Genomic DNA, 144,179 nt, shown 5'->3' with positions numbered 1-144,179 from the left:
CCATGCCATCTTATCAATCACATGCCCCAGAACCTGCAGTTATTACTGAGGCAGAGGCCTCAATGGAAGATAAAGATGTGCAAGCGTTAAAGAAAGAAGTAAAAAAAACTAAGGAAACAGGTCTCTATCATGTCAGTCAAACCAACCACAGAAGCCCGACCCAGTCAAGGTTTTCCAGCCAGTAACCAACAGAAGAAAGGCTCAATTCAAAGACCCTCAAGTGACTTCTTCTGCTATCGTTGTGGTGAAGAGGGGCATGTAGCCACGAAATGCAGTGCTCCAGAAAATCACCAAAAAGTGATATAAAAATTTATCAGGGCTCAACGACAACTGAGGGGAAGTCAGATAGTAAAAAGTGTGACTACACCTGCCGGGGACACCCATAACGCCAGCGTGAGGAGAAGTACGGTGAATGTCCAGACTGATCAGCTGCCAGAAGGACTAGTAGGGCCAACCTCCATCGCATGTGTAAAAGTAGAGGGGAAACCATGTACTGCTCTCCTGGATAGCGGCTCACAGGTGACAATCATTTTTGACAGCAGGTACGCCAAGCATCTGACCCATGTACCCATACATCCAGTCAGTGGTCTCAATATTTGTGGACTAAGTGAGGCAGAAAGCAGCTTTCCTTACAGAGGCTATATCCAAGTGAAATTGGAGCTACCAGAGAAGAAACCTGGCAAGGTCAGGTCAGTTCCCGTTCTTGCTTTAGTATGCCCAGATCCTCGTTGTTCAGACAACATTCCTGTACTGGTTGGTACCAATGTGAAAAAAGTGAGGCCGTTCCCTTCCAACAAAGAAGTTGTGGAGACAGGCAACATCTGGTCAGCGCGAGCATGTGTTACAGATCAGAGAGCCATACCTTTACCTGCCACCAAGCCTTTCAAAGTCAATCCTGATGACCGTCAAGTAGCTGAAGTGAAGTGGTCTGGCCCTGGTCCTCTTGTCATTCCTGCTGGCGGAAAGTATATCGCTACCTGTAGGGTCAAAGAGAAACACCAAGTGGAAGATAGTATCCTTATCTCCGAACGTGCTCCTTCACCTGTTCTCCCTCCAAGTGTGTTTGTGCAGCCGACTGTCCTGTTCGCGAAAGACATGGACAAGAACAAGTTCCTTGTGCTGATGCGGAATGAATCATTAAAGCCCACCTCCATTCCCATGGGTTCAGTGATTGCACATTTGTATGTGGCTGATATGGTGGACATCATTTGTCCCGGTGGACATCTGTTTTGGAGTGTCTGAGGAAAGTGGAAGGAGTGCAACGTACCAACAGTATGTTACTAAGTTGAAAGCAGATCTTCACAAAGATTACCAACTCGCTACTGAAGCAGCTGATAAGAATCACCAGAGGAACAAAAGAGCCCATGACAAACTGGTGAAAGACCAAGTCTTGGAAGAAGGAGATCGAGTTCTGCTAAGGAACTTTGGTGTCACTGGAAAGCACAAGCTGAAGGATAAATGGAGGTCAATGCCATACATTGTTGTTGGGAGGATGCCCAATCTCCCAGTCTACCAAGTGAAACCAGAAAGAGGAACAGGAGTTGTTAAAACAGTGCACCGCAATCATATGTTACCTATTGGCTATCTAGTGAGACTGTCTACCGATAGTGATGAGCCACAGTTGCCCCGCAGGCCTACGACTAGGACACATCAAGGGCCAGCCCCACGTTGCATCCACGTTCTTGAAAATGAAAATGCATTACTGGAAATGCATTTGAATTTGAAAGGTGGTCACGATTTTGCAGCCACGTTCTTAAAATGAAAATGCATTTCTGGAAATGCATTTTAATTTTACATTTCAAATTGAATTTTGGTATCTATTTGCTGGGGCATGTTTTGAAAATTAAATCTCAAATGTCTATTTATTTTTCATTTTAATTAAGTGAAAGATTGAGCACTCTTGAAGAAAACTAAAATGCAAATAGGATGATTGATTACTAATTTCATTCATGAGTCAAATAATGCAGCCACATTCTTAAAATGCAAATGCATTTCTGGCAAAAGCATTTGCATTTGAATTTTGGTAACGATTTGCTTCCATATAGTTCTTCAATCATTCAGCAAAATGACATTTTGCATACACATACGTTGAGGGGTTAGACTGCTTCAACTATAAATACGTAGCCCAACATCGATCACGTTGTTGTCCCGAGTCAAACGTATAAACACACGGATATTATAATCATTCAATGGTCTGATAGATCCAGTTATCCTGGCCAAGCATTTATTGTTCATCATTAATTGTCAGGGCATGGTCCAAGAAGGCCTATTGCAAATATGAGAGGCAAGTGTAACTTGTTTGGAAATTCTCACATTTCTTCTGAAATTCGTTGTTTTATTTATTACTGTAATATTGGGAGTGTGGATTTCGGGTTACGTATGAGCAGTAGCAAACAAAATATGCAGTTGATAAATAAAGTTGGCGCCCTATCTACAACTAGAAGGAGTCAGGTGGCTGAGCGGTGAGGGAATCGGGCCTATAATAGCTGTAATGTTTTGTATGCAGGCTGTTTGTCTGTACAAAGTGCAATATCCCATCCCCCCTCCGAATCACCAAGTAGTGAATCGGCAGATTTTGGTCTCGAGTCAAATACCCTTAAATAAGAATGTTTTAAGTAGTTTAGTCAACTTTCAATATACATTCTTATGTAATTTACGGCAAATATACACTCTAAAAAATAATTCAAGGGACTTGTAAATGTAAGAGTTAAATAAAGGTATTCTTGTTTAAAAAAAATACTGACTTTCATTATTATGAGTATTTGGGTTAACTGTATTAAAATTCATGAGTGAATCTCAAACAGCAATCTTTGTTTAAAATGTACATGTTGTAAGTAAGTTTATTTAATAAAAAGAAATGATGATTTGACTGACAGATTACAATGTTTGGATATTTGAAATAATTACTGTATGTTTCAACAAAATTTTTAAGAATACACTATGAATAGCAATTATTTTTAAGAACTACAATTATTTGACAACTCAACTCAATATATTTGGAAACTAATTAACAACTTAAAAGAATGAGTAAACGGGTATGAAGTGACGTCATTTCCTAACGGTTCTGGGTCAGACAGACGACACGGAGACGTTGCTTGGCGGGCACAGCTACTTGAAGGTCTGACTGGACTCCACCGCGACAAGACCAGAAGTTGAAGTAAGTAACATTTAACACAATAATCGTTTTACATACATCTCAGTTACAGAAGCAACAACTGAGCATGAAATATCAGTCGACCAACATTACTGTGACATCAAAGTCATTCTTTGGCAAAGCTAATTTGACTTGTTAGCACACTTTAGCTAGCTAGCTAGCAAGCTGAGTCTGCACGTGCTATGCGTTTTCTTCTGAAGGCTACAACTAAGCTTACATTAGGCAGTTATATTACATACAGTTTAACATTAGACTCTAACTTGTATAACTACAACACTTTTGCACCTTGTCGGCCTACGTTAAGTTGGAGACAGGTCTGAAAATAAAATATTTTTTACTGCTGAAGTCAATTCAGTTAACGTTATAATATGTGAAGTTAGGCCTTAACAAATTGTCGGAAAATATTCAGGTATATGCAAGGCTAATGTTTCTTTTTCTTTTAATTTTTTCAAAATCAGAGACCGGGTAATACCACAAAGATTGGTCTCTTTGAAGTTCAAGCTTCTTACCTAATTACCATGCCATGTTGATCTTTAAATCTCACTCAGGAGGAAATCATGCATTGCTCTGGCATAAAGGAGCAGTATTCATTACTTGCAATTCATGACTGAAGGTTGTTCTTAAAGTTAATTTTAAGTTCAAGAGTTGTTATAATCCTTGCTAAATATATATTTTAAATACATTTCAGATGGAAAACGGCTGATCAAGAAAATGTGAGGTAAGTTACCATTTGTTTTTGTAAAAATAAAAATGGGGGGGGGGGGATTGTCTTTAGTCTATCAACTTTTATGGCAATAAAAGGTTTGTATCTCTTTTGTTTCAACATATGCTTAACTTAAGAGACGTGACAGGAATGTGTGAGAAAGAGGGGAGGACACCAACAAAGGACAGCAGGCCATATTCAACTCAGGTCACAGTGGAAAGGACTGAGCCTCAGGACACTCTCCACTAGCCACCGAGGCTCCCTGATTTGTATTAATCTTTAAGGTAACAGCTCATGGGGTGGCAGTGTAAGCTCTGTACATTTGTCGCATCATCAAAGGGGGGACTTATTAAACACTACCGACTGAAACACAGACATTTAGGTCATGGACATTTTCTTCCTTGTATTCATTTGAACTGTCCATGTTCTTTTAAAACTTGGGGCAGCTTACGTACACACTTGTGTAGAGCTCACAAATCAGTGGAAACTGAAAATCAGCAAGAGGTCAAAGCTTTTAAATGTAAAATTTGTGACTCATGTTTTCTGAATACCAAGGATTATTTTCAACACATTAACTCTCATCTGAAAAGACTAGAAACAATAGTGTGTGTGTTTGATGGTTGTGAGTTCAAAACTAACATATATGGGAGTTATGCTACACATAAAAGCCGAAAGCACCCATCCTACTTGTGTAAGGACTTAAAAGCTGATGTTATTGTAAAACTTCCGATTTCTACCAGTGGTCAACCGCATGACAGACAGTTTGCATTACTGGAATCCGTTGATGATGTGGAGTTGGTTGCTACTGTAGATTTGGATTGTGAAACTGAAAGCGCATTTGTGAAAGTTATCGGTTCTCTCTTGCTTAAGTTAGAAAGCATTTATAATGTCTCTGGTAAATGTATAGATGACTTGGTGGAACAGCTTCAGTTTATCTGCACATCATCGTCTCAGTATATTCCAAATGTAGTGAGAGACGTTTTGACACAAAATAACTGCACCGTTGATGAAAAGGTTGTCAAGGATTTAGTTGAAAAATTGTGTCTCTGCAATCCTCTAAGCACATCTCTTGGTTCTGATGGTCCTTTTTTTTCAAAATATAAGAGGCAGAAGTTTTTTAAAGACAACTTTCAAGTTATTGAGCCGGTTGAATATAGATTGGATGCATCTGACAACTGCACTTTTCAGTATGTACCTATTCTACAAACCTTACAGCTATTGATAAATAACAAAGACATAGCAAGTAGGATACTGACAAGACATTCAGGCACTCCATCAAAGTTTTCATCCTTTCATGATGGCAAATATTTCAAGTCAAATGAGTTTCTTGCTGATGGAGAGCTAAGGATTTCACTTATACTTTACGTGGATGATTTTGAAGTCTGTAATCCGCTTGGAACCTCGCGTAAAAAACATAGTGACAGCGGTGTATTGGGTACTTGCAGATGTGCCATCAGAATTGAGATCACAATTAACATCAATTAATTTGGCACTCCTTTGTAAAGCTAATGATGTAAAAAAAAATTGGCTACAAAACCGTTTTTGAGCCGCTGTTAAAAGATCTCATCACTCTAGAGGAAGAAGGCATTTTCTTTCCTACCATTGGTACAAATATCAGAGGAACTGTTTTTTGTGTTGCAGCGGACAATCTTGGTGCTCATTCTTTAAGTGGCCTTGTAGAGAGCTTTAATGGGCATTACATATGTAGATTTTGTATCGGGGACCATTCAGACTATCAGCAAAAGGAGGTGCATTCAGGGTTTTTTCCACCAAGGACAAATGAGAACTATGCTTTACATCTTCAGTCTGTAAAGGAAAACCCTGCTCTGGTACATTGTTATGGTGTCAAGAAAGCTTGTACCTTAACAGAAAATTTGAAGCATTTCCATTTTGTAACAGGGTACCCTCCAGACGTGCTCCATGATCTATTTGAAGGAATAATTCCTTTGGAGTTGGCATTATGTCTTAAAGAGTTTATAAAAAAGCAATATTTCACCCTATTTCAACTGAATGAGTCAATAACTCAGTTTCCATATAATTGGACAGACAAAACTGACCGACCCCAACCTATACCACAAAATGTATCTTCTCGAAAAACTATTGGTGGGAATGCACATGAGAATTGGACACTTCTGAGATTATTACCGTTCATAATTGGTGTGAAGATACCATTCAATGAACCAGCATGGCAAGTTCTCATGACTTTAAAAGATATTACTGAAATTGTAGTATCCCCTATTCATACAGAGGAAAGCATTAGCTACCTAGATACTCTAATATCGGAACATCGTCATAGAGTGTTGGAAGTTTTTCCTGATCAAAAGTTAATTCCAAAGCACCATTTCTTGGAGCATTATCCTGCTATGATAAAATGCTTTGGTCCTTTGGTTTGTGTCTGGACTATGCGCTTTGAGGCGAAACATAGTTTTCTTAAGCGAGTTGTCAGATACACAAACAGCTTCAGAAATGTACTGCTATCTCTCGCCTCAAAGCACCAAATGATGATGGCCTATTATTTACATGCTGATACTTTAAAACCTGCATTGTGTGTGAGTAAAGTGACAAGTATTCCATTGGCATTGCTCCATGAGGAAATACAGGATAGTTTAAAAAAAGTGTATCCAACACACACCACAGTGGAGTTGACCAACGTAGTGTCATATCATGGAACTAAATATGCAGTGGGGATGATTTTGCCCTATGGGTGTACAGGTGGTCTACCAGATTTTGTAGAGATCTCACAGATTGTGATTGTAGGCAGTGATCTCAATTTCATTGTTAAGTTACTTAATAGCTGGTATTGGGAACATTTTAGGGGATTTGCTTTGGAACACTCTGGAAAAGTGACCCTGCTGCAGATACAGCAACTTAGTGATACATATCCCTTGGCAGCATATTGTGTGGGAGGCAAACGCATGGTCACTTTAAAAAGACACATTAATGTCCAATATTAGGTGAAAAAGAGAAACGCCTAAGTGTCTTACTCCTACTCTGATTTATTTTTCTGATTTTTCTTTCTTTTTTTTCTTTTTTGATTGTTGTGATTTATTTCATACAGATGGACCCTGTTGTTGTGAAGGTGATAATAGATCACCGTAGTGAGAAGCTCACACTGCCCTCAGGGATGCCAGACACAGTGGATCAATTTCATGAGACTGTAAAGGACACATTCAAAACTTGATGAGGAATTCACCCTGCATTACCTTGATGAAGACTTTGGTGATTACTTTACACTTCATTCTACGAAAGATGTTAAGCATAAGGGGACAATAAAAGTAGTAATTATTCCATCAGTAGTACTTTCACTTTCAACTCCTGAGACTGAGAATGTGCCCAGTTGTTTCAACACCTCCTGTTTGAGTTCATCATCACAGCTATCTTGTAGTTCTGCAGATTACCAGTCGGATGGCACGTCAATGTCATCGCAGGACACTGTCATACTAAGCCCTCAAAGGGCATCATGGCCAAATGAAATTGTCATTCCACTTTTCTCAGTTGCGACAGAGGCAGTACTGAGGAATGGCAATGAAGACTTTGCGAAAGATGGCACAGTTCTCAACAACACCTGTGTCAGGTCTGAAATAATGGAAAGACTGGCTGATTACATGTACAGTCACACAGCCTATCCCACAGGCCTTCAGGTTGGACAGGTTGCAGAAGCCTTAGTCAAAAAACATCCATGTCTGACTGAACTTGGGAGCCGCAATGGTTGGATCGGATGGATGTATAGCCTAAAATACAAGATGGGAAATTACAGGTCGAAGCTTAGAAATCTTGGATTTCCTGAAGTTACATGCAACTCTCTCAAAAACAAACGGCCTGGTGAGAGGAAACCAGCACAAAATGTCAAAAAAGCACGGAAAGGAGAAGTGATTTATCTCCCACACTATCCTTCAGGAGAAAGCACTGAACACCAAGAGCAAAAGCGGCTACTTATTCTGTCTGAATGGAAGAAAAAAGATAGCACGACCATCAAGGAGTTAATGGCCAGCACATTTGTGCATAGAAGACATGATGTCGTCAGTCTTCATTTGAGCATCAAAGAGGTCAAGGAGAGGTGGCCTGCTTTGTTTGACGTGTCACATGTGAGTAATTTGCATTTCTCACAGAGTATAACACAAACGCATATTGGCAGAAAATGCTCAAGTTGGTAATGCTTTTGTGTTTTCAATCCTCTAAGTAAAGCTCTTGGTCCTGATGGTCTCTTTTTTTTTCTAAATATAAGAGGGGCATTTAATGTAACTTCTGTGTTATTAAGCCAGTTAAATAATCACAATCTCCCTGTTGTTTTTTTTGTCTTTTCGTTCACCACCGTAAATCTTGAGGCAAAATTCATGTCAATGTTGGACCTTTATTCTCCTAAACTGCTTTCCATCTTCCAAGCCAAGAAAGGTGCTGCTGGAGAGAGACATCGTGCAGAAATGAATACTCTGCTCCAGGTATTTCAGTTTACTCCTGTTTAGCTGCTGCTTTCCCCCACCTGTCTTGTAATCAAAGTGCTCATATGCTTTTTCCCCGTGCCATATTAGCAGCTAGCATACCTGCAAACTAGTCTCTTTTCGGCAGGCCATAATGTGCACTGAGCGAATAGTGTATCTTCTTGTCATTTAAGAATATATTTTCTCCTAAACAGAGCGGAATTTCCATTCAGAAAACCAGAGAAGTTGTCCTCCGATGTCTCATCGATCACCTTGGTGAAGATGTGAGTGCCTTAATCAAGACTTTTGAGGTGAGTCCAATTTATGGATTTCAGGAGTCCCTACAATAAATGTGTAATGTTGAAATTGGTGCTTCCGCTAATGCATCAGTGTATTTTTCTTTTACAATGTCTGCAGAATGTTGATACAGCTGTTGATGTGGAAGAAGAGCTGGCAGCACAGGTGATGGCTGTGTACCTGGTCCGGAATGAAAGTGGACAGGTCGATGATGTTGGGATCGTCATTGAAGGTTCCACTGTACTCAGCCATCTTGGAGATTTCAGCAGAGCCTGTTGCTACCTGCTAGGACTGACCTATGCTTTGGATCTGAAATACCCCAAAACTCTTAAATACATTTTTGAGGTATTTCAAAAGATGCTTGTGGAAGTGGATTCTGGAAAGCTTTCAGCAAAGGTGCAAAGACTGAGAAACAGTATGGTCATGTAGTTGCTGAGAGGCAGCTGTTCAGATGAGTAAATGTGACTCATACCCAATTGAGCCATGTGTGGAATGTGATACATGACTGTTAATATTGAAGTTATGTACAGAAACCTGGACAATCTAAAGCTCCATTTAATCAGATGATCTCCAGGTGCGGTCAGGCTCACAGTGTTGGAAAGATTTCAGTGTGTTTTGAGTCAACATTTTACACCTTGCATTGATAAGCTTTTTCTCTCTTTTTTCCCATTTATAAGCCATTAAGCATGATTTCAGTTTACAGGCAATTTCCCTACAAATGACTTAAATGCATTTGAAGTTCAAAGTATCTTGAATTGTTAGAAATACAGAAGTCTTTACAAAAGCATGTCCAACACAGATGACAGAAGAGTTAGACTAAAGTAAATAATTTAGATTTTGCCTTATTTAATGGATTTTCATTTTAAGCAGTAATCATAATTCTAATGTAAAGTTACTCAAAAGGGTAATTCCAGGATTTTTGAACCTGGGCTTTATTTTTCCATGTCTTTGGGTGCACATTTACAACACAAGTTCCATATTGCTTGGCTATTTAGTTTGTCCCTTTTAAGATTGCTCTGGGTTGTCCTTTTATCATTTTATTCAAAGGAGATGTGTATACAATCTGAGTCTCACCCTGTCTGCAGACGGTGACCTGTTGTGTAACGGTAGAATGCTAAAAGATATGGTATTTTTTGTGTAAAAGATAGAAATGGCTGGAGTGATGTTTTTGCATCTAACAGGTTCAGATTGTTTCAAGTTTCTAGCAACATTGTGAATAGGATACCTTAAGTGGTAAGACGGACATTTGTCAATAGGTTAAATGACATTTGATGATTCAAGATTTTAAAAAATCGCAATTGGTTGAATGGTTCAGTTGGCTCCAGCTCTTAAGAAAAGTGGCCAAATTCTCAGGTATTGCAACAAAGGTCTTGTTCTAATGCACTTTTCGCTTATTTGCACTATACTGTGTCAGTGATGTTGCTGCTGGTGTTTCACATGTGCATGAGAAGCTTAAAAAAAGAATGTCTTTCTGGGAAATGTAGTCAAATAAAATGTTCATGTTTTGTGAGATCTTGGTCATACTTAATTTTTTTTAGATTAACATTTATTGACATCAAGTAGAAAACACCAATACAATATAATAAATTGAGTAAAATAAATAAGTCAGTACAACACATATTTTTAATAAATCATAGGCAAGTATTCAGTTATATCATACTAATGGTTTCAGTTGAATCTACTCACTTTCTTCTGTGCCTTGTGCTAATGTTTTCTATATGGTTTACAAAGTCTTTCAATTACATGTACTTAGTTAAATTTGGTAATTATACCAAATCAATTCATTCTGAAATGATTACTAATATTACTCAACTATACTCATTATTTATGGTTTGTTTTGCCTGATTTCCAAGCTTTGTAATCTACTCTATATTTTTGAGTGTAAGTGTTACACAAATTAAATTAAGTAATGTGCTGTATTTGTTTTTAGAGTGTAACAATATGAGTCCAACGTAATGTTTATATCACATAAAACTCCCAAAACTATTTTGCACTGAAATTAATGCAAAAAATCTTGCTTGCGCGCCATGCGCGCTCGCATTAATGTGAAGTTCCGATTTCAGCTCACATCAAAACCATGACTAGGTCCTAGGTTCGGGCTAAGCCCCGAATGTTCTATCTATGGCTCCACCCCTGGTGGGGGTGGGCTGGTCTTGGCCAATACACTCCCGGCCTGAAAATGGGTCCCACTCTGGCCCTGGGGTCCGTTCTTCGTACGTCGCTAACTCAGTTTGCTGGATTTGATTATTGACGATTTGTCATGATCTTGGATTGTTCGGTTCTTCAACGCTCATTTTGGATTTGCTGTCATAGTAACAAGTCCTTTAGCTTAAACCTGCTCGGGAGCAGGCTTATTTTATGTAAACAAGATTTGATTGCGGCTTTATAAGCAGAGGTGATACAGGAAGTCTGTCACAGCCATGTCTTGTCCGTTTTTACTGTTGCGGAAGGTGCAAGAATAATTAGCAGAATTTAACATGAAACCGAATTAATCGCGCATTGAGTGATAGACATAGCACAGTGCGATAGGTTACTATTTGAGAGATATAGGTTTTCTCGTGAGGGTGTCATTTAGCGTAAGGAGTCCCATTATTGTCCACCAAGCTCTCAACGCTTTTCAGAAATTTTACGAAAAGTCGATATAATACAAATAAAAAAACGTAATGTCACAGCTTTGTACGTTAACCTTTAGATGCATGAGTTCTAAATATTTCCGCTCCCACCAGAGTGAGTTATTTTTCCTAAACGGAAGCTAGCCAGCTGTAGTTAGCTTCCGTTACCTAGCAACCTAGCATAATACTCGTAACAATGCTACTACCTGCTAGGGTTACTTGTAAGCTTCCTCCTTGTAAATTTTGTAGCCATACTATAGCGTTTGTCATATAGTTTTTGTCTGTCGGAAAATAGTCAGTTGGAATGTTCAAAATCACACGTGTGCGATGCTACGCTGTGGGGCCCGCTTTCGAACTATCACATATGTGCGACGCTACTCCTTAACGGGTTAATATAGCCTATAGATAAACACCTATATTATAACATTACGGTTTTAAAATACAATAAGGATATGCCTAGAAATGTTATTTTCCTAATTTTAGCAGTTAGCCAGGGGGTCCCATTATCGTCCGTCCAACCACTTTCAATGGAGAAATGTCAAGTTTGACGCTGCGGAAGGCAAATGCTACGGTTTGAGAGCGTATTTACATAGGCTACTCAAATCTCAAAGTAAGAAGCTATAATTTGGTGTGCAGCAATATAAGGTGTGTACATATCCATGAGTTACTTTCTTTCGTTGCTGCTGCATATCTTCTTTAATAAATTAACGGAAGAAACAGACGATAATGGGGTCTGGAACATTGGCGAGTTTGAATGGACGATAATGGGGCCGCTTACTTTACATCATTAATTTGCTGGAACCACATTAAATTATATGAAATTAAAGATGATAAACAAAGTAATTATGAAAATATGAAAATACAAAAACCTATAGGCCTAGCCTACTGTAATAGGCGATAAAACATCTAACGTGGTCACTATACTATACATTTAATTTATCTGCTACTTTTTGCTACACTTGGAGGTGTTCCCTGGCGTTCTGATTAACTATTCAAATTCAGAGTAAGCTTCAAGCAAGCTCTTGCTCTGTTGCAGAAAAAAACGGGGCGCTCTTTTTGGCCATGGTGAGCAGCCAATAGCAGCGTTGCTGATCAAGGTTTCTACTATCTATACATACCCCCTTTTAGACCAACGCATGAATTAGTTATCCCAGACAACTCAATCCAGCTATACTAATCATAAATAACAAGAGTGTTCGAAGAACCTGATTAGCCAGATCATGATTAGCAAGATGATGTCATCTTGGATGTGTCATTTGATCTAGGATGTAATAAGCCACGTACGAAGAACGGACCCCTGGTCCTAAGGTTTTGGTCAAAGGGTTAGGGTTAGTAAAATATTGTGAGCCATTGCCATTTCCTAATACTAGGGTTTGTACGGTTGCTGGAAATCCTTGAAAATTCTTGCATTTTAAAAGTGTTTTTAAGGTTTGAAAAGTACTTGGATATTGGATAAAATGCTTGAACTTGGAAACTGCGCGTGTGGCTATAGTGTGATCTGCCAGTCTTTTTTGATGTGCGCGCCCTGATGGAACAGAGCAGGAGATGACAATATGCCGGGAGGTTGCTGCTTCATGTTGACTAGAGAATAAATACAAATTATGGTTAAAACAAGGACCAAATCCTCAAGTAGGCTCCTTCAAAGTCTGAAAAAAGGACATACAGCTGTTCATTATGAGAGAGTCTGCGCTTTCCAGTCATATGAAAGATGAGATGTAGGACATTTTTGATTAGGCCAGTAAAGTTTATTCGCATGCTAAGGATTGCGGGAGGCGGAGGGATGTAAAAAGGTTTGTTCTGAGTGTGCATAAATGATCTAATAATAAACAACATGCAGACGATGTAAATAAGAATAATTTCACACGTTGCCCTCACTACTGTGTGCAATTCGTGACCAGGCTCAACGTTTGGCGAGGCCCACCGTTTAACAGGTAGGGAAGAACATTTGACTTTTTCCCTCCAAGTGGTAATCACAACGTTGAGCCTGGCCCAGAATTGCACACAGTAGTGAGGGCCTTCACATTTAGATTCAATGAATCCACTGGGGAGTTTTTGCAAGAGTGCCATAGTGAGCTTGCGCCAGACGGAACGTTCATTGCTTGTTTTCTGTGTATGATTTATTCCCTATTTGAATAACAGTTGTTTTCATGCTACAAAAATTACCAATGTAAGAATGTCAAGAAAATGAAGCTAACCCTTTCATCACACACAGAAACGTTCTTATGTATTCTACTAATCAATATCAAGAGCAATAATCAACAAAGATTTCTGTAATTTGTCACCCTTCTGTAGAATGCTATCATGTTTTTGAAAAAGGTTTGAAAAAATACACATTGAAAATGCTTGAAAAATGCTTGAATTAGACTTTGGAAAAGGTGTAAGAACCCACGTTCTTACACCACGTATGAGTTTATACTAAAATAAAGCAGTTATAAAATATAAATACATACAGTTAGTTCACTTAAATGACCAAAATATGGTTGCCAGGGAGAAAGCTCTGAAAACTGCTTCAGTTTTCAGGTCATGGGGGTCTAATTCAAATATACAATGTCAACAGGCAGCATCAAACAGTTTGTAGCGGTTCTGACCATGATCTAAGTGTAGTACATCCTCAGACTAAATCATTCAGATGAAACTGTACAAACATAAAACAAAAACATCTTGGCATCAAATGACATAAACCTTCTTCACCACCACACTCTCTTTCACACAAAAAACGTATACACAATACAGAAAGAGCAGGTCATAGAAACTTCAAAGGGATTCCAGTTTAATTAGATACATTAAATAGTGTAAAGAAAATAATCACTGTCATCGTAAAGGATCCTGTGCCCAGATGTTTGTGATATGCAACCTGCACGTGATGCTCTATCGCGTAAAGTCCCTGCTTGTATGTCAAAGAATCACAAGTGGCTCCACCCCCCCACTTTGCTTTTACCATCAAAGTTACAGATGTTAAGTTCGTCTTGTGGTTTTCATATAGGCTCACATATACTAAACGCCACCTGTGTGCTTGTTGTTGCACTGTTTGAACACGTGCACGTTTCTCTGGTGGTCCTTTCATTCTGACCCTAGTTTGCGTGTTTAAGGTTTTAGTGAAATGACCCCAACAGTGGGGGAGTATGGCCTCTCTCAGAAAGAATGTAACATCAACAGCCGTCCCCAAAACCCAAACCTATTAGTGCACAGGGGACTGACAAAATAACCATCTGAAAAATAGATTGCATAATGCTTTACATAACAGGCCTAGCCATCAAATACTGTGACCAGAGGAGCGGAAGAATTGGGGAATTGTGTGAAAACTCTAGCATTATTCTTTCAGACATGGACAACAAGGCAATGAGGGGACTGGGTTCATAACAAGGATACTATATTTATTTATTCCTCGCTAGTGATAATGAGTGCCACATGTCTTTGCTGAATCAAAAATGTGAATTTGATACTGTCCTTTACACAAGTCTCTTTCAATTGTGAATAATCATTTTGGCAAGATGAGAAGTGCATTAACGTTTCCTGAGAAAACCAATCAACTTCCCCATAGATTTCCCATAGCTGCAATGAGAGTACAATTACGTTATAATTCTAACTAAAGTACAGAGCCAAAGTCCCAAAAGGTGATATTTTGTATATTTTGTCTTATAAAGTTAATTAGAAATATATATTGCTGGAACTACGCTGACGACACACAGCTGTACTTGTCGTTCCCCCAGACTGATCCGGGGATTTCAGCTAGGATCGAGGCCTGTCTCACAGACATCTCCACCTGGATGACCAAGCACCAACTCCAGCTGAACCTTGCCAAAACGGAACTTCTCATCATCCCGGCCAAACCCTCCATCTCCCACAATCTCTCAATCACCCTGGGATCTGCGACAGTGACCCTTTCATCCTCTGCCAGGAACCTCGAGGTTACCATGGATGACAAGCTCTCCTTCACTGCCCACATTGCTGCAGTCTCCCGGTCATGCAGATTCACCCTCTACAACATCCGGAAGATCAGGAGATACCTGTCTGAGCATTCAACCCAGCTTGTCCTCTCCAAGTTGGACTACTGCTGCTCGCCTGTCTCCCATCATGCGCAACCCGCCCTCTCCAGACGATTCAGAACGCAGCAGCCCGTCTGGTCTTCAATCTATCCAGACGCTCCCATGTTACCCCACTCCTCATCTACGTCCACTTGCTTCCCATCATGGCCCGTATCAGATTCAAGACCCTGGTACTGACCTTCCGAGCGGTGAACGGGACTGCACCCGACTACATCAAGTCTCTCCTCCAGCCTTACACCCCCACCCGCCACTTCCTGTCTTCTTCTGACAACCGTCTGGTGGTCCCACCTCTCAAGAGCGCCCGCTCCCAACCCAAGCTCTTCTCTTGTCTGGCCCCCCAATGGTGGAATCACCTCCCCACCTCCATCCGAGACACTGACTGTCCCCCCGCCTTCAAGAAAAGGCTTAAGACACACTTGTTCCGGGAGTACAAAGGTACTTAGGACTGGACCTGATGTTAGTTTCCTCCAGGAACACAATGATTCTTATTGAGGGACTTGTTGCTCTTGTTGGTTAGTTGTAACTGATTTAACTTCTTGTACTCGCTGTGAATTATATTATTATTGCTTGCTTTTTCTACACTCTTGCACTTTTTGAGGTTCATGTTGTTTAATTGTAACTTGTTTACCTACATGCTCTTATGGTTCTTCCCATTGGCACTTATTTGCTTTTCACAATGTATGCTTCATGTTTTGGCTACCCGCAATGTTTTGGGGCTATCTCGTTGTTATGATCAGTGACCTATGCACTTTTGTAAAGCTCTCTCTTGGAAGTCACTTTGGATAAAAGCGTCTGCTAAATGAATAAATGTAAATGTGGATCAAGAAAATTTACAATAAATGTATATGCTTCTCTGGAGACTTCAGATGCACACAGCCATAATGGAGAGAACTCACCTAATCAACCTTTCTTTTTCACCTTGCGATGTCATTCAATGAAATTCTTGCTGCTCTTGCACGTAAAAAAGATTAATCATCAAAGCATTGTCTTATCCTGTTTGTATGTCTTTATGCTGTATGTTATGCACACGACTTGTTTTGAATGAAAATGTTAAATCGTTATATCTTATTTTGGCTTTATTTAATATTTTAATTTATTGAAAATGCAGTTTTTTTTACAGAGAAGTTCAATTAATAAAAGTCATATTTACCGGCAAAGAACAGCCTGTAATGTAATATTACAGATATATCTTGTAAATTTGGTACAGAAAAAATACAATTATTTTACGGTTAATTAATGTTAATAAAAAATGTTTTTTTTTACTGTAATTTAATGGGTTTAATCTGGCATCCTAGCTGCCAGATTGTTCCTGTTTTTTTACAATTTTTTTTTTAGTGTTGCTTTAGCAAAATCTTTAAAATAATAACTTTATATTACATTTAACACTGTTTAACATTGATATATTATATAATAATGTTGTTTAGAATAGGGTTATCGAGACATTAATTTGGAAATCAGACAAATGATGGCCCTTTCAACAACCTTGTAAAGTAAACGGGCCACAATCATAAGTAGTTTGCAATCCATATCCTGTCTTTGCAGTTTGTATGTGTGTATGTGTCTTTGAATTAAGACAATTTTTTTGTAAACTTATCTCCAGCCTGGACGTCTACTCCTATTTGAGCACCGAATGAAGTATGAGCACACGTTTGCAAACACAAGACAGTTCTTTCTTGAAAACGTGCAGTATCCATAAGTGACCACTATTGATTGACAAATTATCGTCATGTGACTCTGACCTTAAGCTTTTTTCGGCTGTTTGCAAACTTATGTCGTACTTATCACATGTTTAAAGGTAATTAGTGATCTATTTTAAACATGTAATGTCCTCAGTTTATAGTTTATACACAGCAAATAGATGTGTTGAAATTTTAGGGACAGTGTTGAATCGAGAGCGTTGGTGTTGTTATAACACCACACAGTTATAAAATAGCACTGCTTTTGTTGCCTGTGACTCATTTACGTTGTCAAATCAGAGTGTATTCTTCACTGATGTTAAAATTAACGCCCATAGGGTTTATCAAAGCCACGCCCTCACGTAACGTTTCTCCTTGGCAGTTGGAAAACGTTCTAAAAAAAATTCAACCTGCGCCATTTTCTTTCACGCGAGGAAGACAGTACATTTAATCACAAGGTAAGCGAGACTCTCTTAATCACACACATTTTATTATAATTTATATTTGTTTAATAACTTCTGCTTATATAATGGCTCCTCTTTATGGTCATCAGTGATACACTGTGATTCAAAGTGAAAATATTAATTACTGGGGTGTGTATGGTGTGTTTTTTGTGAGAACGGACTAGGTACTAGGGTTACAGCCTGTCTGAATTCCAAAAGTGGATTTAAAAACACCCCCTCCTCTAGTGTTATCATGTCGACTGTGAAAGGTCTTCATTAAGTTGTAACCGTCTGTTTTTTTTATTGAACTAAATAATTAGCGAAATGAACAAGACCTAGCCTAGCAACTCGGATTCCACTTCCAGCTAGAGCAAGGTGCTTACAGCCGTCAGCTAATAGCGTTATAAAGTTTAGTCTAAAGTTATAGTGAACCGTTTACTCCCTGATAATGAACATACTGTCTAAACGTCAGTATATTGTATGCTGAACTGGAAAAGCAAAGTTAGTAGGCTGTGCTAGTTATGTAAGAGTGGATAGTTATATTGTGCAGTGTTTGGCGCGGGTATTGCTAACTAGCAAGCTGGCTAACATAGCCAGCGACATGTGGTTGCTGCATGCTGAGATAGTAAAAATGTGTATGCTAGATTGGCGCGACTTAATTTGACAATTACTCTGTGTCTGTCAGTAGTTTTATTTATGTTTAAGTGATGTTGTTAATATCCGTTTAGAAAAAATTATATATCTGTGTAGTCGAGATATGAAATTTGTGCGGTTTAAAAATATATATATTTATACAGACATGCTGGTTCAAGTGGAGTGCAAGGGAATCATAAAATGGGTACGAGTACCAATGAAGGATGACAGCTATGATTACTTTCAATTCATTCAAGAAGGTAAGTAAAGGGGCAGCTCACTGATTTTTCACGTCACACCTATTATTGCATGTTAATCTGAGTATTTTATGTAATCATCCGGTTTATATCGTCATATCGCAGAGCCCTATAAGTAGCGCATTACTAACTACCAGGCGCCTAATAGTCATTTAGTCATTTAGCAGACGCTATAGTCCAGTCACATACATGGATATTAATATTCACAGCGTGTCTTGTCTCTTTCTTTTCTGACAGGAACATTACTATGATCCTCACAGTGGCCAGGGTTACCTGGCCTACAGATTGAAAAAGGTTCAGCGCAAAATTTCAGGTGTCTCCAAGAGGAGCTCCAAGTCTGCTTATCAAGATGGCCCTAAGACCTTGCGCGAGACATCAACATCTGAGCAGCTGTCAGGTGATGAATGCAGAGACGGGGGAGTCAGGTGGCTGAGCGGTTAGAGAATCGGGCTAGTAATCAGAAGGTCGCAGAAGTTCGATTCCCGGCCGTGCCAAATGACGTTGTGTCCTTGGGCAAGGCACTTCACCCTACTTGCCTCGGGGAATGTCCCTGTACTTACTGTAAGTCGCTCTGGATAAGAGCATCTGTTAAATGACTAAATGTAAATGTACATGTAAGTGTACACAAATGTTTGTGTTCACCAGTATTCTATGAGCTATGACTGTGTATACTCATAGGATGTGGGCGTTTGTCATTCTAATTCACTAGGATGGGACAGTGACTTGGCAGGTATCCTCATGCTCGTTCATATCCTGCCTCCAACTGCAAAAGGATAAAGACATGGGAAAATCAGTGCCACTGAAGCTGTTGACCATGTGGTCAAGTTCATGAAGGTATATTCTAGACATACATGATGAATGTTGCTTTTCCTCTTACAAGTAGTAGTAGTAGTAGTTTATTTTGAACATGTAAAATATAAAATTAAAAAAAATATATATAGACATGCATACATATATAAAATTAAAATGACAGCTTAAAAAGGTCATGTCAGCATAATCTTCCAAAATTATTGTAAGTAATTCAAATTACAAATTCCAGTGTTCAAAAAGGAGTAGGAAGAAGTTCATAACAAACTTTTCAAGTCCTACCCCCTTTCTCTATCTTTATCCTTTAGTTAAATACAAAACAATTTGATGCTTCTCTTATACATACACCGTAAATCTACCTAGCTACTGTTCACATAAACCCATGCATTCACATAGATACAGATGCATACATACATGCATACACATTCAAATTTTTTACTTCTTTCTTTTCCATCTATCATCTTCATTTCCGTCTATCTATAGCAAATCAAACTAGAGAGGGTACAATTTCTGGGGAAATTGTAGGGTGTGCTTGCTTGCGTCGGTTGCACAGGGGTCCGTTTTTTTATGACATTTTTACAACTGATATTTCTGTATATTTTATATCAAAATGCATAGGGCCTACTTATTACTTATAAATATTACATAGATTTAAAAGCATCTTTTTTTGCTGCTCATTTACAACTCAAAATACGAGTGAAGTGTAGAATTAAATATGATGTCTTCTCATTTCCCCTGCAAGAGGCAGCCTCATAGCTGAATCAAAACGAATACATTTGGCAGACCGGTGTAAAAATTTACCTAATCTCTATGACTTAAACGTCCTTTTAAGTTTTCCCTTCTCGTGATATTTTCAGGCATTTAGCCTACTCATATTGCATTCATTCATTAATAAAGAACCCCCTTTAAAGATTATTCTACTACGTTACCGGCAGTAGAAGATGGAATCGCAATTCAAACAGTACCATCTGCTAACTATGGGGGCTAAATATGCCCCCAAAAACGTAAATAAGCTTGACATTTATTTAGTGGAAAATCGCTCATTCATAAATAGCTCACTGGTAGCGATCATTGTCAGTAACAACGCAAAATGCGATATAGCCCTGTGCGGAGAAGCTGCCCCGGTAAATTCTACTACTACAGTACAGTACTAGACTACTGCTGTGTTCGTCTTGGTAGCGATTGCGTTGGTTGAATTAGATTAAACGTTCCGTTGTACGGTTTAGGCTGAAATTAATTATTTTCATGAACAGATTGACAAAGTTTAGGCTGTGGCAATGAAGTTCAGGTTAGTAGTCAGATAGTTTCAGCTATTGAAAGACTTTTGATTTAAGTAAGGGAGTGCCGAACATGTTCTGTCGCCGTTTGACTTCCTAAACAGCTGTGTAAGTTAGATGTTTTTGTAGTGTGTCTCGCATAGGCTACAGCGTTGCAATGGGCAACACTGGTTTGAAACCACAGGTAATGATAATTTCACCAACAAATCGTTTACTTGTAATGTAATGTCATAATAAATCCTACAACGAAAATGTATTTGTGAGGAATGTTTATTTTAACGATTGAAAACAGATGCATCATAGACCACTGTAGTATGTGTTGCCCGGGCAACAGAGGCTAATTTCATGCTAATGCTTCGGTGAAATAGTAGACTACCGTCTACCTCTCTCCGAAAGTAGATGTGGGCCTACTTCCTTAATAATATCAGCTAATAATGTACATTACATTTCACAATTGTGTTTCACATCACAAAGTAAAATGAGTAAATAGTTATCACCCTGGCCTCTTTGCTTGTGGCGTTTCTGCAGCTGCCTTGCCGTAAAGCTATAGTTAGCCTAGCTATCCCCCAAGTTAACAGATGCGAAACGAATGTTCTGCTACAGGTAGTCACGCGTGTTTTTGTGACGATAGTAACGTCAGTGACTGTGGCAGGCAAATTAGCCACCGTTAGCTTCACTTTTCGCCACAAAAACTTAACTTGAGCCTAAACCATGCAACGGAACGTAAATAAAAATACAAGCAACTCAATCGCTACCAAGAATGCTGAAGCAGCATTCCAACAATAAGTTGAATAAAGATTCAAAGAACAATACTTGGAATGCTGAAGCAGCATTCCAACAATAAAAATAAGTTGAAATATAGCTGCAAGCAGCAATGTGGTGGCCAAGCAGGTCAGATAAACCAGAAGAAACTTCCGACAACTAGTGACTGCGGTGTACCTGGCTTCCTTTGCAGTGGCTTATAGTCTCGCTAAACAGAGAAATGACAAGCTTGTCAGCTTTGGCTGGATTTGAACCTCTGATGTTGACGTAGCCAGGACACCAATTTATCCTAGTGAGCTATTCTCAGTGCTTGAAATCAGATTTCAGTGACTGCGTAAAAATATAAGGAATTTTTCCTGTGGCAAGCGGTTGTCAGATTTGTCCCAAGTTTAAACAGCTGTAATTCAGTTCTATTTTGACATGTCAAGGTGATTGTGGTCTGAAGATAATCTGTCCCAAATTTGGTGAATATTTGATATATTTTGTAGGAGGAGTATGACAAAAACGTTTTATTAATTAATTCAAAATGGCGGCATCAATTCGGCTGGTATCACAAGTTAACATGTGTCAGACATGGGATCGCCCCCCTAGAGGTTAGAGGACACATATCTACAAAGCACAATAAATAGTAGGGATCTGCGGGCGTGCTTGGACTGCACTGACTGGGACATGTTCACGACTGCTACCAATAGACCAATTATTTGTTTGTAAACATTCGGGATGCGTGCGCAGCGTGGTTGCAGAAAACCGGGAAAGGCTAGCATTTACAATGGCGAAAGGACCGCACTGATAATAAAAATAGCCTCGTTAGATTTAAAAAGATTATTGTTTATATTGATTAGATGTGATTATCAAAATGTTTTCCACATATTACAATAGCTTGTCACCCAGTGATAAACACTGTTATTTGACTAAATTGACTTTAGTGAGCAGTGGGATACGTCTTCCAGATCCGTTTGCCATAGCACCGAGTCGATGGTCAAACGATGAAACGAAATGGCCAAGCATCCAGTGGCCAGAGATTTATAATTACCTGATCGACACTCCAAGTGTATATACCCGGGAGAAGTTAAAAGCGTACAAGTCTCTTGATGCATACAACTTTGTTTTGTGTGGTCATGTCCAAGACATAGTATGTCATGATTACCAAGTTCAAAACTTCGTAGTGCTGAAGACAGAGGTTCTGCCTAGCCAAAGACAGGGTAAGAAGACAGAATTGTACAAGACCTGGGTTATCGTCAACAAGACAAACAACTGCATTCTTACAGCGAACTGCACCTGTATGGCTGGGTATGTAACCAACATAAGTTTACTATCTTAAATGTTCATTATTTAACCAATTCATTCAGTGTCAGCAATTTAATCAAACAAAATGTAACTGCTTATTTGCTGAAATCATAGCTACAATTGTTGTTATATGTATAGCCTAAAGTACAAGTTAAATCAATGTGTTTCATACATTAGACCATTTTGTTCAGGTTAGGGTCATGCTGCAGCCATGCAGCTGCTCTTATGTTCAAAGTTGAGCTGTGGGTCAGGATGGGAAAGACGGAGAGGTGTTGTACTTCAGGGACAAATATGTGGATCCACACATCCAAGAGAGAGGTGAAACCAGCCAGACTGAGTGAGATCAGCTTCAGAAAGGCTAAAAGGACAGACATCCAACTGCAGCCAGTCAGAGTAAAGCATAGAAAGAATAATGTAAACGGTAGGCACAATCTGAATGTAGACGAGATCAGGTCATGTACATATAGCAATCAGGTATTCATTATATTGTATAATTAATGTCAATACATAAGTTATAATCAGTGCCATTTAACTATTAATGGCAGATGTAACCAGCTTTGATTCCAATTAGTATTGAAATAAGTTATCTAACATTTATTTATGTTTATTCAGAACTGACAGATGAAGACATTGCAGAACTGAAAGTACTGGCACCTAACGCAGCTGTGCTCACTACCATGGACTTCAGTGACACAGATTCCGCATCAGAATCTGACACAGAGACCAAAGACCTGCCAGAGCCACTGGTAGCTCTCTATGATGCCAATCTGAGATGCCTCTGCAAAAATGAACTACAAGAGAAGAGTGAAGAGACCTTTGAAAAACTGGGGAAGGAGTTAAGTAATGAGCAGTGTGTAAATCTTGATCTTATGACTAAAAATCAGGCCCACTCTCAGGCCTGGCACACACACAGAACTGGAAGGATAACAAGCACAACCCTACATCGTGTATGCACTGTAGTAACCGAAACCGCTAAAACAAACCTTGTAAAACAGGTAATGCACTACAACAAACAAGAGTTGTCCCATGTCCCAGCAGTACTTTGGGGAAGAGATATGGAGGACACAGCCAGAGGACAATACACAGAAATAATGAAAGCACAACATCACAACTTTGACGTGGAGCTCTGCGGTCTTGTTGTGCGGCCAGACAAACCACATCTTGGGGCATCGCCGGATGGAATAGCAAACTGTAGCTGCTGTGGGAAAGCAACTATAGAGATTAAGTGTCCATATAAATACCGTGATAGTCTGACAGGGAGTAGTGAGGACACACAGTTCTGCTTGGACAAAGCACTACAACTAAAGAAGAATCATGAATACCACCATCAAGTTCAGCTTCACATGTTTGTATGCAACGTCCAGTACTGCGACTTGTGGTTTGGACAAAGCAAGATGTTGTTATCAACCGCATCACCAGAGATGAAGAAATGCTGCAAGCAGTCCTGCCTAAAGCTGAAGTGTTCTTCAAACTGAATATTTTGCCTGAGCTGTTGACGCGCAGCATGGATCCACTGATTCAAGAACCTACAGTCTGCTCACTCTGTCAAAGGCCAGACTTTGGAATGATGATTGACTGTGCAAAGTGTAAGAACCATTTCCACTACACATGTGCCCGAGTAAGAAGAAAAGTTGTGGATTGGTATTGTGAACAGTGCAAAAAAAACAAGTCAGACTAAAATGTACTTCGATGCGATTTTTTTTATACAGTACTAGTATTTTACATTTAAAAACTTGAATGTGAAATTAAATGTGTTTATGACAATAAACAGTTACTTACAGAATGAATCAAGCTATCTTCTTGGGACTACACATTTGCAAAGGTTGGTTAATGCTCCACACACAATCACAACGTCATCTAAGAGGTCAACCTGTGTAAGTGGAATAACAGTAGTCAAAATTTTAAAATGTTTCCATCTACCTATTATTCTTTCGACGTGTATTCTGACATTAGACAAACGCCTAGATATGTCTACTTCGTGAGCAGAGAGCTGCTTTTTTCCTTTTGTAAAGTTAGGGATCCGAAGGGTGGCACCACGTGTGGCAAGCTCCTCTCTGATGGTAAAACCACGATCTGCTAATATCTCATCATTATGCTCTACAAGGTCATAAAATCCAGACTCGGCTGTAATTTGTTTATCTGAAACTCGCCCACCCCAACCTGCCGACAGAAAATAAATGGCTCCTGAAGGTGACATGCCAACCAAATATTTAACAGTGTTGTGGCTTTTATAAGTCGAGTACGTCTGGGCTCTGGAGGTTAAATTTGTGGGTCTGTTGATAAAAATCTCTGTACAGTCAATAATGCACCTGCAACGTTTATATTTAGGTTTAAAACATTTTGGCATATTCTTTAATACTGCATGCTTGCTTGGCCACTTTATGAGAGGCTTTAAAGTCGCAGACATAACAGGGAGCCAACTTCTTCTTCAATATTTTTGAGATTTCCCATTCTGTGACATTAAATCTGAAAGCAATATCCTTGTTGCAGAGCCCTAATCGTAGTTTCATTAGGATGATTAATAGATGATCCTGCAGGCTCATAGAGCTACGCACAACCTCTACAATGTCTTTAAGTTTGTGAATCAACCACTCAAATAAGACACTGGTCAGACCTGTGAAAAACAGAACCTGCACTGCTTTACTCTTGATAGAGCTAAAGGAAAATTGTGTATTTATGAGTGTTGCCTTTAGTTCCTCATTCTCAGATTTCAGTTTGTCGATCTCCAAACGCAGGTTGACACATTCTGTAGAAAGTTGGCTGTACTTGTGTTTCAGATCATCGTGGAGAGCCTTTGGGACGGTGGCTTCTGAAATAGATATTAGATAGTAATTGACTTATAAAAGAAGCACTGTCACTTGTTTTAGTTTAGCTTTTCTCAATATTATTTGATAGATGTTTTCAAACAGCATGTGCTAAACAGAATAATGTTTAACTTCATTCACAACACAGTTCTGCTGTATTGAACAATATATAAACAGGATCTGATTCATCCGAACAATGACTGCCCTACATTAGTTAAGATATTAGAAGTTCTTACCAGTGCAAGGACCAGCACCAGGCTCCATTCTGCAGTCATCTGACGACAGGCAAGTTCCTGAAGATTCTGATGCAACCTCATCACTAGCTTCTTTGGACTGCTGTACATCATCTGGTGGTCTGTGGGTGGTTTCTTCCCTCTTTCTTTTCCTCTTAAATCTGGTACTCAGAGATGAAGGCAAACTGTCAGTCCAAAACAGTTTAGTTGCTTGGTAGATCATAGAGGTTATCAGGTACCAAAACCAAGTCAAGTGTAAGTTACATAGCATACCTCAACAGGACTTCACAAGACAATGCAGACAAAAAAATCTGGTCTAACAAATTATCTAAAAACGATGTGACATTACTTGCCATACATTCTCTGCATTTTTATGCATGCAATGTGATCCCAGTTAGCAACTAAATAAGTGACAATGTTTACCTCAAGTTTTGTATTGCCGCTTATTTCACACTTGGTAGAGTAGGAAAAGACAGAAGGTACAAAGTCGGGACTATTGTAGTCCATGGATACCTCTCCTGTCCAAAAACAAGAGTATTCTAGTTATTGACAGTAGATACGATAGTGTAACAGCTAACTTTAGCCTGAGTTAGACTAGCTACTGTAGTCTTCAGGTTAATTACTAGCAAGACAACGTAACACAATTTAAGGTAAGTTAGCTAGAACTTGTACATTATTCTGTGTTCTATTGTTAGATATGCGTACAACTTTACCATTATTTTGTTGTTGTAAGCCAAACCGAGTGACATGTCTGATTTAGTGTAATGTTAACTTACCTGATATGAAGTGTGCACTGCAGAGTCTGGCATTTTTAATAAGGTCTTCGTTCCAATCGACTCTTTTGAGGGCTTGCAACCAAAGACGTCTGCGGTTGGCATAAAAAGAATTGTGAGCTGATGGTATTCTGTAAAACTTAAGATCACTGTTTAAATAATACCGATTTTGGCATCCAACAGCACAGCACGACATTGTCTTTTGCAACCCACATGCGCACTTGAGCCCGCTTGACAGTCGTGTGACGTAGGTTAATAATTGGTCTATAGTCTGGATGAGCTCACATAGGCTGTGACATCATACATCAGCTTCTGTGAGGACTGCTGTATACCAACACGCACCAGGGTAAGCTACGGGCTAAGCGGTGAGGGAGGCAAAACGACACCAATTCTCTGCAAACGACTCTGCTTCTGTCTGGAGAGGGCTCAGGCAGATTACCAACTACAAGCCCAGAGCCCCCCACTCCACTAACGACTCCCGCCTGGCCAATGACCTGAATGAGTTCTACTGCAGATTTGAAAGACAATTGGACAGTCCTGAACTACCCCTTCCCACCTAGGAGGCCTCCCACCTCCCCCCCTCTACAGTGACGACTCTCTCCATTCAGGAGGGTGAAGTTAACAGACTTTTCAAGAGGCAGAATCCCCGCAAAGCAGCTGGGCCGGACTCTGTCTCTCCAGCCACCCTCAAGCACTGTGCTGACCAGCTGTCTCCGGTGTTTACCTACATCTTTAACACCTCCCTTGAGATATGCCATGTGCCAGCCTGTCTCAAGTCCTCCACCATCATCCCTGTGCCCAAAAAGCCAAGGCCAACAGGACATAATGACTACAGACCCGTCGCCCTGACCTCTGTGGAAATGAAGTATTTCGAGCGCCTGGTGCTGGCACACCTTAAATCCATCACTGACCCTCTACTGGACCCCCTGCAGTTTGCCTACAGAGCCAACAGGTCTGTGGACGATGCAGTTAACATGGCCCTCCACTTCACCCTACAGCACCTGGACTCCCCAGCATCCTATGCCAGGATCCTGTTTGTGGACTTCAGCTCTGCCTTCAATACCATCATCCCCGCCCTGCTTCAGGACAAGCTCTCCCAGCTGAACGTGCCTGATTCCACCTGCAGGTGCTTCACAGACTTCCTGTCTGACAGGAAGCAGTGCGTTAAGCTGGGAACACAAGTCTCTGACTCCCGGTCCATCAGCACCAGCCTCAGGGCTGCGTCCTTTCTCCTCTGCTCTTCTCCCTGTACACCAACAGTTGCACCTCCAGTCATCCGTCCGTCAAACTCCTGAAGTTTGCGGACGACACCACCCTTATTGGGCTCATCTCTAGTGGAGACGAGTCTGATTATAGGTGGGAAGCGGCCAACCTGGTGACCTGGTGCAGCCAGAACAACTTAGAGCTCAATGCTCTTAAGACAGTGGAGATGGTTGTGGACTTCAGGAAGAACACAGCCCCACTCACCCCCATCACCCTGTGTGACTCCCCAGTCAACACTGTGGAGTCCTTCCGCTTCCTGGGCACTATCCTCTCCCAGGACCTCAAGTGGGAACTGAACATCAGCTCCCTCATCAAGAAAGCACAACAGAGGATGTACTTCCTTCGGCAGCTGAAGAAGTTCAACCTGCCAAAGACAATGATGGTGCACTTCTACTCAGCCATCATTGAGTCCATCCTCACCTCCTCCGTCACCGTCTGGTATGCTGCTGCCACTGCCAAGGACAAGTGCAGGCTGCAGCGTATCATCCGCACTGCTGAGAAGGTGATTGGCTGCAATCTGCCTACCCTCGAGGACCTGCACACCTCGAGGACCCTGAGGCGAGCGAGGAAGATTGTGGCCGACTCCTCCCACCCTGGCCACTCCCTGTTTCAGTCACTCCCCTCCGGCAGAAGGCTGCGGTCCATCAGGACTAATACCTCACGCCACAAAAACAGTTTCTTCCCTTCCGCTGTTGGCCTCTTCAACAAGGCCAAGGGACCACACTGACTCTAATGACTTCCTACTTAAAACACATTGCTTTTTGCACTGCATTACAAAATTGTATCTTGTACATTTGTATTTTTTGTAATATTTGTATTTTTGTATTTTTATATTGTAATTTACGGCAACTTATATTTTATTTTATTGTATATTTAATTATATTCTAATCCCACTTAGTACTGCTAGTTTATGTACCCTTAGTATAGATAGTCCACATATTTAAATTTTAGGTCCCTATATGTTTATTGTATGCACCTTCCTGCCAAAGCAAATTCCTTGTCTGTGCAAACTTTCATGGCGAATAAATCCCATTCTGATTCTGATTCTGAAATCTGACTCTTCTTGAGTATAGATCCCCTGAGAATGAAACATTATCATTACCATTATACTGTTAGACAGCTACTGTGGCATACCTGGCTTCACTAAACAGATAAACCAGTATCATGACATGCTTGATGACTGTGGCTGGGTTCGAACCTATGACCTTGCACTTCAGAGGAACCTGTCTTATCTCAGTGAGCTATTCTCACAACAGGGAAATGCTGTGTTCAGTTACTGTTTAAAAAAAAGTAAGCAGTTTCTCCTGTGGGAAGCGTCAGATTTGACCCAAGTATAAAAAGCTGTAATTCAGTCCTATTTTGACATGTCAAGGTGATTGTGGTCTGAAAATTATTTGATTACATGTCCATGAAAATAGGAGCAATGGCGAACGAGGAGTTTGTTTTTATGAAAATTCCAAATGTCCGACGCCCAAAATGGGCTTACACTTAAATACGACAAACAGATCAACAGTTATTGGTCAAAACACAGTTTTGCCTATTGTAGCGCCCCCTAGAACTCAAATGACCCTACCTTTTTCGGACCTCTTAATAACAGGGTCATGAATCCATACACCAAGTTTGGAGTCAATGCATCAAAGATTCACTAAGATATGACCTCACTTCCCTTTTTCCGGATCAGTTGCTGAATTTGATAATAAAACTAACAAACGGTTGTGAAAATCAAAGCTCCAGGGGATAACTTTTGTGACGCTTGGTCTGAATATCATCTGCGGCAATTTTGATGAAGATTCAACAAGAATTGTAGGAGGAGTAGCGAAAAAACATTTCTCCTTAACATTCAAAATGGCGGAGAATCTATATGACTGGGTATGACGTCATAGAGTGCGTTGAACTTGTCTTGATCCAGGGAATCCAATGATACCTCGTTTTGGAAAATGCGGCATATGGTTCAAAAGTAACATGTGTTAACACACCTTCATCTTTGACCCATTGGTGGCGCTAGAGGGTTTGAAATGGAGACATGAAATTGATGAGGGGGCTGGTCCCAAAGAGTGTGCCAAATTTCACAACTTCTGACCATGTGGTTCTAGGGGCTGCCATAGACTCCCATGGCAGATGTATAATAATAATAATAAATATAGCTGCGTATGACCCATTTTTGAAAATGGGTCATACGGTTCAAAAGTTGCGTGTGTAAACACAAGTCCAACTTTGACCCATTGGTGGCGCTAGAGTGCCCAAGTATGGGACATGAAACTTTGTGAATTGGACCAGGGGACTGTCCTTAATGAGTGTGCCAAATTTCACAACTTTCGACCAAGCGCTTCTAGGGCCTGCCATAGACACCCAGTCCTAAAAATAATAATAAATATAGCTGCAAGCAGCAATGGAGGGGCCAAGCAGTCCAGAGCAGGACATGGCCTCCATAGCACTTGTGCAACAATTAAGTCACAACAACCTGTTGCACTCATGCAACACACCAAGTTTGGTTGAAATATATGTTTGCGTTCAAGAGTACTGAGAGTTCAAAGGTATTTTTCTGGTATAACACCGCAGGCCTCCTCTGCTCCTCATGGGAACGATGGAACCCAAGTTTGGTGACAATCGCGCAAATGGTTGCTGAGATATGCTCTTGCGCCTCGTTTGGCGGCTTCGCCACCGCTTTTGATCGTCTCTACCGAACAAACGTTTTTGAAAATTGAAAATTCATCTCGTTGCTTTTGTGAAACTGGGTCTAAAGATCATCTTTGCCAAATTTGGTAAACATTGGACAAAAATTGGGGCGTGCAAAAGGTTTTTACACTTTTCCATGAAATCCAAAATGGCGGCCATGTCCGTTCGAATTTTATGAAAAGTTATTAATAGTCAGGCTTGATATCTCACAAGACATCAACAGACAAAGAAATTACTTTATTAAGGTAAACACTTCAACCGTTATTAGCCAAAACACGTTTATGCTTCCGGCCACGCCCCCTTTTAGTCACATGACACAATTTTTGGAGGACATCCTCAGAATAAGGTTCCGAGGCGGCGTACCAAATTTAGTTTCACTGCCTCAAACAACTGCTGAGATATGACTTCACTTCCTGTTTGGCGGCTTTTCTGCTGATTTTGATTGGCTGTCACGGACAAACGGTTGTAGGTATCAAAATTCTCTACCATAACTTTTGTGCGGCTTGGTCTGAAGAGCATATCTGGTAATTTTGAAGAAGATTTGACAAAGATTGTAGGAGGAGTAGGCTTTCAAAGGTTTTTGATAAAACCGGAAATAGCGGAAAATCTATAAACCGGAAATTGACGCCATGGTGTGCATTGAACTCGTCTTGGTCCAGGGAATCCAATGGTACCTCAATTTTTAAAATGGGTCATACGGTTCAAAAGTTGCGTGTGTAAACACAAGTCCAACTTTGACCCATTGGTGGCGCTAGAGTGCCCGAGTATGGGACATGAAACTTTGTGAATTGGACCAGGGGACTGTCCCCAATGAGTGTGCCAAATTTCACAACTTTCGACCAAGCGCTTCTAGGGCCTGCCATAGACACCCAGTCTTAAGAAGTATAATAATAATAATAAATATAGCTGCAGGCAGCAATGGCGGGTTCCTCCTCAGCATTGCAAACCATTACAAAATTGACATGACACAGACATGTATTTCATACATGTACACAACATTTCAATACAATTGGATCAATGGCTGATTTGAAGTCATTTTTTGAAATTCTTCACAAATTGTCACTGTAGAGAAATATCCATGCTGCCGACATTATGGGTTCTTGAGACTTCTTTGTTCCCCATTGGCAATAAGGCATGCGTACCAACTTTTAGACATGTTGGACTGACAGGGTTAAAATGCCACCCTTTTGAAAGTGACAACTTTGAAGCGTGTTCTGTCAGGCCACCTGTGCTCTGGTCAGGCCCATCATGCAGAGATCCATTCTTTAAAAGCTTTGATTACAACAATAACTTTATGAAAGTCAGAATACACTTTAGTAAAGGACGTGTGTAGTTTATGTACTACTACTGCTTGCTCTGCCCACACACTTTCCCCATCCATGCTGTTTCCCTCTTTGCCAGTGCGGGTGGTGCGGTGGCCGCATGAGGTTTAGGTGTAGTCCAAAAGTTGCCTCCCACAATCAAAACATATTAACCGCAACATTGTTTTCAAACTTTCTCAAAGATGGCTTGAAAACCACAGATATTGACTCTCTTCTTGAGTAGATCTCTTTCCAGAATCTCAGTCAATCCAGAATCAAGATTAGCCTCATAGGCAATTGGTCTGGTCTAGGGCACAGCCCACGTTCAGCTCCTTGCAAGTATAGCCTGTGATAGTAAAATGGCCGACTCTCTGTTCCCATTAAACTACACAGCATGCACACTCAAGGTGACCAACAAGATTATATTAACTAACAAACAATGGCCGGGTTTCCCAGATTCGTTAAGAAGCTCTTAACGCTAAGAGCTTCTTAAGAGCGTTCTAAGAACGCTCTAGAACGCTCTTAGAACGCTCCTAAGAAGCTCTTAGCGTTAAGAGCTTCTTAACGAATCTGGGAAACCCGGCCAATAACATTACAAACATCTAACTGAACGAACACAACAACTGAAATCCCTTGCGTAGCTGTTGTTTTTTTAACATGCCGCACTGCATGCTGGGTACCCAAGAGCGCTGACGCTGATTATCTAGCTGTGCTCCGACTGCGTGATATGACGAGATGCTAGTGGTGCGCTGAGGTCTCAGAGTCTCCTGCCCGAGTTCAAGTTCTGCCCGATTAGCAAGCTATTTTTACTAATGTTTTGTTAGCAATTGAATGGTAATGCAAGCTAGCTAAAAACAATGTTAGTTAGCTTGGCTAAACTGGTTTTCATAGCAACAGAAATCAACAAATCAGATCAGTCGAACTTTATTCAGAAATGGGGGGATGGCGGGAACATTAAAGGTGTAGGTACAGTAAAAGTGAAATGGAACGCGTCTTTCTGCCTTGAAGCTGCGTGCGCATCAACAAGACCCCATCTATATGTAAAGATAACATCCAAGCTAACAATTTCGCCAAATCTGACTGCAGCATTGTATACCATATGTACCGTGTTATGGTTGTTTGAGTTAAACAACTTGCTAAATGAATTAAATGTCAAATCCAACTATAAATGTATAAAAGAGAGTTCCAATCAAATCTGAATTTGTTTTAAACCTAGAGGTTTAAAAGGTTACCTTTGCCTAAACTGACATGCACCAACTCAGTTTCAACAGCCATTTACACATTTAGTCTCTATTTGTTACTCTATTCTTAAGGCATGTTTAACTTAATGTCTGCACCTCTCTGTCACCAACTGTCTCTGCAGTGGGGGCTTCACAGGGTGTCTACAGGTATAAACAAGTTAAATGTAAGACCTTTTAATACCACTTCCAAATGAAATTAAAGACCAAACTTACGATGGAAATACAAATCAAAAGTGGAAATATACAGTCATCTTTCCAAGTAAACACTGATGTCTGTTCAATATGAACAGTATGGTAAAATGACAATAATCGGTTGAGTTTAAGAACATTGACTAAATGTGTGTAATGCGGAAGGATAACACAAAAATGTAATTGCTGTCCTAAATTATACTTATTATTACACTAGGGTGGAAATGGTGGAGCAGAAACTAACAATTCCATGAATCCCATGGAAACAAAGGCAAATGTGTGAGATGTACTGATGTGGAGCACAAATGCTCCAAGAAGCAGTACTTCTCTTGAGTGGTTTTTATTCAGATGAATAATCATTGGATTCAGGTCAAAAGTCTATCACTTGAACTAGTTTCATCACTTAAGACACAAAGTCAGCAGCTTGGCATACTGGCACATGGAAAGGATTAAACATTTAGACTTTCATCAAAGTAATGCTGGCTTGTCCTTTTTCATCAATGTCCTCAAAAAAGCAGGCTGCAGAGCTACTGTGTCTGTGGGGTGACTGTCTCTGGAGGGCTGGCAGGCAGGGGCAAGCAGGGCCTGCAGGCAGGCAGGCAGGCCAGCTGGATCAAGCTGTTCTGGGGTCAGGGCTGAAGAGAAGCTGTCCAGCTAGAGAGGGGTAGTCCAGCAAGGGGTCTGTGTGGATCTCACCATCCTCGAGTCTGTTGCATCCTCTGTTGAACTCTGTTGAGCAGGCCTCTGCATGACCCTCCAGACCTGTCAAAGTGAAGAAAGGGTCCATGTCAGTTGTGAAAAATGAAGCTTTTCCCATCTACACTTGATACAGACTTCAGTTTTGACTGTGAAATGCAGTGTCATTACTTGAACTTGAATCCAAATGTGTTGACGTCATGGAGACCCATGCAGTCACTCAAAACACAGGTTCGATTCCAGGCTCTGGCAAGAGTATTTACCTCTAAACTGGTCAATATATACACATCTGACAAAAGACCAGCTCGACCTTTGATTGTAAACAGTGATTCTGACTGTAAGAGACCTTTAAATAGCCTGACTTACCGAAATTGGCAAAACTAGCCTGGCTAACGTAGGTCGCTTTCTCAGGGCATATGACGAATGAAACAGGCTCGCCTTGAAAAAGTCTCCCTGCCGCATAGGCTTATTACAAAGACTTTCACGCCAAAAATCACCATTATGAGCCGACAGGTCTGTGGGGAATTGCTTTTTCTCCTAAAGGCTGCTCTCCTCGACCTTTTTGATGAACAATTCGCCGAGATGCAAAATGACTCACTAATTAAAAACACAGAGGAAAAAAGCTAGAGCTACAGTAGCTACTTTTCGAGTTTGGTTTTCCGTCACTTCAGAATCACGATCTATAAGGTCTAAAAGTGCTAAACCTTCACCATAATTCAAGAGTAGTGTACTTTCACAAACCCAATCATTAATTCTAGCTTAAAATGTGTAAAACCAGGACTTACCGAAAGTGGCTGCCTCCAACACGGCTTTCACGGGAGACGACTTTCACGGGACACGGGAAACAACAATGGCCGCCGAAAAATAATTTGTATTCGTAACAGCGAGCTGCGATTGGAAGCGAAATGAAACAGGGGCTAAAAAACGAGGGTGGGGGCTTGGTCAGCACACATTTTCAAGAAAGCATGCGTGTGTCAAGGGGCTCTGGCCCCTTGTGTGTGAGAGAATGTGGAGCACGCGCGCACAGGAGCAAAGGGAGAGAGGATTTGGGGAAACAGCCCTAGAAATTAGCCAAGCATGCATGTTTCAAATATTCACTAAAAATCGAGTTTTCATGTTACAGTCAACTTTTTCTCAGATTTGTGTACTCAACATTCTCAAGAGTCTTCATATGAACTAGTGATTGAATCAGAGTATCAGTTTTTGGCCGGCGGATGTGTAAAGCATTATTTTAGCATTAGCAATAAATTCAATTTGCTTTATATCAATCATTTTTAGAGGTATGAAGTTGCCTTTGCACATGGTAACATGTTGTAGTGTCTTCCACGTGACATACCAAGTTTGGTGTTGATATCTCAAAGATTTGCTGAGATTTGACCAAACGTCCTGTTTGGTTGCTTTGTTGCAGATTTTGATTGGCTCTACCGGACAAACGGTTTTGAAAATCAGAAATCCCTACGATAACTTTTGTGAGGCTCAGTCTGGATATCATCTATGGCAATTTTGAAGAAAATTCGACCAAAAATGTAGGAGGAGTAGGGAAAAAACGCGTTTCCTTAATCTTTATTGTACAGACAAATCCAATATGGTGGCCGTTATAGCTTCTTGAGGCTTTTTTATTCCTCATGAGAAATAAGGCATATGTAATGAATTTCAGAATTTTGGGACTTATGGCCTGCAAATGGCATCAATTTGAAAATTGACATATTGGGGCGTGGCCTGTAGCGCCACCTATTGTCTCACATGGCCCATGTTTGGTATGGTAGTTACTAATGGTCTGCAGTTTCAACATGCCAAATTTCACAACTTTTTACGGTACTGGTCTAGGGGCTGCCATTGACTCCCATGGGTAAAAAATAATAATACCACCAATAACAATAGGGTTCTCCTACCGGAGGAACCCTAAATATAGCTGCAGGCAGCAATGGCGGGTTCCTCCTCAGCATTGCAAACCATTACAAAATTGACATGACACAGACATGTATTTCATACATGTACACAACATTTCAATACAATTGGATCAATGGCTGATTTGAAGTCATTTTTTGAAATTCTTCACAAATTGTCACTGTAGAGAAATATCCATGCTGCCGACATTATGGGTTCTTGAGACTTCTTTGTTCCCCATTGGCAATAAGGCATGCGTACCAACTTTTAGACATTTTGGACTGACAGGGTTAAAATGCCACCCTTTTGAAAGTGACAACTTTGAAGCGTGTTGTGTCAGGCCACCTGTGCTCTGGTCAGGCCCATCATGCAGAGATCCATTCTTTAAAAGCTTTGATTACAACAATAACTTCATGAAAGTGAGGATACACTTCACTAAAGGAAGTGTGTAGGTTATGTACTACTACTGCTTGCTCTGCCCACACACTTTCCCCATCCATGCTGTTTCCCTCTTTGCCAGTGCGGGTGGTGCGGTGGCCGCATGAGGTTTAGGTGTAGTCCAAAAGTTGCCTCCCACAATCAAAACATATTAACCGCAACATTGTTTTCAAACTTTCTCAAAGATGGCTTGAAAACCACAGATATTGACTCTCTTCTTGAGTAGATCTCTTTCCAGAATCTCAGTCAATCCAGAATCAAGATTAGCCTCATAGGCAATTGGTCTGGTCTAGGGCACAGCCCACGTTCAGCTCCTTGCAAGTATAGCCTGTGATAGTAAAATGGCCGACTCTCTGTTCCCATTAAACTACACAGCATGCACACTCAAGGTGACCAACAAGATTATATTAACTAACAAACAATGGCCGGGTTTCCCAGATTCGTTAAGAAGCTCTTAACGCTAAGAGCTTCTTAAGAGCGTTCTAAGAACGCTCTAGAACGCTCTTAGAACGCTCCTAAGAAGCTCTTAGCGTTAAGAGCTTCTTAACGAATCTGGGAAACCCGGCCAATAACATTACAAACATCTAACTGAACGAACACAACAACTGAAATCCCTTGCGTAGCTGTTGTTTTTTTAACATGCCGCACTGCATGCTGGGTACCCAAGAGCGCTGACGCTGATTATCTAGCTGTGCTCCGACTGCGTGATATGACGAGATGCTAGTGGTGCGCTGAGGTCTCAGAGTCTCCTGCCCGAGTTCAAGTTCTGCCCGATTAGCAAGCTATTTTTACTAATGTTTTGTTAGCAATTGAATGGTAATGCAAGCTAGCTAAAAACAATGTTAGTTAGCTTGGCTAAACTGGTTTTCATAGCAACAGAAATCAACAAATCAGATCAGTCGAACTTTATTCAGAAATGGGGGGATGGCGGTAACATTAAAGGTGTAGGTACAGTAAAAGTGAAATGGAACGCGTCTTTCTGCCTTGAAGCTGCGTGCGCATCAACAAGACCCCATCTATATGTAAAGATAACATCCAAGCTAACAATTTCGCCAAATCTGACTGCAGCATTGTATACCATATGTACCGTGTTATGGTTGTTTGAGTTAAACAACTTGCTAAATGAATTAAATGTCAAATCCAACTATAAATGTATAAAAGAGAGTTCCAATCAAATCTGAATTTGTTTTAAACCTAGAGGTTTAAAAGGTTACCTTTGCCTAAACTGACATGCACCAACTCAGTTTCAACAGCCATTTACACATTTAGTCTCTATTTGTTACTCTATTCTTAAGGCATGTTTAACTTAATGTCTGCACCTCTCTGTCACCAACTGTCTCTGCAGTGGGGGCTTCACAGGGTGTCTACAGGTATAAACAAGTTAAATGTAAGACCTTTTAATACCACTTCCAAATGAAATTAAAGACCAAACTTACGATGGAAATACAAATCAAAAGTGGAAATATACAGTCATCTTTCCAAGTAAACACTGATGTCTGTTCAATATGAACAGTATGGTAAAATGACAATAATCGGTTGAGTTTAAGAACATTGACTAAATGTGTGTAATGCGGAAGGATAACACAAAAATGTAATTGCTGTCCTAAATTATACTTATTATTACACTAGGGTGGAAATGGTGGAGCAGAAACTAACAATTCCATGAATCCCATGGAAACAAAGGCAAATGTGTGAGATGTACTGATGTGGAGCACAAATGCTCCAAGAAGCAGTACTTCTCTTGAGTGGTTTTTATTCAGATGAATAATCATTGGATTCAGGTCAAAAGTCTATCACTTGAACTAGTTTCATCACTTAAGACACAAAGTCAGCAGCTTGGCATACTGGCACATGGAAAGGATTAAACATTTAGACTTTCATCAAAGTAATGCTGGCTTGTCCTTTTTCATCAATGTCCTCAAAAAAGCAGGCTGCAGAGCTACTGTGTCTGTGGGGTGACTGTCTCTGGAGGGCTGGCAGGCAGGGGCAAGCAGGGCCTGCAGGCAGGCAGGCAGGCAGGCCAGCTGGATCAAGCTGTTCTGGGGTCAGGGCTGAAGAGAAGCTGTCCAGCTAGAGAGGGGTAGTCCAGCAAGGGGTCTGTGTGGATCTCACCATCCTCGAGTCTGTTGCATCCTCTGTTGAACTCTGTTGAGCAGGCCTCTGCATGACCCTCCAGACCTGTCAAAGTGAAGAAAGGGTCCATGTCAGTTGTGAAAAATGAAGCTTTTCCCATCTACACTTGATACAGACTTCAGTTTTGACTGTGAAATGCAGTGTCATTACTTGAACTTGAATCCAAATGTGTTGACGTCATGGAGACCCATGCAGTCACTCAAAACACAGGTTCGATTCCAGGCTCTGGCAAGAGTATTTACCTCTAAACTGGTCAATATATACACATCTGACAAAAGACCAGCTCGACCTTTGCTTGTAAACAGTGATTCTGACTGTAAGAGACCTTTAAATAGCCTGACTTACCGAAATTGGCAAAACTAGCCTGGCTAACGTAGGTCGCTTTCTCAGGGCATATGACGAATGAAACAGGCTCGCCTTGAAAAAGTCTCCCTGCCGCATAGGCTTATTACAAAGACTTTCACGCCAAAAATCACCATTATGAGCCGACAGGTCTGTGGGGAATTGCTTTTTCTCCTAAAGGCTGCTCTCCTCGACCTTTTTGATGAACAATTCGCCGAGATGCAAAATGACTCACTAATTAAAAACACAGAGGAAAAAAGCTAGAGCTACAGTAGCTACTTTTCGAGTTTGGTTCTCCGTCACTTCAGAATCACGATCTATAAGGTCTAAAAGTGCTAAACCTTCACCATAATTCAAGAGTAGTGTACTTTCACAAACCCAATCATTAATTCTAGCTTAAAATGTGTAAAACCAGGACTTACCGAAAGTGGCTGCCTCCAACACGGCTTTCACGGGAGACGACTTTCACGGGAAACAACAATGGCCGCCGAAAAATAATTTGTATTCGTAACAGCGAGCTGCGATTGGAAGCGAAATGAAACAGGGGCTAAAAAACGAGGGTGGGGGCTTGGTCAGCACACATTTTCAAGAAAGCATGCGTGTGTCAAGGGGCTCTGGCCCCTTGTGTGTGAGAGAATGTGGAGCACGCGCGCACAGGAGCAAAGGGAGAGAGGATTTGGGGAAACAGCCCTAGAAATTAGCCAAGCATGCATGTTTCAAATATTCACTAAAAATCGAGTTTTCATGTTACAGTCAACTTTTTCTCAGATTTGTGTACTCAACATTCTCAAGAGTCTTCATATGAACTAGTGATTGAATCAGAGTATCAGTTTTTGGCCGGCGGATGTGTAAAGCATTATTTTAGCATTAGCAATAAATTCAATTTGCTTTATATCAATCATTTTTAGAGGTATGAAGTTGCCTTTGCACATGGTAACATGTTGTAGTGTCTTCCACGTGACATACCAAGTTTGGTGTTGATATCTCAAAGATTTGCTGAGATTTGACCAAACGTCCTGTTTGGTTGCTTTGTTGCAGATTTTGATTGGCTCTACCGGACAAACGGTTTTGAAAATCAGAAATCCCTACGATAACTTTTGTGAGGCTCAGTCTGGATATCATCTATGGCAATTTTGAAGAAAATTCGACCAAAAATGTAGGAGGAGTAGGGAAAAAACGCGTTTCCTTAATCTTTATTGTACAGACAAATCCAATATGGTGGCCGTTATAGCTTCTTGAGGCTTTTTTATTCCTCATGAGAAATAAGGCATATGTAATGAATTTCAGAATTTTGGGACTTATGGCCTGCAAATGGCATCAATTTGAAAATTGACATATTGGGGCGTGGCCTGTAGCGCCACCTATTGTCTCACATGGCCCATGTTTGGTATGGTAGTTACTAATGGTCTGCAGTTTCAACATGCCAAATTTCACAACTTTTTACGGTACTGGTCTAGGGGCTGCCATTGACTCCCATGGGTAAAAAATAATAATACCACCAATAACAATAGGGTTCTCCTACCGGAGGAACCCTAAATATAGCTGCAGGCAGCAATGGCGGGTTCCTCCTCAGCATTGCAAACCATTACAAAATTGACATGACACAGACATGTATTTCATACATGTACACAACATTTCAAGACAATTGGATGAATGGCTGATTTGAAGTCATTTTTTGAAATTCTTCACAAATTGTCACTGTAGAGAAATATCCATGCTGCCGACATTATGGGTTCTTGAGACTTATTTGTTCCCCATTGGCAATAAGGCATGCGTACCAACTTTTAGACATGTTGGACTGACAGGGTTAAAATGCCACCCTTTTGAAAGTGACAACTTTGAAGCGTGTTGTGTCAGGCCACCTGTGCTCTGGTCAGGCCCATCATGCAGAGATCCATTCTTTAAAAGCTTTGATTACAACAATAACTTCATGAAAGTGAGGATACACTTCACTAAAGGAAGTGTGTAGGTTATGTACTACTACTGCTTGCTCTGCCCACACACTTTCCCCATCCATGCGGTTTCCCTCTATCCCAGCGCAGGTCATGCCAAGGCATAAATGCGGCAGCCGTATGAGTATTAGAAGTAGCCCAAAAAACATACCATACACAGTCACACTGTTTTCAAAACTGAAACTAGTTAGAAGACCATGGCTATTAGAACTCTACCTGGATTGAGCTCTCTCTAGAGTCTCAGTCAAACAACTGTCAAGAGTCATGTAGGGAACTGGACCAAGGTATAGCTAATGTCCAGCTGTTAGCAAGTGTACCTTGTGATGGTACAGCAGCTTAACAATACTTTGTCATGGTCAGACTCTCTGATCCCATTAAACTACACAACATGCACAATCAGGGTGACCAACAGTATTATCTTAAGTAAAAAACAATAACATTACACACATTTAAGTGAACGAACACAACAACTGAAATCCCTTGCACAGCTGTTGTAACCAAACTATTTTCCACAGCTATTTGCGTTTTTGGTGTGCACTGCATGCTGGGTACCCAAGGGCGCTGACGCTACAATATTTATTATCTAGCTGTCTTCCGGCTGTGTAATATGACGAGATGCTAGCGATGCAAACATGAAAGCTTGTCTCGGGGGGTCATGCATGTGATCTCACTACAAGCTTTTGATTACACGTGAGGACTGTTAGCAAAGTATTTCTATTCGTGTTTTGTTAGTGATTGAATGGTAATGTCAGCTAGCTAAAAACAATGTTAGTTAGCTTGGCTAAAATGGTTTTCATAGCAACAGATATCAACAAATCAGATCAATCTAACTTTATTCAGAAGGGGGGGGGGGGTGGGAACATATAAACTAGAGGTGAAATGGTAGGCATTGTTCTGCCTTGAAGCTGCGTGCGCATCCTCATTGTTTGTAACCACCAACCCATCTATATGTAAAGATAACATCCAAGCTAGCAATTTCGCCAAATTTGACTGCAGATTTTTTACACCATATGTACTTCGTTATGGTTTTTGAGTCAAACAACTTGCTAAATGATTAAATGTCTGTTAAATGTCAAATCCAACTTTAAATGTATAAAAGAGAGAATTAAACCTAGAGGTTGAAAAGGCTACGTTTGTCTAAACTGACATGCACAAACTCAGAGCACTGAGTTTCAACATCCATGTACACATTTTGTCTCTATTTTTTACTCTACTCTTTAACGCATGACTATGTTTAACTTAATGTCAGCACCTCTCTGTCATCAATTGTCTCTGGAGTGGGGGATGGGGGCTTCTTATCCAACAAATTACATCCCTGAACTTTTAAAACATATCAATGGCCTACTACAATTGTAAACATCCTTTGGCCTTCCCATGCTGGGAAGAAAACTACAGTTTTTCTTTGATTAAACGTTGACCTTGAATAAACGCTGCACCAAAAATGAACATTGTGTAATAAATGGCACCTTCGATTAAACGCCTCCCCCAAAAAATCAGAAAACGGTTATTTAATTGGTTAAATTAAAACACAGTATTTATTACACAAGTAATTTACAAGTGTAGCATACTATTATCCCATGAAACACTGGCAGGCGCAAGTGTCTTTCTTGCTACAGATTTATTTGAAGCTTTTTCTCCAAATCCACCGTTAAAACTAAACTCACGCTGTAATGAGAAAATAAAGACCACATTAGCTTAATATGAACATGCAATGACATGCGCAGCATGTAAATAACATTCACCAAAGTCAAATACAGACACAAAACAACATACTTTGTTGGCTGCATGCTGTAGCCTACACAAGGGAATAGAGGTTTCCTTAGATTGCTAACAACCTCTATAACAACCTTAAACTTATCACTTAGAGTGAATGTGCATAAAGCTCCAGGACCTGACAACATCCCTGGCTGTGTTCTCAAGGCCTGTGCTCCTGAACTGGCAGGTGTTCACTGACATCTTTAACCTCTCCCTGTCGCAGTCTGTCGTCCCCAATAGGTTCAAGGGGGCCACCATCATCCCAGTCTCTAAGAAACCATCAGTGAACTGTCTCAATGATTACCGCCCTGTTGCCCTGTTGTGATGAAATGCTTTGAGACGTTAGTCAAAGACCACATTACATCCTGCCTGTCACCTGCATTAGACCCACTCCAGTTTGCATATAGGCCGAACAGGTCTACAGATGATGTTGTAGCTTTGGCCTTGAACACTGCTCTCTTTCACTTGGATCAGAACAACATATACGTGCGGATGCTCTTCATCGACTTCAGCTCCGTTTTCAACACCATAGTACCATCCAGGCTCATCATAAAACTACAGGACCGAACATCAGTCCTTCCATGTGCAGCTGGACAGGACACAGGCAGTACGGTTAGGTAACATCACCCCACCAGTCTAACACTCAGCACTGGTGCCCCACAGAGTTGTGTGTTAAGCCCACTGTTGTACTCTCTGTTCACCTATGGTTGTGCAGCCACAAAAAGGTCCAACACTATCATTATGTTTGCTGATGACACCACCATTATCGGCTGCATCAAGAATGGTGATGAGTCTGCCTACAGAGCAGAGTTGACAACAATGACATCCTGGTGTCAGCATAACAGCCTGTTGCTTAATGTAGCAAAAACCAAGGAGTTGATAGTGGACTACTGGCGGCTGCAGGGAGAACATGCACCCATTCACATCGCGGGCACAGCTGTGGAGAGTCAAAAGTTTCAGATTTTTTGGTATCAACATCAGTGAGGATCTGAGCTGGACACCATATTGGTGTGGTTACAAGGACAGCGAAACAGAGGCTCTTTTTTCAGCGGCTCTTTTTTTTTAGGGGCTGCCATTGACTCCCATGGGTAAAACATAATAATAATACCACCAATAACAATAGGGTTCTCCTACCGGAGGAACCCTAATTACAATAGGTGCCTCGCAGCTTCGCTGCTTGGCCCCTAATAATAATAATAATACTACCAATTACAATAGGTGCCTCGCAGCTTCGCTGCTTGGCCCCTAAATATAGCTTCAAGCAGCAATGGGGTGGCCAAGCAGGTCAGATGACCCAGAAGAAACTTTCGACATCCTCAGAAGAGTGTTCCGAGTACATGCAGCAAGTTTGACGTGAATCCATCAAAGATTTGCTGAGATACGACACAACTTTCTGTTTGGCGGCTCTGCTGCCGATTTCGATTGGCTGTACCGGACAAACGGTTTCGAAAATCTAAAATCATTTTGATAGTTTGTGTGAGGATTGCATTGACTATAGCTTGTAGCTTGACTACAGGTAACTAGCGACTGCGGTGTACCTGGCTTCCTTTGCAGTGGCTTACAGTCTCGCTAAACAGAGAATCAGAGACATGACAAGCTCATCGGCTTTGGCTGGATTCAAACCTCTGACGTTGCCGTTGCCAGGACACCAACTTATCCTAGTGAGCGATTCTCAGTGCTGCAAATCACAGTTCAGTTACTGGGTAAAAATATAAGCAGTTTTTCCTGTGGCAAGCGGTTGTCCGATTTGGCCCAAGTTTAAACAGCTGTAATTCAGTCCTATTTTGACATGTCAATGTGATTGTGGTCTGAAGATAATCTGTCCCAAATTTGGTGAATATTTGATACATTTTGTAGGAGGAGTGAACAAAAACGTTTTATTAATTCATTCAAAATGGCGGCATCAATTCGGCTGGTATCACAAGTTAACATGTGTCAGACACGGGATCGCCCCTCTAGAGGTTAGAGGACACATATCTACAAAGCACAATAAATCTGACTCTTCTTGAGTATAGATCACCTGAGAATGAAACACGATCATTACCATTATACTGTTAAACAGCTACTGTGGCATACCTGGCTTCACTAAACAGATAAACCAGTATCATGACATGCTTGATGACTGTGGCTGGGTTCAAACCTATGACCTTGCACTTCAGAGGAACCCGTCTTATCCCAGTGAGCTACTCCCACTGCTGTGAGAAAAGGTAGAAACACTTAAGTGGCTTTGCGGCTTGGCCACCAATAAGAAAAGGTAGAAACACTTAAGTGGCTTCACCATTTCACCGTTGTACCCTCTCTAGTTATATAGTACACTTGTATTAGGTTGCTATTAGGTTGCCACATTTAAAAACAGACCAACTCCCCTGATTTACATTGTATTATTGCTTGATCGTAGAGTTAGTGCATTGCCAGTAGGCATCTTTCAAGATCCATGGCACCATCACGTATTGCTGGCAGCATTTGTCGTGAACCGCTCGTCCAAACAATTTCAGAAGCATCACTGCACGTCCGTGGGTCATGATAAATACCCCAGGCAAACTTTAACTTCATATAGTGCTCGTATCTCAAGATAATCATGCCACAGACAGACACATAAATGCACAGAAATAATTACTGCATTGATAATTAAATGTTTGGTTACCCCAGGGGCATAGGTTTGATTATACATAGGTGGGACATATACCTTTTTTTAAATGGCAAATTTGTCCCTCCCACTTTTTAATAAAAAAATTATATGTAACTGCATATCCTCAGTTATTACAAAAATATATCCCACCCACATTTGAAAACAAACCTAGCCTCAACGTTGCCCTATAAATTAGGTCAATATATTTAAGTATAAGTAGCCACGTCTTGCTAAGCATGTTTATTTTATTTGCTGTCAACTCCATTGCAACGTAGCCAATCGACTCATCACTGCGTTGACACGAGTGTCCTCGTAGTGAAACATGATGCCTTAAGAGTAGCCATCACATGGTGGAAATTTCCACTAGTCCCTTGGCTGATAAATTGGAAGGATCTCCGCTGAACTTCACTTGCACTTCTACTCGCCAACCTTCCATGGTACTACAGAAGAATTTATTTTGGTAAGTCCCCTCTCAATCTCTAATAATAGTAATTATTTAAATAAAGCCGTGCTTGTTTTCGTATGGGTGGATCGTGTCGTGTACATTACTTAGCAGGCAGTTATTGAGTAAGCTAAGCTAATAAATATGAAAACTTGCCATCTTTGTAGCAAGTCGTCAAAAACAGCTTACAATTATGGCCTACCGTTGTCTTTAACCGTAAACAACAACAAGAAAAAAGTAAAAGCAGCCGTATGAGACATTTCCTAGAGGGTGTAACCTGGTAGACACTGATGAGCGCCCACACGCACGCTTTGTTTATTATGTTGTTAAGTAAAATGTTCTTCCAATAAATACAAATTAAATAGTACATATCCGTTGTCGTAGGTGTTTATGGTATTAGAATTGGATTTACAATACAACTTTCACTGAAACGGCTATGGATTGTTGTCTGCCCATGTCGCCAATTTTCGTAAACGTACCGCATGTGCAAACACAAAGGAGAGAGAACTGCATGTCTTAACACCCATATTAGAAGTTTCGCTCTCGGCTTTTATCAACTCAAATAAATGCACATGCATACTTATGAAACGGTACAAAATTATGCAGCCTGCCATTACCTTGAAGTGTTTATTTTTAATTTTTTTAGATAATTATTTTTTATAGGGCAGTGCTTTTACAAGACTGAAAGGTATTTTAACTTGAACATTTCGGTTTCAGGCTATTGTCACCTACTGACAATCTTCTACTCAATATATTCAAAGAGTCTGCAGAGTTTATGTAACTAAATCTGCAATTAACTTTTGACTTAAGGTATATTCATTTTTTTGTTAAAAAGGCAGATTCTAAACATCCACCCAATGTGTTTCTGTGGTTTAATGACCTAATGCAGTTCATACAGTTAGAGAAAAATATTGTAAAGTCATAAAAGACTATAGTGCTCAGTTGCTGTCCACATGTTTATGTAACTAAACTTGATTGATCAATAACAAAATGAACTACAAAAAGGCAGATTCAGTCTAATGACTGGGGCTGTAGTATTCCATAGTTTTGTTTAATCCAAAGGTTTGTGAAATGTCTTCCAACTCATTCATATTTTTAGATCTATCATGCAGTTCCCTGCATATAGACTAAAATGATGTAAAGTCTAAGAAAATATACATTATGCACAGCTGACCATTTAACAGCTTAGAACTGCCAGATATAATTTATCTTTCTACCAAATGATCAGGCTGATGGGAAAAGACGTGGAAAATCTTTTTTATGCTGTTTCTGGATCCTACTGATTCACTAGCACTACAAAAGTTGGGACATTTTATGTAGTGGCCATTTCTTGTTTTATTCAAATGCCAAATTGTAGCTTGACAGTGGAGAACTGTTCTCTACTGCTGTGCCTCTGTCATGTCAACAATGTGCAGGTGTGCTGGAATGCAGAGCCCATCCCTTATTTGTCTTCACACTTGTCAGCAGGGATCAAACAGTACAATTGAATGCACCTGTATGTCTGATCTACTGAAGAAGTGAAAGATATGTTCATGTTTGAGCTGTGTTAGCTTTGTGAGCAGCAAAACAATTTAACTGGACTGTGTCTCTTTCCTGGAATCTTTGCAAATGTAAATCAAATGCCAGTCAGGCTGAAGAGAAGTGCCATGGTCTCAATTATGAGCCTGGAAAATGATCAGAGAGGAACAAACGTGAGCTTGGGTCTATGTATACATAAAATAGCTTTGTATTTTTTAGTTCTCATCATAAAACAACAAGCAGTGCCATCTAATGGCCATTTTATTCCGTAGTGCACTGATTCCCAACCACTGTGCCGCGGCACACTAGAGTGCCGGGAGAGATCGTCAGGTGTGCCGTGAGAAATTATCAAATTTCACTTAATTAGTATTAAAAAAATAAACATTTATTAATATCTGCAAAGAATATTCCATTGTCTCGTTCCTTCTTATAGAAAACTGTGGGGTGTGCTCCTGTATTTTTGTACGCACTTCGACTGGTTAGCTCCTGTGATTCCCACACAGAAGAAGTGTAGTAGTTAGCTAGCTCTACTATTTACAGGGGCAAGGTCTGAATCTAGGAGTGCATGCAGGTAGCAACGCTAGTGCTAAATAGGTATTTAGCTGGTCGGCTCGATGACGCCGGGTGAGTAGGGCTCGTGAGACTGCTCACCAAAACGAAGGGGAACCAAGTAGCCTCAACTTTCCTAGACTTTTAGTTAGGGTACTAATGCTGAGGGCTCGCTAATAACGCTGTCTTTCTAGAAAAAAAAAAGAACCCGTATCTATGCATCGTTGCTAACGTGTGATGACGTTGTGACGTTAGCACTGAGTTCCCTTTGTACACACAAGGCACTTTTTTTAAATTCAAGCCTAAACCGTCAAACGGAACATTCGCGTGAATACAAGACACTCAAAAGTTTTTTTAGGGGTGGGAAAATAAATAATAATAAATATATATGAGAGAGAACAATGGTTGTACTCACTGAAGGCTTGAGCACACCCAATTATATATACTGTATTAGGCTACAGTGTCATTTTGTTACATTTTTGGTCGGTGGTGTGCCGCAAGATTTTTCCAATGTAAAACATGTGCTGTGGCTCAAAAAAGGTTGACACTGCCCTAGTGTGCAGAAAATGCCCATTTTACATCACAAGATGGGCTGGCTGACTGTTAGTTGTAATATATTGTAAGATATGGATACAGCCCTTCAAATGTTTAACTAATGCAAGTGTTGAAGACGTTTTAAGTATATGTAAATAATAAAATTCAAAAATTAAAATAATAAAAATTACCTTGGTTTACTGTAGGAAATACAGAAGCTGTATGTATATTTAAACGGAACAATCCAGTTTTTCTTACAAAAACATTCTGGTAGCTGGGTTGCCAGAGTAATTTGGTATAAATTATAACAACAAAATCCTGTAAAAATGACGTGGTTTACTTTAGGAAATACAGAAGCTGTATGTATAGTTAAACAAAACAATCCTGTTGTTCTTACAGAAAAAATCTGGTGGCTGCGGTTGCCAAAATAATTCTGTGAAGATTACATAAACAATTTGAACATCTTCAGTCAAAATCTGAACATGTTTGTATAACACATTTTTAAACCAGTAAATCCAACATCCCTTTTCTGCTGATTTAGCACAACCACACTGTTATTTAAAAAAGAATTGCTGAGTAAAAGCAGAAACTGTTTCTACTCATTGCAGGCACATTAAACATTTATATTTGATCATTTTATTTAAACTGCGCCACCTTTGACTTTAAACAGGAATGTAACAAAAACATAACGCACTGTAAACAGATTAGGCATCTAAAAAGCAAGATATGCTTTAAAAGATACTGTACTGAAAGACTTGAAAAACTATTAATACCTTGCCTTTTAAATCTTTTATTTATTATCCTCAAAGCAGTGAACAAAAACATGTAACTTCTCAACATACAAATTTGTAATGTGTACTTTGTTTACAAACAATACAATATAGAGCATATGACAGATTGATGATCATTTCATTGAAACTGAAAGAGGACAAATTATTTTCCTACTGCCAAAATTATAAAAACATGTATTACAATAACCCCAAAAAACATTGTGCGACAAGAATCTATTTGTGACGTTGTGTATACAAATACACCAATTTTTTTTTACTTACCACACACAACAATGGTGGGAGTCAAAGGCACTTTGTCCATCTGTACTTCCGCTGCCAGACAGGTGTCCTCGACATAACAGAACACAGCGTTTTCGTTCTCATTAAAGCAGGACAGGACTTTCTTTTCCTGCTGGCTCTCTGGGGTCTCTCCAAGTGGCAGGAATTTTACATCCCAGTTAAATGCATCCATAAGTGTCCTGAATTGCTGCTCTTTGTTCTGTTTTAAATGGGCAAGAACTTTTTCGCATCTCACAAACCACAAGCCTGACCATCTCTCTTGGACTTGGTCGTTTTCCTCTCTCCAGTGACTGCATCAATTCCTCTGGGAACTTATCCCATGGTATCAAAAAGGTATCAACCCACTCTGGACAAGTGCTACGGGGACTGTTGGAAGAGGTTGATTGTGAACTTCTGGGTGAAAGAGACTGCAAGGTTGTGGCAGGTCCTGGAGAGGCATTGACAGATGAGCTGCTGGTTTCAGGAGTCTGGCCTGCAAAAACACACAAAAGGAATCATTATCATTAAAACAAGTTAATGTTTTTATATTTCCAACCTTTAAGATGTTAAAGGCTGGCAACTTTGGGCACTGACTTACATCTCAGCTTCCAAGCAGCAAGGACCTTTCGGGCTTGAATTGGCTTCAACACCGACAGCAAATCAGCTTCCTCAATGAACTTGAAATCATCGTATGTCTCCACGCCAAGGGATTGCAAGGTCTTTTCTAAAATGTCCTTGTCACCTCTGGAAGGTCAGGCAAGACCTTAGTGATGGCGGTGCATAGACATTTTCTCTCCAACTCAGTCATTTCTGGAATCAAATGGTAAGCCATTTAGTGAAGTAAAACTTAATAGTCTCTTCTTTTGAGTATATTGTGTGTGAATATTGAACTCTTATGTCTGTACATCTTTTTTATTTTTTATGAAAGTTACTTTCTAATCATGTTATCATTTTTACTAAGCATACATGATCATTTTTGGTATGATTTTTACATCACCGTGGTTAAGACTTCTTTATTTAGAAAACACACTGTGTTTCAGCGGAATGACTTGATGCATGTCGACAATGTATGAAAGTATGGATACAAATCTACCAACTCGGTAATGTGAAGACATTGCAACTTGGTGCTTTGTTTTGTCACAGAGTACAGATGGTATTCAGGATGATGGTTAGCTTTATGTATTTCACAAAATACACAGCAGCATCATTTTGAATTAAAATTACAACAGAGTACAACGGAGCACTTAGGAATTCTTGGCTGGACCTGATGTTAGTTTCCTCCAGGATCACAATGACTCGTATTGAGAGACTTGTTGCTCTTGTTGGTTAGTTGTAACGGTTTCAAATTATTGTACTCGCTGTGAAATATTTTACTGTTGATTATTTTTTCTACAGGTACACTCTTTCACTCTTGTGGGGAGTTTCATGTTGTTCAAGTGTAACTTGTTTAACTGCATGCTCTTATGGTTCTTCCCTTTGGCACTTATTTGGTTTTCCACAATGTATGCTTCATGTTTTGGCTGCTCGCAATGTTTGGGGCGATCTCGTTGTTATGATCAGTGACCTATGCTCTTTTGTAAAGCTCTCTCTTGGAAGTCGCTTTGGATAAAAGCGTCTGCTAAATGCATAAATGTAAATAATGAGAAGTTCTCCAAACTCAATCAACTCATCATTTTTTGACACTGGAAATTATGTACCTTTTATACACTGTTTGTGGATACACTTGTATTGATTTCTGAAACGCGAAACTCTCACTGCATGTTTGATTGTGTCACTGTAAAGGTTGGGGTAAAAAGTGAAACTGTCTTTGACTTGTAGAATATGACTGCATCCTGGCCCAGCTGAAAGATTTTCCTGAAACATCTGATGTCTTTCGGATAAAGTTAGGCAGATGTTTTTCAAATGTCTGGCACATCTTTTAAAATGGCTGTGTTTACTTTAGAAACGCATCGTCCATAATCTAATCAGAGGACCACATTTAAAAATGCGTGCAGGATAGTGCCGTAAGAAATGATGTTTTGGTTTTAGTTAGTGGTGGGCCGTTATTGGCGTTAACGCGCGTTAACGCGCTGCGACTCTTATCGGCGATAAAAAAAATATTGCTGTTAATCTAGTCTCAAAGTTGGGTTGGGAGCTGGGTCTATACTACGCAAGCTATGATGACTTTCACCTTGATATTTTAGCGCGGATGTATACCTAGCCGAATTGCACTGTAGGGGGTGAGAACGAGTCTTCGAACCTGTGTGTATGCCTTGTGTATGAAATTATCACATCAAACGTGACGTGCTAACATGGATGCAGCTATGAATCTGCCTGGTTTGCTTCAGGGAGAATGTATTTTTAAGAAGCTTCCCAATGGAAACCTTGACATGACTAAGGTTGTTTGCACCTTGTGCTATGCGGAATTAGTTCACTGTAGGAGTTCTTCCAGTCTCAAATACCACCTAAACGCAAAGCATCCCTTAGCTAATGCGGAAGATGCCGGTCCAAGCACTGATGTAGCGCAGGGGAAGAGTCGTTGTCAAACTACTGTTTGAGTGCAACCGAGGCAAGCCCGTCAGCACAGCTCTATCAGCCAAGCTAACTAATCTAATAAACAGTTAATAAACACAAGTACATCTTATTGAACATAATTTATTTTTCATCACCAATTATCATAGTAGAACAGCTTTCTCAAGCAGTTTGTGATGCATTTTGGAAACAGGAGATGAGCTCCTGGTCTAATGCGCCACCTGGCTTGAGAAACCCGTTCTCAAAGACTTACTTTTATTCCTTATTTGCGTAGCACACATATTCTGAATGCCTTCGGGGGAATTCAAATGAGCCATTTTAATCTTGATTAATCTAGATTAACGCCAAGATTACAGTGAGATTAATCTAGATTAAAAAAATAAATCTATGCCCACCACTACTTTAAATCCAATAATTCCTTACAAACCTCCAAGTGGTACTGAACAAAATGTCTCTTTAGACTTATCCCCCTGTCTGTTTGGTTTGGCAAGTCCTTAAAATGGCCTAAACCACTAGAAAGCAAACAAATTTGCTGATGTTTTAAGGAATACAAGATTTGTTTGACCAAGCATAATTTAGCAGAACATAAGGATTATGCAATTTGTCAGGAACTGTCACAATAAATGATATTCCACAAGAAAGTCTCTTGAATATTAAAGAGATGGGGCAAACTGCAGTACATGCTTGTGTCGACCATATATTATTTTGTCTGTTTTAAACCAATATGTATTTAAATCTTTTAAATGCAGTACTTACAAAATTCAAATGAATGGAAACCGTGCTCTTGAAATGACTGGACATGAAAAGAGACATTTACAACAAACACTGACAAACATATTCTTATCAACATATACACTATACTAAATATGACCTACGTATGTAGCGTCCCTGTTAATGTCCTCACTACCCCCGAGGACAAAACCTTGAGCTTGTACAGAATCTAGATCCAAATCCCATTTGTGAAGCGGTGTAACTTCATCAGTAAACATGAGCTATGAGCAGATCAATAGTTACTGATAAGATTCCCAACAACAACAACCCATCAAAAGAGTGTTCTCAAAGGTTGGGGTCAGAACTAGAATTGTGTGCCGGCAGCTAATACAGGATCCAATAACACCCATACCTAAACTATTAAGTTTAATCTACCATCTTGACCTGATTGCCAATATGGTCACTGTCCTTCAACTGTGCATTGTTGCTTTCAGTTACTTAAACCCTTACATTGTGTTATTAGATTATTTTGACTGCCACAACATGCTTTCTTAAAATGACCTGCCAAGGATTGGCCTGTATGGCTAAATCTGGCACATTTACATTATGGACCAAAGTGCTCATGTTAATAAAGGTGTCAATTTCAAAGAATAATATGTAACTTTTTCTGAAATTTACATTTAGTCATTTAGCAGACCCTCTTATCCAGAGCGACTTACAGTAAGTACAGGGACATTCCCCCCAAAGCAAGTAGGGTGAAGTGCCTTGCCCAAGGACACAACGTCAATTGACATGGCCGGGAATCGAACTGGCAACCTCACCACTCAGCCATCTGACTCCCCCCTGAAATAAAATAAGTCTAAAACTGATTTTCCCTACGGTATAATTGTGTTTTCATATCAAGACTGAAACTTTGCTAAGATAGGGCTACACCTACTGGCAGACTTGACCACCAGCTCTATAGCTTGATCTGTTGGTCCACAATAATTTCCCCGCTGTCGCAGCTAAACAAATTTGCGCTTGTTGTTTAAAATGTCTGTACTTTCTCTGTGTAAAGATGCACAGGAATGGCAGAGACCATAAGAAAATAGCATGCCAGCATGTTTCCATATGGGACCCACCAATAGATCAGGGATTAGGGAAGTGCTTCTCCATCACTGAGGCTGATGCGATATACATCTCGATGCATTGGCAATGATCCAGTGTATATATATAAAAAAGCAAACAAACTGAAGCTAATGTGATATGATTCATTCCTTTTGCAAAGAAGTGCAATTTAACATGATTTTATTAGATGCAAAATGATGTAACAATATGGTACAGAATGAGAATTGATTTGAATGATTTGGTTATTTTTAAGCAGACAGCATATTGTAAATCAACTAAAAAGTGAATTTTTATTCCCTTGCGTCCCCAATGCGTTCTGCAGAGAAGGGAGTCTGGCGTTTAAGTGTTTCCTCTAGGATTTTTTTTTTTTCAGTGTGGGCTGGTCTGTCCTAACCCCCTCCCCCCAGAAGCTTTTCAAAACGTTTGTCTGTCAACTGGTTTCTATTGGGGTGAAGCACAATATTGCCCAGACTAAAAAGTCTCTCAACCGGTGCGCTGGATGTGGTAGGACAGTTGTACCGCATAAAAACCCTCTTTAATCTCTGGAATCTATTAAGAATTTCCATGTCAGGTGGTGACTTCAGAATCAGAATTGAGTTTAATCGCCAAGTAAGTGGTCACAAACAAGGAATTTACTTTGGTGGGCAGGTGCATACAGTGAACATTTAAACATAATGAACAAAAAGAAAATGTACAACAAAATAAAATTAACTTCTGGCAGAGCTATAAAATATAATTTAAAATAAAAATACAATATAATATAAAATGAAAATTAAATGAAATAATATAAAAATACTGAATATTTTAAAGTGACAAGAGTGTATGAGGTAAAGTGACAGTGTCAGTGTCAGTTTGGGGCCTTGTTAAAAAGGCTAGCAGCGGAGGGAAAGAAACTGTTCTTGTGGCATGAGGTTTTGCTCTTGATGGACCGCAGCCCTCTGTCGGAGGGGAGTGGTTGAAACAGAGTGTGTCCAGGGTGGGAGGAATCGGCCACAATCTACCTCGCTCGCCTCAAGGTCCTCGAGGGTAGGCAGATTGCAGCCAATCACCTTCTCAGCAGTGCGGACGCTGCAGTCTGCTCTTGTCCTTGGCAGTGGCAGCAGCGTACCAGATGGTGATGGAGGAGGTGAGGATGGACTCAATGATGGCTGTGTATAAGTGCACCATCATTGTCCTTGGCAGGTTGAATTTCTTCAGCGGCCGCAGGAAGTGCATCCTCTGTTGTGCTTTCATGGTGAGGGAGCTGATGTTCAGTTCCCACTTGAGTTCCTGGGAGAGGATAGTACCCAGGAAGCGGAAGGACTCCACAGTGTTTACTGGGGAGTTGCACAGGGTGATGGGGGTGAGTGGGGCTGTATTCTTTCTAAAGTCCGCAACCATCTCCACTGTCTTAAGAGCATTGAGATCTAGGTTGTTCTGGCTGCACCAGGTCACCAGGTTGTCAGCTTCCCACCTGTAGTCCGACTCATCTCCACCAGAGATGAGCCCAATGAGGGTGGTGTCGTCGGATGACTGGAGGTGCAGCTGTTGGTGTACACTGAGAAGAGCAGAGGAGAAAGGACGCAGCCCTGAGGAGATCCGGTGCTGATGGACCGGGAGTCAGAGACTTGTGTTCCCAGCTTAACGCACTGCTTCCTGTCAGACAGGAAGTCTGTGATCCACCTGCAGGTGGAGTCGGACACGTTCAGCTGGGAGAGCTTGTCCTGAAGCGTAGCGGGGATGATGGTGTTGAAGGCAGAGCTGAAGTCCACAAACAGGATCCTGGCGTAGGATGCTGGGGAGTCCAGGTGCTGTAGGGTGAAGTGGAGGGCCATGTTAACTGCGTCATCTACAGACCTATTAGCTCTGTAGGCAAACTGCAGGGGGTCCAGAAGAGGGTCTGTGATGGCTTTGAGGTGTGCCAGCACCAGGCGCTCGAAAGACTTCATTACCACAGCGGTCAGGGCGACGGGTCTGTAGTCATTAAGTCCTGTTGGCTGTGGCTTTTTGGGCACAGGAATGATGGTGGAGGACTTGAGACAGGCTGGCACGTGGCATGTCTCCAGGGAGGTGTTGAAGATGTTGGTGAACACTGGAGACAGCTGGTCAGCGCACTGCTTGAGGGTGGCAGGAGAGACAGAGTCTTGCCCCGCTGCTTTGTGGGGGTTCTGTCTCTTGAACAATCTGTTGACTTCTCTCTCCTGAATGGAGAGTCATCACTGTGGTGAGAGAGGGGGGGGGGGGGGGGAGTCCACTTGGGTGGGGAGGGGTAGTTCAGGACAGTCCAATTGTCTTTAAAATCTGCAGTAGAACTCGTTCAGGTCGTTGGCCAGGCGGGAGTCGTTAGTGGTGTGGGGGGCTCTGGGCTTGTAGTTGGTAATCTGCCTGAGCTTTCTCCAGACAGAAAGAGTCGTTTGCAGAGAACTGTTGTTTTAGTCTCTCCGAGTACAATCGTTTAGCCTCTCTGACTGCTTTGCTAAACCTGTACTTCGACTCCTTGAATCTGTCTCTATCCCCACTCCTAAAAGCTTCCTCCTTCAGCCGCAACCTTCTAAGTTTTGCAGAGAACTAGGGCTTGTTGTTGTTGAAATTCACCCTGGTGCGTGTTGGAATACAGCAGTCCTCACAGAAGCTGATGTACGACGTCACGACGTCTTCTAAGTGGCGATAGTTGACCGGCTGACTTTTCTCCCTTATTTCCTGCCCCTTGACACTAGGGTGACCACCTGTCGCGCTTTGCGTTGTGTCGCACAGCATTTTCACCCCTTGTCCCGCACTTCCATATTGAAAATGCTGTGACTACTCGACTATCGGAGACTACACTCTCAAGGAGCTGGACGTGGACTGTACCCTAGCCAGTTGCCTATGAGGCTATTCTTGAGATCTACTCAAGAAGGAAGTGAATATCCGTGGTTTTCAAGCCATCTTTGAGAAAGTTTGAAAACATAGTTGGGGTTGAAATGTACTGATTGTGGGAGGTAATTTTTGGACTACATCTAAACCTCATGCAGCATTTCTGCTTTGGCATGACCTGTGCTGGGAGAGAGGGAAACAGCATGGAAGGGGAATAGTGATACTCATACAATCTCAACAGTTGGTGTGTAGCAGAGAGGAGAGAGAGACTGACTTGAGACCTTAAGCTCAAGAGTTCAAATCCCCATTCAGCCTATTGTTGTTGGCCAAACATGAAGTAGTTTTGCTCTCTTGTTGTCCAACTCTCCATTTTCAACAGTGTACATGTTTATAATATTTTGCCATTTTGCGGAGGAACCCGCATCGCTGCTTGCAGCTATATTTCACACTGTTCCTTAAGGTCTCCGAATAGGGTATGTAACATTGGTTGGGCTGAAAATGGCGTGGGTGCTGTTCTATGCACCCTAATGCAACCCTGTGAAATAGCCCTAGAATGAAACGAGAGGGTTTCTCCCTTTTATAGTATGCTCATGAATATTTAGATGAGCTGTGCGCTGATTGGTTGGTTTACAACGAGCGAAGCTGCGGAGCAAAGACGCAACATAGCCAAACATGCATCGTGAATTGTAGATTTACATGACAACACAAGTTATTTATTCGAATGAAACACAGTCAGGAAAATGAATTAACATTGGCCCCATTGCCAATAAACTAAATCATCACACATTCTACTTATGCTAGATACAGGATACGTTAGCATACGGCCGGATGTGTATGTACATTTTGGGGCGAGACAAAGGTACAGACCAGAGCCAAAAAATGTGGAGCCACCGATCTGACGTCAATTCGGTGGCTTTTTGGAAACCGCCCGTTTTACAGCGGCAGTTTCAAATTGTGATATTTGCATAGGAAAGAGGTGTCAATGGACTTTGAGGTTCACTGTATGTCCATTTTACCCACCGAACTGTCGTTATTCAACTATGACAAGGTAAACTCGGTTTTGCAGTCAATGAGCCCTTTAAGGTCGATTCGTTAATCCAATGATCAGAATCAGAATCAGAATGGGTTTTATTCGCCAGGAAAGTTTGCACAGACACAGAATTTGCTTTGGCAGGAAGGTGCAAACATTAAACATATAGGAATCTAAAATTTAAATATGAGGACTAACTATACTAAGGGTACATAACTAGCAAACTAAGGGTACATAACTAGCAATGGAATTAGATTAAAATAAACTACACAATAAAATAAAATAGAAGTTGCAGTAATTTACAATATAAAAATACAAATATTACAAAAAATGCAAATGGTACAGGATTGTATTGTCCAGTGCAAAAAGCAGTGTTGTTTTAAGGGCATTAAGTCATGAAGTCAGTGTGAACCCTTGGCCTTGTTGAAGAGGCCAACAGCGGAAGGGAAGAAACTGTTTTTGTGGCGTGTGGTATTGGTCCTGATGGACCGCAGCCTTCTGTCGGAGGGCAGTGAAACAGGGAGCAGGGCTCCAGACTAACTTTTTCCCTTGGTTGCACTGGTGCGCCTAACTTTTTTATTTAGGTGCACCAGCACAAAATTTAAGTGCACCCAAATTTTTCCTTGCGTCGCCACAATTTCAAGGTCACCTTTTTATCACGCTCCATATACATTCATATATATTATGTAAATGACCTTAAACAAGAATAAGGTGTAGGTAAATATTGGTTTTATTTGACGCACAATTAAACTGTATATACAAATATTTTAAGTGCTTCACTGAGCTGCCAAACTAAAACATTGCAAGCAAAATAAAACATTTTAAAATAGAAAGTGCTACTGTTTAAAAGTGCTTCCCTGAACTGAGACCTAACATTTCATGGCTCAAAGTCTTATAGCGGGTCCCCCCTTGCTGTCGCATGCCCTTCAGATGGCCAACACCTGTAATTTGGCTTTCTTGCCCTTTGGCCTTGGCTAAACCAGCTTGCCACACTCTCCCTAGCATCAACATCCTAGCTCCATGGGTTAGCTCCATGGCCCAGCTCCAGGGGTGGGCAATTAATTTTGACAAGGTGCCACATGAGAAACCTGAAATGTGTTGGAGGGCCGCATCAACGATAACTTGAACTTAATTCTGCTCACTATTCATTTTCCCCCATTGTAAAAAGCAGTAAAGTATATATTTTGATTAGCTGCTACTGGTTATCAGAAGAATAAGGATATTCTGTAAATATTTATATAAATATTTTACATGTTGGTCAACTAGGAAAAGACTATCGAAGTAACAGTAAAAACTAAAATAATCATTACATCAGTGTTTCATTTTATTTGTAACTAGTCAATCTTCACCAACACTGAAGTTGTTTTGCAGTATGTTAAAGATACGCAATTGATCAACTTTATACAAAAAGCAATATTTTTTTGCAGTTCTTTGTTATGTGAGAGGAATCCAGTGGGCTTGAACAAGTGCATCGAAATCTGGCTGAATGTCTGAGGTGGATATGCGAAGGACAGCTGACAGGTGATGATCCGAGTGTGCAATTTAACTAGCAAACCATCAAGCCCGCGCCCACTGAATCAGTCAAGTTCTTATTATGTCCGCGTTAGTTTTTTTGTTGAGTCCCTTAGTGCCGATTCAAATTGTAATCCTTCAACACAGCGACCAACCATGATCCAACCATGAGTGCGAGTTCCGTCAAAGAAGAAACAAACGCTTCGTTCTTGGAGAGGCAGCGGATGCGAGGAGGTTAGGTGCACCGGTGCGACCTAGTAAACATTTTTGTCGCACCCGTACAAATTTTGGTCGCATATGCGACCAAATTGGTCGCACTCTAGAGCCCTGGGGAGTGACGAACAGTCACCCCCATTAAAATTGTTAGCTGTCCATACATCTGCTGTAGTGGCTACATAGTCAATGCCATCAAAGGTTTTTCTGAGTTCTCTTTCCATTACATCGTAAGCTTTATCCAAGTCAGCCGTAAATTTATTTTGATCAGGTAGTAAATGCTTGCTTGCCAAATGATCGATATTTTGCTAATAAGTTTCCTAAATGCAGGCGACTCGACTGTTGACAATGGCCTCATGTCTTCCACAACATATCTAGCAATCAGTTTGTTTAACTCTGCTGGTGTCACAGCAAGGCCTAAATTATGCAACTTTGTCTGCTTGGCTGATGATGAACCAGCAGCCACTTGTGGAAATGGGTCGCCATCTCTCTTAAGGCTTAAAGTGGATTTTTCGCTAGCTTCCAGCTTTGTTTCTCTGTGGACACTTTCAAGGTGTTTTTTTAAGTTTGAAGTGCTGTTTTTGGCAGTAGATAGTATTTTGTTGGGGCACAGTTTGCAGTTCACTTTGATGTTTTTTCCTATTTCTTCAATGAAAGTGAAATAGTGTGAATATTTCCATCCCAAAAACGTTACATGTTCTGTTGCCATAATTGCTGTTGTGTTTGTCTGCAGCGTGAATCAAAGGCAAACACTGCACCCAGGAAGTGTCGTTTAGGCAACAATCTGTATTTATAAGGCTATTTTAGTCTTTTGTTGAATTCATGCAGTAACTTGGACAATTAACGCAAGTTACTTAAATAAGTAACTGTAATAATATTACTCAATGTCAAAAACGAACTTGTTATATTACTTTGTTACTCACTTAAGTAATAATATTATGTAACAAGTTATATTATATAACGTGTTACCCCCAACACTGGTGTCTGATCACAAAGTATAGTCAAGACTTAGTATAGACTTATAGTAGACTTGTAGTTGTCTAAGGTTACTGTTGTAGTTCATATGGGATTGACAGGACGGGAGCTGACGGGAGTCAGGTGGCTGAGTGGTTAGGGAATCGGGCTAGTAATCTAAAGGTTTCCAGTTCGATTCCCGGCCGTGCCAAATAACGTTGTGTACTTGGGCAAGGCACTTCACCCTACTTGCCACGGGAGGAATGTCCCTGTAATTACTGTAAGTCGCTCTGGATAAGAGCGTCTGCTAAATGACTAAAATGTAAATGTAATATGACGGGTGTAATGGCCAAGCATGCAGACTTTGGTCAGATAAGGGTGTAGTCTAATGTATTGCACAAATTGATGGTAATATTTAGCATTTCTGATAGCTAGCTAGCTTCAGCAATTTTTTCAGTAACATTCGCTGGCAAGCTAGTGTATTCTTTTGACTGCTTTACTAACGTTATTGATTATTTTTGCCAACTGTGTGCTGAACATTAGTCTAGCTGAATTTCAATAGATTTTGATAACCACAACCCTTTTGAACCAACAAACAGACATACACGTTGACGTGTAGAAACGTTTTATTATATCCCTCAAAGTCTCTCCAAATATATTGCTATGTTATGGATAGCAATAAATCTACAATGGTACAATCTACATGGTCACCGTTGCCCCCCCCCCCCCCGCCGCCGCCGCCCCCCCCCCCCCCCCCCAAGCTGGAAGACCTTGCTAGTAAGCAACCTTAATTAGATTAATATAGCTGCAAGCAGCAATGAGGGGTCCACGCAAGACAATTTACTCAAAAACACATTTAGACATCCTCAGAACAGGGTCCTGAAGACATGTATCAAGTTTGGTGTCAATGCAGCAAAGATTTGTTGAGATACGACCCAACTTCCTGTTTGGCGGCTAACCGCTGATTTTGATTGGCCTAATTGTTGACAAACAGTTTTGAAAGTAGAAAATCCACATAACTTTTGTGAGATTTGGTTTGAAGATCATCTGTGCCATTTTTTTTTTTTTATTGACATTTTTGGCCTGTGAAAAGTTGACACTTTTCAATATAATCCAATATGGCAGATATCTCAGTTTGGTTGACTTAAGTTAAGATGTGTCAGGCTTGAATCTCACAAGACAAAGGAATTACTTTCTTAACCCTTGTGCTGCCTTCGGGTCACATGACCCAAAGGTTCATAACGAACCATCGTTGTGTTTACCCAATACAAAAACAAATAAAAATAATTTTCTTTTAACCTTTGCAATGTGGGGGGTCTGAGAAAGACCAACGGTTAAAAGATAATGCTTCACTTTGTTTTTGTATGCGGTAAAGTTGTCGCAATATGACGGTGGGTCACAATGACTGATGGGTCTGAATGACCCGAAGATAACACAAGGGTTAAAGTCCGTGTAAAGCAAATTCAGAGATTTTTTTCTAAACACACTATGAATGTTCGAAATGTATTGCTTTAAACACATTACAAAGACTGGGCTGTGTAGTACTTAAGTGTGGAGTTAGGCTACTGTGACGGGTCTGTATAAGCTGTAGCCACGCTCCGTCTGACAAAGTAGTTCGCCACTCACGGGATTCGAACGCTCGGCCTCCGACTTGCCAAGCGCGACCACTACCAACTACGGCAAAGAAAAGCTAGCTCTTCTTTGACGCAGGTGGCCTCTTACATACCTGAGGAGTGAGTTTCACGGTTCTCACTCCGTTACACCACCGTTCATCATTTTTCTGTTCAGGATTTTTGGGGCGGGGCTGAAATAGGGCTGGGCGATATGGACCAAAAGTCATATCTCGATATTTTTGGGCTGAATGGCAATATACAATATATATCTCGATATTTTTTACGTGGGTGAAATGCTCAGTTGTAAGCCAGCTACATGTGAGATGTCACACACATCTTTATGACGACATTGATCAAAATGTACATAAAAATAACATAAATATATTAACCAAAAAGTCACATCTCTGACAATACTTCTTCAGTTCCTAACACATTAACTGACTGATTGAAAAAGTAAACATTACATTTACATTTAGCAGACGCTCTTATCCAGAGCGACTTACAGTAAGTACAGGGACATTCCCCCGAGGCAAGTAGGGTGAAGTGCCTTGCCCAAGGACACAACGTCAGTTGGCATGACCGGGAATCGAACTGGCAACCTTCGGATTACTAGCCCGATTCCCTCACCGCTCAGCCAACAGACTCCCAAACATACATGTTATCCTTTCCTGCTGAACAAGTTACACAACTTTGCAAATATCAAATGTTACCACAGCAACCCTCTCAGAAGGTGTGCTGGTAGCTGGGACACAAAGATACTTATTTGCCAGGTGGCTCAGTGCTGGAAAGAATTTGTCATATTCCTTCCACCACTTGAGAGGATCTCTTATCGCTCTCTACAGAGGCTGACAAGTATCTTGAAAGTTCGTTTTTCAATAGCCTGCCTCTGTGTTAAATTGGTGCTGGTGGGTGGTGTGCTTTTCTTAAAGAAGCTTCCGAGTGTCGCCTTCTTAACTGGTGGTGACACAAATGCCTGGTCTGCAGGCATTGCCAGCCAGCAGAGACGCTGAAGCTCCAAGACAGCTTTTTGCTTCAACAGGTCGATCTTGTCACTTGAGACAAGATCACTTGGTCTTCAATCTACCCAGACGCTCCCATGTTACCCCGCTCCTCATCTCCCTCCACTGGCTTCCCATCACGGCCTGTATCAGATTCAAGACTCTGGTACTGACCTTCCGAGCGGTGAACGGGACTGCACCCGACTACATCAAGTCTCTCCTCCAGCCTTACACCCCCCCCTCCCCCCCCGCCACCTACGGTCTTCTTCTGACAACCGTCTGGTGGTCCCACAGCTCAAGAGCGCCCGGTCCCAACACAAGCTCTTCACCTGTCTGGCCCCCCAATGGTGGAATCAACTCCCCACCTCCGTCAGGGACACTGACTGTCTCCCCACCTTCAAGAAAAGGCTCAAGACGCACTTGTTCCGGGAGTACAACGGCACTTAGGAATGCTTGGCTGGACCTGATGTTAGTTTCCTCCAGGATCACAATGACTCGTATTGAGAGACTTGTTGCTCTTGTTGGTTAGTTGTAATGGTTTCAAATTCTTGTACTCGCTGTGAAATATTTTTACTGTTGATTGTTTTTTCTACAGGTACACTCTTGCACTCTTGTGGGGAGTTTCATGTTGTTCAATTGTAACTTGTTTAACTGCATGCTCTTATGGTTCTTCCCTTTGGCACTTATTTGGTTTTCCACAATGTATGCTTCATGTTTTGGCTGCTCGCAATGTTTGGGGCTATCTTGTTGTTATGATCAGTGACCTATGCTCTTTTGTAAAGCTCTCTCTTGGAAGTCGCTTTGGATAAAAGCGTCTGCTAAATGCATAAATGTAAATGTAAATGAGACATACTTTGTTTTGAACCTTGGATCCACAAGTGAGGCCATGTCCAATAGGTCACTAGTGTAGTAATTACAGCAGGTGCTGTGCCAGGAGACTTGTATTGAAAAGATGAAGCACAGGTCTGCCATATGAGAGAGTAACATACTCTGTCTGGTGAGGACTATCTGTGAAGTCCTGAAGGGGTTTGAGAGCCTTCTGGACTGCCTCTATGACCTCTATATCCTGCCAGGAAGGTAGGGACTAGATGCCTGGATTTCTTGTCAGTGGCCAAAACTTTGGCAAGGGCACCCTGCTGCTCCAGTACCCTCTCAATCATTTTCTGCCTTGTTCCCCTTCTTGTAGCAGACTCAGTGATGAGCTGATGAGTGGGTAGACTTAGCTGTATCTGAGCTTCAGACAATTCTCTTCTTTTATACCAGCTATAGGAAAAGTTGCTCACTATTCTTGCACAGGGAGAGAGATGCGGTCATCATCCATGCCATGTCCTGTGATACAAAATGTAGAAATCTATTTAGTAGGATTTGATATTTTAAAATTAACCCACCGACCATGTAGAGCAGGGGTTCCCAAACATTTCAGCCCACGACCCCTAAAATAATGGGGCCAGTGACTCGCGACCCCCGCATTAGAGCCCAACCAATATTATCGGCCGATATTGGGCATTTTCCAAACTATCGGTATCGGCATTTATAATGGCCGATGCGGGGCTGTGCTGCGGTGGTGGATTTTCAAGTCATATTATTTTTAATTCTCGTGCTGTCACAGGGGGTGCTGCAGCACCCCTAGTTCCCGCGGCCATGGGTATTCCCTCTCCACTTAAATCCAAAACTCAGCCAGTGTCTTGACTGAGAAAGCTGCCTTTAACGTTCGGTCGCTTGACAGTTCAACTTATGCGTCATCCTGGTCGGATGTCTGGTTTGCCGTACTTACAGTGAATGGAAAATCAAAAGGCTGATGGCTTTTTTATTTGCATGCATTAATTTAACTACTTTTTTAACTTGTTAAAATGTTTGCTAAAATATGCTATATCTAATTGTTTTAAAATGTTCCTTGATTTCTGGAAATCATCTCGCGACCCCCCCCCTCGCTGGTCGCGACCCCCACTTTGGGAACCACTGATGTAGAGACAAAAAACAAATGCCGTTGTGTAAATAAGATAAATAACATTAGGCCACTTAGTTTGTTTAATAAAAGAGCAAGCTATAGACCTGTTTTATAGGAAAGGTAACCTTAAATGACTTATTTTGTGATCTGGCGCTGTATTAAAAAAAAGGGGGGGTACATGGGGTGCTGTTGGGGGGGCGGGGCGCCCCCCTAATATAATGGTAGGGGAAACACTGGAGTGGTTCGGCTGGTTGGTTATTAACACATTTTTCTGTGGTGACAAACTCTGAATATATATTATTATTGATTTACACAGACTTAAGGGCAAACACATCAAGTTATTTGCGAAAACACATTTTTCGTTTCCTGCGCTGTCTCCCAGTGGTCACACAACCATGGGCCATCCTCAGAAGAGGATTCTCAGTCGAAGTTTGGTGTCAAAGACACTGAGATATAACCCAACTTCCTGTTTGGTGGCTCCTCCTCAACGAGAGAGAGCTTGTTTTATAAAAGGAAAAAAAAATACGAAAAATGTATATCATGAAAATTGAATCAGACTGCTTTGAATTCTGTTTGATCTAGATAATACAACGGTGCCTTGTTTAAAAAAAAAAGTATATCACCTCCAAACCTATTGATTAAACGAATATCAAACTTCCAAATATTTGGAGAAAGACAAGTTTTCATGTGTGTGCTTACATTTTACAACTCGTCTGTATATTTTTTATAAGTATGCAAAGTATCGAAAGTGTATAATGAAACAAGGTTTTCTTATTTGTAGGGCTGTCCCCACTCAGTCGACTAGTCGATTTTCTGGTCGATATGCTCTTGGTCGACTAAGATTATTTTAGTCGAGCTGCCATATGGCAGTGTGAGATCCGATTCCCGCTTGTGTCACCATTGCTGAATTAAAGAAATGTTCTACAGAAATTGTAGATTATATTATTTAAGAAAAATAAAGCAACTCTAAAAAGGTATCATTTAAAATAAAAGGTGTTACTGTTTTCCCTTTCGTTAATCTGCACTTTGTTTTTTGTTTTTTTGCACACGGCACGAGCACAATTGACTGCCGAACTACAAACTCTGCCATAGCCTACTTTGTCGGTGTTATTTGGCAAAATGGCAAAGAAATCTGTGTTATGGCAGCATTTCATTAAAGTACATTTACAAAGTACCGGGTGACTCGAAAAACGCTGAATGCAAACTCTGCCAACAACGGTTTATTTTTCATAGTTCGACGTCGAATATGATGTAGCCTACCACCTGAAAACCATAATTTGGCCTACTTCGCTCATGCTAATGCGCTGGGTTGAAAAATGAATATGCCTATTATAAGAATCAGATCCAAATAGAATGGCATTATCTTCCCGTTCCCCACTCTGCTTCTACGTAAGTTTGCATGCTGCACTTTTTAAGGCAGTGATCAGCGCGCTCGGATGATTTGCATGTTAAACAAACAATATTTGTAATTTGTAGTACATTGGTTATTTATTATCTCTTACAATCAGGCATTTTGTATTATATCGGCATTCGGTAACAACAGGACTGGTGACACAAGGCTTATTATTAGTAATAGCTTATTTTATAGCGGCTGAATCTGGAATGTCCAGCAGCTAGTCAGATCGGGAAAATGTTTGTACCTTTCTGTTTGTCTAGTTGTCAATCTCCCTTCTTACGTATGTATTTCTTTCATAGTATCTCCTAAAACAGTGAGGTAAAACATCACACAAAATGGTTTGATGAAAAACATTGTGACTGATTTTTTTCATTTTTTTTCAAATTTCGATCAGTCGATTTTCAGAAGTGTTTAGTCGAGTCTTGGTCGACCAAAGAAAATCTTAGTCGGGGACAGCCCTACTTATTTACCTTGCAGAGGTAATTGTGAAATGTGGCTTTCTCACATGTTTAAGCAGTTGCATTAACTCCACTATGTAACTTATACTTCCCCTTAAATGTTCCCCTTCTACTGATGTTTTAAAGCTTACTCATATAGCATTTCATTAGTAAAAAAACACTTTTGAAACCAGCTGATTCAAACAAAGTTGTCCCTCTGGCAGGAATCGCGATTTAAACAGTACCATCGGCTAACTATGAAAATAAAAGACGCCCCCAAAAACGTAAATTAACTTTTATTATTTTGGGGAACATATTAATACTAATATAATATTGCTGGAAATACAGTTTGAGACATTTCTAATGGAACTGTTATCTAGCAAGTAATTAAGAATAGTTTGTTCATAGCTAGGTAGCGAGAAGGAAACTTGACAGGCTCGGTTTCTGTCATTATAACGGTCAGAAACCATCTATCCACTCCAATAGTTCAAATATTGGATGGCATTGATTGCTTCTAGGACTTATGATCATCATTTGATGCCTTTCTCACGGTTTATTGCTTTAATAATCTATCAGTCCCACCACGATCCTAGCTGAGCAACTGTGCAAAGACAGAGACAACAAGGCATTTTGCTAACTGGCTAGTAACTGGCTACCAGCAGGCATAATGTACCATTTAGAAGTTTTAGCTAAATAGCCATCTTCCACAAGCTAACTAGTTACTGAACTACTATAGGTAAACATGCACAGGTTTGTGACGTTGTGACATTTGTGACTGTGGCTAGCTACCGTTAGCTGCACATTTAGCCAGAAAAACTTAAATTATTTATAAACTGTGTAACGAATGCAATAGAAACGTATTCGGGAATTAGACAAAAATGTTGACACTGTTCATGCATGTCTATGTAGTGCAGAAACTGAGGGGTGAGTTTGGATGTAAATAAATTATTAATATTGATGAAGATGATGGATATCTATCTAACAATGGGGTGCTGAAGATCACCTAAATAATAGTATTGTAGTGGAAAGCACAATGGACATGAGAAACAAAACACACTTTACTTTTCTTAAAGCATTCTTAGCAGGCATTATGTGAAATGCAGGCAAATGCCTGCATTTCTAGCAGGCATTATGTGAATCCAGTCACTTTTTAACTTTGTTTCCAGAAATGCATACCCATAAGGCTAAATATTTTTAATGAATACTGAATTTATTTTAAGAGCATTGATGTTCTCTGCTCCAAACAGCTTGGAAAACCTTCCAAATAAATTTCAAATTTGAGAAACAACAAATTGTTGTTTTTAAATGATAGATGTAGGATTTTGTACTGACTCCCTGACCCGCAAATGCTTTAAAATGTTTGATTTTCTCATATTAGACATGTACAAGTTGTAATTGTGTAACGACTTGGTGCCCAGTACGCTCCCGAAAAAGAGAATTTAAATCTCAATTAACCCTTCCTGATTAATTAGAAACTACTAGTGAACATGTGTCTGGGTCAAAAATTACCTACAACATCTTAAACAGATTATATAAAGACTTTCCGCCATACATCAGTGTGCCCACTCTTGTACACAAGGTCATGACCCTAAATCATGAAAAATAAAATACATACAAAAGAAGTTAAGCAGTATTTCAACTCAAAAAGTGGAAAGGGGTCAATTTGACCTGTCACATAAAAGAGGTTAAACCAAGTTACATTTGTCATAGAAACTCCTTGCCATCAGTTAGGCCTTGTTTGCTGGGGAAGGTAAATGTGCAGTGCACACACGTAACACAAGCATTAGGTAACTCATTCAGTTTAGATGGAGTTTTGATTTGAACAAACTTTGAATGTAGCCTAGCAAATGTTTTCTTGCAGTTCTCAGACAATTTAATTGATCTATTCTTGCATTCAAATTGGAATCCAGTTTAAATATTTGAATACATGTGCCCATCCCTACCAGAGACCATAACCACATGAAATGGCTAGCAATGTTGCTATTTGCTCAAGCCATGTAGTCTTAGCTCCTTCCTGTTTGAGTTATCAATTAGATGTGATTCTACCATTTCTTCGCACATACTAGTCTGAGGAACTCTTTGTGGACACTTAAGTGTTTGAAAATCACACTTGCAACTCCAACCTCTACATCCTCATGCCAGTTCACATGGTAGAATCTGTGAGAACATTGGCATTATAGCACGCACCTACTTGTCAGGTGATATTTGGTAGGGCCTTGTTAAGTCACCATACACATGCTTAGATTTTGAGGTGCAGTAAGTTGATAATTTCTTGATAGATCAACATTTTGGCAAGACAGCAATAATGTATAAATGGCACACATGAAGTAAACAAGAAAAGCATTCACAAGAAATGCTATCACCCATCTTTACAGATGTCTACAAAGGCCATGTTGGCACATTGTTTTTACCATATTGTATGCATCATAAAATTATTTTTTGCTGAAAAACTCATTTATCAACTGCTCAAACCAAATAGAGAAATAAAAGACACGACAGAAGTACACAAAATGACCCAAATCTAACCTTATGTCTGCACGTGCCCAAATAACCTGTGCGTCAGTTGCAGAGCTGAATTTGTGGTTACAAGAGAGGAGGTGTAGAATGTGGCACCACAGTGTAAGGGAGAGGAAAGTAAGGGGGATGATTCTTGTACACTACTGGTAATACATTTGTCTCTGCTGTCAACTTCCAAACTGTGGAAACACTTTCAGGGTCATTCTGGTATCCATTTTAACTGAAGATTGGAAACAGTTTTGCAAAGGACTTTCCAACCGGTGCCCCGAGACATTTATCTGGACTGAAATAAAAGAGACATGAATATAGGTTAACCCTAATTTGTAGTGGAGGTTGGTTTTATGTAGATCGAAAAGTGGAGAATTGTTTAAACATTTAGAATAGTAATTGTATCTTGTTCTTGAGTTATGTGCTTAGAAGAAGTGTTTTTACAGGGTTGGTATTGCTCAGTGGTTGAGCTTTTGACTGCAGTTCATGGTGTGGCAGGTTTAAATCTCTCTTCTGTGCATCACTTTGAATAAAAGCACCTGCTAAATGAACATTAATTTGTTGTTGTTGTTATTATTATTATTACAGATGTTGATGACCATTTTTATTTTAACAGTAGAATCAAACAGAATACTTTCTATTAACACTGTGCACCATGATGTCTTCTGGTCAGTGGTTTACCATCTGCCTGAGTCACATGGGGTTCTGAAGTACAGACTTATTTTGGTCACTCAAATTCCAGTTCTTTATGATTGGTGAGTGAGCTGTTGAGACTGCTGGCAAAGGCTGCTAAATCATGTTTAGGTTGTGTGACTGTAGGCATTTGTGTGTGGTTCAACGGGTCCTTATCTCATTCCATCCAGAGGTATTGATCTTTTGATGGCATAGATTACTGCTTGTGGCTAGGAACTCGCTTGACTGCTTAGGGTTAAGAGGGTTGATGAGGAAGGTCACTAGGCCTCCCATTGTCTCATTGACAAACTACACCATCAATTAGGGAGTCTCCTACAGTGGCCGCTGTCTCAGTAGAGGACATGAAGATCTATAGCAGGGGTGGTCAATTAATTTTTACAAGGGGCCACATGAGAAACCTGAAATGTGTTGGAGGGCCGCATCAACGATAACATAGAATAAGAACTTAATTCTGCTCACTATTCATTTTCTCCCATTGTAAAAAGCAATAAAAGTATATATTTTGATTAGCTGCTACTGGTTATCAGAATAATAAGGATATTCTGTAAATATTTATATAAATATATGAAATTGTGGTGTAGGTCAAACACTATAAAAGTAACTAGAGAGGGTACAATTTCTGGGGAAATTGTAGGGTGTGCTTGCTTGCTTCGGTTGCAGAGGGGTCCGTTTTTTTATGACATTTTTACAACTGATATTTCTGTATATTTGATATCAAAAATGCATAGCCTACTTATTATTTATAAAGATTACATAGATTTAAAAGCATATTTTGTTCTGCTCATATACAACTCAAAATACTAAGAGTGAAGAGTAGAATGAAATAGTTGTCTTCTCATTTCCCCTGCAAGAGGGAATGGTGATCAGCAGCCTCATAGTTGAATCAAAACAAATACATTTGGCAGCCCGGTGTAAAAATGGACCTAATCTCTATGACTTAAACATCATTTTAAGTTTTTCCCTTCTCGTGATATTTTCAGGCATTTAGCCTACTCATATTGCATTCATTCATTAATGAAGAACCCCCTTTGAATCTTATTCTAACAACGACGTTACCCGGCAGTAGCTATCTCAGATGGAATCGCGATAGTACCAGTCAAATAGTACCATCTGCTAACTGAAAATATGCCCCCAAAAATGTCAATAAGCTTGACATTTATTTAGGGGAAAATCCCTCATTCTTAAAAATCTCAGTGGTAGCGATCATTGTCAGTAACAAGGCAAAATGCGATATAGCCCTGTGTGGAGAAGCTGCCCCGGTAAATTTTACTACTACAGTACAGTACTAGACTGTGTTCGTCTTGGTAGCGATTGCATTGGTTTAATTCGATTTAACGTTCTGTTTTACGGTTTAGGCTGAAATGAATCATTTTCATGAACAGATTGACAAAGTTTAGGCTGTGGCAATGTAGTTCAGGTTAGTAGTCACTAGTCAGATAGTTTCACCTATTAAAAGACTTTTGATTTAAGTGAGGGTAGTGCCGAACATGTGCCGCCGTTTGACTTCCTACTGTAAACAGCTGTGAAGATGTTTTTGTTAGCTACTAGACTAGGCTACAGCGTTGCAGTGAGCTACACTGGTTTGACACCACAGGTAATGATAATTTCACCCACAAATTGTTTACTTGTAATCTAATGTCATAATAAATCCTACAACGAAAATGTATTTGTGAGGAATGTTTATTTTAACGATTGAAAACAGATGCATCATAGACCGCTGTAGTACGTGTTGCCCGGGCAACAGAGGCTAATGTCATGATGCTAATTCTTCAGTGAAATAGTAGACTACTGTTTCCGAAAGTAAATGTACTTCCTTAATAATATCAGCTTATATCGTACATTACACATCACAATTGTGTGTCATATCACAAAGTAAAATGAGCAAATAGTTATCACCCAGGCCTCTTTGCTTGTGGTGTTTCTGCAGCTGCCTTGCAGTAAAGCAGTTAGCCTAGCTATCTCCCAGAGGTTAACGAGCTGCTAAACTAATGTTCTTCTAGAGATAGTCACGCGGGTTTTCGTGACGTTAGTGACGTTAGTAGCGTCAGTGACTGTGGCTAGCAAGTTAGCCACCGTTAGCTTCACTTTTTGCCACAAAAACTTAATTTCTACTTAAACCGTGCAACGGAACGTAAATACAAATACAAGCAACTCAATCACTACCAAGACGCAACTTTTGACACCTAGGTTGTCTATGTAGTCCACATATTGACTGAGGCTTAGGGGGGCAAAAATAAATATATATGTGAGAGAACAAAGGTTGTGCCCTTGCCGAAGGCAAAGCACACCCAATAAACAGTAAAAACAAAAACAATCATTACATCTGTGTTTCATGTTATTTGTAACTAGTTAATCTTCACAAACACTGAAAAGTTGTTTTGCAGTATGTTAAAGATGCATTTGATCAACTTTATACAAAAAGCAATACATGCTTTTTTCAGTTAATTTTGTTCAGTGAGAGAAATCCAGTTTGAGCAAGTGCATCGAAATCTGGCTGAATGTCTGAGGTGGATATGCAAAGGACAGCTGACTTGTGATCATCAGGGTCTGCAGCTTAACTAGAAAACCATCAGCGGTCCACGCCCACTGAATCAGTCAAGTTGTATTTGTCTGCGTGTTTAGTCCCTTAGTGCCCATTCAAATTGTAATCCTTCAACACAGCGACCTGTTCTCCACAAACTAAGAACACAGCTTTGCCTTTGACTTCAGTAAACAGATACTTAGAAGTACATATCTTGTTAAAAACTCTACATTCTATATCAACCCAGTGTTTCCTCTATGTTGATTTTGCTGTGGCGGCCCGCCACGGTATCAGAACAAGGGCTGTACAAAAAAATTTTTTAGGCCGTGTATCAGCAGTGATTGTTATAGTGCATGTCGGAGAATAGCACGGACACGCGCTTCACACCGCAGTTGGGATTGCGGTGTGCGTCCTTGAGAACTGCAAGTCGTATAACTTATGTTGTCAGTTCATTTAAGCCTGTTATTGTATAAGTCTATAGTTCTTGCAAATTTAAATTAAGTTAACTGGTGATTTTTGTTGTTTTGTATTCTTCCACTGCTAGCTAAATTGCACGTCTGTGGTTCGATAGCGATTGCTGCCCTCGCTGACATTTGTATTTTAAGTGCATTATTATATTAGTAGTTTTAATAAATAAATAGTGTGTTTATTGTTATTATTTGCTACAGAATGCTTAGCCTATCAAGATCAAATGAAGCAGACAGTGTACATGGTTTCGAGTACCTTAATCGATCGGCTAGGCTACAGACCATTTTATAATAAGTTGTTACGTCAATTATTAATTGGCAGAATTTATGCCATTTAGAACATACTTTATGAGTGGAAGGTGTCTTTTAAGTAGCCTAACCTTATTGATTTAGGGGAAATAGGACGAAAATATGTGCAATATTACATTAGAATCAGAATCAGAATGGGATTTATTCGCCATGAAAGTTTGCACAGACAAGGAATTTGCTTTGGCAGGAAGGTGCATACAATAAACATATACCTAAAATTTAAATATGTGGACTATCTATACTAAGGGTACATAAACTAGCAGTACTAAGTGGGATTAGAATAGAATTAAATATACAATAATAATAAGGTTATTAGCTATTAGACTATTACATTAACCTGCTCCGAAATATAGGGTTAGGGTTAGAACTTTGTTTTTGCTGGGGGGGGGGGGGGGGGGGCATTTTCTGATCTAGGTCTGATCTATAGGCTGAAGATTATTTTTATTTTCCAAGTATCCACTAGGAGCTCAACCAAGTCCATGCCTGCATACCCCAGATGACGCGTCCCTGAATCGTTTTATCAAACTTATGTTATTTGAACTTGTGGTTGAATACACATCAATTAATATTTCAGACTGAACTTATGTTTAGTACAAGCTAATCTACTGCATATCTTCAATATCAAACCTTTTCATATATTATATGTAAGTGTTCAGTCACGTGGGTGCAGCGAACAGGATGGGTGCATCTTGGGATCCCTCCTGCTACCTTAAGGCATATTCAGTTTTCCTCTTTATTACCCATGTTTGTAAGACACTTTTTTAGCGTTCATCGGAAGATGGTAGAATGTCAACCTTTCTCATATCAGTGATGAAAAATTGAGGTAAACATGGCTACATTGAGATATTTTAAAAACCCAAGCCGTTTGACCATGCGGAAAATCCTACCGCCATCTGAGCCGGAGGATAAGGCTTTGGAGGCCGCTGACCGCCATGGAGACCAAACAGCTAGTCTCGAATTGCTGTTGCTTGCTGAAATCACCAAAATTAGTTCAACTTTGACGAATGTAGCGACTAATGTTTTGGCTATAAAACAAACAACTGCTGAGTTAAACACGACAGTGACAGTCATGCAGGAGAGACTAGAAGAGGCGGAAGAGCTTAACCACTGCGTTGGCAGGCAGAACATGTTTTGAGGACCATTGTCACAAAATAAGGGTCAAGTAGGTAGGATGAACTTGGGTTGTTATTGTTGTTATTATTTGTGATGCGGGTAATCTGATTACAATACTTTTTCACAACTCATTCAAGTAAGCGTAAAGGAGTAGCAATTCTGATCAAGAAAATACGTCTTGTTCTGTTGAATACAGTATTGGATGAAAAGGGAGTATAGTGTGTATTGAGGCCATAGTGGAAGGTAAATGATTGGTGCTCTGTAACATCTATGCACCAAATGAGTGATCCATCCTATTTATATAATGTTCATAATTTTTTGGGAGGTACAGAGGGCCGTTTGATTTTAGTCGGTGAGTTTAATAAAGTTATGGACTCAATAACACACCTGATTCAAATCAATGGGTTATTATCAAGCTCTGTGGAAGCCTGATAACGACCATTAATTTGAATCAGGTGTGCTGGATCAGGGAAACGTCTAAAACTTACAGGACAGCGGCCCCTGAGGATCAGGATTTGACACCCCTGGTCTAAAGAATGGGAAGCAATTCACATGCTGGGTAGTGATTTGGGGTTTACGGATATATGGAGACTGTCTAATCCTGATATGAGAGACTACACTTTTTGTTTAGTTTTTTTCAATTCTCACAAAACATTTTCAAGAATAAAATATTTTCTTGGTTGCTAACCCTATAATATCAGGGGCCTGTTCCATAAAGGACGCTCAAAAAAGATGGGATTAAAGTCCCAAACCTGACTTGAATTAACCCAACAAGTCAGTCGGGGCTAAAGCGGATCCATAAAGACCAATTCTAGTTCACGCAATCCGACTAATTCAAGTCAGATTCAAGAAGTCAAGATACTTGCGGGTGCACCTTATTCTTTAGCAGCCCGAGAGGTAGAACATGGATCATATTGATCCACCACGGCAAAACGCAATGTACACGACCATGTGACTTCTTCCCGAAAAAACATTCTCTTTAAGCCGTGCACTGACAGCTCATCCATCACTTCATAAAAATTTAATGACATGCCATGATTGACATGATCGATAGGCTATGTAGGTCAAGGTCCTTTTTTATAGACCTTCACTGATAATAAAAATAAAAAAAAAACAGCATCTAAACTCATCTAAATTGACTTATTTGACATTGTTTAAAAAAAATACTATTAATCAATACATTATCCAGTAATCTAACTTTTTAACATGGTTTTTGTGTTGGGAAAATGGAGGATAGATGTATGGATTTAGGTTTGTTTTGCAATTGTAGGCTACTGTTAACTATTATGTCTTGGCCAGGTCTCCCTTGAAAAAGATATTCTTAATCTCAATGGGTCTCTCCTGGTTAAATAAAGGTTATTATTATGTAGCTATGATAATTATCCTGGGATAATGTAGATTGAGATATAGGTATCATCAGCCCAAACATTTGATATCAAACTATCATATAGCCATAAGGTTAAAGTAGGCTATGTATCAATCTGAAATCATTATTGTTAAATGCATACATTATTTTATTTATTTAAGTTGATATTCTATAAATGTACATTTTTAACTGATAGTGTTAAAAAATGGCATCACGCCAGAAAGTCCAAGGTAAATCATCGTTTTCCCGTTGGATCAGTGTTACAGGAATGTCTGGTTAAGCAAAAAAATGTGCTAAGTGTGACAGTTAGCCTGCCCAGGACCAGGTTGATTTCGCAGCACAAGTGGTCATAGTAACTAAGTTTGAACTACATTGAGAAAATATAACGTACATAAGTATTCACAGCCTTTGCTCAATACTTTGTTGAAGCACCTTTGGCAGCAATTACAGCCTCCAGTCTTTTTAAGTATGATGCTACAAGCTCGGCACCAGCATTTTTGGGGGAGTTTCTCACATTCTTCTTTGCAGGACCTCTCAAGTTCCATCAGGTTGGATGGGGAGCGTCGGTGCACTGACGTTTTCAGATCTCTCCAGAGATGTGCAAGTTTTGGCTCTGGCCGGGCCATTCAAGGATATTTACAAAGCTGTCCCGAAGCCACTTCTTTGTTATCTTGGCTGTGTGCTTAGGGTCATTGTCCTGTTGGAAGATGAACCTTTGCCCCAGTCTTAGGTCCAGAGGGCTCTGGAGCAGGTTTTCATCAAGGATGTCTCTGTACATTTCTGCATTCATCTTTTAGTCGATCCTGACTTGTTTCCCAGTTCCTGCTGCTTAAAAGCATCCCCACAGCATGATGCTGCCTCCACCATGCTTCACTGTAGGAATGGTATTGGCCAGGTGATGAACGGTGCCTGGTTTCCTTCAGACATGACGCTGGGCATTCAGGCCGAAGAGTACAATATTTGTTTCATAAGACCAGAGAATTTTGTTTCTCATGGTCTGAGAGTCCTTCTGGTGCCTTTTGGCAAACTACAGATGGGCTGTCATGTGCCTTGTACTGAGGAGTGGCTTCCGTCTGGCCACTCTACCATACAAGCCTGATTGGTGGAGTGCTCCAGAGATGGTGGTCCTTCTGGAAGGTTCTCCTCTCTTCACAGAGCAATGCTGGAGCTCTGTCAGAGTGACCATCGGGTTCTTGGTCAACTCCCTGACTAAGGCCCTTCTCCGCCGATCGCTCAGTTTGGCCGGGCGGCCAACACTAGGAAGAGTCCTGGTGGTTCCAAACTTCTTCCATTTACGGATGATGGAGGCCACTGTGCTCATTGGGACCTTCAATGCTGCAGGAATCTTTCTGTGCACTTCCCCAGATCTTTGCCTTGATACAATCCTGTCACGGAGGTCTACAGGCAATTCCTTGGACTTCATGGCTTAGTTTGTGCTCTGACATGCACTGTCAACTGTGGGACCTTATGTAGACAGTTGTGTGCCTTTTCAAGTCATGTCCTATCAACTGAATTTACCACAGGTGGACTCCAATCAAGTTGTATAAATGTCTCAAGGATGATCAGTGGAAACAGGATGCACCTGAGCTCAATTGAATGTCATGAATTATTAACCCAAATCAAGTTGGTTTTATGAACAATAGGTCCTCTACGGACAATATGAGATTACTGTTTCATCTTATGTGGTCATTGTGAATCAATGCAATAGAGGCTTCTTAGTTTGTTTAATGGATCACCGTGTGTCTCACTTTTCATGCGTCCCGCGAACTTCCGTGTAACCCCCAGTATATGCGCAAGCGCATTAGACTACCGTATATAACATCTCCCCCTCTTTTGAGTGTTGTGTCAATAACATCATAGGAACACATTGTGGGGCGGCTGTGGCTCAGGGGGTAGAGAGGGTTGTCTGTTAATCGCAAGGTTGGCGGTTTGATCTCCGACTCCTCCTAGGTCATGTGCCGAAGTATCCTTGAGCAAGACTCTGAACCCCAAGTTGCTCCCGATGGGCAGGCCGGCACCTTGCATGGTAGCTCGCTGCCGTCGGAATGTGTGAGTGAGAGTATGAATGGGTGAATGAGAGGCAAACATTGTGAAGCGCTTTGAGTGCCGCTAAGGTAGAAAAGCGCTATATAAATGCAGTCCATTTACCATTTAACACATTAACTGAAAATAGCTATTCAGACAGCACACAACAGAAACCAAGATTAACTCAAACAAACTCAAATGGAGACATTTCAACATTCACTGGTCTCTCCTCAATCAACCAACAAATAAACATTATCAACATCAATGGCTGTACAACTTTCTTTTTTCACAAATCAACATTATCACATCAATGTCAGTGCAACTTTTCTTTTCTCTTCTCCCCACCCAAAGGCCATATGATCTGCACTTATCTACAGGTCAAGCCTTTCGACTTGCTTGCACACCCGTCCAGATCTGGTCACAGTCTGACCAGGTAGAGGGGTTGTGGGTGTAGCCACACTCTGACTGACAGGAACAGTCTCTAACATGGTGGCTCAGTCAGAGTGTGTCCCTGTCCCTGTGATCTCCCCATGCTCTGCTGGGATGGGCTGGGGAACTGGCACTGGTTGGAGGTGACGGCGCCGCAGCTCTGCTCCATGATGCGACCTGATGACGAAGGATCTCGGGGTGGTGATCTCTCTTGAGATCGCCGCTGTCAAAGACCATGACTTTTCATGGTCCAACTTGGAGAATACAACATCTCCTAACCTGGCCCCACTCACCCCCATCACCCTGTGTGACTCCCCAGTCAACACTGTGGAGTCCTTCCGCTTCCTGGGCACTATCCTCTCCCAGGACCTCAAGTTGGAACTGAACATCGGCTCCCTCATCAAGAAAGCACAACAGAGGATGTACTTTCTTCGGCAGCGGAAGAAATTCAACCTGCCAAAGACAACGATGGTGCAGTTCTACTCAGCCATCATTTAGTCCATCCTCACCTCCTCTATCACCATCTGGTACGCTGCTGCCACTGCCAAGGACAAGAGCAGGTTGCAGCGTATCATCCGCACTGCTAAGGTGATTGGCTGCAATCTGCCTACCCTCGAGGACCTGCACACCTCGAGGACCCTGAGGCGAGCGAGGAATATTGTGGCCGACTCCTCCCACCCTGGACACTCCCTGTTTCAGTCACTCCCCACGGGCAGAAGGCTGCGGTCCATCAGGACCAATACCTCACGCCACAAAAACAGTTTCTTCCCTTCCGCTGTTGGCCTCTTCAACAAGGCCAAGGGTCCACACTGACCCTAATGACTTCCTGCTTAAAACACACTGCATTACAAAATTGTATCTTGTACATTTGTATTTTTTGAAATATTTGTATTTTTGTATTTTTATATTGTAAATTACGGCAACTTATATTTTATCTTATTGTATATTTTATTTAATTCTAATTCCACTTAGTACTGCTAGTTTAGGTACCCTTAGTATAGATAGTCCACATATTTAAATATTAGGTTCCTATATGTTTATTGTATACACCTTCCTGCCAAAGCAAATTCCTTGTCTGTGCAAACTTTCATGGAAAATAAATACCATTGGGTATTTAAGGGCCTGGCTCCATGACGATGGTTGAAGTTGTGAGCCTGTTTAGCCTTTTCCCTCCCGTCCCTCTCTTTCACAGCTGTTCTGCTGGCCCATCTGGGTAGGAGATTTTTTCTCCAGAGTGGGGAGTGTGGTTCTGACTTTCCTCCGGATCAACAGCTAAGCTGGACTGAAGCCTGTGGTGGAGCAGGGAGTGGACCTATAGCTCATCAGAGCCATCACAGGATCTTCTTGCTTGAGAATTTTCTTTGCCGTCTGTACGGCTCTCTGCGTGCCCATTGCCCTGTGGGTGGTGAGGGCTGGATGTGCAGTGCTTGAAGTCGAGCTGCCTCACGCACTCCTTGAACTCCCAGTGTTTCCTCTGTTGATTTTGCCGTGGCGGCCACGGTATCAGAAATAGGGCTGTACAAAAGGCCGTCTGTCAGCAGTGACTGAGCAGCAGCGGGCACGTGCGCCACTCAGCGTTAAAGGGAGAGAAAGAAAAAAGAGACTGCCGCTGTCCGGAGGATAACTAGCCAGTTGAGATCGCATGTGTGCATCCTTGAGAACTTTAAGTCGTATAACTTATGTTGTCAGTTCTCTGACACTGCATTAAGATACTCTAATTAACCTTTAGATGCGTGAGTTCTAAATATTTCCGACGGTCCCCACAGCGCAGTTGTTAAACGGAAGCTAGCTAGCTTTAGTTAGCTTCCGTTACCTAGTTACCTAGCATAATACTTGTAGCACTGTTACTACCTGCTAGTGTTACTTGTTACCCTCCTCATTAGTACATTTTGAAGCCTAACTATAGCGTTTGTCATATCGTTTTTGTCTGTCGGAAAATATGGGGGGGGGGGGGGGTTGTTGTTCGGACAGACCTGCCCCCACTGCAAAAAAAAATACAAAAGGAAACACTGACTCCGCACTTGAAAATTGGGGTCCATTGTCGCTCACCACCTCATCTGGAATGCCAAACCTGGCGAAAACTGTTTTCAGTCTTTGGATAACTTGTGCACTCGTTGTCGAGGGCAGCTGCATTATCTCTATAAACCTGGAATAGTAATCTGAGATCACCAGGTAGTTGTGGTGGTTGTGCTCACAAAGGTCCATTGCAATTCTGTTCCAGGGTCACTCCGGAAGCGGTGTGGAGATGAAAGTTTTTTTTCAGTTCACAGCACACCTGACATGATGTCACAAGCTTGTTTATCTCCGTAGAGAGTCCGGGCCACCACACAGATGAGCACGCTCTGTCCCTACATTTAACTAAGCCCTGGTGCCCTTCGTGAATTTTCTGAAGGATCTCACCTCTCATTGGCCTTGGCACGACAATCCTGCTTCCTCTGAGGACAAGGCCATTGTGTTTTGATAGCTCTGATTTCACTTGGACGTACCCTCTCGCGTCCATGGGCACATTGCTTAAGTGTTCAGGCCATCCCTTCTTCATGAGCTTCACAACAGCAGACAGCAGTTCGGCGTCGGCTCCTGTCACCATTCTGATTACATCCATCTTGCTTGTAGACGCAGGGATCCCCTCTACTACACTAGCCACGTAGCATGCCACCTCACTGTGTGTGTCTGTCTCGGCGCACGTGCTGTCCAGCGATCAAGATTTTCCCTGGAGCATACTCTGCCACTGGATTGAATCTCATGAGCCTCATGAAAAGATGCTGACATCGTAAAGGTACATTGTCCAGGCTGCGGCTGTTAATGAGAGGTGCTTGTAGTCAGTGATTTAGCTTGAACTGCTCCAGTCCATTGAGGTATCTGTCGAACTTCTCGCATGCCCACACACCAGCCAGACCTTTCTTTTCTATTTGGGCGTAGTGTTTTTCTTCATTAGTGAGGCGTCTGGAGCAATATGCCACAGGTTTCCACTGCTCCCCGTGGAGCTGAAGGAGTACACCCCCCAATCCATAACTACTTGCATCTGCTGACACAGCCGTGGGCTTGCTAAATTCGTAGAAAGCGAGTACTGGTGCAGTTGTCAACAGCTCCTTGATGTGTTCAAAAGCTGTTTGTTGTGCGTGGCTCCATGTCCATGTATTGTCCTTCAGGAGCTCGTACGGCGGCTGTCCTACCGTTGAGAGCGGGGATGTATCTTCCGAGATAATTCACCATTCCCAGTATCCTTCTCAACTCTCGCATGTCTGCTGGTGGTGACAGCTGCCGAATAGCTTCCACTTTGTCAGGGTCAGGCCGGATCCAGGACCTGTCAATGAGATACCCGAGGAATCGCAGCTGACTCTGCCTAATTGAGCACTTCTCATGATTGAGCTTCAGACCAGCTGTCTTTACGCGCTGCATTACCTTCTCCAGGCGACCATCATGCTCCTCTTCTGTGGCCCCATAGACCAGAATGTCATCCATGAAGACCTCGACACCCTCCAGCCCCTGTAGGGTCTCCATCATCTTCCTCTAGAAGATTTCCGGTGCTTTGTGATTCCGAAAGGTAGCCGCTTGAAGTTGAATCTGCCAAATGGCGTAATGAAGATGGTGAGCTTACAGCTGTCTGGGTGCAACGGTATCTTGAAGAACCCACTGGTGGCATTGAGCGAAGAGAAGACAGTGGCCCTACTCAGCTTTGTTGTAATCTCATCAGTAGTAGGCAGGATATACTGTTCTCTTTTCACAGCCTCGTTCAGCTTCTTGAGATCAATACAGATGCAGGCTTTACTTGTGCTCTTCTTCAAGACTGGCACCATGGGTGCACACCAGTCCGTGGGCTGTGTCACCCTCTCGATGATGCCATTTCCTTCCATCCTCTGGCGCTCCTCCTTTAGCTTTTGCAGCATAGGGAGAGGTACCCGTCGTGCTGTGTATACAGCATATGGCTGAGCGTTGTCTTTCAGCAGTATTCTCACCGGTTCAGTCTAATGTGCCATGCTCGACATATGCCTGCTGATGTCCTCTGTCGCACACCGTTTCATCTACTCTCCTCACTAGATTCATTTCCACAGACGACGGCCTGCTGAGTAGGTTGTTGACAGTACGTCTGCGGATGACATATGCTGTGAGTGGATGAGTCTTTCCGTTGTAGGTCACAGTGCTCTGGATCTGTCCTATGCACTGCAGCTCGCCACCTGGGCCGTCCAGTGGTATGTCTGCAGGTTCCAGTGGTCTTTTGGGGATGAGTGAGTGGTAGGTCTCCTCGCGGATGATGTTAACATTGGCCCGTGTCAATTTTGAAGTCCACTGGTGTAGAGCCTACCAGCAACTCGACGGCCCATTGCTCTGGTGACCCACCTACTTTACTCACAGCCCCAAGAACGTACAGCTGCATCTCAATAAATTAGAATATCATTACACACAGACTGATATATTTGAAGTGTTTATTTATTTACATTTTGATGATTATAACCGACAGCTAATGAAAACCCAAAATTCAGTATCTCAGAAAATTAGAATATTGTGAAAAAGTTCAATATTGAAGACTCATGGTGTCACACTCTAATCAGCTAATTAACTCAAAACACTTGCAAAGGTTTCCTGAGCCTTTAAATGGTCTCTCAGTTTGGTTCAGTAGGCTACACAATCATGGGGAAGACTACTGACTTGACAGTTGTCCAGAAGGCGATCATTGACACCCTGCACAAGGAGGGTAAGACACAAAAGATCATTGCTAAAGAAGCTGTCTGTTCACAGAGTGCTGTACAAGCACATGAATGGAAAGTTGAATGGAAGGAAAAAATGTGGTAGAAAAAGGTGCACAAGCAACGGGGATAACCGCAGCCTTGAGAGTATTGTGAAACGAAGGCCGTACAAGAATTTGGGGGAGATTCACAAGGAGTGGACTGCAGCTGGAGTCCGTGCTTTAAGAGCCACCATGCACAGACGTATCCAGGACATGGACATTTGGACAAGATTACATCCAGCAGTGTTATTTGCGCTTGTACTGAGTGATAATTGTTCCATAAACACCTTGTACAATCCAACTCAAATTTTACATCAAAATTCAGCGCTGTCTCACCATCAGATTGTCCACTACGGGAGTGCAGATGCCCCGACTGCATGGAATACAGGATAACATCACATATCCTACCTTTAGATAACTGCAGAACACAGCGTATAACTAAATATATTTCTTTAATAGTGTGCAAATATATGTCAAAGACTGGAAATACAGTCGTTAAGCTCCCGCACAATCGCTACACTCTACATCCTCGTTATCAGTCCAGACTTTAATAGACTACTACTGTTCATAACAAAACGCTTTTGTTTTCAAATTGTATCTCGACTCTGTATCACAGGCACAGTTGACGCCACTCGCACTGTTTTTATTGGTGATCCACCGGCCACCAAATGTCTGGCCTCCACCAATAGGCTAACAGCGTCTGAGAAGTTGCGCTTTTTTGTTTTGTTTTTCGCACCGGTCGCCATGATTCACCGTAAAGAACAATTGCATGCCAGGGTCATTAATGTACTGGATTAGCATTCATGAGGTGCTTTGCATTGACCATTTATGGTTAAAAATGGGCGTGTTCAGGGCGGGGTAAAATGCTGATTCACGTACGCACACTTGTGGGTAATCTGTGATTTATAAAGGGAACATTGCTTACAGGTGTGCGTATGCACGGTTTTATAAATCAGATTTTTGGGGGGCGTACGCCATTTTAGGCACACTTTTAGTAAGAATCCTACGCACAGTTTTATAAATGAGACCCCTGGACTGTTGCTCAGTGGTCCAAAGTTCTCTTCTCAGAGTACATTTTGCATTTCATTTGGAAATTAAGGTCCCAGAGTCTGGAGGAAGAGAGGAGAGGCACAGAATCCAAGTTGCTTGAGGTCGAGTGTAAAGTTTCCACAGTCAGTGATGGTTCGGGGTGCCATGTCACCTGTTGGTGTTGGTCCTCTGTGTTTTCTCAGGTCCAAGGTCAGCGCAGCCGTCTACCAGGAAATTTTAGAGCACTTCATGCTTCCCTCTGCTGACCAGCTTTATGGAGTTGCGGATTTAATTTTCCAGCAGGACTTGGCACCTGCACACACTGCCAAAGGTACCAGTACCTGGTTTAAGGACCATGGTATCCCTGTGCTTGATTGGCCAGCAAACTTGCCTGACCTATTGTGAAGAGGAAGATGCGAGACACTAGACCCAACAACGCAGAAGAGCTGAAGGCCGCTATCAGAGCAACCTGGGCTTCCATAACAACTCAGCAGTGCCACAGACTGATCGCCGCCATGCCACGCCGCATTGCTGCAGTAATTCATGCAAAAGTAAGACCAAGTAGACTCAAGACCAAGTATTGAGTGTTGTTCATGTTAAAACATTGTGTTAAAAATCCTTTTTTTTTGTTGGTCTTAAGTAATATTCTAATTTTCTGAGATACTGAATTTTGGGTTTTCATTAGCTGTCAGTTATAATCATCAAAATTAAAAGAAATAAACACTTGAAATATATCAGTCTGTGTGTAATGAATCTATATAATATAGGAGTTTCACTTTTTGAATCTAATTACTGAAATAAATCAACTTTTTGATGATATTCAAATTTATTGAGCTGCTCCTGTATGATTGCTGTTGCTCCGTTTGCTCTGTAACTTCACTCACTGCCTTCCTGCTCCTACAAACTGTACTCCAGTGTCCGACTTTTTGCATGTATTGCATGTTGATTTTCTGGCCGGGCAATTTTCGTCTACTGTGCCACGCTTTCCCACATTGTCAGGGGCGGATCTAGAAAAATATTCATGGAGTGGCAAGAGGGTGGCAGGAGATTTTGAGGGGTGGCATCCCGTGGCAAATGTGTGTGAGATCAAAATGAAAAAACTAAAGGCTGTGCAACATGTATGCATAGTCAGTGAACACTGAAATGAATTTGAGGATTATAGGTCACATGAACAAAAAGCTATTGAAGTTTGAAGATTTATTTTGAATAAAATATTTTTTAATAACCTGAGATGAAAATTAACAAAATAAAGGCTTTGCAGCATGAATGCATACATCTTCAACAGTTTAACATTATTTTGACGCTCCTAGTTCATTTTGTTGAAAAGCTATTGACTTTTGAAATGTGTAATTTGTTGACGGTCCCTAAACGTACGCGTTGTTTAGGCAGCCAAAAGCATTGGCTAAGCGGCCGGTCGTAGCAGTGCTAAACACCGGTTAAAATAACACAATACTGGGCGTCCGAATATCTGTTGAATATCGAACTTCAAACTAACTTTACCACAGCCATCTTTGTTGTTGCTTTGTTGCCCAAAGAATTCACAAGTTAATGATATTAACCTCAATTCAACAGGAAAAGTAACATTGCAACTCCTTATAGCCCTGCACTTTTGTAATTATTCTTAGTCATTAATAGATAATTGCTTAACACCTCATTCCTCCGGTGTGGTCTGCTGTCCGTGCCGACGATTTCTTCCTTGAGTTGAAGCCTTCTATGGTCAGTTTGCACCTTCCTTGTGTTCAAATGAAAGCAACTTCGGTGGCGGTGTGGGGAGGGTGGATGGAGTCGTTTTTGTGCTGCATTTACTTGCATTCGGATATTAGAAATTCGCTCTCGCAAATGTCCGATGAGCCACAACTTTTCTTTGTTTTCGAAGCTGTCAATTGGGGTGGCAGCTGGGGTGGCAGCTGGGGTGGCAAGGCTATTTTTAGGGTGGCATTTGCCACCCCATGCCACCCCGGTAAATCCGCCCCTGCACATTGTCCCTTTTGGCTTACTATAGTGGTTGGGGTATTTGCTGCGCTCGTAAGTGACTTCTTGTATCACCCCAATTGTCTCTCCTTGCATGCTGACTTGCGAAGCAACGTCCTCCGACTGCCTGACTGTCTCTATGGTCAGCCCTAGCGTCAGGTCCTTTGTCAGCTGCAACTTCCGTGAGACACCTTTGTCGAGTATTCCAATGACGATTCAGTCGCGGATATTCTCATCTCTGCTCGCACCGAATTCGCAATGCTCTGCCAGTTCGTACAAAGCCCTTAAAGTCTCAGCTTTCTCTCCCGGTCTTTGCACGCGCAGATGGAAACATGTACTTTTGTGTATTACATGCCTCCTCGGCACAAAGTACTCATCGAACTTTCCAAGCACCCTAACAAAATAATCTCTATGTCCATCTTCAGTAAATGCAAATGAACTGAAAATGTTCTCAGACTGCATGGCGCCATCTTCTTTGTCCAGCTTTAGTGGCGGTTCTGAATCTCACAAAACGCTGCTTCCACTCCAGCCATTTTCCTGGCTTATTGAAGGAAAAGTTTTTCGGTGGATTGAACTTTGCTATGACTCCGTTTTCACTTCTGAGACCATGTGAATCAATGCAATTGAGGCTGCTTAGTTTGCTTAGTTTGTTTAATGGATCACAGTGTGTCTCACTTTTTATGCGTTCCGCGAACTTCCGTATAACCCCCAGTATATGGGCAAGCGCATTAGACTAACGTATATGACAGTCATGCCGATGAAAAAACACCTCAGCTATAGCAATCTCTTTCGACGCTGAGAAAGCTAGGGTGGAGTGCACTCAGGCTATTCAATTAATTGGGACAAATCTGAGGTAATGCCTCTTTCAACAGTGTGTACGGCTACTATGGTAGAGAAGTTTAGAATTACATATTTAGGAATTAGGCTGTCAGAATTTGGAGGACATGATAACATTAAAACTGATTCCATTGTTATCAAAGATTAAAACAAATCTGGAGAAGATTATATTTACTTTGTGGGGTAGGATAAATGTTAAGATGGTTGTGGCTTCCCAGATAAATAATATAATGATGATTCTGATTAATATACCTATCTTATTTTTTTTACATTGACAGTGTAATGAAACAATTGTTATGTGAAGGGAAGAGGCCGAGAAGTAAATTGAGCAAATGTAGTGCCCCAAAAGACAAAGGGGGGTTGGGCTTTCCGGATTTCAGATTATATCAGATGTCCTTCACTGCCACTAGAATTATATTAAAATATTGGAAGTTGTGGAACACGCCAGAATTTAAAGAATGGGTGAATATTATGGTTCACAATGCTTCATTTGAATCCATGCTCAGCAGAATAAGTGGTGGGGAAAAGGGGAAAATATATCTCCATGGATGGAATTCTGAAAATACATTAAAAAAAGGAAAGATATTATGTTTAGTGCAGCTAAGGTGGTGACCACCATCTAACAAACCAAATATGGGACGATTACCAAGTTTGTGTGGGACAATGTGGATCATGTTACCAACACTAAAACATAACCTGAAACTGTTATATAATGTCTGTCTAACTTAATGAAAACATTTGTATTATGCTTTGTTCTTTAGTACCTGCCAGAAACATTACACCACAATGTAACATAACATCTCTTTATTTTACATGTCATTTAAATTCAACATGTCTGAGCCCAAAGGCAGCAGGCATCATGGAGACAACTATTTTTGAAACCGTTCTGACCAAGTCCAACTAAAATCCAACAAAATAAATAATGAACAAATAAAATATAAAAAACAAAATTCAAATTAGTTAATTGACAGTCTTATATTAAGAATTTATTGAACCAAAAACGTTTGTATTTTTAGAAAGGTCTTTACTAAAAGAAAATGTTCCTAGTTTTTATTGCCATTATGCCGCCTTGTAAAAGTTTTTATTTACCGATTTATCTATTTGTTTTCTGACAAGGAACACATGGAACGAATCACCGCTCCACATATTGATTGACAGCCGTCACAACCTATAGTGACCGTTACTCCTTTCTTTTCATCCATTGAATAGGATTTAAAAAACGGCTGTTGTATTTGTACTTCTGACGAAGCTCTGTTAAATATAGGTGAAAAACTATGCAGCAAAAAGAATAAATAAAATGCTTTCTTAAAAGAACGCATGTACGTTTTCTTAATATGATAATTAAAAACCAACAGACTGATGAAAATGCGGGACATTTTCTCAATCCGCGACGTGTGGGACAAGGGGTGAAAATGCTGTGCGGTACAACGCAAAGCAGGACGGGTGGTCACCCTAAGTGCGGCCTAGTTTTCTATTATTATTTTGGGCTGCTTTATACACGTATGTATGATGATTGCCTAAACCTGAAACTAATAGGATGTTTTGTTGTTGATGTAAATTGTATTGTACCATGCTTTTCAAGCAAAACTATATACATTAAAAAAGTGTTCATTCTTTTTTTTTCTATTGGCAACACAATTGACTTGATTGAAATAATGCACATAACACACATCTAAAAAGAACCGACAATCCTAGTCTGTCATATAGTTTATTTGTGGCCATTTATTTTATACGTTCCAATATTTTTTCTTGATGTACCCCCTACACTTCAGGCCTTTCTCGTGAAAATAGTGAGTTCTCATTGGCCTTTACAATATCTTCTACACCCATAATGCATTGAGAACTGATCAACAAAAACTGAGGCTTTCTTGAGACTGGGGGTCATTTGGATACAAACATGTTTTACAAACTAATGGCACTCCTGGAAATTCTTATGAACAAAAAAAGTTAGTTTCCTTTTTACAATAGATAAGATCATAGATAATAGATACTTTTTAAAGTTGATCAGTGTGTTTAGGATCTTTCAAGCAATAATCCATTACTTCCTGTTTCACGGGTATAAATATGAGGTGACACGCAATATTCCCTTATTCATACATTAACATGTGCAATCACTTTATTGCACTACATTTTTATATTTTCTGCATTTTATATTTAAAATGGTAGATTCCTTGTTTGTGCAAACTTACTTGGCGAATAAATCTGATTCTGAAAGATGATATACAAATCAAATGAGGGAAAAGTGTGTTGAGCTTCACAATATTTATAGAAGTAAAAAATGCTCACCTGAAAATACCCAAATCTACCATTAGAATCAGAATCAGAATTCGGTTTATTCGCGATGTATGTTATACAAACACGGAATTTACTGTGGCAGGGAGGTGCAAAACACTAAACATATACAGATCTTAAATTAAGTAAAAGTACAAAAGTTTAACTATTTCTAAGAACTAAACAATCTAAGAATACAACAATTTAAATATAAAATAAAATATATATAAAAATAAGAATAATGAACAGCGTGAATGGTCAACATAGTGCAATCGGATACTGAGATAAAGTGGCTTATGCATACTGAATTGCCATTAGTTAGACTTATAATAGTTAAATAAGTGAATGAATGTCAATGGGAGTCCTTGGCCTTGTTGAAGAGGCCAGTAGCAGATGGAAAGAAACTGTTTTTATGGCGTGAGGTTTTGGTCCTGATGGACCGCAGCCTTCTGCCAGAGGGGAGTAGCTGGAACAGGGAGTGACCAGGGTGGGAGGGGTCGGCCACAATCTTCCTTGCACGCCTCAGGGTCCTCGAGGTGTGCAGGTCCTCGAGGGTAGGCAGATTGCAGCCGATCACCTTCTCAGCAGTGCGGATGATACGCTGCAGTCTGCTCTTGTCCTTGGCAGTGGCAGCAGCGTACCAGACGGTGATGGAAGAGGTGAGGATGGACTAAATGATGGCTGTGTAGAAGTGCACCATCATTGTCTTTGGCAGGTTGAATTTCTTCAGCTGCCGTAGGAAGTACATCCTCTGTTGTGCTTTTTTGGTGAGGGAGCTAATGTTCAGTTCCCACTTGAGGTCCTGGGAGAGGATGGTGCCCAGGAAGCGGAAGGACTCCACAGTGTTGACTGGGGAGTCGCACAGGGTGATGGGGGTGAGTGGGGCTGTATTCTTCCTGAAGTCCACAACCATCTCCACTGTCTTAAGAGCATTGAGCTCCAAGTTGTTCTGGCTACACCAGGTTGTCAGCTTCCCACCTATAGTCAGACTCATCCCCGTCAGAGATGAGCCCAATGAGGGTGGTGTCGTCCGCAAACTTCAGAAGTTTGACAGACGGATGACTGGAGGTGCAGCTGTTGGTGTACAGGGAGAAGAGCAGAGGGGAAAGGACGCAGCCCTGAGGAGATCCGGTGCTGATGGACCGGGAGTCAGAGACTTGTGTTCCCAGCTTAACGCACTGCTACCTGTCAGACAGGAAGTTTGTGATCCACCTGCAGGTGGAGTCGGGCACGTTCAGCTGGGAGAGCTTGTCCTGAAGCAGGGCAGGGATGATGGTGTTGAAGGCAGAGCTGAAGTCCACAAACAGGATCCTGGCATAGGATGCTGGGGAGTCCAGGTGCTGTAGGGTGAAGTGGAGGGCCATGTTAATGGCGTCATCCACAGATCTGTTGACTCTGTAGGCAAACTGCAGTGGGTCCAGGAAAGGGTCTGTGATGGCTTTGAGGTGTGCCAGCACAAGGCGCTCAAAATACTTCATTACCACAGAGGTCAGGGCGATGGGTCTGTAGTCATTGAGTCCTGTTGGCCTTGGCTTTTTGGGCACAGGGATGATGGTGGAGGACTTGAGACAGGCTGGCACATGGCATGTCTCCAGGGAGGTGTTAAAGATGTAGGTGAACACCGGAGACAGCTGGTCAGCGCAGTGCTTGAGGGTGGCAGGAGAGACAGAGTCCGGCCCAGCTGCTTTGCGGGGGTTCTGCCTCTTGAAAAGTCTGTTAACTTCACCCTCCTGAATGGAGAGAGTTGTCACTGTAGAGGGGGTGAGGGAGGAGGCCCCGTGGGTGGGAAGGGGTAGTTCAGGACAGTCCAATTGTCTTTCAAATCTACAGTAGAACTCATTCAGGTCGTTGGCCAGGCGGAAGTCGTTAGTGGAGTGGGGGGCTCTGGGCTTGTAGTTGGTGATCTGCCTGAGCCCTCGCCAGACAGAAGCAGAGTCGTTAGCAGAGAACTGACGCTTCAGTCTCTCTGAGTACAGTCGTTTAGCCTCTCTCACTGCCTTGCTAAACCTGTTCTTCGACTCCTTGAATCTGTCTCTATCCCTACTCCGAAATGCTTCCTCCTTCTCTGACCTCAACCTTCTGAGCTCTGCTGAGAACCAGGGCTTGTCGTTGTTGAAGTTCACCCTGGTGCGTGTTGGAATACAGCAGTCCTCACAGAAGCTGATGTATGATGTCACAGCCTCTGTGATTTCATCCAGACTATTGGTAGCAGTCGTGAACATATCCCAGTCAGTACAGTCCAAGCACGCCCGCAGATCCTCCATAGCCTCACTGGTCCACTGTTTTGATGTCCTCACAACAGGTTTACAGAGCTTTAATTTCTGCCTGTATGCAGGAATCAGATGGACCATGGTATGGTCAGAGTGACCCAGTGCTGCACGAGGGACGGCATGGTAGGCTCTACTGACTAGTGTAGCAGTCATCCAGAGTGTTCTCTTCTCTGGTTGGGCATTTGATGAATTGTCTGTATTTAGGGAGTTCGTGGCTGAGATTACCTTTGTTAAAGTCGCCGAGTACGATAACAAGGGAATCCGGGTTTGCTCGCTCCACACTCGGAATCTGGTCGGCGAGCATGCGTTGGGCCTCTTTAACCTGTGGACCCGGTGCCATGTAAACGCCGACCAAAATGAGTGACGCAAATTCTCGTGGCAAGTAAAAAGGTTTACAGTTTATAAAAAATGATTCCAGATCCGGAGAACGATGTTGCAGAATCACTGTCACATCTACACACCAGCCACTGTTGATGTAGAAACAAATACCACCGCCTTTGGTTTTGCCGGAGAGTGCAATGTCCCGGTCAGCTCTCACGAGTTGAAAGCCAGCCAGATGTAATGCAGTGTCCGGGATCAAATCGCACAGCCATGTCTCCGTGAAGCACAAAACCGAAGATGAAAGAAAGTCTATGTTTTTCACCATCAGTAGCTGAAGTTCGTCCATTTTATTGCACAGTGAACGTACGTTGGAGAGGAAAAAACTTGGAAGCACTGCTCTGATTCCACGTCTGCGAAGCCGAACTAACGCTCCCGCTCGCTTTCCCCTTCTACGGCGTTTCACTGCATGAGCAAAGCCTAGCGCGGCACTGGCTAGAATTCCCACTAAATCTGCCGCTGGAAGCAGAAAAGTGGGAAACAAATCCACAGGAGTTGTAGTCCTGAGTAGAAGTACTTCTCTTGTTAGAGAACCCCGGAAATCTTGGCAGAACACTGAATTAACAGACAAAACAAGACAAAACAGAGCGCACCTAGCAACCGAGGCAGCCATCATCGGCGCCATCTTGGATCGATTCTTAGCGCAACCTGTTTTTAGACCAGGCCCGCCCGCGGGCCCGAAACACTGCCCCCTCCTCCCCCAGTTACTATGCACTAAATGTTAATAAATATATTTTTTAGACTACTACACATGTTATACATCATTGTAAAGGTACGATTCTTGTGCTTGTAGATATGTAAACCATTTCAAGATCGAGTCACAACAAGTTTAGTCAACGTCTTTGTCCAGTCACCACTTTGGTGTTGTTTACAAAGCCAAACGTCTCTACTTACCCTCAAAGGTTCCGTGTCGTCCAGGTATGCAAACAACACATCAAAACTTGATCTGCGTACATTCCCAAGGGTTCAAAGTATCTAACCATGTAAAGTAATTCGTCCAAATACAATGTTTTACGTTCATGAATAGCCATTATCCTTTGTTTCATTATGCAAGTTAGCCGACGGAAGAAACAACTTGTTCACATAAAAGTGTTCTTTTCTCCGGTTAGCAACAGAGTATTTACGATATGAAGGCACCCTTTTGATTGACACCTTGTTTGACCCAATAGGAGCTTCCATGCCCCGTTGACAGCCCCCCCCCCCCCCCATCACACTCGTTCTAAACACATTTCTCGAACTGGCTTCGACGGGCTCTGAAATTAGCTCGTTAGCCTTGTAGCTGACAGCTAGCTGAAAATGCTAATACCTCATTTGTATGTGTCTGTGGAGCCTTCAAAATAAAAGTCGATTGCGCAATATGGTTGACAGAATCAGTGTTCTTTGTGCGCCAATCCTGGGAATCAGATAAAGCACTCCAATGTGTTCATGCTTCAGTTTTTGTGTTTCAGTAATACTAATTAGGGATTTAGCTATTATATATGATAGTTCTAAGTACCACCTTTCATTAGAGATAACAATTATGAAAAATAATACTTTTTTATCCTAAGTATTTGACCTTGGTTACAAAGGGTCATTTTGGAGTCTCCAAAAGGCCCTTTTAGAAAACGCCTGGATGTACTCTTATAAAAACATGTGTCAAATATGAATATATTGTGGTATTATGTTTGACTTTTGATTTTAATTGGATAAGGCTTCAACCTGTGGTCCAATTTAGTCTTCCAGCTAATACCTACCACCTCTAGGCCTCTTCAGGCCTCTGTTTTCAAAACAAAATCTAGGCGGAAATAGAAACTTTCACTTTCCTTGTGTTCAAGCTTCTATTACTCAACACCAGTAGGACTGACAGGGGTCCTGACAACAGGGGAAATAACGTCAGAGTGTCAGCTTTCAAAAGAGATCATTTACATGCATGTACTCCAAATGGTTCAAGAACAGCTTTCAATTTACTTTGGGTATGCTGTTTAGGCGTTTTCAGGATTATGAAAAGGTTAAAAGTTCAATGCAACTGGAGCTGTTACAAACTTGTCTGGACAGTGAGGAGGATGTTAAGAGATCACTATTGGAGAATTACTGAGGAAAGTAGAATCTTGAGGTCACCAAGTCTCCAAAACAATTTGTTAGCATGGATGCCACATCCATGCTAACAAATTATATGGAAGGCATGCCAGAAAAAATGCATTTCACCTTCAAGTGCCTGTAGTTTGCTATACGCTACTTGAGCTTTGATTTGAACTATATTTTATGGTCAGATTATTATTTTGGTACTTTTTGGCAACTTGCACTCAAGGTGGGTTTGCTGGGAAAAAAATGAAAAATTGGCTGTACTGAAAAGAGGTGATCCCCACTTAAGTATGGTGGAGGTTCTGCAATGTGCTGTTTTTCCTCTAAGGGCCCTGGAAACCTTGTTAGGGTACATAGCATCATGAACTCCATGAAATACCAGGACATTTTAAATCAGAATGTGGCTGCCTCTACCAGGAAACTGAAACTGGGTTGTCGTTGGATCTTTCAGCAGGACAATGATCTTAAACACACATCAAAATTGATACAAAAATGGTCAACTGAATACAAAATCAAGCTTCTGCATGGCCATCTCAGTCCCCTGACCGACCCCCCCCCTTACAAGAGAGGACCTAGGACCGTGTATGATCTGGAGAAATTGGTCAGAATCCTTGCTCTGTATTCTTCAACCTTATTAGATGTTACACTAGAAGAGTCGGTGCTCTTTTATTTGACAAAAGAAGGCTGTACAAAATATTAAATGCAGGTGTGTCAATATTTGTTACACACATGGTTTTGTTCAAAGTAATTCTTTGTTTCAAAATGTTTCTTCAGTTAAAGGTTAGATTGTTTAAACATTGTTTTAACCCTTTTTAATCATCATTACCAAGGGTGCCAATAATTCCGGAGTTGACTGGAATAGCTGCCACTATGTGGTTAATATACAAGCTTGCTAAGCTACATCAGTCCACATGGAAATCATCAAAACAATCAGCATATTACATTGCAACAGTGCAACACAATGCAAGCAAATTTGTTAAAAATGATTTATAAAATCGTTCCAACCTTAGTCTGATTAGTTGAGAGGCGTGCATTATTCAACAACACACCAAATGTCTCTTTACAGTTCTACTTAAATGATTTCTTCCCACATGGGTTAAAAAGAAACGTGTTTCTTAACATGCTGGCAAAATTGGGAATAAAGAATTGGGCAGTCCTTACAATCATATGAATATTGATTCATATTATTTAATATATCTATAAATCGAGCTGCAAAATATCACCATTGTACAAACCTGCTGCTAATATGAATTTCTGTCGTAAGTTTGAATAAATGAATACCCTAAAAGGTTTACCCAACATTGCAGTCCAAAGTCCCCCCCCAAATATTTTTGTATTCTTTCATGCATTCAAAAATACATTAGATAGCTGGTTGCTGCTAGCCTGGGTGCCAGCCGAACTTAGCCTCGCCCACAACATATGAGGTCGGGAAGTTTGGTCTGGCATTGCTCCGTTGGGGTGGAACTATGCCCGCACCAGGGGTCTCATTTATAAAGCTTGCGTACGCACAAAACGGGGCTGAAAATGTGCGTACGCCACTTTCCACGCAAAGGTTGTGATTTATAAAAAACATACTTGACGGGAGAATGTGCAGTCCTCCACGTAAACTCTGAACCTCCCGTAGGCCTACGCACATTTTGGAAACAGTTGGAATTGGCGACGCAGATGACCGATGCAGAAAGTAAATGTGGGAAGAACGATTACTCGTAATATTATATATTTTGTTTTCCTCACACACGTTTTTTTTTCACTCAATTTCATTATCATGAAGAATAAATCCAGCAGTGTTATTTGTGCTTGTATTGAGTGATAATTGTTCCATAAACACCTTGTACAATCCAAATCAAATTTTAAATCAAAATTCAGCACTGTATGCCTCACCATCAGATTGTCCACTACGGGAGTGCAGGAGGGGGAGATGCCCGAGCCCGACTGCAGGATAACATCACATATCCTACCTTTAGATAACTTCATAACACATTGTATAACTAAATATATTTCTTTAATACTGTGCATATATCATCATATGTCAAAAACTGGAATTAAAGTCGTTAAGCTCCCGCGCAATCGCTACACTCTACGTCCTTGTTATCAGTCCAGACTTCAATAGACTACTGTTCAATAACAAAACGCTTTTGTTTTCAAATTGTATCTCGACTCGCGGTATCACAGGCACAGTTGACGCCACTCGCACTGTTTTTTTTATTGGTGATCCACCGGCCACCAAATAATGTGGTTTTCGGGCCTCCGCCAATAGGCTAACAGTGTCTGAGAAGTTGTCATGCGCCATGATTCACCGTAAAAAACAATCGCATGACAGGGTCATTAATATACTGGATTAGCATTCATGAGGTGCTTTGCATTGACCATTTATGATAAAAAATGGGCGTGTTTAGGGCGGGGTAAAATGCAGATTCACGTACGCACACTTGTGGGTAGTCTGTGATTTATAAAGGGAACATTGCTTACAGGTGTGCGTACGCATGGTTTTATAAATCAGATTTTTTTTTGACGTACGGCATTTTAGGCTTTTGGGCGTACGTACACTTTTAGTAAGAATCCTACGCACAGTTTTATAAATGAGAACCCAGAGCTGTTCGTACCAATCAAATTGTCAGGATGGGCTTTATACGATGATGGACAGATGATCAACAGTAACGTAATCAACCACGTCACCAAAGAGCGCTTGGGTTGAGAATGTGGCCTGAGGCCTGTTCCATAAAGTGAGTTTACCGAATAAGCCAGACTTAAGCCAGTCAGTTAGTCTGACTGATTTCTAGTTCATTCGGTTCCATAAAGCTAGGTCAACGTAGTTCAAACTCGGTTACTATGGCAACTTAGGCTGCGAAACTAGTCTGGTCCGGGGCAGGTTAACTGTCAGGCTTAGCGTGACTTGGTGCTTAACCAGACCTTCCTGTAACACTGACCCAACGGGAAAACGATGATTTACCACGGATATTCTCATTTTCTTATTCTCATCAGTTCAATATGTTCAACATTGATAGAAAATCAACTTAAATAGCCTACATGTATGTAACAATGTATTAAACGATGATGAACAATGATTTGATACACGCCACGTTAAACGTAGCCTATGGCTAGCCTAGTTTGTGATTTCAAATGTTTAGGCATCAGGGATAGGCCTATCTCAATCTAAATTATCCGAGTATAATTATCATAGCTATATAGTTGTTAACAGTAGTCTACAATTGCAAAACAAACCTAAATCCATAGGCTACATCTATATCCTCCATTTTCCTGACACAACCATGTTAAAAAGTTAGGCTACTGTGTAATGTATTGATTAATAGTAGGCTATTTATTTAAAACATTGTCAAAAAAGTAAATTTACATGTGTTTAGAGGGTGTCTGTTTTTTAATCAACGAAGTAAAGGTCTAAAAAAGGACCTCGACCTACGTAGCCTATCGTTCACGTCAATCATGGCGTGTTGTTTAATTTTGATGAAGCGGTGGATGAGGGAGCTGTCATAGTACAAGGCTTAAAGGGAACGTTCTTTCTGGAAGAAGTCACGTGGCCGTGTGCATTGCTTTTGCCGTGGTGGATTGTATGATCCATGTTTTACCTCTCGGGCTGCTTAAGAATAGGGTGCACGCGCAATCAGCTTGACTACTTAAATCTGACTTGAATTAGTAGGACTGCGTGAGCTAAAATTGGCCTTTATGGAACCGCTTTAGCCCCGCTTGACTTGTTAAGCTAATTCAAGTCTGGTTTGGGACTTTAAGTCCAACTTATTTGAGCGGCCTTTATGGAACAGGCCCCTGGTGTTGGTAAGTACTGTGTATCCTTAAATTATTTTTACAACACCGGAAAAAATCGTTTATACTCACCTTCTTCTTCTACTTCTTCCAGCGTGCGTGCAGTTGAGTTCTGTTGACAACAACTATGCGTCGCTTAACATACGTCACATACTACATTGCTCTGATTGGTTGTAGGTCTATCCAATTCAGCGAAGAGGCATTTTTTTCCGGGTTCGGTTGAAACACGCCCCATAATCACAGCCCAATGGAGCAGTATCAGACTCGTATTCTGAGAATTATGAGTATGACAACGTCAGGCTAGGTTGCTGATATTGCGCCACTGAAGAATAGCGTAAATGTTCACAAGAAATGATTTCAACTGTATTAAATTATTTATTTTAGCGTAAATGTGAATGGCAGCCTAACAGGTCAGTTACTTCTTACTTTGGTCGACAAATTGTTTTGTGTTTGTTGTCGTAAGCCCCATAAGCAGGTGTTGATATGGTAACCAATTGTTACTAACATTTCTGTGTTTAAATTGTCAGTTATAAAGGTTGTGAAACTTACGCACTTTAACATATAAAATAGGTATGGCAAGGCAAAGTTCCACTGGAATGGAAAATACTACTTTTTGAAAATGCATTACGTGCTTATGTTTCTAAAGAGGTCCATCTTGTAATTAGATAAAAATCAACCATTTTAACGTTTATAGTGTTAAATAGTTCTATTTTAATTCTAAATTCCAGGATAGAGTGAGACTGATTGGTGTAAACTATATATATTGCATTTCTCAGAATGTGAATTATGCTGCACGTACACCTGGATTAAGTGTCAGGTGGCTGAGCGGTGAGGGAATCGGGCTAGTAATCCGAAGGTTGCCAGTTCGATTCCCGGTCATGCCAACTGACGTTGTGTCCTTGGGCAAGGCACTTCACCCTACTTGCCTCTGGGGAATGTCCCTGTACTTACTGTAAGTCGCTCTGGATAAGAGCGTCTGCTAAATGACTAAATGTAAATGTAAGTGTCAGACTGGGGCACTCCATCTACCTGATTTAGAGCACCAACATTTCTTCACTTTTCCGTTTTGATTGCAATGCTTTTTAAAATATTTGGTTAAGGTTTCTTTTTGTTGTGAGCTCTTTGTCATTAACGCAACACAGGCTGAGTAGTCAATGCAAACTCAATGTTACTTGTTGCTAGGCTTGAGAAGTGACTGGAGCAGGCTTGTTCTAGTAACGTTTCCTCTTTAAACCCCCCATCACCCCTCCCTAAAGTGGGAGAACCTTTACCCCTACCCCACCCCCACCCAGTTTCAGGCTGTGGAATTAGTTCAGGGAAGGTTTTATGGTTACAGAGATGTGAGACTTTGTTAGAAAACCTTGCCAGTATTTTGGACGTATAACCCCAGGGGGTGGTGTTGTGTGAAGAACTGCATTGCTTTCCTAGTTTTTAGAAATGTCACAAATATATTTTAAAAACAGTTTAACATATTTGGCTACATGACGTAATGCTGAGACTTGGTTTTGTGGATAGAATTACTTCTCCTAAGTTAGTTAATGGACGTATACTGAATGTTGATGGTGGTGTTTGGTTGTGCTGCAAAATATGAAAATTAATATTTAATTGGCTGTACAAAGAATGTATGCTTTTTAGGAGTGCAAGTGCATGTACAAGATAGGCTGGGAACACAGAATCCTTCATGTGAGTGTGACCATGCACACAGCGCCACTTTCAGGAGCACTTTTCATTGGTTTGCTTGAGTCACAGCCTGTTGGCACCGTTGGTTGTTCCTGGCACGTTGCTGAGTGCTTCGCTGAGTCGCTCCGTGCCGACAGTCTAGAAATGTTGAAGTGGGAGGGACATTAGCAGTTAGGAGGGTGTCGTTGGCCCTGGGGACAAGTACCCCGGCCAGTGTGTAACACATGGACACCACAGCAGTCGACTGGCTGTCATCTCAACCATAAGTTTATGCATCTGCATCCAGCAATCTACTCTCTTTCTCACCTACACTTTAAAATTGTCTCTAATTGACCATCTGTCATACAATTTGTTTTCTTTCTAGAGTTCATGTACATCTCTCTCTTTCCTTACTTAATGCAACTATGGGGGAGGGAGTTTGGGGTTGTTGGGTAAAGGCACCCTTGCTGATTGGCCAGGCTAGGTCCTCCCTCTGTTCTTTAAAAGACTTTCTCCTACCGTGGTCACTCAAAAGCAACAGCCCTTTTAGGCTGCACTGGTTCCTCTGTCCTCGTAACCTCCCCAAAATACTTGGGGAAACTAAGAAAAAACACGTTGAAATATCATTTTGTGGCGCTACTGAGTAAGTATTTCATTTTTTTGGAGGTATTGATACATACTGCTCAAGTTTTTGGATGATGTAAGAACTTACTTTTGTTGATTGTGGGGCATGGTTTTACACAATTTGCCTTTGAGCTCTTGTAAAGTGTGTTCAATTTATAGCAACATTTTGTGAAGCCCACTGTGGTAATATCTACTTTACACAACATGAAAAGTGGATTTCTATCTATAGAAATAATGTATTAATGAAATATAATTAATTTGACTTTTATATTTCAAATAAATCTACTTTATTCTTTATATAAACTTGTAGCCTCAGTTTCAGGTTGGGAAAGGTAGGATTTGGTGTTAGAACACCACTTCAATTTGCATGTGAATAGCCACTTGAATGGGTCCGATCTAAATGTCAATTGGATATACTATAGACACTACATCAGAGTTGCGAGGTGCTCTGCCTTGTTATAGTGTTAAAGGGAGAGGTGTGATGACTGGTTCAACAAGTTCTTCAATAGTGAAGTTTTTACACACACAAGTAGTGAAATGTTTTTTTGTTAAAATAAGCACTTATAGCTTTACACTTGCACCTCCCTGCCACAGTAAATTCCGTGTCTGTATAACATACATGGCGAATAAACCAAATTCTGATTCTGATTGAAGGCCACAGTCTTTTGAAAGCATTGATGAACTGCAGTGTTTAAGCTTTAGCAATATTCCATTATCAATTTAGTTAAGACAAACTGGTGTGTTAACATTGACAGAACAAAGACAAAAAATCTACTGAAATATTTCTGGTAATCCACCAAAGGAATGTGAATTATGATAAAGGCTTCAATGTTTGCCAGCTTCCCTGTAAAAGGTTATATGTTACTGTCCCTTTGGACATGGGTCACAAAGTGTGTTTTAGTATCCTCAGTAATTAGAAAATTAATTATATTTAAAGATGTACACTGTGGCTGGTTAACTGTAGAAATGGCATACTGTGATCATCACGTGAATTGATTATTAGATTGGGCCTAATTTCTAGACCAACTTCTCTAGAAATAAGGTTGAAAGCCCAGATGTCATGGAAAGCAGGTTTTGTTTTTCATCTGCTCCGTTGGTCTATATTCATTAAAGTATGCACATTTTCTCTATACTAGAGAAACCTAGTCAAAGTCTGTTCTGTGTGGGAAAACTGCATTTTTGGCATTTTTCTGTTAAATAATTTAGCAGGTCTTTATTCTGCCCAGTGTTTTTGCTTATTATGTAATCTGCATAATAAGGTATGGAAATACATAAATGTTCCCCCCCTGTGGTTGTTTGAGGGATTGCAAGTGGTGTGGCCATTTTAAGTGGTTAAAACGGAATAGAACAGACCACTCTTTGTCATGCCAATGGAAGTGTGGGGGTAGATCTCACAACTACATAATTATTTGACCTTGGGCTGACTTTTTATGATAGTTATAATAAATCAGTCATAACATCTCAACAAAATAAAATTTGCAATATGTTTTAATATAAAACAACAAGTGTAAAGTTACAAACTGAATCATGCCTACACAGCTTTTATTTTTATCTTTGGGCGACTTCTCATTGTATCATCGGCCTGTGCACCACATTTTTCCTCTTAAGGTAACTTGTCATGGCCTTTGAACTAGAGTGTTTCAGAAAGTTTGAAAAATGTTTATAACAAAGACGGCTATATGCTAGTTGCAGTAGGTCCACCCCGCTAGATAAGCACTGATGTGTACCGTGACCTTTCACATGAACAGTACCTAGTATCTTGTGAGGAATTTGGCAAACTTTTTTTCCTGAGGAAACTTACTGTGTAGTTTAATCTATTTCAACATTCACCAAAGAGAGGCTTTAATCATCACAGTATCATTACAAAAATAATACTAAGTAAATCTGGTAATTATGTTGTTCACTCAGATAATTGTAAGTTATTTAACTGGCTATACAGTGTCATAGCATGTGTATAATGCTCCTTTTCCCTCTCCACTATGCTTACAGGTTGTTGCCCACTTTTCAAATTGTCACCAAGTATTCTGACATACTGAAGGCCTGAAAAAGCCATGGACCGTATGGAGCTAAAGAAAGTCTGCACAGATGCAGATGATGACAGTACTGACAGCTTGGATGATCGATGCACAGAGCCCATTGACTCGGAGAAGGCCACCATCAATAGGTCAGAGCAAAGGCTTGCCTTTAGTGCATGCATTATACATTTATCCATCCTTTTTTATGTACAATTGTGTATAACGGTAGCTACTGGATCATTAACTACTTGTAGATTTTTCGCATTTAAGATCAGAATTTTTTTTTTTAGTTCAGTTTATTTTCTCAATGGAAAGATAGATTGTGTGCTAGTACTGACTTGAAAATTGATCCTTGCAACCTCAGATACCAAGACTGATATTGGTATTATAAATGCAGTTATTAATGTAAAAGACCACAGAAAATTGTTTAGAAGTGGTGCATGATCATTTACATTGAAGTATTGTACCGTTTATAAAATATTTCTGCAATGTATAATGACAGAATATTAAAATCTGAATATTCTTTAACAAAATCTTTTGAGATTTGAGTTACATTTTATTGACTTACTTATACTTATTTATAGTCAATTCCTTGATGATGGTGATGATGCAGAAAGCCAAAAGTTCCTAACCAATGGCTTGATGAAGAAGAAGTATGAAGAATATCATGAAGAATATGTAAGAAAATGTAGTCGAATGTAAAAACCTAATCTATAAACAATTCTCAACTAGATGGTTTGGTCATCATTTTGGACAATATGTGATGGCTTTCACAATTAATGTTTTGTAAGTAAAATTGTCTCACACACACACACACATTCTCCTCTATGCAGCATCCAGGACACACTTCTTTTGGGATGTCTGTCTTCAACCTAAGTAATGCCATTATGGGAAGTGGCATCCTGGGTCTGTCCTATGCCATGGCCAACACTGGTATCCTGCTTTTTGTGTAAGTATGTGCCTAGGGAATACATTCAGTTGGTGTTTCCATAATCATCATTTAACAAGTAGCGGCCACTGTAATGTTTTTTTTCTTTCTAGCAGTCAAGAAGTTACTTTTAGTTGATGTGGATTTTTTTTTAATGGCTGCATTTTTTATGTGATTTTATAGGAACAGAGAAGGGTTCAGGATTAGATATTCAACAGTTTTAACAATGTTACAGCTGTCCTCAGGAAGAGAAGTCCCCTTCCGTTTGTTTCCTCTCATATATTGCAACGTCGTACTTCCTCCCTAATACCACCTTGGCTATTCTGGGATCCTCTGACATTCAGGAAGGCGGTGTCAAGTTACGCCCATATGATGTGGAAGTGTTTGGGAGAGGGGGTGGGGACTTGTTATGGTGCTTTTCCTTTGCATGGGACTGACTGGACTCTAATTGCCTTTTGGGTTTTCCACCAGGCAAACCTGGTATCTGGTAGTTTTTTTTGGTAGCACCTCCGTCAAGGTTTGAGATGAGACGATACCGAAAGGTGACGTGAAAACACTGCAGACTATTGATTGGTCAGAGAGAATTGCGACACGGGACATTCTGCACAATTCCACAACTTATTTTATATAGCCAAGTTATTATAATGGCTGCAATTCGTTTTAGTTCACTGGACTACTTGATTAGATGCAACCCACAAAACCACGCAGTGGTCAATTGAGGAGGTTCAGAAGTTCCAGTTTGGCTGCCTATTAAAGGATCCAGCAAGAGTAGTATACCATGTTAAAGATGATGTCATAGCCGTTTCATGTGTTGTTGTTATAATGAACAGCTACTTTGAGGGAATAGTATAAGCAGTGGAAAACAACTTACCTGGTACCAATAGTGCGTCGAGTTGAAGTGCTACCATGCTATGAAAAAGCAGCTTTCTCATCCCAGTACTCACTTGCTGTACTTGAATAAGTACAACAACCTTTGCTTTGTTGGCTGGCTATTTGTTGAAAGACAAATAGTCCGTTCTGATTAGGCAGTTCTCATAATTAGTTAATTGGTTAATTAGTTGTATTGTTTGTGTGAGACTTCAGTGGTGCAGGCTATGTATCTTTTTTACCTTGTTAAAGGTTACTTGGAATTTTTTATCTATCACCAATAAGTATACTTGATATAAATAACACAAATAAAATTACACAGGAGTGCTGGGGGGTGTTCCATCAACGTCGATTAAGGAAAAACAAGACTTATTTTGAAAGTCTCACTTACTTTAGCGAGAGTTCCGTTCCATTAAGGTGGCTTATTTTAGTTCTAGCTACGTAACCAAGGTAACTTATACTTCGGAACTAGCCTGATCCGTGTCAGGCTAAAAGTCAAGCTAAACTAAAATGTGTTGCAAATAATTTCAAACAGGTGGAAACAGAATCTCAAAAGACAGTTCCATCGAGTACATTCCTGAGTGCAAACCACTTTAGTCTATGTTCGGAAACGTAAATTCAGACTTTTTGAAGTGCAGACATTAATGATTTAGCTACATGTTTACTTCATCTCCAAAAAATATATTAATTTAAATAAACAAGTTAAGAAATAATGTCACTTTAACTGTTTTCAAAAGCCATTGGTTAATTGACATAAAATAAGGACTTACATTTACATTTATTCATTTAGCAGACGCTTTTATCCAAAGCGACTTCCAAGAGAGAGCTTTACAAAGTGCATAGGTCACTGATCATAACAACGAGATAGCCACAAAACATTGCGAGTAGCCAAAACATGAAGCACACATTGTGAACAACCAAAGTAAGTGCCAAAGGGAAGAACCATACGAGCATGTAGTTAAACAAGTTACAATTAAACAACATGAACTGCTATAAGTGCAAGTGTACCTGTGAAAAAAAAAAAGACAAGCAACAATAATAAAAAACAATATATCACAGCGAGTACAAACAATTTTAAATCAGTTACCACTAACCACAAGAGCAACAAGTCTCTGAGCAAGAGTCATTGTGATCCTTGAGGAAACTAACATCGGGTCAAGCGAACCATTCCTAAGTACCGTTGTACTCCCGGAACAAGTGCGTCTTGAGCCTTTTCTTAAAGGTGGAGAGACAGTCAGTGTCTCTGATGGAGGTGGGGAGTTGATTCCACCACTGGGGGGCCAGACAGGAGAAGAGCTTGTGTTGGGACCGGGCGGTCTTGAGCGGTGGGACCACCAGGCGGTTGTCTGAAGAAGACCGTAGGTGACGGGTGGTGGTGTAAGGCTGCAGGAGAGACTTGATGTAGACGGGTGCAGTCCCGTTCACTGCTCGGAAGGTCAATACCAGGGTCTTGAATCTGATACGGGCCATGATAGGTAGCCAGTGGAGAGAGATGAGGAGCGGGGTAACATGGGAGCGTCTGGGTAGATTGTAGACCAGGCGGGCCGCTGCGTTCTGAATCCTCTGAAGAGGGTGGGTTGCACATGCTGGGAGACCAGCGAGCAGCGAGTTGCAATAGTCCAACTTGGAGAGGACAAGTGCTTGGACTAGCAGCTGGGTGGAGTGCTCAGACAGGTATCTCCTGATCTTCCGGATGTTGTAGAGGGTGAATCTACACGACCGGGAGACCGCAGCAATGTGGGCCGTGAGGGAGAGCTCGTCGTCCATGGTAACCCCAAGGTTCCTGGCAGAGGGTGAAGGGGTCACCGTCGCAGATCCCAGGGTGATTGAGAGATCGTGGGAGATGGAGGGTTTAGCCGGGATGATGAGAAGTTCTGTTTTGGCGAGGTTCAGCTGGAGGTGGTGCTCGGTCATCCAGGCGGAGATGTCTTTGAGGCAGGCCTCAATCCTAGCTGAGATCCCCGGATCGGTCGGGGGGAACGACAGGTACAGCTGCGTGTCGTCAGCGTAGCAGTGGTAGGAGAAGCCATGGGAGGTGATGATTGGTCCAAGTGAGGTGGTGTACAGAGAGAAGAGGAGGGGTCCAAGGACGGAGCCCTGTGGGACACCAGTGGAGAGCTGGCGAGGGCCTGACAGTTTGCCTCCCCAGGAAACCTGGTAGGATCTTCCCGACAGGTAGGATGAGATCCACTGGAGTGCAGTGCCAGTGATGCCCATCTCAGAAAGTCTGGCGAGCAGGATCTGGTGGTTAACCGTATCAAACGCTGCAGAAAGGTCCAGCAGAATGATGACGGATGACCTGGAAGCCGCTCTGGCAGACTGGAGGGCAGTGGTGACAGAAAGGAGGGCAGTCTCTGTGGAGTGGCCTGTCTTGAAGCCCGATTGGTTGGGGTCAAGCAGGTTGTTCTGAGAGAGAAAGTTAGACAGTTGGTTAGATACAGCACGTTCAATTGTTTTTGAAAGGAAGGGTAACAGTGATACCGGTCTGTAGTTCTGGAGGACGGCGGGGTTAAGGGAGTGTTTTTTGAGTAGAGGGGTAACTCTAGCCTGTTTGAAGGCAGAGGGGAAGGTGCCAGAGGTAAGAGAGGAGTTTAGGACATGGAGAAGAATAGTTATGATGGAGGGGGAGATGGTTTGAAAGAGAGGGGAGGGGATAGGTACCCTGAAACTCGATCTCTAGCTAGCTACCTATTGACCAATTAAGCTGCTATACCCTTACCCTCTGTCCTTGAGGCAAAGTTTTAGCAAAACACAAATGAATGAAACAAACTCTGGTTACTTACAGTCAGATGGCAGTCACGAAGTACACTCAGTAAGACACTATTAGCTCTGAATCTGATTACAGATGTCAGGGCTGATTTAACCAAATTCTACAATGGCCCTAATTATGTAAACAAAGCCAGGGTCTCACTCGGCGGCAAGTACCCTGAAACTCGATCTCTAGCTAGCTACCTATTGACCAATTTAGCTGCTATACCCTTACCCTCTGTCCTTGAGGCAAAGTTTTAGCAAAACACAAATGAATGAAACAAACTCTGGTTACTTACAGTCAGATGGCAGTCACGAAGTACACTCAGTAAGACACTATTAGCTCTTAGACTCTTAGGCTCTTAGACACTAAGCAGAGCGTCTAGCGTCTAGACAATCTATTATGGCGTATCCGTTCTTTGACAACCCTGTGGTGGATGAAGGTGCTCAGATTATACAAAGAGCGTTTATCCCACCAGCCCCAAGGGTCTAAACAGACAGAAGTAATGCTTCCCTGACCAGTATCTGTGGAAGAAGTATAGGTTCAGCAGGCCCAGCATAGTTTATCTAGATAGATGTAATTGTCATTCTTAAAAAAATTAATACATAAATATATATATATATATGAAATAACACTTTAGCAACTCTTAAGGATGGCAATGAACACATAAGAGCAGCCTACCATCCTTTGTAGAAAGTAGTAGAAAGGAGGGTAGTAGACTGCAGTATATGTAGGTAGGCCTAGACTATGTAGTCTGCTGAAATCACACACAAGGAAGCAAACTCACTGTAGCCAAGCCTTGACACTGCTCAGTCTGTCTGCATCTCTGTGTGTCTTTGCATGTGGGACATTCTGGAACGGGCAATTATGCCAGGAAATATGAAGGGTATACCTTGCTCCAAAGCAGTACTTGAATATTATCATCAGTTTTTCAGGTCATCTTGAAACACAAAGAATTAAGGAGACTTTTTATTCAATTGTATAAAGTATTTTCATTGTTTAAAGTAGCCTATATGTTGACAAGCCTTTATATTACCTCTCCTTCTGGCTTCCCCAATATTATAGGTGCAATATACTGTACCCATGGGTGTATCCAGGCCCACTGGAAGACTCAGGGGTGACTGCCTGGTGCCCCCATGGTTGAAAAGGTGTTTCTAAAATGCCCTCTAGAGTGGCAAAAATTATACCAAGTGCCCTACTGTCTGCCATTCACATTGTGAAATATGCTTGAGTGCACAGGATGCCCCATGCAATAAATTACAGTGTGCCCTCTATAAATGTAAAAACATGTCTTCATGAGTTCCTTTATAGTAGAGAAAATGTGATGCAGTACCCTATAAGGTGCCCTTACAATAGTCTAAATTGGACTACCCATGGTTCCCATGCCCTTACTTCCAATGGAAAAGGGTGCTGTTATGAAGTGCCCTTTATGCTGCCCCTACATGACAGTGTCCCAAATGTTGCCCTTTCTAAAGAAGAAGATTAGATGCTGTGCCCAACAGTCTCCCCTAATGTTCCCACTAGGGCATGCTTTCCCAAAGTGAGGCTGTGACAACCCTTGGCACAGCCACAGTCTGTCACTGTCCAAGCCCCCTCTGGATCTGTGGAGGCAGACTATGTTAATTGGAAATATGGGGCAGCTGTCCATACACTGTCAGCCAGAATAGTAATAATTGGATTTGGATTAAATATGCACGCGTAATATAATAATGATATATTCTTAGTCATGCTGAGCAATTTTAAATGACTGGTCTGCCAAGAAAAGTGTGCAACAGTTTTGGTCACCTTCTGATCTGAACTCGGTGCTGGATCTGTGCAATACTAGTTATTTCAGTGAATCCTCATTTTAGTCATGGTTATCTTTCCCTTTTATCTTAAAGCTCAGCATTTAGCCTATCAGTTAATAAATGCGTTTGGCAAAGTTATTTTTAAGTAATTTATTAATTTTGTTAAAGATGTGAAGACAAAAACATTATTAGCCCACATCAAGTGCAATTAACCATGGCCTTCTTCAGTGTTTTGAATTTTATCCTACAATTTTCAATTGCTGCCACGTTCTTTTTTGGGCTATTATTCTCAATCTCCTGTTGAGAATATCGGCCATAGGCTAGCCTACTGTCAGAACGGTTTCAGACAGCTCATCAAATCCTGCTTATTATCAGTAGGCCTAAATGCATATGTTAAGTAGATTTGATAGGTCTACAATTTACGCATTTTAACAGTCGTAATGGTTTGACTATGGAAGCAAATTGTTACCAAAATTCAAATGCAAATGCATTTCCAGAAATTCATTTGCATTTTAAGAATGTGGCTGCATTATTTGACTCATAAATGAAATTAGTAATCAATCATCCTATTTGCATTTTAATTTTCTTCTTCAAGAGTGCTCAATCTTTCACTTAATTAAAATGAAAAATAAATAGACATTTGAGATTTAATTTTCAAAACATGCCCCAGCAAATAGATACCAAAATTCAATTTGAAATGTAAAATTTGAAAATTTAAATGCATTTCCAGAAATGCATTTTCATTTTAAGAACGTGGCTGCAAAATCGTGACCACAATTCAAATGCATTTCCAGAAATTCATTTTCAAGAACGTGGCTGCAAAATTGTGACCACAATTCAAATTCAAATGCATTTCCAGAAATGCAAAATGAACGAAAAAGCATTCTGAGCGGCGCAGCAGAGTGACGTCAGTAGCCGCTCTTCTTCAGCTCCCTGCTGACCGAGCTACCCATCTTGTTCGGTAGGGGGCGGTGTGCACATCTGCATTGCATTACATTGCAAATGTGCCAGGAAATTGATTGAATTGCCGGGTCTTTAGAGGACATATCACAGACTGAGCAACTTGATGTCAAACAATGAAGAAAACAGTGGCAGAGCTACTTTTAATGTGTAAATCTGTGACAGCAGAGTATGCAGCCAAGCTCTCTATGACTTGTTCTACTCGGTCACGGGCATCAGACTCAGATATATTATTAGATTCTACCTGCTCAGCTAATTCTAACAGTGTTTGCACAATTTGAGGGAGCGCCATGATCTGTGATGCGTCCTCTAAAGCAGCGGTCCCCAACCTTTTTTGCGCCACGGACCGCTTTCATGTAAGACATACTTTCACGGACCGGCAGGGACGGACTGGGAGGAAAGATAGGCCCTGGACAGCTGCGCTGCTAATGCATGCACATTCTGGGTTTGATGTGATCCTAGTTAGTGACTTCCACACCTAATGCGAGCGCGCAAGAAAAATTGTTTAGCTGATTTGAGCGAAAAATAGTTTTGGGAGTTTTATGTAAAATAAACAGCCGTTTTTTCAATTGACAAAACCATGTCTAGTGAATGTGATGTATTTTTGTCTCTTAATTTTTCAGCCCCATCTTTAAGTTTCTTAGCCTGGTTTTCTATCCCACTGTTGTGTGTGACTATAAGCTACGACAGTGACACCCGAAGTGCGTTCCTTATATCCAGTTTAGGCCTATTCCATAATTTTGTTTGATTGCTGTCACGGCAGAAAATCCCATTTGATGTTGGAAATGGAAGCAGGGTTTTCAGTGCTTTAGTGGCGATCTCAGGATAGCCTTCATCCAAAACACAGATAGAGTTGTTATCTCAAACAGGCTTCATTGAGTGGTAACTATCACTTGTCATGTGTCAAGAGGAATGATACCGCTCAATAAAGCCCACAAACTTGCTAAAAAATGAGTAAACACACATCTTTGCAGAGCTTTTTTGCTCAGGGGAAAAGGACCGTTTTTCAGAATAAAACGTCTTTCAGACTCTGATAATCAATTAAAAGGAAATAATGTTATTAATTCTTTTTTGTGCGGCCCGGTACGAAATGACCCACGTACCGGTCCGCGGACCGGTGGGCACCGGTTGGGGAACGCTGCTCTAAAGACCCGGCAATTCAATAAATTTCCCGGCACATTTGCAATGTAATGCAGATGTGCACACCGCCCCCTACCGAACAAGATGGGTAGCTCGGTCAACAGGGAGCTGAAGAAGAGCGGCTACTGACGTCACTCTGCTGCGCCGCTCAGAATGCTTTTTCGTTCATTTTGCATTTCTGCAAATGCATTTGAATTTGAATTGTGGTCACAATTTTGCAGCCACGTTCTTAAAATGAAAATGCATTTCTGGAAATGCATTTGAATTTGAATTGTGGTCACGATTTTGCAGCCACGTTCTTAAAATGAAAATGCATTTCTGTAAATGCATTTGAATTTGAATTGTGGTCACGATTTTGCAGCCACGTTCTTGAAAATGAAAATGCATTTCTGGAAATGCATTTTAATTTGAATTGTGGTCACGATTTTGCAGCCACATTCTTAAAATGATAATTTTCAAATTTTACATTTCAAATTGAATTTTGGTATCTATTTTCTGGGGCATGTTTTGAAAATTAAATCTCAAATGTCTATTTCTTTTTCATTTGAATTAAGTGAAAGATTGAGCACTCTTGAAGAAGAAAATTAAAATGCAAATAGGATGATAATTTCATTTATGAGTCAAATAATGCAGCCACATTCTTAAAATGCAAATTTGCTTCCATATTTGACAAGTTTTCTCCCTTGCCATGTTAATTGCGGCAACATTGCCCTTTTTGGGGACAACTCAAAAAAAACTCAAAAAAACAATTTACGCTGCTGAAACAACACCACTCTGCTGGTTTACGCTTTGCTTTTTGCGACATAACTCCTCTTTTCGACGATCGCCTGATCTGGGCTGCACAGTCTAACCTTATTGAGGTTTATCTTGAATTAGCGTTGCCTGTTAGTAGAACGGAACGTTAGTGGAACGGCTTGAGGCTTAAGTCTAAATTGACGTTTACCCAAGTGAGACTTATTCGTGTTAGCGCGACTTGCGTTAGCGACGTTGATGGAACACCCCCCTGATTGAAGCTACTAATAAACTTGTTGACAGATTGGGCTAGTCAGACTGATGAAGAAGTTAATGACTTCTAGCTGACCTGATTGCATTGTGGTCCCAAAGAGCACCAGGCAACAGACCCAAGCATACTCGTGTTTGGTTGATGCAGGCATTACGTGCATCCCTCCTGAAATAACTCCAGCAACTCCAAGATAATATTACTTCACTGAGTTAGAAAAACTCAATTAAAAGTTAAAAATAATTTACTATTGTTGCTAGTTACTTTTCTGCCTTGCATTATTTATACGGCAGTAGTATATTGACATTGTGTATCTACAATGGACACATACTTTTACTGCTAATGGGAGTCAATCACCTGTAATGGGAATCATTATCATCATTCTGAATATGGTTGTAAGAGTTGTCACATGTAATTCATGTCCTGGCTTTCTTACAGTGATCAACAATTCCATCCTATTTGATGTGCCAAATTGGCCCGTGGCATTTCTACAAATACTGTGGGATAACTTTGTAAAAGCAATATAAGCAGACAGTCAGTTGGGTTGTTTTGCGAGGTCCTTTGTTTGTTCAGTACCCATTGTTTTACAACCCATTGATATCTTGCATATGCAATTATTAAGACAGACTGACGAGTTAATGTTCCCTATGACACTGTAGGATCCTTCTTCTGGGTGTGGCTGTTTTGTCTCTATACTCTGTGCATCTGCTGCTGATGACTGCAAAAGAAGGAGGTTTGTATCACCTTTCAATTTAAATTCTTGAAGCTAGACCCAACAAAGTGACTTTCTAAAACAAATGTTAGATGGTTAGGAGGTTAAGACATTTGGGAAATGCCTTAATTGACTGATAGAAAGCTAGTTGTGTTTTTTATAGTGGAGTATCGCCCAACATATTTTTGTTAGTGGTGAAACATTGCTATTAGGGATGTAACGACACACTATTAACTATACAATTTTCTTATGATTTTTGTATATAATGAGTGAAGACATTATGACTGAAAAATATTCCTTTAATTAGTTCTCAAACAAAAACTACAAAATACGGTATTTTCTCAATCAAATTAAAGATTCCCTTTCTATTTGTGATGTAGTAACGTAACTATGCAAAACTGCATAAACTACACAAAACAATGCTTATTTCCTTTTCTTTGTAAAAGTGAAAATATGTATTTATTTTTTGTCTTAACAAAACAAACAAGTAATGTTACATTCCTAATTGCTACAGCTGCCTTAACTGTTAATGTGTAAAGAGCTTGACACACATGCAATTCCTTCTATTGAAATTGAATGAATCATTTAACTAATTTGCAATGCTTTTCAATGTTTTTGCAGGTTCCCTCATCTATGAAAAGTTGGGAGAGAGAGCTTTTGGGTGGCCAGGAAAAGTAGCTGCATTTGGATCGATTACTCTTCAAAATATCGGAGGTATTTAGTCTGGGATTGTCGCTCTGTTTTCAAAGATATATGGAAAAATTACAAAAAAATAGCTGATAAAGTATAACGTTTTGAATTTAGACACAAAAGTGGAGATTGTCCTGGATCAAAAAATGGCTGTACATATGGAAAAGTTATGTTGATGACCTGACCTTTTACCATGAATATTGACACAGAGATGCAGTGTCTATGTATGATTAGTCTAATGTAATGACATTAATGGTACACAATTCAGATTCAAATTAAAGATTTAATTTACATATTTGTAAGTTATATACATGTTTCATCCTCATGTTGGCAAAGCAACAATTTTCATAAAAGTTAATATAATAGATACTCCATTGAACATACTGAAACACTGGTACTGTATATATGTTACCATTTTCAAATACTTGATATTAAGTTTAGTTGACTTATTCTGCACAAGTGCAAGACAATAGGTCAAACTTCAATGCACCTTCAAACCATAAATCTATTTCTTGGTAGCACATCTCTAATAATCTTGGTTTGTAAACAGCCATGTCCAGCTACCTCTTCATTGTGAAATACGAGCTTCCTGAAGTCATCCGGGCCTTCATGCAATTGGAGGAGAGTTCTGGGTGAGTGTGAGCATGTGAATGTACTGACTGACTTTTTCACTGCTCAATGATTTCTCTATGACCATGACTCATGTAAACATGTTGATCATGTAAGTGGTGAATTATTAGTATGACTTAATTAGTGTTCTTTGTTTGCAGTGAATGGTATCTCAATGGAAATTACTTGGTAGTGTTTGTGTCTATTGGGATCATTCTGCCACTATCCCTCCTCAAAAACCTTGGTGAGATATAAGTATTGTTGCAGTTGAATCTTTGTACATTGATTTGTCTATTCTTATGTACCCTTCAAATATGTTTTGTGTGTGCTCATACGCTGCAAACATTTGTTTCTCTAGGCTATTTGGGCTACACAAGTGGATTCTCCTTGTGTTGCATGGTTTTTTTCCTTGGCGTGGTAAGTTCAAACCCCTAGTCCCACATTAAGGTGTCCACTATCCCAGCTAACAAACCAAGCCAAACGTTAGCAACACAAAGGGAAAACAGACAGGGATATCACACTGTTAATTTACATTTTTGCATTCTGTAACATTTCATCGTCATATCCACAACACGATATGACGTGCCTAAAAGTTCCTCCATAAAAAAATTGTAGGCTCTCCAACGGCCATGTGTCGTGTTTTGATCTTATTCAAAGCTGTGTGTAACAGCTACTGTATCATTTTTGTGCCTGAATGTGCTTGCTAGGTTGTTACAAATGCATTGGAGACTTTTTGTGCAAATGATTGTTGCTCTCCTGTCAGTACCACATGCCTGGCACTTAAATATAATTTGGTGTGACTGCCTCTGGCAAGGCGCAACCTATATTCTCTCTCTCATATATATTTATTATTATTTATTGGGTGTGCTTCCCCCTGTCAAGGCACAACCTATATTCTCTCTCATATATATATTTATTACCCCACCCTCTCGTCTCTCAGATTTTTTTACATAGACAATGTCGGTGTCAAAATGTTTGTCTTAGTCACAATTGCGTTGCTTGTATTGGATTTTAAGTTCCATTGCACAGTTTAGGCTTAATTAAATCTGTTGTGGAGAAAATTGAAGCTAACGGTGGCTAACTAGCTAGCCACAGTCACTAACGTCACAACGTACAAACCTGTGAGCTCGTTAACTTCTGGAGATAGCTAGCAACCTAAAACGGCAAGCCAGCTGCAGAAACGCCATAGGCAAAGGCCAGGGTGATAACTAAATTATTTGCTCATTTAACATTGTGATAAAAAGACAACTGTCTGCTATTGCAGTGAAGCATTAGCATCATGACATTAGCCTCTGTTGGACGACACCTACAACAGCGGTCTGTTTTCAGTCGTTAAAATAATAAATATGCCTCACAAATAAATGTTTGTTTTAGGATTTATTAGGACATTACTGTAGATTACAACAATTTGTTTGTGAAATAATCATTATATACCTGTACTTTTAAACCAGTGCAGGGCTCAACATAGTGGATTTGACACTTACTGGCCCAAAGACAATTTTAACAAAACCAAAGACTTATAAGTTATGTTATTCTGTTAACATGTTTAACCATTTATTAAACACATCCTGGACATAAAAAGAACAAAAATGAAATCCCATTTCTAGTGATAAAAAATAAAAAGGTAATAGTCAGCAAAACAATTGACTTTTAACCTCAAACATGACGTGCTCTCTTCCCTGCTGACAGCCATCTCTGCACAACTCTGTCTGGCTGAAACTGAAACCTCTGGTCCCTCAATGCTAATATATATAAGCTTCCATAGCATTTCATCAGTACCCAAGTCGACACCATTCTTCTGCTGCAGTTCAATAGCCCGGGGGAACGAGGCGAACGGCTGTCCGTCTTAATTAAGTGATATGCCGTTGTTATAAGTCGTGCAATAACACGATGGGCATCTGCATTTAAATTCCTGACCAGCATGGTCAACGGCCTGGAAGATGGATTGTCAACCATCCGTTTAGCTGTCACGTAAACCAGGTGCTGTCTGCTAGCATGGCTGGTCAGGGATTGTTTTCGAAAATTGTCGGTGGCTGTGTAAAAAGATCCACTTTTGTCTGCTTTACAGTGCGTATCCACTGCAGCGACGCGATGCGAGCGACAAAATGTTTTCCATTCATTTTCAATGGAGCCAGGCGAATCGCTTGCGTGGCGTATTGTGGGTAGCGACGCAACCGAGTTGAGATTTTCTCAACTTTATGCAAATGAGGAGCGATTTTTGCTAGCGATGGCCAATCGGAGTGTTTTCTTGTTTCTCGTAACGTAGCAACCATGGTGAACATTTCTAGCTTTCTAGGTTTCAAGGTGGAGGAGAAACTAATCGTTTGTGTGGCTGCTTACCCAGTCCTGTACGATACATAGCTGTATTCGTACAGAGATGTTAATAAAAAACGATGCATGGCGCAAGGTTGCCGAAGTTGTTGGTGCTTGTACTTTCAAATTCAGTCTAGTCACATTACGTAATTTCGTTCTGTGGTAACTAGCTAGCTAGCCCGGCTGGAACTCCCTATCGTATCGACAGATTAGCAGACTTTGAGTAATATAATAAAACGTTTTTTACACATCAACGTTTATGTCTATTAAACAGTTTTGTATTTTGTATACAAGTTGTATTTTGATCGATGTTGCGAGTACGTAAACCCAAGTCTGCACACTTGGCCATGACAACTACAACAGTGACTTTAGAGAACTACATTTTACATTAATCTGTTTGAAACGCCCCCGAGCGTGGTGAACTGTGGGAAGGCGAGCGATGGCAAGCGATTCGCGTCGCTGCAGTGGACACGCACTGTTAGACGGGAAAATACGACACAGTGCAACAGTTCCATAAAAAAAGTTGCTTCCGTTTGAGCTCATAGCTCTACTTTGCTGCCATCGTCACTTTATTGTCTCGCGCCAGTTGTTAAAAAATTTATCGAGATTAGAGAATTACAATTTGACAACCACTCGTCACTCACTACTCAACTCCTGATTTGCCAACTGTGCGCCCCACGAGCTGCAAAGTTATTTATGCATTTAGCAGATAGCAAAACATATGAAGGATGTTAACTTTTACAATGCAATATTTTTTTTCAATCAATAATTAACAGTGGCCCGATTGGGCCAGTGGGTTGCTAGTTTAACTGTCCCGACGTTACTTTTTACTGGCCCCAGGCCATCGTTATTGTCGAGCTCTGCAGTGTAGCTCACTGTAACGCTGTACCCGACACTGGTAAGACTTTTTTATTCTTTAGGAAGCCCAACGGCGACAGTACATTTTCGGCACTCCCCTTATCAAAAGTCCCAGATTCGTTTTTCAATTGGTGAAACAATCTGACTACTAACCTGAATTTCAATGATACAGCCTAAACTGTATGCCAATCTCTTTGCAAAGGTATCCTCTACAGGGCTGTGAAAATAGCTAACATTTTCCAGATATTTGAGCTTATGTCCGACGAGTAGATCTACATTCTGAGCGTTACAAACTGACCTTTGCTCTATCTAGCTAGTTAGCTTGCCACGGGCATTTCTCTCCCGTCGTCACACAAACAATATGGACAGATGAGTGAAACATTTTTCAATTCTGGCGTATTCAAGCAATCCCCTCAGTGAAGGTTGGCTAGTAACACAGTGACTGACCTTCAGTGACTGGTGGGGGGAGGTGCACAAAGGACACACGTATTAGTGGTATCTATAATTAGTAATTACTTAGTCTGATATGGTGTGTCCCAAATTTGCCATACATTCCCATTTAGTACAGTTAATTTCCCCAAAATGCAATTGAAAGTTTCCACCTACTGTAAATGTATCATAAATAAGCTGTGTTGTGTGGTAACTTACATTTAGTCATTTAGCAGACGCTCTTATCCAGAGCGACTTACGGTAAGTACAGGGACATTCTCCCCGAGGCAAGTAGGGTGAAGTGACTTGCCCAAGGACACAACGTCATTTTGCACAGCCGGGAATCGAACCAGCAACCTTTGGATTACTAGCCCAATTCCCTAACCACTCAGCCACCTGACTCCCTTAACTACCTGACTTAAGTAAAAGACTGAGTTAGATTGTGTAGAGTGTGTAACATGGTCAATTTTTATTTGATTTTATACACTGACTTGATTTACCTTGACGTTCAGTCACTTTGGCCTTTCATTGTTACAAATATTGTCAAAATATGGCAATCCACTAACCCTCCTGCTCTCTCTCTCTCTCTCTCTCTCTCTCTCTCTCTCTCTCTCTCTCTCTCTCTCTCTCTCTCTCTCTCTCTCTCTCTCTCTCTCTCTCTCTCTCTCTCTCTCTCTCTCTCTCTCTCTCTCTCTCTCTCTCTCTCTCTCTCTCTCTCTCTCTCTCTCCATAGCTGATTTATAAGAAGACCCTGTTGCCTTGCCCTCTGCCTTTCTTCTCCCATCACTCCAACTCCAGTATGAATGGTTCGACAGCGCTGGCCCCCTTTGCTCTTCATAACAGCAGCGCTCTCGTGGACTTTTCCAGAGCTGATGTGTCCCCAGCAGTGTCAGCCAGCCAGCATGCCCCCCACACCACGGGTGTGCACTATAAACCCCACCCTGACGACGAGGACATGTGCACACCCAAGTACTTTGTGTTTAACTCACAGGTGGGTAGCTAGTAGAGGCAACAGCTGAGGGGGTAAAGTAAAAAGTGTGTTTAAATGACATTTGAGTGAATGTATCTGTGCTTACACGTACAAGTATCTATTTGAATATAGCATGTGCCTCTACATGTCTGTGTCTGTGGCTTTTATTCATGTCTAAGCATGACTATGAAGTGTGTCTCTTAGGACTGCATGTACCTTTTTGTGTGACTGGTTGTGGGTACATCCTCATCCCTATTTCATTTCAGACTGCGTACACAGTGCCAATTCTTGCATTTGCTTTTGTGTGCCATCCTGAAGTCCTTCCCATCTACAGTGAGCTGAAAGAGTAAGTATCAAACACATTTAAGAATTTTCTCACTCACACTTTTTACTTGTGTCTAAACTTTTAAAATTTTATGCTAAAATGACTTTTCCTAGTCGTTCTCGGCGGAAGATGCAGAATGTGTCCAACCTGTCTATCCTGGCCATGCTCATCATGTACATGCTTTCTGCGTTATTTGGTTACCTTACCTTCTATGGTAAGAACACATTATAATCACTGCATACCTGTGTTCACCCAATAAGGATGCACATCAACACTGAAGGCGTGTCTTGTGTTTAAAGATGGTTGAAAGGTATCAGATTTAAAAATAGGAAAATCTATTGAATTTACTCCACAATGTGTCAGCCACCTATGCCATCAAACTGCTAGCTTTTTAGTGGCGTAGCTGTAGTTTTAGAAAATGTACAAGTGAGTCATAGAACAAAAGATTGATCTCAGTAAGGTGGAAAATGAGCAATAAAAGCAAAACACACTGCAAGCATAAAATTAGTACATATGAGCATTGTTTAGTTTGAAAAGCGATAGAAAATGTTGTGCGTCTCCGATAGTGACCATTGCTTGTTTTGACTGTTAACCTTTTCATCCTCTTCTCTTTCCAAAATACACAGATAATGTTGAGGCAGAATTGCTTCACACGTTCACCAAAGTGTACAAGTTTGACACTATGCTGCTGTTGGTGCGTCTAGCTGTCCTTACGGCGGTTACTCTTACAGTGCCCATTGTGCTGTTCCCTGTAAGTATTTAAGCATTGAATATGTGGCAACTTGCATAAAAATTGTGTGCTCTCTCTTTTGGTAAACACTTGCGCCTGAGACGCACTGGCTGCGAAGCGCCGCGATTAGCTGCGAAGCGCCTGGAAGTGCAGCCTTTTCCTTTCGGCGACCATTTTATCAAATTGGACCGGCCACACAGGCTGCGAAGCGCCGCGATCGGCTTGCACTCTGCAGCGATCGTTTCGGCAGCTGGTTGAGCTTTTCCGCGAGACGCTTGCGAATTTGGCTGCAGGATGATAAAATACACCATATTACATGATATATTTGGATAAACAAACAAGTTATTAACATTTGACTGTGTTAGTTGTAGGCTATAGCCTATCACTTAACACCAAACTTGCACTGCACGAGTATAGGCGATGTGTAACACACTTTGGTTGTGGATAGTATGTCCAGAAATAAAGCCAAGTCACTCATTTAGTGTCAAAATCCATTGTTATGTCTACAATTTTTTTTTTATATAGTATAAGTTTAGCTAGCTTGCAAATCCTGAGGATAGCTTACCGAAGTTGAATTAGCCAATGTCGTTAGCGATGCTAGCTAATGTTAGTTTGCTAGCTGTATATAACATTTCACTGGGTCTTGCAGCTGTTTGATTTACTGAAATTATTATGAAATGTTATGTTCTATTCGCCATTTGCTTACTTTAGCAAGTCGCTGTATTTCCAAGCCCTGATAGGGTAGCTGAGACGACACAGTAAATAATTCCTCTTTCAAGTAATAAGCCCCCGTTCAAGTGTTGAGCATTAAATTAGCTGCACGGTCTGTAGAGATCCGGGGCAAAGCCACTTTTTTGTTCTAAAACCGGGCTATAAGCCGCTTCAAAATATAAGACGTACAACCACAAGAAAACTGTCAAATCTGGGTACAAGCTGCGGCTTTATTTCCCAAAAATATGGTAAACATAAAAATCAAAAAATCCCGATTGATGATTGCGTTGACTGTCAAGCCAACATATTTACTACATGGAGTTGTATAACCCACAGCATGTAGCCTATTTTACAAAGACTAAGGCAAAAAAAGACAAATGTTGCCACGTTATGTTGGGATGCTGTTGCGACGGCTGTTAGAATAACAAGTTGCCTAAATATAGCCTATGCCATGTTTATGTACCATGTCAGCTTTACATGTGAAAAAGGCAAGCTCAGAGGAGGTGACAGGCTTGGTGACCGGCACGGAGAAATGCACGTCTAGCGTGCCTTGCGCCATTCGTAACCGATCTTGGCGCTTTGCAGCCAGTGTGTCCCAGGCGTTAGGCTACGTCACTTGCATTAAGCCTGATTCTATTATTAAACATGGGCAACAATGTTATAACCCACCCTAGACTATTTAGTGATATTTGCTAACTTTTGAGTGTGTGCTGGGGGGGGGGGGGGGTTACAAATATTGTAAGTCCAAATCCCAACCCCGCTAATGAGAAATGCACACATGGCTGCCACACCTACAATTCACACTCTTGATGTCAACCGATAATAGAAATCTTTGAGATACAGATGAGTGCAGACTGCACATCAAAGGTTCAGTTAATAAGATCTCTGCCGAATCACCTACATCTTCTATGTACTTACCTATACTCATTGTGGCCATACCTGACCACCCCAATATGGCCATGGGCTACATTTGGCTTGGCCGTTGCCAGATACATGTGGACCATAAATGGCTCATAGAAAGTGTCATACTCTCTTTTGTCTAGATGCACACATGTATTCAGTCACAGAAGAGTTTGTGTAGTTGTTAGATTGAAAATATTTTCAATCTAGAAAATAAATATACAATTAATTAATTTGTATTGAGTGGCATTACACCAATCCACCAGCAGAGGCCATAAAAGTGCTATCCAGCATCAGTATAGCGTCACATGATCACCTGGGATTGGACAAGGAATGTTGTATTGTCTATTGACTGGGTGCTATACACACACCCACACACATGCAGTGAAAGTACTGCAAACGGGCTGCATATACACATATACAGAAACACACATACTAGCACAGCATGTGGAAGTATTCTTTGTCTATTAAATGTATGAGTGAATCCCACACTCCCTAGTGGAATTTTACAGGAGATAAGCCCTGAGCAGACAGTGGAAAAACCCTCACCTCGACATCCCCTTCACAGGCAGTGGGAGACAGAAAAGCCGTAGGGCAATAGTATAGACAGGGAGTTGGTGTGTCTCAACTATCCTAAAAAGAACATGGCATACCAATGTGTATGTATTCAGCATACAATATGTTGACACTGTTGGATATTTGTACAGAGAATGTCGTGAAACAAGTTGATAAATACAACAGTAATAATTTAGAGTAGCCATTCAAACACAAGCAAGGACTGAGAATGTTTTTTTAACTTTTATTTGTCAAGAACATAATTTTGATACAAGGTTTTGAGAGGGACTGCAAATTCTTCTGATGGCAAGTATTTACATTTGTAGTCTGTCCTGGAGGTGTTTATGGAAATGCCAAAAACCAAAGTTATGTTAATCTATTGTTGTTTGCTTTTGCATTTGAGGTCCCATTAAATGGAATATATCTGCAAAATAACTTAGCAAACTACCAATTTAATGGTTAATCCCTTCAATTTAAGATCTCTGTCCCCACCAATCTGGGCTTTCAAATCAAGTTTACTAAAATAACCAAGTAGGTCACACTGGCATTGCCAACCATCCACTTTTGAATTTCTGGGTACATGGCATACAAGATCTCCTTTCAGTCATTGACAGTCTTTAGTTTGGGATCCCACAAACCATCAGCACAAGATTAACTTTAGCGTTGTCTTCCAAGCTTTCAGTCCTTTGTTTCAGAAAGAGTAGTATGTGTGTAGGTGTTGTAATGTGTGTATGTGGCACTACATGAATTTGTCTGAATGTGCATATGTGGGGGCTCGGGAACGGGCTATAAACACCACAAGGCCGATGCAGCAGTAGACACTGTAGGAGCAGGAGTAAAACTGTCTAAAATTCAGGGGCATAGGTTTGTTTTCAAATGTGGGTGTGACAGCTGTTAAATACAATGCCTATAAAAAGTATTCACTCCCCTTGGATGTTTAAGATAAAATAATCCTTTATTAGTCCCACAATGGGGAAATTCGTAGGTTACAGAAGCACAGAGATGGTGCAATCTACAACAAGAGTAAAAGAACAACAGTGCAAAACAACAATGTAGCAAACCACCAAACACATTTTGGGTTTGGTGGTCTACTGGGAGCACAGCTGGTTGTACAGCCTGACAGCAGCAGGAAGGAAGGACCTGCGGTAAAAAAAAAAAAAAATGTGGCAAAGTTTTTTTTGCAAAAGCATATCACAAGGAACTTCAATGTAGTTGAGAACAAGACTATGCACGCCTAGCTCAGCTGGGCCCTGAATGCAGCTGGTTGGGAACATTGTCTGCCAGAAACATAAACCTAAACGTAAAACGTTCTGTTGTTTTTGAACGTCTTTGTCATCAGTGTTATGTCTGAACGTTTCAGCCCTATGCCTGGCAAGTGTGAGAGCGCCAAATTGCGTAGAGGCCAAGAGCGGTATTGCAGACAGATAGAGATTTCAATTATAGCTCGCAACATATTGAAAGACATTTTTGGAGCTGTGAACTTAGTTAAAAATTATGACCTATGAACTGAACTAGTTCATTTTAAAAATGTTGAACTGTGAACTGAACTAGTTCATGTAGAAAGTGAACTTTCACAACACTCTTTGTCATTACCTAGCATATTGATTACTTGGTAAACTGAAGCCATGTTCATTTTAATACCAAGTTTATTTGTATTGAGTAGACTAACTTTTTACAGCAGTGAGAGTAAGATGTATGTATGTCCACACAAAAGTTGTATTATAAATGTTTGCATGCATGTCTGCTTATGACAAGGTAAATACAGTTAAATTACCCCCAAATTTCCAGTTTATTCCTGTTAATTCCTGTATATTCCCGTATATTCCCATTAATTCCAGTGGAAAGTTTCCAACTTTGAATATTCCTGGAATTTTGCAACCCTACTCAGGAGTGCTCCCTCCACTTCAAAAGACCTCAGTCTCCTCAGCAGGTAGAGTCTGCTTTGTCCCTTTTTGTAGACTGCATGAATGTGATCAGTCCAGGCCAGTTTGTTGTTCAAGTGAACACCCAGGTACTTATAAGATCTCACAATCTCAATGACCATTCCCTGGATGTTCACTGGTACCGGAGGAGAGTGTTTACCCCGGCAGAAGTTCACCACCAGCTCTTTGGTTTTGCCAGAGTTGATCTGGAGGCGGTTCTGCTGGCACCATCCTATGAAGTCCTGGTTCAGTTCTCTGTAGTCCCTGTCATCACCGGCGGAAATTAGGCCGACGATTGCAGAGTCATCAGAGAACTTTTGCAGGTGGCCGTTAGCAGAGTTGTATCTGAAGTCCGAGGTGTAGATGGTGAACAGAAATGGAGCTCGAACGGTTCCTTGTGGGGCCCCCGTGCTGCAGGACACACACTCCCGTATCCACACATACTGTGAACGGTTGGTGAGGTAGTCCAAGATCCATCCAGTGAGGTCGTAGTCCACTTCGGTCTGCTCCAGCTTGTCCCTCAGAAGTAAAGGCTGGATGGTGTTAAAGGCACTGGAAAAATCAAAAAACATGATTCTCACGGTGCTTCCAGCCTTTTCCAGATGAAAAAGGCATCTGTGTAGCAGGTAGATGACAGCATCATCCACCCCGATGCCAGATTGGTAGGCGAACTGAAGGGGGTCCAGAGCTGAGCTCACCAGGGGACGGAGATCTACAAGGACCAGCCTCTCTAGCATCTTCATCAGGTGGGATGTTAACGCCACCTGTCTGAAGCTGTTTCACCCTTTTGTTGCTTTTATACATGAAATCAGGGAGTCTGGGAGGTGGCTGAGCGGTGCGGGAATCAGGCTAGTAATCAGAAGGTTGCCGTGTCCTTGGGCAAGGCACTTCACCTTACTTGCCACGGGGGAATGTCCCTGTACTTACTATAAGTCGCTCGGGATAAGAGCGTCTGCTAAATGACTAAATGTAAATGTTAATGTAAATCATGGTCAATATAATTGGGATTTTTTGACAAGAATTTGCAAAAAAAACGATTTGTAAAAAATAATGTAAATTAATAAAAAATATATAAGGTCAAGCAGATGATTGCATAAATATTCACCCCTTCAGGTTAGTATTTAGTAGATGCACCTTTGGCTGCAATCACAGCACTGAGTGTGTGTGGATATGTCTCAATCAGGCTGACACATATGGACACTGCAATGTTTCTCCATTCTTCCTTGCAAAACAGCTCACGCTCTGTCAGGTTGCTTGGGGATTGGGCGTGAACAGCTCTTTTCAAGTCCAGCCACAAATTCTCGATTGGACTGAGATCTGGGCTTTGACTTGGCCACTCCAGAACATTCACCTTGTTGTCTTTGAACCATTTCTGTATAACTTTTGCTGTATGCTTGGGTTGTTGTCTTGCTGGAAAATAAATCTCCCAAGTCGTAGTTCTCTTGCAGATCGCAATATTGTTCTGCATTCATGTTCCCCTCTACCTTTTACAAGCCTTCCAGGGCCTGCTGCTGAGAAGCATCTCCAGAGCATGATTCTGCCACCACCATGCTTCTCTGTGGAGATGGTGTGTTTGTGGTGATGTGCAGTGTTTGGTGTTCCCCAAACCAATTTTTGTCAGCTTTTTTCAACAGTGGCTTTGTCTTTGCCACTCTCCCATACAGCTTTGACTGGTGAAGAACCTGGGCAACAGTTGTTGTATGTACAGTCTCTCCCATCTGAGCCACTGAAGCTTTTAACTCCTTCAGAGAGGTCGTAGGTGTCTTGGTGGCCTTCCTCACCAGTTTTCTTCTTGCCCGGTCACTCAGTTTGTGAGGACGGCCAGCTTTTAGGCAGATTTAAACATGTGCCATACTCCTTCCATTTCTTAATGATGGATTTAACTGAACTCCGTGGGATGTCCAGTGAGTTGGAAATCTTTTTGTAGCCGTCCCCTGACTTATACTTGTCAATGATCTTTTTTCTGAGTTGCTTTGAGTAAAAAAAAAAAAAAAGAAGAAAATTAACATTTAGCAGACACTCTTATCCAGAGCGACTTACAGTAAGTACAGGGACATTCTCCCCGAGGCAAGTAGGGTGAAGTGTCTTGCCCAAGGACACAACATAATTTTTGCACATCTGGGAATCGAACCGGCAACCTTCTGGACCTCTGTTGAATTAGGTCAGTCACTTTAAAGGGGGTGAATATTTATGCAAACATATATTTTTAATTAATTGACATTAGTTTGTAAAAATCAGTTTTCACTATGACATGAAATAATCTTTTTTGGAAATTCTTGTAAAAAAAAGCCACATTATATGGACCATGATTTCATGTATAAAAGCAACAAAAGGGGAAAACATTATATTTATAGGCATTGTATAATTTTCTTTATAAAAAGTAAGGGGGACTGATTTGCCATTAAAGAAATTTGGGTGGGACATGTCCCATTCACATATAATGACACCTATGCCCTTCTGAAATTGGAGGCAGTGAAATGTTTAGTTTTCATGACCTCAATAACTTGACTCCAATAACAGACTTCCTCAGATAAACCATGGCTCTTTTAATAAATGTGTACAAACAAAATTAAATTAATACGTTTTGTTGATTGAAAAAAACATAAAGGTTTCTTCACATATATTGAAAAGGATTGAGGGTATAGTAAAAGCTTACTGTGGTCCTGAAGTTTCCACCTTAATTGTAATCCAGTATGTGTGGTCTGGTGGTGGTTGTTTGCGTTTGAATTGACAAAAATACACTTTCCATACTTGTTGGTATGTATGGCTGCTACAGTAACTGTCATGATGTCACTATTCGTAACAAAGAACAGGGTTATTTTTTCCCTTCACTAAAATAGTTAATTAGAAAAACGATTTTATTTTAACTAGCAAGATGTTCGTTTTCATTATATTATAGCTCACATTGTTAACAATATCTTGCTGGTAACAAATTATTTGAAGGACAGATGCTTGAGTCAACAAAGCCTGAAAACCAAACTTAGGAAGAATGCATCGCCATTACTCTGCAGTAAGAACTAGCCAGAACTGTTTGCATTTCATGCGGTGTCTGACGTTTGACCTGAAATTGTACTAATTCTAGTGGACTGTGAAATTACCTTAACCCTATGTAAAACCTAAGTAAAACCAAATTTAACTAATATTATATTTTAAGGCAGTAAATGTTGTTTTGCCAAGCAAATACCCAATAAAGATGTCTTCTGTAAGTGTCAAATACAGTAAACCATTATAATATGTAAATACAACACATAGACCCTGAGAAGACAGTCACTGAACCTAAACTTAGCGACAGTGATTGATCACATGCAAACAGAATCTAACTTGCCACGCTCTTGAGACATCTAGTATGCAAAAGTGAAATATAAGCGGCTTGTTAATTTATAACATTCATAAAAGCCCTGACCCAACCTGGCACAGCTTAGAGCTTCAATTATGTCACTTAAAAGCATTTAGATATCCCACTTATGTCACTTGAATTGCTTTCTGATTGTATTCAGACATACCTAGAAAGCTCCATAAAGACTAGCTGTTAGTTGATCTGTCAATGATCTCACCCAGGTGGGAGAGATCTTGTCAGCGTGGGGGAAACCACGGGTAGAATTAGGTAAATATTGCAAGGTTCACTCCAAAGCCCCCATGCTGAATCTCTGTTGGGCGCAGAATAGTTGGGGTGCTTCACATGCTGGTGGAAGAACTGTAGCTGAATGCCAGGTTGCCACAATTATGCAACAACCACGAGGAACGGGGACATTGTTTTTTCAGATACAGTTATTTGGTTATGATTAATCTGAAATGTGTTAAGCAACCATTTCATGATCAAGTTCAGTAGTCTAAAGCAGAAAACTTTTTTAGATTATTTCTGTTCACCTTCCTATATTTACAATCACTTTTCCTATGGTTGAGAGTAGTCCAAAGATGCATATTAAGTCAAAACCTCTGGTTTAGACAAAGTTCCCATATTTGTCCAGCTTCTTCTAGTAAAGACTGTAAGAACATAGAACAACAGTTGCTTAAAGTTATGTCATGACCCTCCACCCACTGCTAGCTGCTTTCCTGCAGGTTTGCTCTTGGCTGATGCAATAGCTCTGTACTACTACCAAGTTATTTATTTTGCTTTTGCAGGCACCCTGAGTGCCACCCCCTGCAACCTTTTCCTTAGTGGCTATCTAGCCTGGTATGCCACTGTTCTTTTTCTTTACCCAGTACCTTGACCTTTCACCTAGAAAGCCAAACCATAAGCTTAAAGACACCAGACCTCTAACTAGTGACTGACTGTACAACCTCATCCTCTGCAGCTGACCCACTTCAGTCAGCTGTCAAGTGTGGTATTAACCTATGGGCCTAGAACAGGGAACCAGCGCCAGTCTGACAAAATGTGAATGCGGAATTTAAACATCTAACTGTATTGAGCATAATTATCCTTTTACATGAAAAATACTAGCTTTTGAATGGTAGTCAATGACAAAAAATGCTTTCTGCCCCCAGTTGTAACCAGCAACTACTGGTAGGTTTCCGCATTCAAATGTTCTCAGACTGGCCCTGGCCTGCTATTCATGTGGGAGCTGGTTTTGCAAGATCACAACATGCAAAAACCCATCTTGCCAAGCTCCAAGCTTTTTGTTTGTGCCCAAACCACAGTGGTTCTGACTAACGGTGGTAGACGGTTATAGACACATGGTTCATCCAAGTATTTTTTGAAAGTGCCTGCCCTTTTCCTTCCCAAATGAATGTTTGGAACAAACCATCTGGCTGGGTCGGGTTACCTGGCCCCCTGGCTGCACCACTGAGAATTTCCCATGGGCAGCCATAGCGACATCATATATTTCACTGGATCCAGTTATATTATACTATCAATGGCCTAAACTAGCAAATCTGACAAATAGATTGCTGCTGACTTTTGTTTGTTTCAAAGACCATGCCTTTGAAATATTGTACTGTACATTTGAAATACTGTACTATACCTTTGAAATACTGTACTGTACCTTTTCATGTCAAATCACCTACAAACTACAATGTGGCAAATCTTTCTAGACACTAACTGTCCAAGACAAACAAAGATGTCTGTTTCTTCTTCAGATCCGTTCCTCTATTACCACACTGCTGTTCAGTGGACGAGAATTCAGCTGGACACGCCACTTGCTTATTGCTGCTGCCATCCTCGCTTTTAACAATCTCCTAGTCATCTTTGTCCCCACTATTCGAGACATTTTTGGTTTTATTGGTGAGTACTTTTTTCCTTTTCTTAAAGAATTGGAAGAAGCATATTTTACATGGACTACCAATTACATTAGTTTGCTAATTTAATCAATGAAGAACTGTATAAACAACCCTGTTTAAATGCTAATGTGGAGCATAACTGGAAGTAATTAGGTGTGATTATCTCAAAATGTATCCCTGGTGCAAGCAGGCATGGACTCTGAATTAACACTGTTCAATACTGAATCAGTGTATACAGTGCCAGTGAAAAGTTAGGACATACCCAGTCATTCCAGGTTTAAAAAAAAATAATTCTGATAATACTGAAGACATCAAAACTTAGAAAAAACATGGAATCATGTATTCAAACAGTGTCAAACAAATAAAAACATATTTTAGATTTAGTCTTAAAAGTTTGACTTGATGACAGCTTTGCACACTCTTGGCATTGTCTCAACCAGCTTCATGAGGTTGTCATTTGCAATGCGCATTTCTTACACCACTAACTGGATGCGATACGAGCGACCGTCTGCGACAAAAGATGTTTGATTGCCTTGTTTTCTATTGTAGTGTCCTAACTGGAAGCGAGCAATGCGCGAGGCTGCGCAGCGCGACACAAAACAACGTTTTTGCAAAACTTTGTTGGACGCCCTGTTTCTATTTATTTTTAGTTGCTCGCGTTTAAAGCTCTAGTTGAACAAGGTGTCTTAAGAAGGTGGTTAGTTTACATGACGTAATAAAAGTGAATATGACAGGTTCAGTGTGGACAGAAAGCGTCAGATGCAACGCTACAGTCGGATGCTTGCATCCAGTTAGGACACTGTGTTATTGGAATTATTTCCTTCTTAGTACATTTGAGCCAATCAATTGTGTTGTGACAAGTTAGGGTTGGTATAGAGGACAATATCTGGTAAACAACCAAGTAAGACACAACAGCCCATCATTACTTTAAGACATGAAGGTCATTCAAGACTGTTTCTTCTTTAAAGTGCAGTTTAAAAAACCAACAAAGCGTTATAAGAAAACTGGCTCTAATTAGGAACACCATAGAAAAGGAAGATCCAGAGTTACCTTTGCTGCAGAGAATACGTTTATTTACATCCCAATTATCATGATCATTGCTTCCTTGTTTGGGTGACTGCGGGCTACAAGCTGATAATAACCGTAACTTATGACCCAGGGGTAATGTAGTTACTTGGAAAATGGGATAAAAAAAGGGAAATCAAAGATCAATGTGAGCATATGCAAGCACCATAGAGAGATGTATCTAATGTAACTCAACTCTTGAATGCAGTAAACCCAATGTAATACTCTCATTCAACAGGCTCCTCTGCAGCTACCATGCTGATTTTTATCTTGCCTGCTGCTTTCTATTTACGACTGGTCAAGTCTGTGCCACTTCGCTCCCCGCAGAAGATCTCTGTAAGTGTGGAGAAACTCTCTCACGCATGCAAATAGTTTTGGACAGCAACACTTTTCACACACTACTTTGGATTACATTTACATTTAGTCATTTAGCAGACGCTCTTATCCAGAGCGACTTACAGTAAGTATAGGGACATTCTCCCCGAAGCAAGTAGGGTGAAGTGCCTTGCCCAAGGACACAACGTCATTTTGCACGGCCGGGAATCGAACTGGCAACCTTCAGATTACTAGCCCGCTTCCCTAACCGCTCAGCCACCGTATTTGACTTTATACAATGACTATGAGAGAAAATAAATTACTACAAGAGAAATGCCAATAAGCCACAGCATTCCATCTCATTTGTGAAATATGGTATAGTATTGCTATGGCTGGACAGAATTGGCAGAATTCAAGTGTAACAATATTTTATGTGCTTGTAAGAAGACATCACTGACGAGATCCAAGTCTATAACAGTGGTTTGCATCTCGAGTTTGCTCCCTCAAACTCGAGATGACTTGCTGTCATTTAGTCAACCATCCCTTACTGTCCTAGAGTAAATGCAAAGTGTTTATAGTATCAGTTTGGATGAGGGACAGCTAATATGATCCTAAAAGTTGGGTGATGCTGAAGGATCCCAGACTGAAGGATGTTATGCATGCGAGAAAACATTTGAGTTGAATTTATTAATGCTTTATCCGCTGTCAATGACCTGTTTTTCTCTGTCTGTCTCTAAACCCTCTAAGGCTGCCATTTTCCTAGTGGTGGGTATCATCTTTATGATTGTCAGCCTGTCACTCATCGTGCTGGACTGGATTCATAACCCTCCTGGCTCTGGGGGTCACTAAGTACTCCGACCCACGACCACACAAACCCCCTACAGAGTTATGCAGTGCACCCGGGGGGTTCCGCTTTACCCTCACAACCACCTAATCATCCTTTGGCCCTCCCTTCTCCTCTACGGTACAGGGACCTCATCTTTGGGTGCAATGCCCCCAGAGCCTCTTATGTGCAAAAAATACCACAGACTGAACAGTCTACATGCTGTGAGTGGCTGTTTGCCTCCATCTAAAATGCCTTTTGATAGAGTATACTTTTTATTTTTCTGTTAAATGTTCTTGTTACATAGTTAAGCTAGGATCAAAAGTGACTTAATGCAAAAGTCATAAACTGAGACAAAATGCAAAAATCAATGGGCAATCTAGACGAGAGCATATATATGATGTAGTCTTTTAGATTGCCCAATGATTTCTGCAATAATAGAAGAGACAATGCCAAGGGAAGCAGGGACCTCAAACTCTGGAGAACTCGAGTACTGCTAAATAATAGGATTTGGTCAGGGGGCTATTAACGGGACATTTTGAGAGCCATTGGTCACATGAACTTGAAGATGGTAGAGAAAAGAGAGAGAGGGGTAATCCAGGGAGCACTTCCAGAGCACTTCAAGAAAATATTTCATCTTATTGTGTTTTATTTAAACTTCAGATACATAAATACATACATACAGCCAGACCAGCCGAATTTGAATCCTTACACTCATTTAGTAAAGTAGATGTTCTTCACTAATAAACCCAAAGATTGCATTCACACAGCCTACGGCAGACGTTATAACATGTTTTGTTGAGACAAAATCCTGGCACTCGCAATGACTTGAACGCTCATTAGGTCACAGAAGGGTGAACAGTGACATTGTCAAAACTTGGCCCGCATTCCAAATAAACATTACTTCAGAAACAGGCAGCCATTTTAAAATCCCAACAACTCAAAGCATTCACCAAGGGACACCATTCAGTATTACTGTTACAGAGAGATGTGGATGTGCAGGAGACTTGAATGTACTTAGTAGTTCTGCTATCTACAGATCTAAGCATTGTATCATATTACATTGGTGCAATATCTGAACCTGGTTTTTCATCCTATGGCTTAATTGTGTTATCCTAATGCAATATATGAGGCCCATTGTCATCTTTAATAGTTTCATCTTGTATCTTAAGTTCATCATGAATATAATTAAAACTAAGCAGTTCTGGCAGTTCCTAAATCTTGAATGAAAAAGTAAGGATCAAAAACTAAGTATGGTGTGGGTACATGAGAATGTGGTTTAAGTTGTTTTATTTCATAGTTATGGTTTGTTTTTGTGATTTTATCCCTGGTTTGTTGCAAACAAGATTTGGGTTAGTACCATTGTTTAAGATTCAAATTAAAGATATCTATGACACTTGTTGTTACAAACTAAAAAATATGTGCCCTTTTTTTCTTAATTCTAAGGTTAAATTGTTAAGATTAAATCCTGCCAAAGTGAACATTTACATATCTTCCAGATTTACATTTAAAACATAATTCAAATTAAATGACTTGTGTGCATATGACAAACATGTTTTTTTTGACAGCTGTATATGCCTTGTAAATAATCAATATATGGTACACTCACTGAATTGTTTATATGAGATTTGTAAGAGACTTTAAGTCTGCAATCTTATGGTTTTAGTATTAGCTATTGTCCGTTCTTTCTTTATGGAAGCTTGTACATTTGTAGAAAATAGTTTATCACCTTACATGTTTTCCTAGTCATTTACTTCTAGACAGATTTGGGAAACATGATTAAGTATCCTTACATTCATCATCTTGCAGTGGAGCATGTTAGCTAGAAGTGTCATTGCCTTGAGGCCTTGCATGACTTTTTTACAGCTTTGGTAAATACTTGATTCTTCCCATGTAGATCAGTATACCATTCAATGTTCAGTAAAACTCAACATTGAGTGACGGGAGCCACTTACGTGCTTTAATTTCAGTTTAGCCTTTTACTGTTCTTGGGGTAATGTGACACAATCCGTACATTTATATTAAACCTCAGGCATAGTATACCATGCAGTGGCAACATTATATTAAATGCAGTTAGTCTGTCATATTGCCATATATGTGATCAAAACAAGTATACAGGTGAGAATTTAGAGCTTTTTCAAGGAAGAACTAGAGACAGGATTTTAGACATGTAAAGGGTCATACACTGGGGGTTGGAGGAATTACAATGCCCTTATTGTCTCTCAGGTACTGCATCTTTGTCAAAACACTCATTTGACATTGAACATCTTATCATGCTTAAAACAGAGTAGAAAATGGGTCTGGTCATCTCCCTGTCTATAATGTTTACACCAGTTTTTTCCTAGCATTTGAAATAAAAAAGGTTGGCAAGTGTTCAGTCAATACAGAATTGAACAACATGGGAAAATGTGATACACTAAAAAGTTTTTTTATTATTATTATTATAAAACTGAGAAGCACAGGATTGATGCCTTGCAATTGAGTGCCGGCCTCCAATGACAATGCAAACGGTATATTTGCCTGAACAAGGGGGATTTTTATATTAGTGAAGCAAATCCAATACCATGTAATATGAATAATAAAATGTGAAATGAAACACCTCTGTGCTTTTTTTGTTTGTTTTAAATAGGGGTAATGGGGTGCATAAATTGAGAGAGAAAAAAGGCAATTTTGTAGTCCTAACACACAATCATTTCTAATAGATTTGATTTACAAGTTAACATTTCAGTTGGGAAGGCAATCCTCAATTTCATATTACATTTTAACAGATTAAAACTGATGGAACTACAGTAACATCTGTGAAAAGAATCTCGCTAAGCAAAATATGCATGAAGATGCGCGTTTCAAATTCTATTTACTTGAACCCCTTTAAACAGATTCTCAACAACAAACTGCAAACATGTTTGCTTGAATTAACACTATATTATTTGTATACAAATATATTTTGTGAATAATGGCATATTAAGTGTTGGTGCCTAGACATTAGCATCTGGAAGATAACTGGCAAAAGGAATTAAGTAGGCTTTTAAATTACTGTATTGTACTTATTTTCAATCAGCCCCATGGTGTAGATGGTTTACATTACAGACACTGGTACAGTGGCCGTGAGAGGCCTATACATTTCAGACTGTGACTGGTTGCTATTTCTTCTAGTTAAACAGTTTTTTAACCAGCGATGAGCTCATGAACATAAGGGAAACAACTCCAGCGGATTTATTTCCAACTTTAATGCTTTCGTCAGAGGCATTACTGGACATTCTGGTCAAAGGTGTGCTGTCCATGCAGTAAAACACAGCAGAGAGGGAAATGTCTCTTCCGGCATAGACACCGTTACTGGGAATAACCTGTACTATAATGCAAGGAATCTCTGTATGTATCTGTTTGTCTGCTCAAGTTTATTGTGGGATTTTAGGGGAACTTTAGTGGAACGATTATCTCAAGAACCGGGCACCGAGCAAAGCTGACATTTTGCAGGTGTCGACCTCAGGACCCAAGGACCTGCAGTACCATGGTTGATGTTGTTTGGATGAGCGCTTTGTTATTAAACATTGTTAAAAATCCAGACTTCCAGATGTGGGTGAACGACCTGAACTTGTTCTTCAACAGGTTTGATCAGCGACCCACCCCTCCCCCGGCCCAGTCACCCCGGCTGCAGCACCCCTCAGGTGCTCCCCCAGTACACTGCCCTACCCCAATCTCCACCGCACTCAGGTCAGAACAAAGGTCAGACCCCCACTGCTTTGGCTTCTCCTGCCCCATCCCTTTCATCTCACCTATTACCCTCACCTCCACCCCCTCTTATACCGTCAACACCAAACACTCAGCCCCCGTGCTCCACTCTGTCCCTCTCCACAAACCAGGTGAGAAAAGAGCTCAGGAAGATAAAGGCAAGAAAGGAGAAGTCCGGACGGCATCAGCTCTCGGATCCTCAAGTCCTGTGCAGACCAGCTGTGCGGGATTATGGAACGGGTCTTCAACCTGAGCCTGAAGCTGGGGAGAATTCCACAGCTGTGGAAGACATCCTGCGTGGTGCCAGTACCAAAAGTACCGCACCCGAAGGACCTCAACAGCTACAGGACAGTGGCATTTACATCGCACCTATTGAAGACACTTGAGCGCCTGGTGCTCGTCCATCTCCGCTCCCTGGTGAGACCATCAATGGACCCGCTGCAGTTCGCCTACCAGCCTGGCATCGGGGTATGGTGGCATTCTCACCTGGAGAAGCCTGGAAGCACTGTGAGAATCATGTTCTTTGATTTCTCCAGTGCCTTCAATACCATCTAGCCAGTGCTTCTGGGGGACAAGCTGGTGCACTCAAGAGTGGATAACCACCTCACATCCTGGATAATCAACTAACTCACCAACCGCCCCCAGTATGTGAGGACAAGTGACTGTGTTTTTGATACAGTAGTTTGCAGCACAGGAGCGCCACAGGGCCGCCAACAGTCCTGGCTCCCTTTTTGTTCACCCTGTACACTGCAGACTTCATGTACAGCACAGCCACCTGCCATCTGCAGAAGTTCTCTGACGACTCCGCCATTGTAGGCCACATCACAGATGACGATGACAGGGAGTTCAGAGAACTGACTCTGTGCCAGTGGAACCGCCTCCAGATCAAAGCGGGGAAAACCAAGGAGCTGGTGGTGGACTTCCGCAGGCGCAGTCACCCCCCCACAACACCGGTGAACATCCAGGGAAAGGACATTGAGAGAGTGGACTTTTATAAGTACCTGGGTGTTCACCTGAACAATAAACTGGACTGGACTGACAACACCATGGCACTGTACAAGAAGGGCCAGAGCAGACTGTACCTGCTCAGGAGAATCAGGTCGTTTGGAGTGCAGGGGGCGCTGCTCAGGACCTTCTTCAACACGGTGGTAGCATCAGCCATTTACCATGGAGTGGTCTGCTGGAGCAGCAGTATGTCAACAGCTGACAGGAGGAGACTAGACAGACTGATTAGGAAGGCCAGCGCTGTCCTAGGATGTCCCTTGGACACAGTGCAGGTGGTGGGAGAGAGGATGGTAGCAAAGCTATCATCAATGATGGACAATGAATCCCATCCTATGCAGGACATAGCTCCTTTGGCGACCGGCTCCTTCACCGTAAGTGTGTGAAGGAGCGGTACCGCAGGTCCTTCCTTCCTGCTGCTGTGAGACTATACAACCAGTACTGCTCTACACACACAAACACACACAGGACTCAACCACTCTAAATAACTCATGGACACACTTAAAGTGCAAACTATTGTGCAATATTTATATTTGTTTATTTATATTTTGTCTCCATATGCAACTGGTGTTATCTTTTTTATTATATCTCGTACTTACTTTGTAAATTGTATGTATACTTCTGTTCACTTTTCTGCTGCAATGTCCGAATTTCCCCATTGTGGGACGAATAAAGGTATATCTTATCTTATCAGTGGCAAAAAAGCAAATAACTTGCTGAGCAGAGACACGGCAACATCGATAGGGCTTGTGAAGCGCATCGAAGAAGCATTCGGTGAGCATGGAACTTTGAAAACCTGTTAAAATTATGTTAAAAGAGAACGCCCAGCCATACACAGTGCACACGGCCCATCGCATCCCTTAAGGCCGCAATATGCTTCTGCGTCTCCGTTTACGGATGGGCGGGCGCACGGATACGCACGGATACGGACGGATAGACTGCGTTTATGGTTCTCCGTAGGCTGTGGGTGCTGAAAACAATTCACCGCCAGAAGAGTAGGTGGTGCAACGTTTTTTTGTAAGTCGTCGTGGAGTGTTTATTTACCTAGGTTATCGAGAAGTCGGAGCAAATTTACAAATTAGCCGTTTCATCAATAAAATACACACATTTTCAGCAACTACACTGCCCATTTCTCGTCACATTTTAATTCAGATGCTGATTTACATGTACTGTTTAGCTGAAATATGAATTGTGAAAACTTACAGCAATGGCGGTCAAAGGATTCTGTTCGTCCTGTTTATCCCGGCAACCCCGCCCCCGCCCCTGACGCAAGCGATTCTTAATACTGACCAATCACAGCCAAGGGGGTCTCCGTAGCTCTCCGTAGCTCTCCGTCGCTCACGACGGATAGTTAGAAAATTCAGGAGGTGCACGTCGAGCTCTCCGAGGGCTGACGGAGAGCTCGTAGAGGGCGTTCCTCGGAGAAGAGGGCGTTCCCATGTGTCCGTTTTTCGAAAAACGCAGAAGCATATATAAGCCTTTAGGCCCTGTTGCATCAAGTAAAGGAAGAATTGCAGCGAATGGAGGAGAATGATGTGATAAAAGCCATGACTGAACCTGCAGACTTGTGTGCACCAATGGTGCCAGTCCCACTGAAAAATGGTAAAGTGCGTATCTCTGTGGATTTGAAGAGGTTAAATGAAGGTGTACGTAGTGTGGTATCATGAGAGGTTTTACAAATAAGCGGGGTGTATGGCAGTGCGTCACAACAGGACATAGCAGGCAAAAGTGCTTTCAAACAAAGAATCCGGTTTATTCACTAACAAAAAGTCTTTCAGGAAGCAAACATAAGAGTTCTTCAAAGGCAAAACATAGGCTTCATAAAGTTGCTCCTAACTTGAATCCTACCAACTGTAGTTGCAAAATCAAAGTTCCTCAGACGCCGAACTACGTTTGTGCCACGTACGATACCGCCTGCTTGGCATGTGGGTCCACTCCTTTGTTCTCTCTCTCTCCCACACCTGAGCGCCTGCTTTAATCAGAGGGCTGAGGCAGTGCATTCTGGGAGATGTAGTTTTCCCGGCAGCCATCTTGTGGTGTGGTAGCCACTCCCAGAGAGGAACATAACGCCCCTCTACCACACATCCTCTCGTGATGCCACACATCCCTCCCCCCGGGCCTGACATCCTCGGCAGGGTGATTGAGGACCAAAATGCATCACAGCAGGATAGTGCGTCAGTGTTTCCATGACCACGACCACGGGCCTGTGAATGACAGAGAAGTCAAAAGGTTGGAGCCCAAAAGAACCCCTGGTTACCCTACTGTAAGACTCGAGTGAATCTCCTCCCGAACAGATAGTATCTGAGTGTTTCCACGGCCCACTTTATCGCTAAACCTTCTTTCTCAACCGTGGCATAGTTCCTCTCCCTTGGCTGCAACTTCCGACTAAAATAAAGAACTGGATGTTCCTCACCCTCGCGGATCTGGGACAGGACAGCACCAATCCCCATCTCATTGGCATCTTCCTGGACCACAAACTCCTTACTGAAGTTGGGAGCATTGAGGACTGGTTTTGAACATAAGGCCCTTTTGAGATTGCCAGCTTCTTCTGCTTCCGGGGTCCACTTCACCATCCTTGAGTGCTTCTTTGTGGTCAGTTCTGTGAGTGGGGCAGCTATCCCAGAAAAATCAGGCCTAAAAATGATCTCACCTGCTTCTTTGTCAAAGGTTTTGGCCACTTCTGGATGGCAGCAAGTTTCGCCTCCTGCGGCTTGACGAGGCCTCAGCCAATGGTATACCCCAGGTAGTTTGTCTCACTGTACGCTAGCTTGCACCTTTTGGGGTTCGCCGTCAAGCCTGCATCTCTTATGGACTCCAGGACCTTCTCCACCCGAGGTAAGTGACTACCCAATCAGGAATCTGGACCACCACATCATCTAAATACACAGAAGCATATTCTTTATGAAGTTTCAGTACCTGATCCATTAAGCGTTGGATGCGCGAAAACCCAGTGGAGGACTGTGGGACTTCCATTACTGCAAACAGGAGGTAGGGGATGAGCTGATCCCAGTTTCTTCCATCTTGGCCGACTGCCTTCCTTAGCATGGCTTTGAGTTTTGTTGAACCTCTCCACTAATCCATCAGTCTGTGGATGGTATACAGAGGTTCGGACCTGTTTCACTCTCAGCAGAGCACACAACTGCCTCATGACCCGGGACATAAAGGGACTCCCTTGGTCCGTCAGTATGTCTTTTGGTAAACCTCCCCTAGTGCTGAAGCGGAATAGCTCATTTGCTATTTGTCTAGCATTAGCCTTTCTAAGGGGAATGGCTGCTTTGTTTCTTTCCTCCTCCTTCATAGCTAACTCAACATGAAGAATTTTTATCTTCATTTCATCTTCTTTAAAATTATTTAATTTGTACTCATGAAATTCAGAATCAGATCAGAATGGGTTTTATTCGCCATGAAAGTTTGGACATACAAGGAATTTGCTTTGGTAGGAAGGTGCATACATTAAACATAGGAATCTTAAATTTAAATATGAGGACTAACTATTCCTAAGGGTACATAACTAGCAGAAACTAAGTGGATTTAGAATTAAAGTAAAATGTACAATAAATATAAAATATACGTTTTTACAATATAAAAATACAAATATCACAAAAAATACAAATGGTACAAGATACATTTGTGATGCAGTGCAAAAAGAAATGTGTTTAAGGACATTTAGTCATTCCATGGCCAGTATATCATGCATACTCAGTCTTTTGGTTCTTCAGCCCGGATTAGTGACCCCATCTTCCCTCCTGGCTGCCTCTGATGTATTCGGCTGACCTTCATCTTGTCTCAAGCCATCTAAGCTCTGGCGATCAACTGAAAAACATTGTATTGCAGTATTAGAAAACACGATTTGATTTAAGTTAATTAAATATTTTTGTTTTGGAGTGTAAGAGATGACGAACTGCATTACAGCAAGTCTGAGGATGTTTAACCCTTGTGCTGCCTTCGGGTCACATGACCCAAAGGTTCATAACGAACCACCGTTGTGTTTACCCAATTTTACCCAATACAAAAACAAATAAAAATAATTTTCTTTTAACCATTGCAATGTGGGGGGTCTGAGACAGCCCAACAGTTAAAAGAAAATGCTTCACTTTGTTTTTGTAGGAGGTAAATTTGTCGCAATACGACGGTGGGTCACAATGACTGATGGGTCAGAATGACCCGAAGATAACACAAGGGTTAAAGAATGTTGCTTACCATATGATGATTGGACTGGTGCCCCATCTGAACTGTCAGGATGGTCATCATCGCAGATACCTTCCAGGGGTTGCTGGCTATCGATTATCGCAGACAAGTCTCCCAGGTCCTCTGTCTCTGGTCTTTTTGGGGGTCCAACACCTGTCTTGAAATGCTCCTTTTGAGCAAGAGCATTTGTCTTCTTTAATTTTATTTTTATGTTTTTCCACAGGATCTGTATAAATTATGTTTAATTTTTAATTAATAATTCTGGATCACAAATAGATTTAGGTCTCACTGTGTTGTGTAACACAATAAAGTAGGTCAATTTAATAAATTCTGTATCTTACCTGAAGTTGTTGGACTGTCCTGCTTACTTTTTCATTTGAGTTGAATTCATAGCCAATTTTAGTCCAGGCATTCTTTTTCAGATTTTCTGTTGATAAATCATGCTGTTCTCAATAACGGGATGGTTTGACAAAATTTGCTTCAAAAGATAGTTTTCAAATTTACTGAAATTCTTTTAATGTTTTCTTTGACCTTTGTCCATTGTTTAATTTACATTTATTCATTTAGCAGACGCTTTGGTTGATTTACTCCAGTTCCACACAACGCTAATGTTTCTTAAGGTTCTATCACTGGTTTTTGAAGTGTCCTCAGGTCAGCACCATGTGCACATATTTAAAGATCCTGTAGTCAATTCCATGATTTGCTTCTCAGTACATTATATACGTGTGAAATGAGTTTCTGAAAGCATGTGCAAAGCGCTAAAACTTTGTCGCACCGAAATGTGTAGTTAGACCGTAGAACAGTTTCTCTTCCGTTTTCAGATCAGGTTTTAATGGGCGGGGCCAAAAAGTTACCCATCTACATCATTTCGACCCATCTACGTCAGATCACTGACTGCTGTGCTGTTATTGTAGCCTACATCAGCTAGCTAGCTAGCTTCAGCATGTCTCCCTCCACCCGCAACTGCATCTTCCATGGATGCAAAAACTTCAGCTGCGCTGCAACACTATTTCATTTCCCTATTGATGAGGAAAGGAAAAATAGGTGTGTTGGAGCCATAACCAGTCTTGGTATTATCTATTTATTTACAAGATGATTTGTATTAACTTTATTTTATTCTATTTCTTTCTGAATGTTAGATTAAACTTTGTTAGATTGGACTTTGAAACTGGACTTCCCTGGCTCCTCCTCCCAATTAGGTCACCTTCGCAGGTATAAGGAGGGGCTGGGTGAAGGCCTTTTGTTGGTAGCAGCAAGAGAGTTGGACGGAACAGTTTAGTGACCGTAGCGTTTCCATAGTGTTATCATTTCTTGTTAGAAGTTTAAGTTTATTTGAAGTAAAAAGTCAACCACAGGGAATTATCATTTGTCTTTTGGACTAATAATAATAAATACTGCAACTAGTGAACGAAACATCTGGATCTCTGCGAGTGCTTATTCACCCTACGAGTCACAACCCTGCTCGAAATGGCGACTGAGGATCAGTGAGGCAGTCGCCACAACAAGCCACTAAAATCCCTAAGGACTAAGAAGGGACGGATAGACTTTGCGCGTCTTGTCGCATCTATGGAGACAACAGCCGGAGGGCCGTGAGTAAAATCAGCTGATCGAATAAATGAATAAAGACGCTGCTGCGCTGTGAGTGTCCACGCTGAAAGAGAAGTGAACAGCAAATAGATGATGCACAAAGTATTTACCTGATTAACTAATACATTGAATGACGGTCGAAGGAGACCAGAGGATAATAACGAATGGTGATTAAAACGGGATTGATCAGTGACAATGACGGAAATCCCAGAGACCGCAGCTGAGGTTGAGGAGTTGTTTAAATCCCGCATTGCAACACGGTGGGCCAGACTGGGAGTGTGTACACGAAGGATAAATGAATTAAGAGCTCTGATGGTGGACGATGTAAATAATGAAGAACTTAAGGACGGTCTTGAAAAGTGTAAAAACGCTATGGCTGACTTTAGAAATGCCCATGACTGTGCAAAGCCTCTTATCTATGGAAGAAAAGGAAACGGATCACACATGGTATGAACCCAGAATTAAGGATCTGAATTATGTCATGAAAGAGGTTGAGAAATGGAAAGGAGAACGCATGGCACAATTAACGGTTGTACCACTGGACAGTATCTCAAACGTGTCACACCGATCAAGGGAATCAAGAGCGGAATCCAGAGGCTCTGCCACTTCCTCAGAGTTTAAGAAGGCCAAGGCTGATATGGCAGCTCTGCTGGCTCGCGCTGCTGCACTGAAAGGCAAACAAGCACTACAACTGGAAGAAGTAAGACTGAAAACTAAACTAGAGCAAATGGAGCTGGAAGCGGAAATAGCAGCATCAACCAGCAAAATAAATGTCCTTCGTAATGAGGATTTGGATGGCGAGTCCAAAGGAGATGCTATGAATGAATATCACGTTGATCATAGACGAAGCATGGAAGCTTCGGCTACTGAAGAGGAATTTGTGCAGGTGGATGCTATACCAAAGACCCCACTTCAGAGAGCAGTGTTCAGCAATATTCAGCATGGTCAGCATGGAGAGCCCAGAGTGCGCAACCACAGTGATCTGATCAATGGAGCGACAGATGACAGCGTTCATGAAGACATGAATAGGGTTATACGAAGGCAAAGTGACATTGCTGAACTTATCATTTCACAACAGAAACTAGCTCTACTACCTGCGAGGGAGATCGCAGTGTTTGATGGGAACCCGCTAACGTATCAGTCTTTCATCCATGCATTTGAACACTTGATTGAAGAAAAAACTAAAAACAAGCAGGACAGACTCTTACCTTGAACAATTCACAGCTGGTCTGCCAAGAGATCTGGTTTGCAGCTGTTTACACATGGAAGCAAATAGAGGCTATGCTGAGGCTAGAAGGCTTTTAACCCTTGTGCTGCCTTCGGGTCACATGACCCAAAGGTTCATAACGAACCATCGTTGTGTTTACCCAATTTTACCCAATACAAAAACAAATAAAAATAATTATCTTTTAACCTTCGCAATGTGAAGGGTCTGAGACAGCCCAACAGTTAAAAGAAAATGCTTCACTTTGTTTTTGTATGCAGTAAAGTTGTCGCAATACGACGGTGGGTCACAATGACTGATGGGTCAGAATGACCCGAAGAGAACACAAGGGTTAAAGGAACATTTTGGGAACAAAATGAAGATTTTCTGAAGCTTACTTGGGAAAGGCCTTGAACTGGACAGCAATCAAAGCTGAAGATGGAAAAGCACTGCACACTTACGCAGTGTATTTAAGAGGATGCTGTAATGTGAGGCAGGATTTACAGGACATGGATGAACTTGATATCCCATCAAACTTGAGGCAAAAACATCCAACTGTGCCCCACACTCAAGCTGCAAAAGCTCCAAATCAAGGACATCAACTACCTGAGACAGGTGACATGTTGAAAAGTAGTGCTCTTGTTTCAGCGAGTGATGCAACTGGGGCCGGGAGGGACTGTGCACTTTCTATAGTTCCGGTTCGAGTCAAGGTGGCAAAGAGGAGCAAGTATATTCTCACACATGCATTCCTTGATCCAGGTAGCACAGCAACCTTCTGTACCGAGAACCTTATGAACCAACTGAATGCCAAGGGACGCAAAACAGATTCTTTTGCGAACAACGGGACAAGAAAACCCCACAAAAAGCTACAAGGTCACAGGATTGGAAGTTGGACATTTCGAGGGTGGCACATATTTGGACTTGCCAAAGGTTTACACCAAGAACAAGATACCTGTATCAAAAGAGAACATCGTGACCACTGCTGATCTGAAAAAATGGCCTCATCTCAGTGAGATCCAGCCAAAAGAAATAGATGCCGATATTGAACTACTTATAGGAACCGATGTCCCGAGAGCAATGGAACCCTGGCGTGTTATCAACAGCCAAAACAATGGACCATATGCAGTCAAAATCCTGTTAGGATGGGTAGTGAATGGACCACTTGAAGCTGGCACCATTGCAGAACACTCTGGACCCATTGCAGTGTCAGCCAACCGGATTTCTGTTGTTGAGCTGAACGATCTCCTCGTCAAACAATACAGTTAGGTCCATAAATATTTGGACATTGACACAATTTTCATCATTTTGGCTCTGTATACCACCACAATGGATTTGAAATGAAACAATCAAGATGTGCTTTAAGTGCAGACTTTCAGCTTTAATTTCAGGGTATTTACATCCAAATCACGTGAACGGTGTAGGAATTACAACACATTTGATATGTGGCCCCCCCCTTTTTAAGGGACCAAAAGTAATTGGACAATTGGCTGCTCAGCTGTTCCATGGCCAGGTGTATGTTATTCCCTCATGGGAGTTCGTTATTTCATTGACAAGGAGCAGATAAAAGGTCTAGAGTTCATTTCAAGTATGGTATTTGTGTTTGGAATCTGTTGCTGTCAACTCTCAATATGAAGTCCAAAGAGCTGTCACCATCAGTGAAGCAAGCCATCGTTAGGCTGAAAAATCAAAACAAACCTATCAAAGAGATAGCAAAAACATTAGGTGTGGCCAAATCAACTGTTTGGTACATTCTTAAAAAGAAAGAACGCACTGGTGAGCTCAGCAACACCAAAAGACCCGGAAGACCACAGAAAACAACTGTGGTGGATGACAGAAGAATTCTTTCCCTGGTGAAGAAAAAACCCTTCACAACAGTTGGCCAAATCAAGAACACTCTCCAGGAGGTAGGCGTATCTGTGTCAAAGTCAAAAATTGAGAAGACTTCACCAGAGTAAATACAGAGGGTTCACCACAAGATGTAAACCATTGGTGAGTCTCAAAAACAGGAAGACCAGATTAGAGTTTGCCAAAAAACATCTAAAAGACCCTGTACAGTTCTGGAACAACATCCTATGGACAGATGAGACCAAGATCAACTTGTACCAGAATGATGGGAAGAGAAGAGTATGGAGAAGGGAAGGAACTGCTCATGATCCAAAGCATACCACCTCATCAGTGAAGCATGGTGGAGGTAGTGTTATGGTGTGGGCATGTATGGCTGCCAATAGGACTGGTTCCCTTGTATTTATCGATGATGTGACTGCTGACAAAAGCAGTAGGATGAATTCTGAAGTGTTTCTGGCAATATTATCTGCTCAGATTCAGCCAAATGCTTCAGAACTCATAGGACGGCGCTTCACAGTGCAGATGGACAATGACCCGAAGCATACTGCGAAAGCAACCAAAGAGTTTTTTAAGGCAAAGAAGTGGAATGTTCTGCAATGGCCAAGTCAATCACCTGACCTAAATCCAATTGAGCATGCATTTCACTTGCTAAAGACAAAACTGAAGGGAAAATGCCCCAAGAACAAGCAGGAACTGAAGACAGTTGCAGTAGAGGCCTGGCAGAGCATCACCAGGGACGAAACCCAGCGTCTGGTGATGTCTATGGGTTCCAGACTTCAGGCTGTCATTGACTGCAAAGGATTTGCAACCAAGTATTAAAAGTGACAATTAGATGTATGATTATGTTAGTTTGTCCAATTATTTTTGGTCCCTTAAAAAGGGGGGGGGGGGCACATATAAAATGTGTTGTAATTCCTACACCGTTCACCTGATTTGGATGTAAATGCCCTGAAATTAAAGCTGAA

At 41.1% G+C, this 144,179-nt stretch overlaps 1 protein-coding gene across 2 annotated transcripts; it reads left to right on the top strand.

Annotated features, from left to right (window-relative positions):
* The first annotated feature begins 45,001 nt into the window (after positions 1-45,001).
* On the top strand, positions 45,002-132,259 carry slc38a4 (solute carrier family 38 member 4). 2 transcript variants are annotated; one of them, XM_062482691.1, is made up of 16 exons: positions 45,002-45,144; positions 101,059-101,233; positions 101,669-101,762; positions 101,918-102,033; positions 111,175-111,248; positions 111,849-111,941; positions 112,468-112,549; positions 112,688-112,770; positions 112,885-112,943; positions 116,860-117,117; positions 117,363-117,442; positions 117,535-117,635; positions 118,048-118,172; positions 127,316-127,460; positions 128,760-128,857; positions 129,584-132,259. In XM_062482691.1, exons 2-16 carry the CDS (start codon positions 101,121-101,123, stop codon positions 129,683-129,685), a joined length of 1,623 nt encoding a protein of 540 aa, XP_062338675.1. In that variant the 5' UTR covers positions 45,002-45,144; positions 101,059-101,120; the 3' UTR covers positions 129,686-132,259. The 2 variants fall into 2 exon arrangements, with proteins under 2 accessions (XP_062338675.1, XP_062338674.1); XM_062482690.1 differs by lacking the exon at positions 45,002-45,144 and adding an exon at positions 98,948-99,088.
* The last annotated feature ends 11,920 nt before the right edge of the window (positions 132,260-144,179 follow it).

This window comes from Osmerus eperlanus, chromosome 17 (genome assembly GCF_963692335.1).
Source record: "Osmerus eperlanus chromosome 17, fOsmEpe2.1, whole genome shotgun sequence".
Classification (NCBI taxonomy): Eukaryota; Metazoa; Chordata; class Actinopteri; order Osmeriformes; family Osmeridae; genus Osmerus; species Osmerus eperlanus.
This window is presented reverse-complemented; position numbering and strand designations above follow the sequence as displayed.

What these genes read in the sequence shown, in the direction of transcription:
- slc38a4 (XM_062482691.1), top strand. Translation starts at nt 101,121, where the DNA reads ATGGACCGTATGGAGCTAAAGAAAGTCTGCACAGATGCAGATGATGAC. An exon ending in CAATTGGAGGAGAGTTCTGG is followed by an intron (nt 112,550 to 112,687) that starts GTGAGTGTGAGC and finishes CTTTGTTTGCAG; the next exon opens with TGAATGGTATCTCAATGGAA. An exon ending in TGCCCATTGTGCTGTTCCCT is followed by an intron (nt 118,173 to 127,315) that starts GTAAGTATTTAA and finishes TTTCTTCTTCAG; the next exon opens with ATCCGTTCCTCTATTACCAC.